This window comes from Eptesicus fuscus, chromosome 20 (assembly GCF_027574615.1).
Source record: "Eptesicus fuscus isolate TK198812 chromosome 20, DD_ASM_mEF_20220401, whole genome shotgun sequence".
Taxonomy (NCBI): Eukaryota; Metazoa; Chordata; class Mammalia; order Chiroptera; family Vespertilionidae; genus Eptesicus; species Eptesicus fuscus.
This window is the reverse complement of record NC_072492.1, coordinates 4,121,496-4,265,458: the sequence shown is the minus strand read 5'-3', so window position 1 is coordinate 4,265,458 and position 143,963 is coordinate 4,121,496. Positions and strand designations below refer to the sequence as shown.

Below are 143,963 nucleotides of genomic sequence, written 5' to 3'. Positions count from 1 at the left end.
ACATTATTTTGTAATACTTATTTGGGTGAAGAACTATTTTTATTGTCTGGGAGTTCTTTATCAGTTTTTTGATACTATAGCCTTGCTTGGTAGCATAATCTTGGCTATATATCCTTGCTTTTTATCACTTTGAATATTTTATGCCAATCCCTTTTAGCCTGCAAAGTTTATATTGAGAAATAAGCTGGCAGCCTTATGGGAGCTCCCTTGTAGGTAACTAATTGCCTTTATCTCGCTCCTTTTAGGATTCTCTTTTTGTCTTTAACCTTTGGCTCTGTAGCTATAATGTGTATTGATGTAGGCCTCCTGGGGTTCATCTTCTTTGGGACTCTTTGCACTTCTTGGACTTGTGTGTCTATTTCCTTTGCCAGATTAGGGAAGGTTTCAATCATTATTTTTCAAATAGTGTTTCAATCCTTTGTTCTCTCCCTTCTCCTTCTGGTAAGCCTATGATGCAAATATTGTTCACAATGGAAATTCTATGTCTTTATTTAAATATATTTATTGATTTCAAAGAGGTAGGGAGAGGGAGAGGGAGATAGAAACATCAATGATGAGAGAGAATCATTCATCAGCTGCCTCCTGCATGCCCCACACTGGGAATGGAACCACAACCTGGGAATATGCCCCAACTGGAAATTGAGCCATGGCCTTCTAGTTCATAGGTCAACACTCAACCACTAAGCCATGCCTACCAGCCTTATGTCTTTATTTAAATGAATGAGGCAAACCTATATATACAATGATCACCATAAATATTTAAGCAAAAATGGCAAGACCTTTAAAATACTATAACCCAAGAAAAACAAAGCAAAACTAATTAAAGTAGGCTATAAATGGAAAAAATGGGCAAAAGTAAATGACTTTTGAAGCTGAGTGATGGTTATGTGAGGGTTCATTGCACATTAATAAAATAGCTCTTTATTATATAGGATATATATATATATATACATTTGCATTCCTTGTGCCTTCTTTTTCTTGCTCTCCATGGGAATCGTTTTTCATCACTATAAAATCCTAATCAGCTTTGTAGTGAGCACCTGTATCTTAATCTGGGGCTCTTTGTGCCCTTCTAGCCTTTTAAAATGACACCCTAAAGCCTCCAAACTTATTATCCTGGTTTTCCATCTAGGACTAATTCCTAAGCTAGCAGAGCAGTGGACAACTGCAGGTCCTTCTTAATTAAACCAGCTTCCTTAAGCTGGTTTTTATTTTCTAAAGATTAATTCTAAATTATGTGCACTTGAAAAGTGTGTTAGTTTCTGTCATTTCTCCAGTTTGTATGAGCACTCATTTATTTTAAGCCAATTGAATAAGGACCTTTCACAATTTCAATTTACAAATCAATTCTGGCAATACTATATAGCAGGGAAATATACCTTACTATAACATGCATACAAATACATACATAAGCACACAGGCAGCACAATATACAAAACTCAAAAAGAAAATTATGGATTCAAACCTGTTCCCTAGCACATGGACTAAAGTGAGGTTTTGCTCAGATGGCCCAAGTTTTTGCATGCTGTAAGAATTCCTTTAAAGCTGATTTTAAAATCAAAAAATGCATTCCATTGTCTCAGAGGTTTGAGATCCTCTTTTTAAAAGTTTCTTCTGAAGGTGGGCTTATCAAAAAATACAAACAAAAGAAAATATGCACAATAAATTTAGAAAGGTCAGGAAGTGAGGCAGTGAACTTTAAGGCCTGAGTTTTTAAAGGGCAGATTTTGCCCAGCCAGCATCGCTTAGTGGTTGAGCATTAACCCTTGAACCAGGGGTCATGATTTGATCCCCAATAGGGGGCGTGCAGGAGGCAGCTGATCAATGATTCTCTTTCATCATTGATGTTTCTATTTCTCTCTCCCTTCCTCTCTGAAATCAACAGAAATATATTTTTATATTTTAATAAAATAAAAGGGCAGATTTTCTGGGGAAGAAGATTGAAAAATGGCTTTGGGGGTAAAGCTTAATGGTAAGAGGGCTGCTGCGCATCTGTGGGCAAAGATGGGAGGGGAAGGAAGGGTGCATGGTGGAGATAGGGCAGGAAGAGGGGCTCGTAAAGGAGGGCTCTACCGGGTTGTATAATAAACCTGACTTTAGAGTCCCAAGCACAAGGGTCAGAGGAAAAGCTTTCCAATGATGCCCTTTTTGTTCCAGCTTCGTGAGCACCAGTTTCTTTTATAATTTTTTAAGGCATTTGCCCAATTTAGAATTACTTTTCCCTGAGGGAAGCGGTGGTACCCTCTACATTTCATTTAAAACTCTCAAGTTACCAATTTAAAAGAAAAAAGCTTCACATTGTTTCTGGGAGTTATGGCATTTTCTTTGTTCTAATTGAACGTGCAAATAGACAAGCTTTGGGGTTTCAAAGAAACCCCATCTTGGCCAACAGAGCTTGAGAACATCTTGATTTTGTCCAGAGGCCTGGCCAATCACAATTTTCTGGACTGCAATATTTGGACATGCAGTCAGCCAAAGTGCCCCTGCTGCCACCAGGAGGTGCTGATGAGCGTGAGAATTTTAGAGCATGGGTTACCCATTTTGCACTCCTCATGGGCAGCATCTCCCTTGAGTGCCCATGAGTGTTAGCATTCTCACATGCACCCCTCCATATGAAAGCATCCTTTTTGGTACCCATTAGTGTAGGCCTAATCCCAACCCGGAGGATACCCCCTTGGTACCAAATGCAATGAAGGAAAGCCCTACCTGGGTGATACCCACCCTAGTGCTAAACGTGAATGAGGGATGCCCCTCCTAGGCACCAAACTCAAATCGTATGGAAGCGTTCTTTCGATCCAAATACATAAGTAGAGGTCACTGGATGAGAGTTCCCTAGCTAAAATGAGTAAAATCTCCAAGACCTCAACCACAAGTGTGAAAGATCCTGGACCTAAAAGGACTTAACCAAGACCCTCAGGTCCTACAGGCACCAAGTGTGTTCATTTCAGGATGGTGTCAGATTGTCACTTCAGAGCCTGAGGTCGGGTGGCATGTAATGTCAACAGATGGTTGTTAGCACCGATTCAAAGCCAACAGGAATCCCTGACTTGGGGTTTGGTGAAGAAGAAAAGTTTTTGCAATGCAAACAGCCCAATTGTGATAGAGCACAGCTATGAAAACAGCATGGCTGTGGAACGGCCTGACTACAGGCAGCCCAGAAACAAGGTGACTCAGGGGAAAGGCAGCCTGCAGTCCAGGCCCCTCTCCTCTGGTCCATTCCTGCTAGACATCTCTGGTGTTTCAGCTCCTGCAGGGAAAATGCAATCTTCAGTCTGGTGAAAAGGGAAAATGTACTCTGATTTATATAGAGAGCAGTCCCCACCCCTGGTTCCTGATTGGGCAGTGCTCATGCAAATGAAGACTCCAAATCCTCCCAGTTTGATTGCTCCAAAAAGCACTGTCCTAACTGTTCGGTGAAAATGCTAATGCAGCTATAACTACACACCTCCGATTGGACGGGAAAGCTTCAGTTCTACTTGCTGAAATAGGACTCCAGGAACTCTTTTATAAGGGCTGGCTCAGATGGCAGGAACACATTCTCTGCTGGCAAGTTCAGTGTGGAAGTCAGGAAGCTTAGCGCAGGCCTCTCCTTGAAGTGTGGTTTGCACGAGAGGCCTCTGTTTAGAAATAGCTGCTAGGCTCTGTTTTAAATTAGCCACCAGGAGTCCTTCTTAGTAGGAATCTTCTTTCTCAGGGTCGACAATTGCCAGTCACAAAGGGACACCATATTTTATGATTCCATTACAAGAAATGTCTAGAATAGACAATTCCAGAGATAGAAAGTAGAGTAGTGGTTGCCAGGGGTTGGAGGAGGATGGGACAGTTGGGAAGGTGACAGCTAAAGGCTGTGTGGTTTCTTGTTGGTGTGATTAAAATGTCCCAAAAGATGACTGTGGTGATGGCTTCACAACTCTGTTAATATACTAAACTAGAGGCCCGGTGCATGAAATTCATGCATAGAGGGAGGAGGGGTGTCCCTCAGTCTGGCATGCACCCTTTTGCAATCAGGGACCCCTCGGGGGATGTCCAACTGCCAGTTTAGGCCCACAGGGACCAGGCCTAAACTGGCAGTCAGACATCCCTCTCGCAATCCAGGACTGCTGACTCCTAACCGCTCACCTGCCTGCCTGCCTCATCATCCCTAACCACTCTGCCTACCTGCCTCATCATCCCTAACCACTTCTGCCTGCCTGCCTGATTGCCCCTAACCACTCGCCTGCCTGCCTGATTGCCTCTAACTGCTCACCTGCCTGCCTGATTGCCCCTAACTGCTCGCCTGCCTGCCTGCCTGATAACTCCAAACCACCTCTGCCTTGGCCCCTGTAGCCATGGCTTCATCCAGAAGGACATTTAGAATGACATCCAGAAGGTCATTCGGCTGTCTGGTCTAATTAGCATATTATGCTTTTATTATTATAGATAGCATTGAATTGTACAATTTAAATTGGTGAATTACATGGAATGTGAATTAATATCTTAATAAAGCTGTTTAAAAAATAAAAATGCCTGTTGATTATCTTTCCAGATATATTCCAAAGATTAGATGAGGATGAGAATAGATAAAAGATACATTTAATAAATAACAGATAATGGTAGATTAGATAGCTAGCTAGGTAGACAGAGATCTAAAATAGATCACAGACATGTTTCCTGTTTATTTTTTTTCATCATGTTTTCCCTTCCAAGATCAGCAACTGGAGAAAGTAAAAGATCTATCAACAAATCATAATAGTTACTAAGTTATCAAGAAGTTGGCAAACAACAAATAAAGAGTATTAAACACCAAGCATACACACACAGATGCTCCCTAGTCCTAATGTCCAACACTGTGTGGATTGTCTGTTAACTCTTAGATATACATCAAAATCCCCAGCTTTAGATTGTGTCATCACGTTGGAGCATAAGACATATTTTACCCAGTCAACCCTCAACTTCCAACTCAAGAAAGAATGCTGCAATATAGTTATCTGGAATAGCAGACAAACCCATAGGACTTTTTTAATCTTTGGAACACTTTGCGTAATTTATTTTGTAAGAGATCCACATATCTAATTCATTTTTCATTGGCAACTATTAATATGAGTTCATGTTCTTAGAAGGAACTCTGTAACTAGACAGGGTGCTGGCAGAGGGTGTGAGAGGTGAGACAGGAGAAAGAGCCAGTTCTTTGAAACAACAGTCCAGGAACACAGAAAGGAAGGGACTCAAGCTGACCTCGACTGTGAGCCCTCACCTACCCATCAGCTATGGACTTCTACCATTCCACAGCCACAGAATCAAGAGGGAGGAGAGGCTCAAATGCTCGTGAGGGGATGGAGATGGAGGCATGCCAGCAATATCTTGCCCCATAAGAACTAAACAACCTTTTGAGGGTTTCCCTATGAGCCAACCCAGTGGTATCAGTGTGATGCTCTGGAACAGCGATTTTCAGCCTTCATCATGTCATGGCGCATAAAATAATTAAAATTCTGCAGCAGACCAAAAATATATATATTTTGCCAATCTGCTAAAAAATAGGTATAATTTTGATTCATTCACACCAGAAGACTATTGTTGTGTTGGCTGTTATCATTTTTTTTATTTGACAACCTAAGGGAATAGAGGTCATGCCCCTGACTAAATAGTCAGGTATTGCAGGTTTTAAAAATTCTTGTGGCACACCAATTGAAAATCGCTGCTCTAAGAATGCTACCATTCCCAGCTACATCAGGCATGTTCTCACCACCACCACCCCCCATCACACACACACACACACACACACACACACACACACACACACACACACATCTGGATGCCCTCTTCTCCTCCCTACTCTGCAGAGCTCTACTCATCCTTAGAGGCGAGGCTTCTGTGAGGCTTTCTCTGATCCCATCAGGCAAAGCTAATCACTCCTTTTTTTGAAATTCCCCTAACACACTATTCATACTTAACTCCCTGTAATATTGTTGGTTCTTCATGTGTTTGTTCATTTCAGTGGGTTCTTAAAAGTAGCAACTGTGTTTTAGTTACCACTGCATCCAAGGCACAGAGGACTGGCCACGTGCCTGCTGCACTTCCTGCTGAGCATTATTGAATCGTTATATTTTGGAAATCCTATAATTAATTTAAAATAGTGCAATTATATTGCACTGTAGTTTTAGTATATTGAAAAGCATGGCCTGGTTTTAAAGACATTATTTTTAGATCAGTTTCCAATTTAAACAAAATTGAGAGGGTGATATAGAAATTTCCCAGATACCCGCCTCCCCCACACACAATAGTGTCCCCCATAATCAATATCTCAGCACAATGGTACATATTTATCAAAGACGAACCTACAGTGATGCATTATAATCACCCCAAATCCATAGTTCACCTTATGGTTCACCTTTGTCATTGTATGTTCTGTGGGTTTGGACAAATGGATAATGATATATGTCCATCATTATATTATACAGAACATTTTTGCTACTCTAAAAATCCTCTGTGCTTCACCTATTCATCTTCCTCCCCAACCCACTGGTAACCACTGGTCTCCACAGTTTTGCCCTTTCCATATATCATGTAGTTGGAATCATACAGTGTGTAGCCTTTTCAGATTGCCTCCTTTCACTTAGTAATATGCATTTAAAGTTCCTCCATGTCTTTTTGTGGCTTGATAGCTCATTTCTTCTTAACACTGAATAATATTCCATTGTCTAAATGTACCACGGCTTACTTATTCATTCACCAATTGAAAAACATCTTGGTTGCTTCCAAGTTTTGGAAATTATGAATAAAACTGATATAAACATTCACATGCAGGTTTTTGTGTGGACATAAGATTCAGTTCATTTGAATAAATACCACGAGCACAATTGCTGAACCATACAGCAGGAGTATATTTAGTTTTCGCCCTAGCCAGTTTGGCTCAGTGGGTAGAGCATTGGCCTGAGGACTGAAAGGTCCCAGATTCGATTCTGGTCAAGGGCACATGCCCGGGTTGCAGGCTCGATCCCCAGTGGGGAGCATACAGGAGGTAGCCGATCAATGATTCTCTTTAATCATTGATGTTTCTATCTCTCTCTCCCTCTCTGAAATCAATAAAAAAATATATATCTTTAAAAAAAGAGTATGTTTAGTTTTGTAAGAAACCTCCAAACTGTCTTCCTGTGGCTGCATTTTGCATCCCAGCAGCAATGAACGAGCTCCGTTGCTCCACATCCTTGCCGTCGCTTGGTGTCACCCGTGTTCTGGATTCTGGCCATGCTAATAGGTGTGTAGTGTTTTCTTGCTTTAATTTGCATTTCCCTGATGATATGTGATATGGAGCAAAAAGGCATTACTTTTTCAATGTGAGCATCAAAAGTATCACAGCGAGCTTGAAAACATGTTTCTCACTCCTCCTTTTACAATCTACGCACCCCAAGGTGGCTGTGGCTCTCTTGACCTCTAACAGACCCTATGATACATCAAAGTCCTCGACATGGAGTGTTCAGAAAATAACGGCCACTTTTTCCCAAAATTCCTTTAAGATGGAGATGGACCAATGCCAGAAAATGGTGATTTTTCTATTGGAAAACAAACTTGATATTCTCCATTTCCTGTGCAGCCCGAGGCTGCCAGGTGCTGCCTGCCCACACTTGTCCCGTAAGGCCCGTCTCTGCCATCTGACCCTGCCTAGCAGCATGTCTCCATGACACATTCGTTCCGGAGCTACTGAACGTCTGTAAACTGAACATCTGTAAACCCCAGGGAGTGAGCATCTGGTTCCAAGCACCTTGTGGCTCAATAGAAAGGGTTTGGATTCTAATTTATACAAACCCAGGAGCCTTAGGGAGGCCTTTTCTTCTTGAGGTAGCACCATTTCTTCACCATAGAAGAGACAGCAAAGTAACGCCTGCCCGACTCACTTTGCAAAGAGTGATTCTGACATGAGCCACAACCCACCCTCCGCAGCTGAAAGCCACTGTTGGGGCTAAGTCTTTCCAAGTGCGGGGTTTATAATAATAACTAACATTTTTTGAATATTTATTGTGTGCCAGGGCCTGCTCTAAACATTCTATGGGTGCTGACTAACTAGCAACAGCTTTATAAGATATGTATTCATATTTCTTCCATTTTACAGGTGAAGAGGCTGAGGCATGGAAAGGGGAAGTAATTTGCTCAGACACACAGCTAGAGAGTGACAGAGCCAGACATTGGGTCCCTACATTCGGTTTAGTCAACTCCCTACCATAGCCCTGAGCCACTGAATGGGCTTCGATTCGGTTTTCATTTAAAGTGAGTAAGCTTTTGGGTGCATCTGCAGACTGAGCTGCTGCCATTGGAAGCCCACTGGGAACAGGGCGGGGCAGCATGCCCAGCAAAGAGCTGCTCTGGGGTGTTGCTTCTCAGAAGTGCCTGCTTATACCCACTCAAACCCCAAAGAGTCTTCCTAAACATCCCATGAAATTGGTGTTTCTCTTCAATGTTCCTGGCTGAGAAAACTGACCTGGACACCACGGCCTTAAGGCAGCCAGAGCACATTCAGACCCAGGTGTCTGTAGAGCTGCCTTTTCCTGCGCTCCCTCCCCCACCCCCGCCCCTGCCCCCGCCCCGGGCCTGGAGAGCCTCCCAGGTCCCCAGACCGCTTGGACACGGCTCCATCCTGGGTGAGGAGCCACGCTGAGCTCTCATTTCTGGAGCCTGAACAGAGATCATGTCTAATTTCCCTCAGGAGGAATATTTAACCCTTGCCCAGCCTGAAAGCTCCATAGACTTTCAGGAAAATTCAAAAAACCCCATGTTATAAGCGTTTGTTACATTTCCAAAACATTTGTCCAACACTTAAAAGTTGATTTTTTTTTTTTAACAATGGAATCTAAAAGCTGCTGAGCATAAAGAAGAGAGATGTGGTGTATGCTGTTTTAAAGCACAGAAAATACTGGAAATAGGTTATACTATCAAGGCTACATACACAACCAAGGTTACAACCAAAAATGAGACTTCCTTTGGGAAGAGGGTGTAGGTGACATAAAGTCAGGAGGACACCTGATGAGGGAGAGCAGCACCAGAGCAAGTGCCCCACGTCCAGCCCTTGTACAAGCCCACTGAAGCCACACAGCAACCCCTCTGGGCGCAGAGGATGGCCGTCACCCACAGCGGTGCAGGCAGCAAGCAGGACTGCACTAAGGGAGGCCTCAGCCTGGCCCCGTTCCCGAGAGGAAGAGCCATGTGACAAGAAGCAAAGGAGACGCCAGGAAGGTACCATGATGTCTCCCAGGCTGGAGGGGCACTGGCTGGAGGTGAAGGCAGCCGTGGAAGGACTGGCACCCACACCCCGTGTCCCAGTGGGGAGACGAGATCACCCGCCCCAGGCTCAGAGCAGAACAGAGCACCCCAAGAGCAACACGGAGGCCAGACCTTTCTCTGCCTTGGTTCTCACTAAAATGTAGGGAAAGGGTTTATGATGTTGGCCTGGCTTCCCCAGAGTAGAACGGAGACTTCGCTAACCCACCAGAATGTAAGCCCTAACACTCCAGTCTGTTGCTCTTGTTCACTGCGGCATCCTCAACACCTAGAACAGCGCTCAACATAGCAGAGATGATTGCTTTTCTTTGTGGACTCGCTAAGAAACTGGCCAAAGAGAGAAGTGCAGACATCTTTCATCTGTTCAGGCCCAGGTGGCCTGCCGCAAGGAGCTGCCTACCTGTGACATCAGCTCCTCTGTCCGGACAGCCCCAACTCCAGCTTCACCCTTCTCTTCTCAGATCTCCAGCTGCTACTGGGCTGGGTGACCTGCCACCCGGAGAGAGACTGTAACAGTACCAGGTAAATACAGGAACCCCTTTGCAGGGAACTGATAGTAGTCAGCTTAGATGTGTTTTTATCCCAGGATTACTAACTCATGAGGAAGAAAACATAGGACTGTGAAACATCTGTGCCATACATGTGGAGATGATAGGTATATAGATAGATAAATGATAGATAGATAGATAGATAGATAGATAGATAGATAGATAGATAGATGATAGGTGGGTAGATAGACATGGATCAGTAAATAGAATTACATAGAATTCATATATATATATACTATACACCAAGCATGTCAAACTTGTGGCCAGCAGGGCGCTTGCCTCATTTAAACTCGCCAGCCGCAAGTTTGACATACTTGCTGTACACACATGTATGTCTATATCTGTGTGCATATATATTACAAGAAATGTAAAGTACTACCTTCTTTTCAAATCCAGTTTGTTGTTTATTTCGTTTCTGACCTCCTTTCATCCAATCACATGGAAAGATTGTATGGGAAAAAATAAAATTCCTGCTCTTTATTTGGAAAGCTTCTACAAAATATAGGATTTGCTTTATGAAATGGAAACATTAAGCATGTAAGGTCTCAGTCACTACAGGTATGGTATGGGCTGAATTGGGTCTCCTAAAACAATATTGAAGTCCGAACCCCTAGTACCTGTGCCTGTGATCTGATTTACAGAGGTAATCAAGTTAAAATTAGGTCACTAGAGTGGTCCCTAATCCAAAATGACTGGATTTTAAACCACCCAGTGTGTGTACTTGGCTACAACAGCTCTAGAAAACTGACACAGGTGCACACAGCTGAGGAGAAACAATGTCATCAGAACTCAATTTTTCTCAGTTTCTCCAAGCTCTGCTTTCCTCTGTCTGGGCCCCACTCCCAGGCAGGCTGTCACTCATGGTGACCCCAGAAGTGACAGACTTACAAACTCGCAGTTTCAAGGTTACTGGGGGAGAGTGTCTTTTCCCAAGAATTCCAAAAAATACCTGGATTCAAGTCTTAGTGACTTGGATCTTGGGGGTAGGTTAGCTAGAGTCTGAGAGTGAGATAAGGATATTTTTCTCCATGGAAGAACAGGGTTCTAATCCCCCCAAATGGGGAAATGGATGCTGAATGGTAAGCAGGCAAAACATAAGAAGGTGTCTAGACTGCATTTTAACATTCAATCAACAAGTATTTATTGAGTGAAAAGCATGATTCTAGGTACTTGCGATACATCAATGAACAAAATGGACAGAGATGCCTACCTTCCTGGAGCTAACACTGGTAGGAGGAGGAAGAGTAAGTCACTGGAAGCCAAAGAAATCACTGTGGCAAATTCAGTGCCTGGCATCTTATGGGCTCTGGCCACTTGTTGGATAAATAAGTGGAAATGAGAGCAAGTAGATTTGCCAACTGAATTCCAGCTACATCTAAAAGCTCATGGAGATGGGATTGTAGGATTCTCAAATGCCATGTAAAATGAGATTTCAGTAGAGAAAGATGGGTGGATCTCTGAATCCGAGAAGGTGATAATAAATAACTTCATCCATACTGGAGACCCTAATGCCTGGTGATGTGACATTCTGTGACAGACACACAGAAAACTGGTTTAAAAAAAGGGGGGGCATGCAAAACTCCTATTACAATGGTCCTTTTATGGTTCTAAAACTGGGTGTCTCTTAAATACTGTTTTTCTGTTCCTTCAGGGAACTCCTCACCAGGATACCCCAGGGTGGAGAGAACTGTGATTATTCTAAGGGGAAAAAAGAAGAGCATGAAGTCACCCTATTTTGCAATCAGGATTCTTCAACAGCCAAATGTGCTTAAATCCAAACGCTCCCTCCCTAAATGAGATCACAGATGGAGTGAGGACTTACGGCTGAGTTGGTGAGCTTACAGAAAAAGAAAAAAACAACTTCAACCCATGCAACTACCTCTTTCCACTTGCTTTAAACCAAGGGCAGAGATGCTGGCCACTGGTGAGGCTTTAGTGATATTCACCATCTTCAAAGTCATCAGTGATATTTTTGCTTGTTTATTTATTCACTCATCAACAAGTATTTTTTGAGCATTGTGTCCAAGCGTGAGAAGCAATGGTCAGCAAAACACACTGAATTCCACCCTCATGGAGCTATGACCTATCCTAGTTTAGCGTTTGTACAGCCTACCGAGTGACATCAAGCAATCCCAAATAAACATATAGTTCAGGTAGCATCGAGCATAAATTGGAGATTGGACCTAATTGGAGTGTGTGTGTGTGTATGGGGGGGGAGTTGGGGGTCAGAGAAGACTTCTGATAAATTATAATTGCAAAGAAGTGATAATTCAACTGAAATTTAAAGGATCGAGTAGAAGGCATCCAGTGAAGAGACAGGAGAGAAGGAACCATTCCAGGACAAGGAACAGAATGTACAAAGGTTAGTAGTAACAAAGAATGTCCCTCAGATACACACGGGCGGGTGCAGTGATGAGGCCAGGAAAGCAGGCAAGGACAAACAGTGAAGAGAAGCCAGGTGAAGAAGTGCTGTCTTCATCCTGGGAGCCTACAGTGTTAAGCAGGGAGTGACCCACGCACATTTGTATTTGAATTCGTGGTAGACACAACCTGGGAAAGAATGAAAGGGTCCCGATGGGAGGTGGCAGAGCACTGAGGAGGCTATCCTGGGAGCGCCTGTGAGGGCTGATGAACTGGGATGGAGGAGGAGGAGGAGGAGGAGGAGGAGGAGGAAGAATGGAGGATGAATTCAGAGTCGTTCAGGAAGTCAAAGTGGTGATCATTCTGATTAATTAGGTGCAGAATTGAGAGTGAGAAGGTATCAAGGTCAACTTCTGGATTTCTGGCTGGTATAATTGGATGCTTGCTAGAACCATTGATTGCGATGGGGCAAACTGAAAGATGAGCTGGCTTTAAGTGAGTTGGTGAGTTTTTGTTGTTGTTGTTTTAATTAGTATACTATTTTTGCAGCAGTTTTAGTTTTATAGGAAAACTGGGAAGAAAGTATAGTGTCCCCACATGCCCTCTCCCTCAGCTTCCTGTTGTTAACACCTTGCACTAGTGTGGTGCTTTTGTCACAACTGAGGAATCAGTATTAAAACATTATTATTAACTGAGGTCCATAGTTTACATTGGAATTCACTCTTTGTGTTGTATAGTTCGATGGGTTTTGATAAATGAGGAATGTCATGGATCCATCATTGCAGAACCACACTGGTAGCTTTGCTGTCCTAAGCCCCCTGTGCTTCATCTATTCATTCCTTCTGTCCACTGAAACCACTGATCTGTTTGCTGCTTCCCTAGTTTTCACTTTTGCAGAATGTCATAGAGCTGGAAGCATATAGTCCATAGCCTTTCCACTGAGCAATATGCATTTAGCATTCCTCCATGTCTTTTTGTAGCTTGATAGCTTACTTATTTTTATTGATGAATAATATTCCATTGCCTAGATATACCCCATCCACCTACTGAAGGATATATTAGCTGCTTCCAAGTTTTAGCAATCTATAATAATAAAAGTGCAATATGCTAATTAGACTAGATGACCTTCCTGACGACCTTCTGACTAAGCGGTGGTGCCCTGGGGGCTGAGGCAGAGGCAGCTGAGGCAGAGGCAGTCGCTGCGGTGGCGGGGCTCGAGCCCCTTGCACGAATTTCATGCATTGGGCCTCTAGTTATGAATAAAGCTGCTGTGAACATTTTATATGAAGGATTTTGTGTGACATAAGTTTTAAACTCATTTGAATAAGGAGCACAAATCATATGGTAAGAGAGTGATTTGTAGTGTAAAAAATTGTCAAACTGCCTTCCAAAGTGGCTGTACCATTTTGCCTTCCACCAGCAATGAATGGGCATTCCTATTTCTTCACATCCCACCAGCATTTGCCATTGTTCCTGTTTTAGGTTTAGCGTTTAAAATAGGTGTGTAATGGTATCTCATTGGTTTAACTTCCTATTCCCTGGTGATATATGGTGTTGAACATCTTTATATTGTCTTTGGTGAAGTGTCTGTTCAAATATTTTGGCCAGTTTTTAATTGGCTTGTTTGTTTTCTTCTTGTTCATTTTAGGAGTTCTTTATGTATTTTGGAGAGAACTCAGTTATCCGATATGTCTTTTGCAAATGTTTTCACCCAGTTTATGGTTTGTCCTTTCATTCTTTTAACTGTCTCTTGCAGAGCAGGAGTGGTGAGTTTGATTCTGAACTTGTTTCCCTTGAGCAGCCTTTGTAGCATCAAGAGGGAAATGCCAAGCAGGTGGCAGGAGGGAGTCCCAGGGACAGGAGGGAGCATGATGAGCCCCAGGGACCCAAATGAGAGAGTGTGGCAGGAGCAGAGAGAACAGGACTTAGTTAGTCTAGTCAGGGACCTGTAAGTTTGGGTGAGGAGTTGGCTTTCTATCTAATTGAAGAGTTGATTCCTGAAATTCTGGTGAGTCAGTCATCTTTGAAGCCAAGCCTTTCCATTCTGATAGTTAATATCACAGCCAGATCCCTTGTCACAGGCAGTGAAGCAAATGGCATCTCGGGGTCTAATCCAGTGCCTGGGTTGAAAATTTGTTTAATCAATATTTGTTGATTAAATGAATTAAATATCTAATATATTGTGTGGTGGCATTTATATAAACATCCACATGATAAATTTATTGATTTATTCAAAATCTATTTCATGAGTTACTGTTATGTGCCAGACATGTACTATTTGTGTGAACAAAACAGACTAAGACTACAGCCCCCCCAGAGTTTATATTCTATCAGGAGGAAATAGTAAGTAAAATACAAACATAACAAGTAAATTATATTGGGCATTAAGGGAATTGTCAAGTTCTAAGAGGAAAGGAAATGTAGAGCAAGGTAAGGGAGTGCCCAGATTGTGGTGTTAAATGGAAGGCCATAGTATGCTTCATGGTAAGCGACATTTAAACAAAGATTTTAAGGAGGGGAGGGAATAGCCATATGGATATCAGGGGAAAAGCATTACAGGGATAGGAAGCAGCTGGTACAAAGGCCCTGAGGTAGGGAAGTTCCTATAAAGTTCAAGGAACAGCAAGGAGGTAGCTGAAGCAGAGAGAGAAAGGGGTAAGAGATGATATTCTAGGTGACAGTAGGCCAGATCCCATAAGACCCTGTAGGCCAGTGTGTGGACTTGGACCTTTTCTTCACTGAAATGGGGAAGTGCTGCCGGTGTTAAGTGGAGGGGTGACATAATCTGGCGGCCTGTATTTTAAAAGGATCCTTCTAGTCTGTTGAGAAGAATGGAAGCAAGAAGATATGTAAATGATGGCAGTAATTCAAGCAAGAGATGATAGTGATCCCATTCTAGATATCTCCAGAAGGCAGGCTCCACAGGTTTTCCTGACAGAGTGGCTCTGGGGGGAGCAAAGGATGGGCAGCAAAGGTGACTTCAAGGTTTTTGACCTGAGTAACTGAAAAGATGGGTAAAGGTACAATCAATTGAAATAGAAAAGGATGCGGGGAGAGCAGGTTTGGGGCGGGGTTGGTTTTGAGGTTCAGAGTGCCGAGTGTGAGAGGCCTCAAGAGCTAACGTGGAGAGTTGTCAAGTGGGCAGCTGGCAGGATTCCGGCTGGAGATTTGAAGTTGGGAGTCTTAGTGCAGAGAAGACATTTAAACCAGGACTCTGAGCCAGGTCACAGGGAGTGGAGATGGAGAAGGTAACGCAGAAGGGACCTGGGTTCTCTCACCCGCCACTCCTTACCACTTCCCCCACTGCCCCCAACCCAAGCCCATCACCAACTGCACCTCAGCAGCCCCACCAGCTCCAGGTGCCACCCTGTGCACCTTCAGCTGTTCACACAGTGGCCAGAGAGGTCCTGTTAAAATTTGTTCCCGTCCCTCCTCTGCTCATCCCTGCTGTGGAAAACAGCTGGTGTCCATCAACAGACAAATGGATATGCAAAATGTGGTGCATTCACAGAATGGGATATTATTCAGCAATAAAAATGGCTGAAGTGTGGATATGTGCTTCAACATGGATGGCACTCAAAATACATTAAGTGAAAGAAAGCCAGTCACAAAAATTCCCGTATTGTATGTTCCATTTATATGATATGGTCAGAACTGACAAATCCATAGAGACAGAAAGTAGTTGATGGTTGCCCAGGGTTCGAGGGAGGGAAGAATGAGGAGTGATTGCTAACAATTAAGGGCGTTCAAATATTGCATGGTAGTGATGTTTGAATAACTCTGAATATATTAAAAACCACTAAGTGGTACAACTTAAATGGGTGAATTGTGTGGACCATAAAATCTCTGTCCACGTGCCTATGTAAAAACCCTGCTGTGGGTCCCCATCTCACGCAAGCCTGGCTGCTCAAGGCCCCCATCCGGCTCACGCTGTCTGTCTAACCTCTGATCTGTAAGCCGCTCAGCCTCCTCCTCCGTCCCCCGGCCTCGGCCTTCTCGCTGTTCCTCATAGGCACACTTCAGACACATCCGTCTGCACCTGCTGCTTCTCCCTCCATGAATCCGCATGTTTCACTGCCTCACCTCTCGCAGTTCTTCATGCGAATGTCACCTTGTCACCTTGCCAACAAGGCTTCCCTGGCAGACCACACCTGCCCACAGCGGCACTGCACCCTTCAGCATGTCCTTGCTGCCTTTTCCTCCACCCTCCTCCTCACCATCCAGCCCACTAGCTACTTACCCATGTTGTTTACTGCCTGTGTCTCCTCTGGAAGGGAAGCTCCCATGTGGGTGGGACTTTACATTGGTTTTGTTCACTGCTAAATCCATAGGACTTAGACAGAGCGTGGCTGCCAGAAGGCAGTCAAACAACATAGATGTGTGCAGTGAATAAAGGGTCATCTCTGCACTGCCTTAGGAGTACCTCCAGAATTTGTTTTTTTTTCCTAAAGTATTTTTTTCCTGCGAGTTTTCTACAGTGAACATGTATTACTCACATAGTCAGGGTTGTATAAATGTTATATAAGGAACAATCATCCTGCCACTGCTCTCCGCAGCCCGCAGGATGAAATCCTAAACTCCTTAGCAGATCCTGGCTTTTTTCAAAGCCAAACTCCACGTCCCTCTCTCCCCTTGGCCAGAATGAAAGTAAATGCTTTCTGAAACAGAAAGAGGGTTTCCTTTGCTTCAAAGACGTTGAACAGGGTACCTCGTTTGTGTCGCTGAGGCCTTGCACATCCTTCTGTGTGCAGCGGACTTGTGCGAGGCCGTGCAGCAGGCCGCGCTCCTGACACACTGGCCCGGGCACCCTTTTTTGGTGGCTGGTCTCCAAGCACCAGAGTCCCAACTGAGCCCTTGGCAGCCCGGAAACCTCGTGGCTCTCAAGAGGACGCTGCTGGAACCCTCAAGCCTTCTCCGCCCGCCGAGATGACGGGCTCGAGAACCCAGCAAACAGCGCCCTGCCCGTGTGCCTTCTTCCATCCTGCTCTAAATTGATGTCACTTCCCTGTGTGGCTGCAGAACCATATGTATGATTAAAGCTTGTGTTATAGTCGTGGCTTGAGTCCTACTCAATTACTTAAATGCCTGCCTCCAAGCCAGACTATAAGGCCCTGGGCACCTGGGCACCTGGGCACGTGGCCACTGGACTCGAGGTCCAGGAAGCTAGCGGCGAGAAAGTCCACGAATGCCTCCTTCCAGCTCCCTTTTCAGTGTCTCTGGCAACTGAGGGAGCGTGTCCTGGATATTGTTTTTTTAATATATTGATTTCAGAGAGGAAGGGACAGGGAGACAGAGAGTGAAACATCAATGATGAGAGAGAATCATGGATTGGCTGCCTCCTGCACGTCCTCTACCAGGGATGGAGCCCGTAATCCAGGCATGTACTCTGAGGGGGAATCAAACTGGGACCTTCTGGTTCATGGGTCGATGCTCAACCACTGAGCAACACCAGCTGGGCTATATGTCTTTTCAAGTTGGTGTTTTTATTTTCTGTGGATAAACACCCAGAGTGGAATTGCTGATAGTGTCTATTTTTACTTTTTTGAGGAACCTCCATGCTGTTTTCCATGATGGCTGCATCTATTTACATTCCCACCAACAATGCAGAGGGTTCCCTTTTCTCTACATCATTTCTAACACTTGTTATCTTTGTTTTATGAATAATAACCATCCTAACAGGTGTGAGGTTCCATTTATTAGTGATGTCGAACAAGTCTTGTGTACCAGTTGACCATTCGTGGAAAATGTCTGTTTTTAAATCAGATGGTCTGGGCTCTGGAATTACCCTGGCCTGACTTGATTGTGTCAGATGGAGCCTGACATCTTCTACAAGCTCATTAGTTGGAAAGGGGGCTATTTAGAAAATAAAAAACTGTCACTTGGTGGAAGGAGGGCTTATCTGCTGGGGAAAGTACTGGACTGCGAGTTGGGAACAATTCACTAACTTGAGTCTAACAACGTCACTAATATTATAAGGGTTTTGGGTCAATCACATCACTTTTCTGAAACTATTTCCTCAATTCTAAAATGAAAAGATCTTAGAGATTTCTTGAAACTCTAAGACTAAAGATCAACTTAGAGGACTAGCCCTCATGGTTATATTTGCAGGAAACTTTCTTTTAAAACAGTCTAATGGCATATTGTGCTGCCTAATGCAGTACAGCTTCATGAGCTCCATGGCCACCAGCAAGAAACATCAGCTGAGATTCTCATCCACCTGCCAGGCCCTTCCCAGGTGGTCTTTTGGGGGTGTGCAGTCAACATCTGTCTGGGTAGAACATTGGATACTCAGATCGGAGAGAGCTGAGTGTTATGTGCACCCACCCTACACCTCCTCCCTTTGGGCAAGCCATATCCAGAGACCACATTCACAGGCCAATGCAAAGCACATGGTCCCCGTGTCCCATCAGCACCCTCTCTCCATCCAGGCCTCTTGTCCCGATTTAATTTGGGAAAAAATGATCACTATGGCAATGGATTTGTTCCTCTTGCAGGCAAGAAAGTCAAGGAGAGAATGAGTCAACTCTTCCTCTGAGTACAGGGAGGAGGACAGGGAAGAGGAAGCAAACAGAAATCCTAGAGACAGTCATCAGAGCTTTCGTCATGGCGTTGGTCCTGGGACCCGCCCTGCAGAGCTTGAGGGGCCATCGATCTGGCTGAGGGAGGAAATGGCCCTGAATGGGTGACATCTCAGACAGGAGAAGGCACAGCTGTCTGTGTTGGCTGAGATAAGAGGATTCTCAGGAAATCTGAGTCACCTTAGGCCAACTCTTTTTGGAATCATGGAGAACTCAAAGCCGCACAGACCAGAGGCAATGCCAGCACTTCCTTCCAGCCAGGGGACCCTGGGAGTCCGCATTTCCTGTCGGTGTCCCTGGGCAGTCACCACTCCTGGGCAGTTTCCAGGCACCCTCACTAATGACCTGTGAGTGTGCTGTTAATGGGTCTCCGGCTCTCTGCTCATCTTGCATTGGTTTCCTTTGGAATGTTCCAACACCCTGTATCACCCTGGCTGGGAATCTGAACACTCCAGGGTGAGAGGCTTCGTGTGACTCAGCCTTCATGTGATCTCCCAGTGGAAGGCCCTGAGACCTGAATTCCGGCCCAGGTCTACACACTACTGACAGGGTGAAAGCCCCTCTCTGAGCCTTCATTTCCTCATATGCCAATGTGTGGTGTGGAAAAGGTGGAACAATTTTGAGAAAACAGACTTTTAGAATTGCAGTGATATTAGGACCTTTATGCCTCCTGCAAATGATTTGCTACCTGCTGGCCGATGCTTGCCACTCCATCATTAAATGGAAAAGAAATACTTTAAGTTGCTAACATGCATGTGTCCTTAGTGTAAGTGAAAGATCTAAGTAGATTTCCAATAGAAGCAAACTAATTGTAAATTACACAATGCCACCGGTTCCCTTTGGGGGATGGAGGAAGCCCTGGTGAGGATTGGGAAGGAAAGAAACACAAATAGAAGATGCCACTCTTCACATTTCTTAGGATATGACTTTCAGAGATTATGACATAGGAAATAAGTGTTAGAGCAAAAAAAGGTTGAAGTCAAATAATCCACCCCTGATTTTCTAAGTAGGGACACCATGACTTCAGCATTTTATCAAGTTCCTAAAGCCAGAGGCAGTGCCTGGTATCTCATCTTCATAGCTCATGGCTTTGGGAAAGCCACTCAACCTCTCCAGTCTCAGTTTCCTCAACTGTTAAATGGGATGACAGTAGGATTGTGAGGAATACGTGAGACTATACCTACTATGCTTGGCAATTGTAAGCATGCAACAAATGTTAGAAGAATAATAATAATAGTACCACCCAGGTTTGCCAACAAGTCTTTCCCCCAGAATCACAGCTAAACCATCCTTCTAACAAACACTCTATACCCTTCTGTAAGATTTTTCAAAAATGGAGATAATATAAAGTAGTTCTTAACTAAACCTAATTTTTTACAGCCCCGGTTGCCCAGACCTACTGGTGGTAAAGATGGAAACCCATCAGTCACAATCCTGTCTCCTCTGGTGGGAGAGGGGGTTTACTATAGGGGTCATTCAAAGGAACATCAAAGTGGAGCCCCCTGCAAATGGACCCTCAAACTCTCAAAGAGAAATGGCATGGAGGTGTGATCAGGCAGCAAAAGGGACTGAGGAAAATGGAGCCAAGTGTGTTCTCAGAGACCTTTCACAGGAGAAGACGACTCCTACCCAAGTCTGGGTCTCACTTAGAAGCTGGAAGAGGGTGAGTTGCTGACTGGGTAGGACACAAGAGAGCAGGACATGGTGTCCAGAGCCTGCCCCTGGGTGGTTGCCAGGGACAATGCTTGGGGCCAGCTTGCACTGCTGAGTTGTCCCGGCCCTGAGAACACTAGTCTTTGTCAAAAGAATGCATTGGCAGCTCAAACCCCACAGGGCTTGGGCATTGTGGACCTGTCTGTCTGCATTTCAACTCTGGGCTTCACCCTCTGATGAAGGTGATTCTCCGGTCACACGGCAGCCAGTGCAACAATGGCAGCAACACGCAGCCTCACCCTTTCATGCCAAGAGCTTTGTGTGATTTGGGCCAGAGCCCTGAGCTGGGGACAGTGACAGATACACAGGAATCAAAGCAGCTGAGCCTGCCCACAGGGAGCTGACTTGCCTGCAGAAGAACCCATAGTATCTGAAGCAACAAGAATGAAGTGCTGTCTTTCTCGAGCTCTGCCATTCCCTTCTAACTACACATTACTGACAGTAGCTCAGCCTTCCTTAACGTGGGCATTGAAAACTCAATACTCCTGGAGGCCACAATAATAGGTTCCTTCCTCAGGTAGAGTGTCTCACTTCCAGCTGGAAATGCAGTCTTCCCTAGAAAGGAAAAGTGCACTCCCAGAACTAGAGGGGAGCTGACTTATATAGACAGAAGTCCCTGCCCCTGGTCCCTGATTAGTTTGTCTTCATGCAAATGAGGACTCCAAATCTTCACAGTTTGATTAGTCCAAAGACACTGTCATGCTTGGTCAGAATGGAGTCATTATGATTGGTCAGTGAAGAAGCTGATGGGATATATCCACGCAGCTTTGATTGGATAGGGAAAGTCTCAATCCTATTGGTTGAAGTAATATTCCAGGAACTCCTTTATAAGGGCTGTCTCAGATTATAGGAACACAGTTCAGGTAGACAACTCAGTGCAGAGGCAAACAACTCTGCACTGAAGCACAGTTTGTGTGAGAGGCCCCTATATAGAAATGGCTACTAGGCTCTGTTTTTTAAATTTGAGCCCAGTTAGCCATCATCGGGAACCCTTCTTAGTAGGTATCTAAAGAAGAGCATGTTCCTAGTAGTTGTTATAACCTAAATTGTTGAATCTAAGTCTGGGTACAAATTACACAGACTGCACTAGGTTACCCATCTTAGCTCACTTTCATTTGATAAGATATGGTTTATCTCAATTAATATTTCTCATTATTTGAAGGTTATTTCTTACAATGTTTAGGTTTCTTTTTTGTTATTGTTACTATTGTCTCATGGTATAGTGCCATAACACAAATGAATCAAGGGTTCCAAAGCAATTCCCTGTGAAATAAAAGTAGTAATGAAATCAATGACATAGGGTATACGCAGAAAAACATAATAGAAACAGAGTACATCTTAGAATAACAACAATAGTTAACTGTAAGCACAGCCTCAATGGGAATTTAGACTGATAATTTATAAATTCCATGGCTGGTAAATCTGCAAATTCACTAATTTCTAATACAATGTCAAAAATAAAAACATGAATAGGAATTATGGCAACTTGTATCTTAAAATTGAATTTCATTGAAATGATTCTTTCCTATATTCAGTAGATTGTCAGTTAAGAAACTCTATTATATCACTTGCAGGTAACTCCATTAATTTTTTTGTACAAGTGTAGTCATGTTTTTCAAGAAAAATACTAATTTTGTCACTAAAGGTGAAGAAGAGATTTTAAGTTATGCTTCAGTAACAAAGCAGTTCACACTATTTCTAAGATTCTGAGGAATAAAAGACTTACAAATGAGGATAAATTTTGGCTTAGAATAAAATCGCGTGCTTTTATTTTAATTTAGCAATAAATTTCTTTATCAGATGATAATAAAATCAATATGTAAGAGAAATTACTACTGAGTGTGACAGCATATATTTTCATTTGTGATTTGTCTAAACCAGTGGTTCTCAACTAGGGTCAATTTTCCATGCCCGTCCACCTGCCGGTGACATTGGCAATATCTGGAAATACTTTGGTTGTGATAGCTGGGGATGGAGGTAAAGGGGGGGTTGCTACTACCATCTATGTGTAGAAAAGCCAGGATGCTACAAACATCCTACAAAGCACAGACAGTCCTCACAACAAAGAGTTATCTGGCCCCAAAATGTCAGTAGAGCTCAAATTGAAAACTCTGGTCTAAACCACTAACATGCAGAATATGGATCACCTGTATGAATAGACTGATAGGAGAGAGAGGGAAATGAACTTGAAGACTTGGTCGGTCTTCTCTTGAAAATTCATGCTGTAGAAGAAGAGATGCTGTTGTTAAGATGATAGTACTTCGTGATTCATGATGATCACAAAGTCCTGGGTCTCCACACGGAGGACAACCAGATGTGTGCAGCCATCCCACATACACCTGCTTGATTAGCAGAGACTAGGCCAACAAATTCCCTTCATCATGATTCAGTGTTGAAGTAAATCATGAGAACAGTGAATATGGTCAATTTGTGGTCACTGGAAGTTCATCTTATAAGCTCATCTCATTAGGAAATGAGCCCAAGTTCAAGATTCTCCTTTTGCACCTGCAGAATGCATCACTGCGGGGAAGCACTTTCTTGGGGTTTTGAAAGGAGTATGTAAGTTACAAGAAAGGCCATTCTCAGAACCTCGAATAGCTTATAAAGGTGGTGTATCTCACTGATACGTTGAGGATGAATTTTCAAGGCAAAAGCTGCATTCCCACTCAGAGCGAATAGACTTCAGAAGTGAGCTTGCTGCCTGCCAGAGTCCCAGGTGGTGAGCATCAGAGGTGCTCTCTGTTGTTGGATTTCCAAATCCATTGGCGGCTCTTTTATCCCCCACCACCCAGGCTTTGGAATTAACCTTGTGGGCAGTAGACATGTGGCCTTCTAATCTCATTTTAGGTAAGAATATTTCCATTCTCAATGGGAAAGAAAAGGAGAGCCTCCTGCAGGGGGTGCCCAGGCAGCTGAGTTCCTCATAGAGTCCTGCACACTCCTGGGGTCAGGGGAGCAGCTGCATGCTTAGAGGTGGCAGGCAGAGGACCGAGAGCCACAGACCTGAGATCTGAGGGGTAGGGTACCAAAGCACGTGCAGTAGGCACTGCAAGACTTGTAGCCAGTGAGGATGAAGATACAGGATACATCAGTGGGTACCAGTGCAGACTGCAACATCTCTCACACCGATGTCTCTCTCCACTGCCCCCTGTCTATGTTAGATATTGGGCAACTGGACTCAGATACTTTTCTAGAAAGACAAGAAAGGTGAGAGAACCCTAGATTTAAATTTAAGGAGAAGAAGAAGAAAAAACATCAGACAATTTCTGCCGTGGGGCTAAGTGTACTCTGAATATTCTGAATTAGCAAAGTTGTTTTTTACTCTCAGGTAGAATTGAACTCAGAATCTAAAATCCAATGATGCTACTAGAGTTAATACAATGATTATAATAAACAGAGCCCCCTTTCTTACAATGCTGAGTCCAAAGTTTGAAAATCTGCATCCCACTGCACCCCGGAAGGTGTAGATTTCTATCAACAAGTTAGAATAATGCTTGCTGACCAGTGTCAACAATTAGAAACCCACAGCTGGGACAGCTGCTCTTGCCTGGCTTTCCCCCTAACGACCACACAATCACGTGCTGGGTGACTGTGCCAGGAGGGCTCTGGCCCGGAGAGCACTGAGAAAAAATATCTGTCACAGGGCATTTCCTTGGAGCAGATACTTGGGCACTGGGAGCTTCATAGAATTTCATTCACAGAAACCAGGGTGCTGGCCAGGAACTGGAAAGAGGAGATGGTTACAAGAAGTTAGAGTTTCAAGGAGCCTGTGGATTCTCCCAGTACAAGAAAATGAACAGTTTCAAAGTGCTGTCTTGGAATTTCCATACAGATGCCAATCCCCAGAAGGCAGCAGGTTGTCAAGTGGCATTCCTGGCCGAGTCTCTCCTCTCTTGGTGAGTGGGAAAGGGTGTAAGCACACAATCACAATGACTTACAAAGCATCCTTTAAAGCGTACTCCAAAATTAACCACACACCCACATAAAACAGCAGAATACAAAGCTCATCAGATATCAGGGCTGAGAAGTGCTTCCAAAAGTATCCAGTCTGGCGACTCCATTCTGCAGAGGAGGGCCCAGAGACCCAGAGACGACATGCCTGATCTTTGTACCACGTCAGGTATTGGAAATAAAATTGGAAATAGAACTCTGGCCCTCGAATTCCCTGTGCAGACTGCTTTTATTCGTTGCTAACATTTTTAAAAAGCAAAACCAAAAAATGCTGAGTTGTTTTTGTGGGGGATTGGTTTGTTTTGTTTTTCTGACTGACTTGCTCCAGGATGACAGCGGGACACAGCAAGGAAATAGAGCACAACAGTGTGGCCCGGGAGGTGGGAAGGGCAAGGGGCTCCCAAGTGCCAAGATGGGCAACGGCCCTGAATAAGAAAGAGAGTTGGTCTCAATAGTCCTGAGCTGTGGTTTCCAAATGTGTTGATCACCTATTGCTAAAATGTCTTAGCATTAAATTGTAGCTATGTTCTACTATATCCATGTATTATATGTACAAACGTGCACCAAAGATAGAAAATTTTAAAAGATATTTTTAAAAATAAATTTTAATAGAAGTTGACTTAGTCAGTATGGCTAATCACTATAACAAAACAAAAACATCCCCCAAATTTCAGTGGCTTGATACACTAGTTTATTTCTTGCTCATGTCAGAAGCTAGTATGGGTTGTTGATGGGGCTCTGCTCCCTGCATTTGTTGGAGCATTCAGGGTCCTTTCATCTTATGGCTATTCCCTCCTCCAGGGCCTTGGGGTCTTCCTCATTCAACCAGCAGACAGAGAAGGAGAGGAGACTTTGATGACTGCCCAGGAGAGAGGTCAGGGAGGGGGCAATGAAGAACACACCTGGAAAGGCAGCATCACAGCATCTCAGCTATCCGGATTCCACTAGTCCAAATGCAGTCATGTGGCCCCAGCTAATGGCAAGGGAGGCTGGGAAATGCAGTCCAGCTTGTGCCTGGGAGGAAAAGGCAATGGGATTGGTGATAGCCTAGCAGACTCTGAGACAGAGTCTCCCTCCTTGTCCCCAAAGAGTTACTGAGCCCCCTGAGAGGTACATGATCCTGCCCTTTGGAAACCATGGGTCTGGAAAACTCATCCTGTTGCCTCCCCCACTTCCCTCTCCGGCAGAACAGGACTCCCCAGGAGAGCCAGTTTTGGGGTAACATAGGAAGATGTCAATAATTGCTAATATTACTGAGAACTTCCCCTGTGTCCAGCACTAACTAAGCAATTTACTTGTATTAACTCATGTAGTTCAACAAACAACCTGAAGAGGTTGATACTACTTATTATCCCCATTTTTCATGCGAGGAAACCAAATCTCAGAGACATGAAGTAACCTGTCCCACATCACACAGTGGCAGATTGAGACTGAACCTCAGACAGTGGCTCCAAAGACTATGCTGTCAGCCAGAGGGAAACTGGGAGATTAGCTCCCAGCTCTCTGCAGGCGTCCTTCGGGTAGAGAGAAGGCCTGAGAGGAGCCGGGCTGGGCTGGGTGGCATGGGTGTGCACTGAGTGGAGGCAGCCAGACACAGGGCTGCTGCAGAGATAGCCAGGCACAGGGTGCCTGGGAGGAGGATAAAGAGCAGGTGGGCCTGCAGAGGTGGGTTGTTGGAGCCCCACAGCGAGCAGAGTCAAGGGTTCAGAGCACCCAGATGGTCCCCGGTCATGTCGGTGCCTCTCCTTGGTTGATCTCAGCATGAAAACTGGGAATAAGATGGCCCCGTGGGGTGGTCCCCCAGGGTGCAGGGTGTGGCAGCTCCTCCAGACTTGGGCAATGGGATGAGGTGAGCTCTGGGTCTCTGCCTGCCCCTGAGAGCCCACCTGGCTGGCCTCACCTGACCCTGAAGAGGTCTTTCCCAGGAGGAAACCCACATGGTGGCTCCAGGGTCCCATCACCATCATCACTGTGCTCTCTGAGCCAGGCACCGACCGACCTGGGTCCCAGTGCCTCCTGAGTGCGACCAGGGCTTGTTCGTGGCTGAGCAACAGATGGTCCGAGTGTGTGGCCGAGTGTTGCTTCTGATTGCAGGACTCAGCCGATCACCTCGTGGCTCTGTGCCTCTTTTCCCTCCAGTAAAATGGGCTAAAAATGTGATGGCTCCAGCCCCCAAGGAAATTCCTCGGTAGCTCTGTGTCTCTTTACCTCAGACTTCTTATTCAGAGTGAGTGGTTGGCTCTTCCTCTGAAGATATGTGGTCCTAATATTCCCCAAGGGACCCAGGCATCCTGGGTCTGTCTGCATTGAAGAGAGGCCCATCCCTGCCAATGCCAGGGTTCCAGGAATGTCACAGAGTCCGCTGGCCCATCAGCAGCCCCCTTGCTCTGGGGGCCATCACTCTGCTGCTGATGGAAGCTTCTGCCACCAGGAGCCTCCAGGAAAACAGCCCCAGCTTCAGGAAACAGGGAGGCCTGTGGCTTCTGTCTGCATTTCAATTGTTTTAACTGTCCCGCCTATCAGCCCCGCAGTACACCATTGGTTTTAACTAGTTGGAATTGGATGCGCTCTGAAAGGGCAGGGAGTGTTAGGTCCTGCAGTTCACTCAGAACCTTCAGTCTACCTACCACTTTCCCGAGCTCTGACCCCACACACTCCCTTTAGCCCCTACAGTGGTGCCGGGAGAGCCCACTCCCTAGCCCCACTGTAGGGATGATGCCTGTGAGTCACTTGGTCAAGTTCACTGAGTCAGTCTGTGGCTGAGGATTCAAACTTAGGAGTCACTTTTCTCCAAACCTCAGCCATTGTCACCTCACTCAGCCTCGTCAGTGAGAAAGTAACCTGAGCCAAGGACAGGTGTATTAGTAGAAAGAAAAGGAAGAGAGGAAGTGAGGAGACACAGTCAGTGGGGGTTTGACTCTCTAGTCCCTACATTGTATGACTAATATTATGGCAGACTCTTATCTATTTGATTTCTTCAGACTTGCAAACTGTTTTTCAGTCTATAATGTATTCATTCATTGTTTCAATAAGAACTTATTGAGAAATTATCACGTATGAAAATCTTATAAACCTTATACCTTAAGGATATGTGGAATTATTAATTTTTAAGCCTAATTGGAGATGCAAAAGATGTAGAAGACATCATTTCTGCCCTTAAAGAGCTTATAACTTATAATACATATTTCCCCTAAGTTTCTTAGATCAAGGCTCTAGCATCTTCTATTAACAGAGGGAAGGTCCAGAATGCAGCTGAAGTATTTCTGGCAGGATTTCCTAGTGTCTGTGCCTTTCCAGCACTGCCTCATCCTACTCACTCATTTCAACTTGGGATTCACTATGATCACTGGATCCTTTTCTTCTGTCTTCTATTCCTCTTGGAGTCCATTCTGACCACTTGGAGATTATTTTCATTCCATATTCACAGTGTCTACCTCCCTAATCTTGAGCTGACTTGGCAGCTTATTAACAACTAGTGACCTGGTGCATTGATTCGTGCACATTGAAAGGAAATTATTTATAAGGTGGCTGGTGGGGTGGGACTGGACTAGCTGTGCTGGACATGCCCTGGAGCCAACCTCCCGTAGTCCCTCTCTGGTAACCCACTCTCCAACATCCCTCAAGGGGTCCCAGAGTGCAAGAGGGCACTCTGCAAAGTTGCTGTCCTACAGGGTGTGGAACCCAAATGCAAGTGTGCAGTAAACCAGATTCGGGGCAGACAGTGTCCCAGCAAAAACATAACCCATGTACAAAGGTGGAATCGTGCGATCCCACAAGGAATCGCGTTCCCTCCTCTCTGGTTCTGGGGTGTGTCACTTGAGAACCACCGCTGCCAAGTCACTACAGCTTGGCAGCTCCTGCATTGAGTGTCTGCCCACTGGTTGTCAGTGTGCATCATAGTGATTGGTCAGATGGTAGGAGGAACACTTAGCATATTAGCCATATATATACTGAGTGGCCATATTATTATGACCACCCCATCAGTACTTCATTGGGCCACCTTTTGCCTTCAATACTGCAGCGATTCTTCTTGGCATTGACTCCACGAGATGTTGAAAGGTGATGCAAGGAATCTGACAACCATGCCTGATGAATAGCACTGTCCAGCTCTGTGAGATTTGATGGTTGTGGAACCAGCTGCCTGATGGCTCTTTTAACTTCATCCCACAAATGCTCAATTGGATTGAGATCTGATGATTGTGGGGGCCACGAAAGCAAGGTAAAGTCTCCCTCATGTTCTTGAAACCACTCCTGCACAATACGAGCACTGTGGCATGGTACATTGTCCTGTTGGAGGAAGCCATCTCCTTTGGGATACGAAATCAACATGATAGGATGAACTTAATCAGCAATGATACTTAGGTATGTTGTGCTATTCAGATGTTGTTTCACATGAATTAAAGGGCCCAAATCATGCCAGGAAAACATCCCCCAAACCATAACACTGCCCCCACCAGCTTGAAGGGTTGAACTCATGCATGTGTGGTGCATGCTTTCATGCTGTTTCCACAAAATTCTCACTCTGCCATCTGCATGATGCAACTGGAAACATGATTCATCAGACCACATGACTTTTTTCCAATGCTCAACTGTCCAATCCTTGTGTTCCTGTGCGAATTGGAGACATTTTGTCTTGGAAACTGCAGACAGCAAAGGTGTTCGAACAGGCCTTCGGCTTCCATATCCCATACGATGCAGTGTACAGCTAATTTGCCTACAAACGTCAGGTGGTCATAATAATCTGGCCACTCAGTGTATATACTGTATATCTACACTAATAGAAGAGTAAGATGCAAAATGATCATACCTTCATGACGCCCACCAGCCAATCAGGAGTGAGTATGCAAATTAACCCAACAAAGATGGCAGGTTAATTTGCATACACAGGCACCAAGTGGCTGGGGGCAGGGCAGGATGCTTGTGTCATCGCCATGGCGACGATGAAAGTTTTCCGCACTGCCCCCAGCTTCTCCAGGCCTCTGAGCAGCATGGGAAGGCAGAAAGGCAGCTCTGGCCAGAGCGAAGGCAGTGCCAGCAGCCAGAGGAAGAAAGGCCCATTCTTGCATGAATCTTCATGCATCGGCCCTCTAGTATATATATATATATACAGATATAGATGATAGATAGATAGATAGATAGATAGATAGATAGATAGATAGATAGATGATAGATAGATTCTATTTCATGCAATGCGTCCCTGGCGAACATGGCATTTGTGAGACTAGCTACAGTATGCTTCCATTCAGAAGCTCATGACTGGCTACTAATAATCCTTCCTCAAGGAGTTCCCTGGGGAAGGGAAGGCAGGGAAGGATCCAGAAGTCAGTTAATCTGGCCTGGTGGCTCTTCCTCGGAGCTCTGAGACCTTTCTTCAGCACAGTCCCAGGAAACACAGCCTCCAGACACAGTGACTGATGAACTGGTCCATGCTGGGGCAGCCAGTGCAATGGCTTGAGATGGAAACGCAGTCAAGGTTTAAAATGGTCATATTTAGGAGCTGCCACTCACCTGAGAACACAGGTAACCCTCAGTGGGCAGAGCTATACAGAGGCTGGCCCACCTCCTCTCCATGAAGGTACCTCTGGCCCCAGGAAGAGGAGGGAGAACCAGACCTCACTCTCCAAACTGGAGAGCCACCACCAATGAGGTGCAGCCCAGAGGGGGTGCCCAGCTGGCATGTCCCCCATCTTCTTCCATGTCCTTCCCCCTCTGATCTCCTTCCCCACCCAGAGCGATATCTGGACCTCTTAGCTGTGTTTGCCAGCACTAGGCACTGGATAAGAAAATCAGTAAACTGCATCATGAAGGCCCAGAGAAAATAAAAGACGAAAACAAATTAGGGAGGGGGGGATAGAAATACAGATTTTCTGGAATTAGACCCCTCTAACCTTGCCCATTGGTCACCCAAAGAAGCAAGGGTACATCAACCATGTTGCATACGAAGGAGGGAGGTGGCCGTCTCCCTGCTCCCCCTGTGTCCCCCCGGAGGGACCCATGCAGGGAGAAGGGACTGGCAGGCCCAGAGCTCAGGGATCTATCTGCCATCCTTTGTTTGGACCCTTCTGGGTCCCTGCTTCCTTCCTCCAGGCTGGGCCTTGTCATCCAGAGCGGATGTGCAGGGGCTGGACTGGCCTGGCTGGGGCAGAAGCACACCCTTCCCAGGAACCAGGCCTTGCTGTGCTGCATTTTCTCTGCCCTCTTCCCCTCCCTAATCTCTCTCTCCCTCTCTCCCTCCCTCCCTTTCTCCCTCTCTCCCTCTCTCCCTCTCTCCCTCTCTCCTTCTCTCCTTCTCTCCCTCTCGCCTCTAAGGAGATGAGATTTAAATTTGTGGAGTGTAGTTAACGAATTCCAGATGCCAGAAGAAATCTTGGCCCAGACTCAGCAGTCCTGCCAGGGCCTCTCCCCCATGCCTTGCCAGAAAGGCCTAGGAAAGCCGGCAGCCTGGCGCCACCTGTCGGAAGCAGCACAGAGCTCAGTGGAGAGGAGGAGGATTTCAGGGTGGGGCTGGGAGCGGGGGTCAATTCACAAGTCCTGGGTGGAAGAATTTGGTTTATCTGATGAAAAGTCCTTGGGTAAAATGTGACATAAATCAGAATGCCTGGTGCGTGAAAACGAACCGCAAAGGAGACTAGAGATTTACAGAGCTTTTGGACACTCCTGCCTCATTCTGCTCCTTTGTTATGTTCTATTTAATGTTTTTTAAAATTCCAGTCTGGAGCCCAGCTGGGTTGTTTTTAACGTCAAATCCTTTGAAGAGTGGGGATTTTTAGGTCCAATCTTGAGTTAAACAAAATTAGCCAAGAGGAAACTGTGCAACTTAACTAGTAAGTCTGTGCTTGATGAAGTGTAAAAGGCAGAGGAGGAGGAAAGTTTAAAGTGAGTGAAGCAAGGGGAGTAAATGGGCCTGTTATTGTGGGGAAATGCCGCCATGGAGACTTTCAAGGGCAGCCTGCAGAGGCCACTGGCATTCTACTCACACTGGAGGAAACTTCTTCAAGGTGGTGAACTATGGCAGCTGTGCAAGAAGTGGATACAAAGTCCATTGGCAGTGGGAATAGGGAGGGGCTGGGAGGGCTGTGGGGGAAAGGGAGCACATGAATGAAGTCCCAGCACCAGGAAGTCAGGCACAGCCTGCGGCTAGAGGAGCAGCTCAGAAACCAGGTATTAACTTTCAGGGAAAAACTCAAGAGCCCGTCTTCCTGAGAGCAGAGCGCAGCTCCAGCTGCCTCTACGTAATCGCACCTGGTCCCTTCCCCAGCACAGCAGGCCAGGCCATGGACCCGAACATCCCAAGCCCTGTGCTCTCCTCCCCAACCTGCCCAGGGCCCAGGGCCCAGGCTGGGCTGGTGTGAGGCCTCCTGTACAAGGCTTTTTAGTCGTGCATTTTTGACAGGGAAAGAACTGTTTAACATTGGGTTTTGGAGCCCTTTCTTCCTTGTGTTCCATTAAAGAGACGTATCCAGGACCGTGTTCTGCAAGAAGTAGTGTTAGGTGGGTATTTTTTGTGTTTTGTTGGAGGTTCTAGAATAGAGTCCCAGGGGAAGGGAGAAGTGGAGGGGCAGGGGCCTGGGATGATAAGGTGAGAATGGAGGGAGCGAAGACGGACAGAAACGATGACGCCCTCAAGGCCAGCTGTGTCTGCTCCCTATGGTTCAGAGGGCAGCTGGGCTGAGGGCTGGCATCTCGGCCAGCTCTCCTGCTCTCTGGCTCTCTGATGGCCCGAATATCCTCTAAACTACTGCTCCCTCTGAGGTTCTCCAGATAGAATGATGACAAGAAATTAGTAACAACAAACATTTACGAGTGCTACATGCCAACTCTTTTGCACATATTCACACAGTTCCTTAAACAACAAAAAGCCAGTGTTACTGACCCTTTTTATGTTAAGAAGGATAATGAGAGGGGCAGCCACCCACAACTCACGTGACCTTAAACAAGCCACGTCCTGCACCCCATAGCTAAGGAAACAGGCTCACAAACTTAATCACAGGTGCCCCGGCCACATTAGAAGTGTTTTATAAAGACAAAATACAATACAGAATGTTGAAGAGCTTAAAAAACTTCTGAGCCAGACACGCGTGAGAGGTGATTACAGGCAGACAGTGGCATTACAGGTTGTAAACTGCCATCAAGAGCAAGGGTGCTTTCACTCCAGTGGGTCACCATAACAGACTCAGAGCCCTGAGATCAGGACACAAACTTGTCGCCCTGGAGGCCATCGGAGAATCCAGGCTGCAACTTGTTAATGGAAAAGCATCCTAAAGGTTTCTTCAGCTTTCAGGAACCCAGTGAAACTGGTTTTAGGTCTTCAAGGATTGGAATCACTAAGAAATATCAGTGCCAACAGCATGGCTGGCTGTCCTAGAAGGTTAGGAAATGCATTGGAGTTTACAGGGTTTTCTAACGGGTCTCGTTTTCCTATTTCTCTTGTTTCAATCAGAAAAGTCTTCCAGTCCTTGTCCATCTCCAGATAAAATAGCCCTGAGCACGGCCTTCCTTTCCTCTTCTCAATGCTCAGGAGCTTCACTGCTGTGCTCTCCATTGCCCCTCCCAGCAGTACTTTGTTACTCTGAAAAAATTACTGACTTACAATCCTATATAATAAAAGGGTAATATGCAAATAGACTGAATGGCAGAATAACCAAACAACCAATCAAAGCGTAATATACTAATGATATGCTAAGGCTGCTCAAACGCTTGCTAAGATGTGCACTGACCACCAGGGGGCAGATGCTTCGACTGGTAGATTAGCTTGTTGCTGGGGTCCGGCCCAATCGGGAATGAGTGAGATGGGCCGATCATGCCTTGGAGCCCTCCCTCAGTCCCTCCCTGGCCCCGATCATGCACCAGTGGGGTCCCTCAGCCTGGCCTGCACCCTCTTGCAATCCAGGATCCCTCAGAGGATGTCAGAGAGCCAGTTTCAGCCCGATCCCACAGGCCACGCCCCTTGGGAGGGTGCCAGGTGCAGGCTCATGGCTGGTGAGTGCTGCTGTGGCAGTGTGAGCCAATTGGGACTGATTGGGTGTGTGTCTGTGGCAGGCACAGTGGGGCTGGGATGAGCAGGAGTGGCAGGTGACATTGGACTGCAGGTTTTGGCCCTATCCCTGCAGGCCACCCACAGGGACCCCACCCATGCACGAATTCGTGCACCAGGCCTCTAGTATCTAAATATGTAAAAGTTGGGCAACCTGATTTCTTTAAAATTTAATATGAGAGTTAGATTATAGAAGTGCAAAGAAGACGCCAGGGGTGGAGATTATGGTTAAGTTAGCAGCTTTCAGAGCAGTGGTTCTCAACTACAGCATCAGGACCCTAGGCCACCACTAAGACATGCACCACAGGGCACCCTTCTCGGAGCTGTTGATTCACTGGGACTGAGGTGGATATTGAATCCACATTTCTGGAAACTTCCAGGTGCTGCTGGTCTTGGAATCCCACTGTGAAAGTCACTGACCTAACAATGGTTGTTGGAAGAGGCAGGGAAGACCAAACACCAAGGCCTTCTCTGTTCTCCTCGGTCTGTGGGTTGTTATGGTGACGGGACCAGGTCAGGAAAAGACTGGGGAAGGCATGTGGGGCAGGGATGAGTCTCATTTGTAACATTTTTGCCAAAATTTCTTTAAGTCAGATTATATACTGCCTGGACAGTCTCCCTCAGAGAGCTGGGAATCATGAAGTCTGATGTCCTTTTAAAACCAGCTTTATCTATCTCCCTGGAACCCCACAGGGACATTCCCTAATGCTACCCACACAACCTTGCGATGCTGAGGGGTTCAAGAAAAGGAGATTACCTTGTCCCATCTGGTGATACCCAGCCCCTGACTGGGAAGTAATTTGTGCTGCTACAGTCTGACACTATTGGGAGTGTTCCCTCTGCTGTGCATTGATTATTGGTTAAATAGTATGTTTATAAATATATATTAAAATATATATTTAAATAGTCCATAGAAGATCATTGAGATATTTTTATTCATGTAATATACTTCAGATTTGTAAATACTGGTGACACTCCCTGCTTACCAACTCCGAAAGTATTCATTGTGTGTTAAGCAGACCAATCCCATATCATGAACAAACCTAGTCGTACCAAGGAAGGTGCCTGGATTAGAAGCCACACCGAATTGAGAGGGAGACACACTGTCCACTCCCTGCTGGGTGGCTACAGAAAGGGAAATCACGTGGGCAATGTGAGCCTAGGCCAACGCCTCCCTTCCCTGGATTCTCATTTCTTCTGCAGAGTGAGGATGCTAACTCAGGAGCCCAGGAGCCTTTGGGCCCTGACTGCTATGAACAGTAGCTCTCTGTTCTCTCCCGGGCCACTGCTGTCCCCTTCCCTGTGCTATGTTAGGAACGTGCCCTCTCATCAGAATTGAGTTAGGGGGTGTTGGATGCCCAGAAAGGCTGAGGACAGCCCCTAGGAAACCAAGGCAGACTTCAGACTGAACGGCCAGACTCAAATGGCAGGGAGCTCACACAATGTTCCATTGTGGAGTTTAAAAAACACGCATTTTTAAGAGCCTGGGCTTACTAAGTCAGCGATTTGAAACATTCTCAGGAGACTAAAAATATCTCGAGAGTGGACTGATTTCTCAACTAGGCTTTAAAAAACTTTCTGTGCGGAAACAATTGGGTATTTCTTCTTTAAAACAGTATGCATTTTCTTTATTTAGACTTTCACTACTGGAAACAGAAGTATCGAGGGGGTCAGGCTCAGAGGAGGGCCTGAACATCATGGACCGAAGGGCCACCCAGTCCTGAGATTCTACCCAGAAGACCAAGGTTTATAACTTTAAATCTCTCAAACAATTGACATTTTCAAAGCAAAGAGATAAATGCTTTCCCTTTTCCTCCTGCTTATCGTGGAGGAGAGCATGCCCACTGCGGTTTTCTCCATGCAGGACAGTCCCAGAGGGAGGCCAGAGACCCAGGCTCTGTCCCCAACCAGAAAACCGCAGCATCAAGAAGGCGCCTGCACAGCCGAGAGAAACAGCCTGTCGCTTTCCTCCCCTGCCTCCCCTGAGGGTGCAGCCCCTCAGCTGAAGCTGCTGGCCAAGGCGCAGAGGTTGGATCTCACATTAAACTGAAGAGTCTTCGCTCAGGTGGGAGCAGGTTTTGCCACCCATCCTATCTTAGCTAGCGAGGCTGCCACACTAGAATACCATAGGCTGGGTGGCTCAAAGAATAGAAATTATTATTTTCTCATAGTTCTGGAGACTAGAAGTCTAAGATCAGGTGCCAGTATGGTCAGTTTCTGGTGAAAGCTTTCTTCCTAGCTGGCAGATGGTCACCCCCTTTCTGTGTCCTCCTATGGCAGAGAGGGGGGAGGGGCAGGAGCAAGCTCTGGCATTTCTTCTTTATAAGGGCACTAATCCCGTCATGAGGGCCCCACCCACATGCTCTCATATAAACCTAGTTATTGCCCAAAAGTCTTAGCACCAAACTTTGTGTTAGGGTTTAGGGCTTCAATGCATGACTTTCAGGAGGAGACACAGTTCAGTCTATAGCACATCCATTCAGCATCCATCTATTCAGCACCTATTATGTGCCTGACAAGTGCTGGGTTTGAGCGATATGGATATGAATAAGACATAGATCCTGACCTTAAGGAGCTCCCAGTCAGTAGGGGCCTACAGGCAGACAAATTCCTGCAATTCAGTGCAGAAGTTACAGTAATAGAGGCAGGGAGAGCAGGGGAGGCAGAAAAAGAGCCTGGAGCACCCGAGAGGCTTCTTGGGAGAGGCAGCATCTAAGCTGAGTCCTTCTTTCTCTCTTTTTTATTTTTGCTTTTCCAAATTATAAATTATGTAGTTGTGTTCAGTATAACATGTAAAAGAATAGAAAGGTTTATTTGTGAAAAGTATTCATCTTCCCCACTCTGCCTACAGTCCCACCTTCCTAATCCAATTAAGGTTGCCAGTTTGGTATGTGTCTTTGCTCAGCTTTTTCTGTGCCCTTTAAAGAGATAAGCACATATATGGAAGTATCTTTCTATGTTTTTAAACTTTGTAATAAAAATGAAATTATTCTGTGCACATCACTCTGCACCTGGCTTTACTCAGTTAACACTGCATATAGTCATCCCTTTGCAATGAAACACCTGGAATCGCCCTGTTCTCTTTAACTGGTTGCACCTGGGGTAGCTATGCGCACTCCAGCCGGTCCTCACTGTTAGTATCAAAGCATCAAAGCACGTTCTTTCTTAATTATTTTTTATTTAATTTTATTTCAGTTAGCAATCTCACTCTTCCTGGACCAGCACAGTGATCAAAATCTTGACAGAGTGACAACAGCTCCCTGTAAAGTTTAGGATGTTGGAGCAGATTGTCCCAAGTCCGGCTCAAGAGTGCGCACAATCCTTAATTCCCCCGTTCACTTGTCAACTCTTTACACTAACAAGATGGTCTTCATGCCCCAGCTGAGACCTGGAAACACACCTGAGCATTTGGTACAGATGGCAAATGGCAGGTCGCCAACCAGAGGCTGCACAGGTTCTCAGCAGCCCTTCCCCACGATGTGGTGCAGGCAGGGCGCAGCCGGCAGGGCGCCCAGTGTCCAGAGGTGTCCGAGGCCCTGTGCCTGGTGCAGTGGGGTGTGCAGAAGCCAGGGTGCAAGGTCTGCCCAGGGCAAGTGCTGCCACCGGCACGTGTTGAAGCTGCCACTGGCCACAGTAAACCATACACTAGTTTGTCCTGGAGGTCATGATGGACCAGATACAATCTGTGATGGCTGGGCTGGGACTTCTTGAGCTCCCCTAGCTAGTGCTGGATCTCCATCTCCCCTGCAGTGTCCCTTCAGCCTGGCCCAAGGCCAGACAGCCAGGAAGCGGTGAGCTTGAACCCAGGCTGCCTGTTCTTGGCCAGCTCACTAAATGAACCCATGCCAGTGCTCACTGTGCCAGCATGAATGTTGGGGTGATTGATGGTGAGGACCATGGAAGTCAGGAGACCCTCAGCCATAGGCATGGTTGGCCCTGAGGGCATGAAAGTCTGGGGGAAACGCTGCAGGCTGAGGGGGGCGTTTAGGACACCCTGATGGCTACGCTATTGCTGTCCACATTGGATAATCATCGAACTGATACTTAGAGCCATTGACTGACTTGTCCCAGATGGTGGACAGAGCCAGTAAACCCCAGGCGGCCCGAGTCCAAACCCCGCGCCTGCCACCAGCGCTCGATCCAGGGGGACAGAGGCGTCTCCTCCAGGAGCAGCCGCATGTGGCTTTCACAGCAGACAGAACTCTATGTTCACAAGAGACTTGCATCTATGACATACACGTTGACAAGGTAACTGACAAGTAAGGAGGGGCACTTTAAAGTAGCTGTGTGTGTTCCTAAAGAATGATTTACTTATTCTTGATAAACAAATCTTGAGATTCTGTAACATGTACCATGAACACATCGCCTCTTCTCAGCTTAGTCCCAGACACTGAATGTTTGTCAGATCGGTGGACAGGTCTAAGGATTTCCTTACTTGCTTAAAGAATTGTATGCCCTGTCTATCATTTATTACTCTCAAGGATAGTCTACACAAAGCTGAACTATGTGTAATATAGAGAGCATGAAGGAAAGAGAAAATGGAACCAGGGCTCAAATTCAGCTGGCGGGAAAGAGATGAGCAGACATCATGGAGAGGGGAGTGCAGGCAATTACAGGTCATACTGTGAGGTCTGCATCTGAAGGACTGGGGTCAAAGGTGAAACTCATCAAACAGGCCTGGAACCCTGTGATGTTGGAAGGTTGTGTGCGGTGCGGTGGCTCCCCCCAAGGACAAAGGCAGGAGTGGGTCCCTGTCGTGAGCTGGCTCGGGTGGATGGGACTACAGATGGGCACAGGGATTGCAGTGGACACTGTTGTGCCCCAGGTCCCCGGGTCGCTCTCGTGTGCAGGAGAACCTCTCCCAGCTGCAGTGGCTTTCCTCCCAAAGCGCGGGTGCCCCTCTGTTCCAGGGCCTCAGGGCTGCAGTCTGCCAGGATAAGCTAGAAGCAGTGGGCATTGCCAGGGTGGGGTGGCCCTTAGCCAGTGATTGATGGGAAGGGCAGAGGAAAGCCCAGTGCCCGCAACCTTCGCTCCCACAGACACACTCATGACCTGGCTTAGCCTCCACTCCACAGCCTAAACTCTCACCGTCCCTGCTCTGCCTCCCCCGCGCTGCTGGGTGTCTCCTCTGGGCCCAGATCGCCCATGTCGCTCTGGGAAACAGGACTGTGACAAGCTCCCAGGTGAAGGAGCAGCGCCAGCACCCCGGGAACCTGCTGCCCCAAAAGCAGTACCCCCACGCCCAGAAGCCCTGTGCCCCTTTGGGAGGCCCAGACATGGGCAAGGAGACTTGGGCTGCAGGAGATGTGACTTGTAAGCTGAGATATCACAGAGTCATCTGATTCAGAGGCCAGTGAGGGTGGAATGTTTTTTGCTTGGTTTTGTTTGGGGAGAAGCAGAAGCAGAAAGGCCAATAACAGAAGACAAGTCTCTGAACACCTCCCCAGGAGTTTGGCCCATAATTATCCTGAAGCCCAGCTCCCATCATGCGTCTCACGCTGTCTGCAGAGTGGACTGTGGATGCGAGCGCTGTGCCAGGCCAGGGCACCTGCAGCAGGGCCCGCTCAGAAGCAGCACAGGGAAGGAGTCCTGGTGATGGGCGGGAGGGGAATCTAAGGGGCTTGGTGACCAGTGAGAGCTGAGTGGAGACGGTTAGCATATGTATCTGCTCAGGCTGCCATAACAAAGAGCCATAGCCTGGTGGCTCAAACAATAGGAATGTGTCTCCTCACAGTTCTGGAGAGCCTGAGATCCACGTGTGAGCAGCAGTGGTTTTTCCCGAGGCCTCTTCCCTTGGCTTGTAGAGGCCGCCTTCTCACTGTCCTCACAGGATCTTCCCACTGCTATGTCTGACTCCCACTTTCCTCTCCCAAATGACTCCATTTTACATCACTGGCCTCTTTAAAGGCCCGTCTCCAAGTGCACTCACATTCTGAGGTGCTGGGGCTTCGGCATGAGTGTTGGAAGGACACAACGTAGTCCCTAACAGTTAGCAATAGGACGGTGAGTTTGGCTCCAGGAAGGCCGAGTTTGAGGTGATGGCCAGACCTCTCAACTCCACATGAATATCCAACAGGCCTCCCTGGAGGTCGGGCACAGAATTCAGGCAGGAAGCCCTTGTTGCCGAGACTAGAAGAGCCTGCTTGCGGCCTGACTCAGCAGGCACTCAGGGAACGTGCTGTCTGGGGAAGCACCCAGACGCCAACATCTCACTCAGGTGTGTAAGTCCAGGAACTCAAGTTGCCTGTTCACCCAGTGCTGACCAAGCCCAGGAGTCAGATCATGCCCAGCAAACTAAAAAGAGGCCCCATGTAAATGAGAGTGCCTACTTAATACCTTGCCCACAGAGATTTCTGGAAGGACAATGAGTGCCAGTCATTTCCATGAGACACTCTGTTCCTGCTGACTAATTGGCTTTCTGTCCCCTGTCCCATCACTCCAGTTTCTGTAGTCCAGAAACCATATCCTACTTGATTTCACATCCATTCCTAAATGTATATTATTAATAACTGCACCTTCCCCATCATCTGACATAGTGCCTTGCATGGAGCAGGTGACCAATAAAGCCGTGCGATAGTCATGCAGGTGAGACAGGGACTGGCCTCTCCCAGGTGTACAGGAGAACAGCTAAGACCATCAGCTGTGATCAGACTTCCCAGATCGGAATCCTGACTCTACAACGCTGTGTGACCCTGGGTAGAATCAACCACTCTGTGTCTGTTTCCCCATCTTATTAAATTAAGGTGATACTTAAAGTGCCTTCTTCTTCAAGTTATGAATATTAAATGAATTAATATATGTAAAGGGCTTAGAGCAGTGCATGGCACACAATAAACATTGCATAAGTGCTGGTAGTTTTAATATCCATTATGTACTTGACCTATTACCTAGTGTGTCTCATTAAATATCCAAACCATTTGAGGTGGGCATTGCCATCCCTTCCTTAAAGAGGAGGAAGCCAGACTTGGGGAAGGTACGCAGTGTGCCCCTCAGCTGATGAGCAAGCTCCAAGCTGCCTCATGCCTGTTTTCTTGCTGCTGCAGCAAAGTTAGGCTCAATATAACCTTCAGTCAAGAAGAACACACCCAGTTACTCACACAGGACCCCACAGGCAGGAAAAGTCAGAAGTGGGATCAGTACAGCATCAGGCTCTACCCAAAACTAAGGGGTTCAGAGATGTAATCATGTCTCAACTCCTACCCTGGGTAATTGCAACCCTGTGAACTGCATCAACAGCACATTCAAACTCAAGAGGTTTTCCATTTACATCATCCTTTAGCACTCAGTACCCCAAATGGTGATCAGCCAAACCATCAGCATGCAGGCCGTGTCCACATAGCTCCTCCATCGGGAAAGTGGATAACAGCTGAGCTCCCAGAAGCTGGTTGAAAACATAGGCCATGACTAGGTTGTTACTGTGCTTTAGAGAATCCTAAGCGTTCCTCCAACCCCAGGATGGCAAATAGTTAAACACTGTCAGAAGTAATTGTAATTAGTTAGAAGTGATAGTCTAGAACCACGGCTGAGACTGAGGTCAGTGGAAAAGAGCTCCATGGTTGACTATTGATGTCTGTCACGGCTGAGACTGAGTCAGTGGAAAAGAGCTCCATGGTTGACTATTGATGTCTGTCAAGGGCACAGGAGGGGAACAGCACACAATATGCATGTTTGCCAACCCTCTTCCAAGCCAAACTGCTCTGTATTCACGCAGGTATTGAGGAAGCACCTGGTATCCACATGGTTTGTTATGGCGGGGGGGGGGGGGGGGGGGGGGGAAGGAGATGGGGGGTGGCATGAAAACATGGAAAGACATGGTCCTGCCTTCAAGAAAAGGCACAGAGGTGAGAAATCAAATAAAAATACCAATAATGTGTAGGAAAAATTGCTCTCTTTCAAACCTTATGTACTCTAATTTTTTAATGGAGCTTTTAGTTTTCTCAATATTCTTCAAAAATAGTTAGTTGGTGTCACCTGCCTCTTATAGAGGCCAAGCAATGAAACCCAAACTATAAAAAGTGTTGATAATTGGGCCTGGATGGCATTTGATTAATCCCTTGTGCACTGCAAGAATATCTCCATCTTTAGCAACACCCTTGTCCAGTCCCTTGGTCTGCCAGGGCTACCCAGCAGGTAAGGCAGCCCCTCCAAACTGATCATCCGTGACTGCTAGGAAGTGTTTCCTTGAGCTTAGCCAAAAGCCACTTCCTCTAATTCCCATCCAACCCTCCCAATTCTGTCTTCCAGGGCCATCTTCCCTAATTAGCATATTACCCTTTTATTAGTATAGATATACTAGAGGCCCAGTGCACAAAATTTGTGCACCAGGGGGAGGGTCCCTCAGCCTGGCCTGCACCCTCTCCAATTTGGGATCCCTCTTGCAATCTGGAACCACTGGTTCCTAACTGCTCACCTGCCTACCTACCTGATTCCCCTAACTGCCTAACTGCTCTCCCCTCCTGGCCTGATCACCCTAACTGCCTATCTGCTCTCCCCTCCTGGCCTGATCCCCCTAACTGCCTATCTGCTCGGCCCTCCTGGCCTGATCCCCCTAACTGCCTAACTGTTCTCCCCTCCTGGCCTGATCCCCCTAACTGCCTAACTGCCATCTTCTCCCTTCTGCCTTCTCCTCTGACTCCGGCCTTCTCATCTTCTTGCTTCTCCCGTAGAGTTGCCTTCTCCCTTTTCCCTTTTCCCTTCTCCCTTATGCCTTCTCCCTTCTGCCTTCTCTCATAGCACAGGCCTTCTCACCTTCTCCCTGCTGCCTTCTCCCACGGCGCTGGCCTTCTCACCTTCTCACTGAGTGCTGGCCTTCTCCCTTCTCCCTAGGTGCCACCTTCTCCCTTCTGCCTTCTCCCTTCTGCCTTCTTTTGTGGCCTGCTAATCAGTAGGTCATTACTGTGATGGCGTCCTGACTAATTTGCATATTACCCTATTATAAGTATAGATGTACTAGAGGCCCAGTGCACAAATTCGTGCACAGGTGGGGTCCCTTGGGGTGGCCTGCGGATATCAGGCCCCAGCTCACCACCAGCCTCGCAGCCCCGCCTGGCACCCCACCTTGGCCTGGTGCCGCCCCCTCACCTGCTCCACCATCCCACCATGGTTCTGCTCTCATTGGGGCCCATCAGGGCCGGCAGTGGCTCCACTACTGCCCGCTGCCAGTGCCACGTTGCCAATGCCAGCCATATTCCGTACCACCCCCTGGTGGTCAATGTATGTCATAGTGAGTGGTTGAACTCCCGGTCTCCCAGGAGTTCAACTCACAGTCAAATGACTGTCTGAGGGAACAATTTGCATATTAGGGTTTTATTATATAGGATATATATATATATATATATATATATATATATATATATATATATATATGCTAGAGGCCCGGTGCATGAAATTTGTGCATGGGGGTGGTGTCCCTCAGCCCAGCCTGCACCCTCTCCAATCTGGGACCCCTTGAGAGATGTCCAACTGCCCGTTTAGGTCCGATCCTGGTGAGATTGGACCTAAACGGGCAGTTGGACATCCCTCTCACATTCCAGGACTGCTGGCTCCCAACTGCTCACCTGCCTCTGCCTGATTGCCCCTAAGCACTTCTGCCTACCAGCCTGATCATGCCCTAACTACTCCCCTGTCAGCCTGATCGACACCTAACTGCTCCACAGCTGGCCTAATTGCCCCTAACTGCCCTCCCCTGCTGGCCTGGTAACCCCTAGTGCCCTCCCCTGCTGGCCCGGTCATTCCTAACTGCCCTCCCTTGCAGGCCTGATTGCCCCCCAACTGTCTTTCCCCGCTTGCCTGGTCTCCCCCAAATGCCCTCCTCTGCCGGCCCAGTCACTCCCTAACTGCCCTCCCTGCTTGCCTGATTGCCCACAACTGCCCTCCCCTGCAGGCCTGGTCCCGCCACTGCCCTCCCCTGCAAGCCTGGTCCCCCGCAACTGCCCTCCCCTGCTGGCCTGGTCCCCCCAACTGTCCTCCCCTGCAGGCCTGCTCCCACTCAACTGCCCTCCCCTGCTGACCTGGTCTCCCCCAAATGCCCTCCTCTGCCAGCCCAGTCACCCCCTAACTGCCCTCCTTGTTTGCCTGATTGCCCACAACTGCCCTCCCCTGCAGGCCATCTTGTGGCAGCCATCTTGTCTCCACATGGTGGCAGCCATCTTTGAGCACATGGAGGCTGTCTTGTGTCTTGGAGTGACAGTCAATTTGCATATTACTCTTTTATTAGATAGGATATCTTTTTAAACAGACTAAAAAATAACATAGAAAGCCTGAACAGACTATTAACAATAAATCTGGTTAAATCCAGAATTTGGAACATACACACACTATCACCATGCCTGCAATCTGACAAGCCTGTTCTACCAAATAGTCAAGGAACACATATTTCACTTTTTACACAACTTGTTCCTAAGGAAAGAAAAAAGAAGAAACCCTCCCAAGCTGATTTATGAGGCTAATATAACAGCAGGCTCAAGAGGTTGCTCCAATACCAATCATTAAATAAACACCATTTCCAGTGTTGCATAGAGAAGTCTATGACATCAGGGAGAGAGGGAATGCCTGCCAACTCAGTTTACAAGGCCATCATACCTCTTGATATCAAAACTCACAGGACAGTCTGAAAAAGAAAGTTTTCAGATAATCTCACTTATAAACATAGATGAAAAAAGCACTTTAAAATATAAAAGCAATTCAGCTATACATAAAAATGGTAAAGCGAGACAACCAAGATGGTGACATAGATAAATACCTGAACTTGCTGCTGCGCACAACCACATCAAAACTACAACAATAAGACAAAACGAATATCATCCAGAACCACGGGAAGGCTGACTGAGTGGAAATTCTACAACTAGAAGGAAAGAGAAAAGTCCATTGAGTCTGGTAGGAGGTGCAGAGGTGTGGAAGTGTAAAGGTATGAGGCACATGGAAAAGGGCTTGCAACTGGGTATGCTGTTGTCTTTTTCAATTGGGAGGGAGATACAAGCCCCCAACTGCTCTGAACTCCAGTTCTGAGCGAGACTCTGGGGACCCATACTCATACGGAGAGAAACTGGACTGTCTGGCAACGGGCCAGAACGTGAGGGTGGCTTTCTGACAGAAGTTCTTACAGTGCTCATTGTTTCTTCACGGGGCCATGGGACACAGAGACCCAAGGGTCTCTTCAGGGCGGGGCTGACGGGCAGCCATTGCTGTTTGCTCCACCCTGATGATTCCCTGAAACTCCATCCCACCCAATTTACAACCCCACCCAAGCTGTGTGCAGAGGTTTTTGCATATGAATGACCTGGCCTTTTGCAATCTAACAAACTGCAGCTGGGTCAGAGAGCCCCAGAGCTTCCAAAAGAAGACCCAAGGCTCCACAGCAGCTTGCATTGCTTCACAGCGGGGCCTCATCTGGGCACCTGCAAACCCCAAACAAAGAGGAAGAATCTGCAGATCTCTCTGTAGCTCCTGATGGGTGGCCTCAGGCAGTGGTTAACTTTGCATCTCCTTGGAGATGCAAAAGCCAGTGTACCCAGTGGTCAGAGTGAGACCATCCAGATTACAACTCTTCACATCCATAAGAGACACACTCAGGGGGCAGACTCAGTGAGCGCCAAAGCCCCACTGAAGCAAGTCCTGCCCCATAGGGTGTCTCCAGCACAGAAGTTCCCCCATTGTAGACACAACTGGTCCTCACAGCCAATTAGCCTGGAGGTCAATTCCTCCCAGTGATACCAACAGCAATCAAGGGTTAACTACAAGACTGTGCACACAGCCCACAAAGGGGTGCACCAAGAGTGTCCACCTCAAGAAATTAGGGAGGCTGAGCCACTGGGCTCTATAGGACACCTAGCACACAAAGCCACTCTATCAACACAGGGAAGCAGCCAAAATGTGGAGACAAAGAAACAGGTCACAAATGAAAGAAATGGAGGAAAGCAAACTACTGGATATACAGTTCAAAACCACTGTTATAATGTTACTCAAGAATCTTCTAGAAACCTCTGAGAAATATAGTGAGACCCTCAAGGATATAAAAAAGGACCAATTAGAAATTAAGCATACACTGACTGAAATAAAGAATAATATACAGAGATCCAACATCAGACTAGAGGATCGCAAGAATCAAGTCAAAGATTTTAAATACACCAAAACTGGTTTGGCTCAGTGGATAGAGTGTCGAACCTGTGGACTGAAAAGTCCCAGGTTCGATTCCAGTCAAGGGCATGTACATTGGTTGCGGGCACATCCCCAGTGGGGGGTGTGCAGGAGGCAGCTGGTTGATGTTTCTCTCTCATCGATGTTTTTAGCTCTCTATCCCTCTCCCTTCCTCTCTGTAAAAAAATCAATAAAATATATTTTAAAAAAAAGATTTGAAATTCAAAGAAGCAAAAAACACCCAACTGGAAAAGCAAAAAAGAAAAAAGAACCAAAAAAACATGAAGATAGTGTAAGGAGCCTCTGGGACAACTTCAAGCATACAAACATCAGAATTATGAGGGTGCCAGAAGAAGAGAGAGCATCTGCTCACATTCCATTCACCAAAGCAGGTCACATGGCTATGTTCAAAGACAGTGGAGTATATCCTGGCCATAATAAACCATGGCAAGACCAGAAAACAAAGGAAAACTTGTGAGCAAAAACTAAAATTCACTGCAGCTCCCTACCTCACACCATAAAATTAACCTTAAAGACATAAATGTAAAAAACAAAGTTATCGCCGAAACCGCTTTGGCTCAGTGGATAGAGCATCGGCCTGCGGACTCAAGGGTCTCGGGTTCAATTCCGGTCAAGGGCATGTGCCTTGGTTGCAGGCACATCCCCAGTGGGGGGTGTGCAGGAGGCAGCTGATCGATGTTTCTCTCTCATCAATGTTTCTGACTCTCTATCCCTCTCTCTTCCTCTCAGTAAAAAATCAATAAAATATATTTAAAAAAAACAACAAACAAAGTTATGAAACTTTTAGGAGACTATCTTTATATCCTTTGGGTCAGAAAGGGATTCCAAAATATACAGAAGAAACTATAAAAATTGATCATTTCAACCTTAAAATTTAAAAACTTCTGTTCATCAAAATGAGACAAAACATTTGCAACATATATCTATGGCAAATGATTCATTTTATTCACCCTTCCAAATAAATAAGGAAAGTGGCATTGCAAGGCAGTGAAGAAAATCTGCATCATTCAGTACAGGGTGTTGAGACAATTCCCTTTCTACATGGGAAAAGATAAAATGTGATCCCTACTTCACATGGTACACCAAAATTCAGTCTGGATTATTTAAAAAGTTAAAGATAAAAGTTTATCTTTTTAAAGCAAATATATAGTATGATTATGCACTGCTTAAGGGTGTTTTAAATGAATAGTGAAAAGTCAAGTCATAAAAGGAAGGAAAAATTTCACTAAATTTATTATTTATTTATTTATTTAGTACTAGAGGCCCGGTGCACGAAAATTGTGCATGGGGACAGGGTGTCCCCGGCCCAGCTTGCACCCTCTCCAATCTGGGACATCCCTCTCACAATCCAGGACTGCTGGCTCCCAACCACTCACCTGCCTACCTGCCTGATTGCCCCTAACCACTTCTGTCTGCCAGCCTGATCACCCCCTAACCACTCCCCTGTCAGCCTGATCAATGCCCAACTGCTCCCCTGCTGGCCCAATTGCCCCTAACTGCCCACCCCTGCCAGCCTGGTCGCCACTAACTGTCCTCCACTGCAGGCCTGGTCACCCCCAAGTGCCCTCCCCTGCTGGCCCAGTCACCCCTCTAACTTCCCTCCCTTGCCAGTCTGGTTGCCCTTAACTGCCCTCCCTTGCCAGCCCAATTGCCGCTAATTGCCCTCCCCTGCTGGCCTGATCACCCCTAACTGCCCTCCCCTGAAGGCCTGGTCTCCCCCAACTGCCCTCCCTTGCAGGCCTGATTGCCTACAACTGCCTTCCCCTGTCGGCCATCTTGTGGTGGCCATCTTGTGTCCACATGTGGGTGGCCATCTTTGACTACATGGGGGCGGCCACCTTGTGTATTGGAATGATGGTCAATTTGCATATTACCTCTTTATTATATAGGATATATTAACTTTTACAATATACAAAATAAATCTATTACCAGATTATAGCCATTTATAGGCAATAAACATTAATATTTCAAGAAAAATTTAAATATAATAATATTACATGCAATAAACATTAATATTTCAAGAAAAACAATTATAAATATAATAATATTACCAAAACTGTACTAACATAGTATAATATCACAAAAGTTGTAGGAAATATTAAAATTCTGCATATAACAAAATTACTACTATTATATTCTTTTTTCCCCCATTTTTTTATTAAGATATTATATGTGTACATATCTTGCCATTGCCCCCCCCACCCCACTCCCATACATGCCTTCACACCCCAGTGTTTTGTGTCCATTGGTTATGCTTATATGCATGCATACAAGTCCTTCAGTTGATCTCTTATCTCCCCCACCTCTCCCTAACCTTCCCACTGTAATTTGACAGTCTGTTTGATGCTTTACTGCCTCTGTATCTATCTTTTTGTTCATCAGTTTATAATGTTCTTTATTATCCACAAATGAGTCAGATCATGTGGTATTTTTCTTTCATTGGCTGGCTTATTTCACTTAGCATAATGCTCTCCAGTTCCATCCAGGTTGCTGCAAATGGTAAGAATTCCTTCTTTTTTTACAAATTCTTTTTTACATCCATTGTGTAGATGCACCACTGTTTTTTAATCCACTCATTTGCTGATGGGCACTTAGGCTGTTTCCAAATCTTAGCTATTGTAAATTATGCTGCTATGAACATAGGGGTGCATATATCCTTTCTGATTGGTGTTTCTAATTTCTTGGGATATATTCCTAGAAGTGGGATTACTGGGTCTAATGAGAGTTCCATCTTTAATTTCTTGAGGAAACTCCATACTGTTTTCCACAGTGGCTGCACCAGTCTGCATTCCCACCAGCAGTGCACAAGGGTTCCTTTTTCTCTGCATCTTCGCCAGCACTTGTCATTTGTTGATTTGTTCATGATGGCCATTCTGACAGGTGTGAGATGGTATCGCATTGTCATTTTGATTTGCATCTCTCAGATGATTAGTGACTTTGAGTATGTTTTCATGTGTCTCTTGTATGTACTCTTTCGAAAAGTGTCTATTTAGGTCCATTGCCCAGTTTTTTTAATGGATTGTTTAACTTCCTTTAGTTAAGATGTATGAGTTCCCTGTAAATTTTGGAGATTAAACCCTTATCAGAGATAACATTGGCAAATATCTTCTCCAATGGAGTGGGCTTTCTTGTTGTTTTCTTGATGGTTTCTTTTGCTGTGCAGAAGTTTTTTATTTTGTTGTAGCATCATTTATTTATTTTCTCCTTAGTTTCCATTGTCCTAGGAGCTGTATTGTTAAAGATATTACTACAACATATGTCTGATATTTTGCTGCCTATGAAGTCTTCTAAGCTTTTTATGGTTTCCTGTCTTACACTTAAGTCCCTTAGCCATTCCCAGCACCATTTATCGAAGACACTGTCTTTCCTCCATTGTATGCTCTTGCCTCCTTTGTCAAATATTAATTGAGGATAATGGCTTTAGTCGATTTCTGGGTTCTCTGTTCTGTTCCATTGGTCTATGTGTCTGTTCTTGTGCCAGTACCAGCCCCGCTTGCACCCACAGCTGGTGCTGGAGCCACCACTCACACTGAGAACAGTGGCTTTGTAATACAGCTTGATATCTGGCATTGTGATCCCTCCAACTTTGTTCTTCTTTCTCAGGATTGCTGTGCTTTTTGGGTTCTTTTTTTATTCCATATGAATTTTTGGAGAGTTTGTTCTAGGTCTATTAAATATGCTATTGGTATCTTAATGGGGATTGCATTGAATCTGTAGATCACTTTGGGTAGTATGGACATTTTAATGATGTTGATTCTACCAATCCATGAACACGGTATATTCTTCCATTTGTTTATGTCTTCCTCTATCTTTTTTCAGTGTTCTGTAGTTTTCCAAGTACATGTCTTTTACCTCCTTAGTTAAGTTTATTCCTAGGTATCTTAATTTTTTTGTTGCAATGGTAAATGGGATTGTTTTTGTTTCTTTGTGTTTCTTTTTGTGAGTTCATTATCCTATATAATAAAAGGCTAATATGCAAATAGACCAAATGGTGGAACAACCAGAACAACCGAACAACCAAACAACCTGTTGCTATGACGTGCACTGAACACCATGGGGCATGCATGGAACATGGTGGGTGTTGGCCATGGAGGGGATGGTGGAACAGGTGAACAGAAGCTCCAGACCAAGGCGGGATGCTGGTCACTGTCATTGGGGAAAGCCTTTGGTGGTTACTGAAAATTCTTTGCTCCCAGGCGCTACAGTACAACCAGTGCTCTGCTGGTGCCGGCCCTGCTCGCACCCGCTGCCGGCACCTAGCACCAGCCCCAATTGCTCAGTGCTGGCAGTGGGTGCGAGCAGTGGCTGCCGGCCCCAGTTGCCCCTCAGGGCTTCTCCACCTCCCCCTGCTCCTGAGGGGAGATCGGGGCCGGCAGCCACCTCTCACACCCTCTACCGGCAACAGCCCCGCTTGCACCCACAGCTGGTGCTGGAGCCACCACTCACACCTGCTGCCAGTGCCCGGTGCTGGTTCCTCTCGCTTGGCACCATCAGCAGGTGCAAGCAGTGGCTGCTGGCCCTGATGACCCCTGAGGGCTTCTCCACCTCCCCCTTCTCCTGAGGGGCGATCAGGGCAGCAGCTGCTACTTGCACTCACTGATGGCTCTGGCCCCACTCGCATCCACTGCTGACATGGGCCCCAATCACTCCGCACTGTCTGCAAGTGCGAGTGGGGCCAGCGCCTTCAGCATGTTGGAGCCGCAGCAGCAAGTGGGGCTGCCGGCAGACAGGGGACTGGGTGCCACGGCAGAAAGGGCCAGGTGGGGGCATGGAGGGTGGGCCGAGCCCCACTGCTGTGCCTACTGCAGCCTCATGGCCCACAGTTCCTTTCAAGATGCATGAATTTGCACACTGGGCCCCCAATTGGTATATAAAAAAGCCATAGATCTCTGGGTGTTAATTTTGTATCCTGCTACATTGCTGAATTCATTTATTAGGTCTAATAGTTTTTTATGGAGTCTTTAGGGTTTTCTATGTACAGTATCATGTCATCTGTGAATAATGACAGTTTTACTTCTTCTTTTTCAATTTGGATGCCATTTGTTTCTTCTTCTTGTCTGATTGCTACAACTAGCACTTCCAGTACTATGTCGAACAGGAGTGGTGAAAGTGGACATCCCTGTCTTGTTCCTGTTATTAGGGGAAATGGTTTTCATTTTAGCCCATTGAGTATGATGTTGGCTTCAGGTTTGTCATATATGACTTTTATTATGTTGAAGTATGATCCCTCTATTCCCACTTTGCTAAGAGTTTTTATCAAGAAAGTGTGTTGGATTTTGTCTAATGTTTTTTTCTGCATCAATTGATACAATTATGTGATTTTTGTCTCTCAATTTGTTTATGTGATCTATCATGTTTATTGATTTTCAGATATTGTACCAGCCTTGCATCCTGGGAATAAATCCCTCTTGGTCATGGGGTATGATCTTTCTAATGTAATGCTGGATCCTATTTTCTAGGATTTTGAAGCCATCCAAATCAGGGCTTTTGTTTGCTGGAAGTTTTTTGATTACTGCTTCAATTTCATGAGTAGTTATCAGCTTATTCAGGTTTGTTTGTTTTTATTCTTCCTGATTGAGTTTTGGTAGATTGTATTTTTCTGGGAATATGCCCATCCCTTCAGCATCTTTATAACCATTGCTTTGAACTCTATGTCTGCTAGTTTGCTTGCCTCCATTTCATTTAGTTATCTTTCTTGAGAGTCCTTCTTTTCTCTCACTTGGGGGTTGTTTCTGTGTCTCCCATGTTAGCTGTCTCTTTGTATTTGCTTCTATGTATTAGATAGAACTGCTATGCCTCCCATTTGTAGATGGCCTTATGTAGAAAGTGTCTTGTGGGGTCCAGTGGTGCTGTCCCTTTGTTCACCTGAGCTGGGTGCTCTGTAAATTCCCCTTATGTGCATTGTTTGGGCTCTCCTGTTGTAACTGGGACTTGATTGTTGATATTCTGTTCATGAGAGGGATCTCCCCTCCAATTTGCTGCCAGAGAGGTTCAACTCCAATGTTGTCATGCCAGCTGTTGCTGAATCTGGTCCTTTGGTATGTCCATCCTGGGCCTCCTGGGAGCTTCTCTAGTACAGGTGAATGTGAGTCACTGTTCCTTTCTGGCCCTGGGCAACCTGGTGGAGGTCTGAGAGGTTGAAGCCCTTAGTAGTCCTGTGGTTGGGGATTCCTTAGCCCAGAGGCTGGGCCTGCCTTGAGTCTCAAGCCTTGATGCCCCCTGTTCTGAGTTGTATTCCCTTCCCCCATGGAGCTGCTCCCACAAGTGTCAGCTGCAGGTGCTTGGCGTTCCACAGACTTTTGCCTCGCTGCACGGTCCGGGGTGGTGTCTGTGGTGGGGACCCCAACACTGGTTGCTTTTTTACTACATTTAAAGAGAAGAAGAAAAAACTTGTATAAGCCAAAAATACCCTAAACAAAGTTGAAATTATAGACTGGAAGAAAATATTTTCACCACATGTTAGACCAAGGATAAATACCCAGAATACTTAACCGATGTCTTATACACATGACAAGGCACTGCTGAAGGAAGCCAGCACATGTGGAGAGAAACCTGATGTCTCCCACGGTTGTACCACAAGGTGGTGTGTGTATGTATTTGTGTGTGACCTACCTGCATGCTACTCTCCACACCTTTGCATAAGTAATTCCTTGCCTTGCCCTGCCAGCATGGCTCAGTGGTTGAGTGTAGACCTATGAACCATGTGGTCATGGTTCGATTCCTGGTCAGGGCACATGCCCGGGTTGTGGGCTTGGTCCATAGTGTGGGGCATGCAGGAGGCAGCCAATCAATGATTCTCTCTCAACATTGATGTTTCTATCTCTCTCTCCCTCTCCCTTCTTCTCTGAAATCCATAAAAATAGATTTCTTTTAAAAATAATTCTTTGACTTAGAATCCCTTTCCCAATTTTTTTCCTGGAATTGAAAATTACTTCATGAAAATTAGTTTTCTTCCTTTATGCTTCCCTGTCACATTTGACAGCATCCATTAGACAAGCTTTAAGATGTTACAATTCATTATGATTAGTATTGTATTACCATAGACTGGCTGGCTTATTTCTCACAATTCTGGAGCCTGAAAGCCCCAGATCCAAGAGCCAGCCAGTTCACTTCCCAATGAGAGCTCTCTTCTTGGCATGCTGGCAGCCGCTTGCTCTCTGTGTCCTAACATGGCCCTCTCTTGGTGTGTGCAGTTGGAAAGAGAGATCTTTTTGTTTTTGTAATGCCACCAATCCTTTCTGATTAGGACCTCACCCTATGACTTCATTTAACCTTAATTATCTCCTAAAAACCTTATCTCCAAATACAGTCACAATGGTGGTTAGAGTGTCAACTTATGAATTGGGGGTGGGGTGGGGTACACAAGTCAGTCCTGGCAAATATTCCACCTCCCCCAGTCCTGTTTCATTCAACAGGTCTTTCAGCCTCTCCTACAAGTCGTCTCTGTCCTGGGTATTAGGGATCAAGATGAATGCTTGTTGTCAGACTCTATATGTAGATAAATCTAAGGAAGGAGGTGATGGACAGAATTCTAGGAGGCAGCATGATGTAATCCTAAAGAGAAGAGAGAGGAGAAAAGAAAAGAAGCATTCCAAGATGTTTTTAAATTCTTATCATAGGAGGTGACGCCATTCTCTTTAAAGTGGGGAAGATATAAAGTCAGTTGCTTCAGAAAACTCCCAAAGGGAGTGCATCCGCAGCCTCGCTTTTTGTTGGCTGCTGGGCCTCGGAAGGAGCTCGCAGGGCCCGTCCTTCAGTGACCACAGGCACTCACAGACCCACAGTTCTCCACCCTTATCTAACCTCAGCAGGTTTAGCTGCTGGAAAACCTTTGTGCTTCATTGACAAAATTGCAAATAAAGTCAGGAGCTAGAAACCGGTGCTAGCAGAAATAAAAACAGAGACAGCATACACATAGCACGGCGTCCCGGGACCCCTGTGAGCTCTGGGTGGTGGCAGCCCTGCTCACGGCCCCAGCTGGCGGTGACCATCAATGGCTTCATCTTTGTCTCCTGCGGCTCATCCAGGGGCCCCAAAAAAGCGATGTGTGGTTCTCTGTCATGTGAGAGGTCTGCAGTGGAAAACAGGATGCATATGTTCACGCTCCCTGGGCTGTTAAAGGGGGGCAGGGTACACATCCAATAAATGTTTGTTTAGGGTCACTTGGTGCTGGGCATTGGGCTCTGCACTGGGAATGTAAAGGCAAAGCAGAAAGTCACAGAGCTTTCAGATAATGAGAGGGGAGTGACAATTAGTTTTATGTGTTGACTTGGTTAGGCTGTAGTGCCAATTATTTAATTAAATCGTTATGTAGGTGTTGCTGCAAGCATTTTGTGGACGTGGTTAACATCTTCAACTGCTGCCCCACAAAAGTGATGCCTAGAGCAGGGGGTGGGTCTAATCCAATTAGTTAAAAGACATTAAGAGCAAAACTCCGAGTTCCCTGGGGAAAGAGAACTTTGGCCTGGAGATCTCAGCATAAGCCCCTGCCCCAGTTGTAGCTGCTGTCTGCCCTGCTGAACACACTTGCCGGCTCCCACAATTATATGAGCCAATTCCTTGAAGTAAATATCTTTGTGTGTGTGTGTACACATATACGTATGTTAAGAGATTAACTTCCAGGGATATACCCGACTGATACAGAGCTGTGGGTATATAGATATAAAGACGTGTTTCTCTCTCCCATTGGTCCTGTTTCTCTCAAGAATCCTGACGGACACAGGAGACTCAGAGACCGAGGGCATTGCTAGCAGTGCCCTAGCGCTGTCACTGGGAGCATCGTATGTGTACCCAGCAGTGTAAACCTAAGTCAGACTCTCAGATTTTAATCTTGGATCCATCATGTACTAGATATACCCAGACCTTGGGCTAATTCACACATTCTTGAAGCCTCAGTTTCCCCATCTGTAAATGGGGACAGATCTCCCTCATAGGCAATTGGAAGGGGCCAAAGTGGCTCAGTATCTTGCCCAAGAACAAACAGCCGGAGAGTATGGAGTCATGGTTTACTCTTACGTCTGTCTGTCTCCAGTGCAGGCCCTGTAACTTTCTGCATTCTCACCTTGCTTCTTGGGAACTGCATTTTGGCTGTTCATTCTGTTACACCCACTTTTGCCATAGACAGCCCCATACACATTACAGCTTCAACTCTGCTCTCCAGGATCCTCTCAAACTCTGCTTCTGGCCCAACTCTAAAGCAGAATTCCAGGTTTCCATCGCATTCTGGTCCTTGGATGTAACCATTGACTTCAAATCCAGCATATATTCAATTCAAAGTCATCTTCTTCCCCACCATTGATTGACAAGTCCTGGCTTCCCCTCTCTCCAGTTGTATGGCCCTGGGAAAACTAATGACCCTTTAGTCCTCAGAGTTCTCATTTGTCCTTTGGGAATGGGTGTAGTACCTTGCCCTCAGTGTCTGGGACATTGAGGCAGGTACTACATATATTATACTGAACCACTTTGACCCCTTCCAATTGCCCTATGAGGGAGATCTGTTCCCATTTAAAGTACTAAATATATTACTGTACTTATTCATTCAGCATTTGTTCATTTATAAGCACTGGTTCCAATTAATTGCATAACAGGAAGCATGGATTTAGTTCTAACTTACTATTTGCAGGCTGATTTTCCAGGAAAACCGTTATTTCCCATTAGACCTAGTAACTAAGGTGAGGCAATATGGCTGTTTCATTTACATTTTATGTTGGTGTATTGCCACCTAGTGGAGGACATGCAAGCTACAAGCAAAAAGAAGAAAAAGGGATGCAAGGAAAGGTAAATCCTAAAAGAAATGTTTACCAGTATAGTTGAATTTCAACACTCTGAAAAATATAAGAAACAGGATGTGTTTTAAATATAAAATAAATTACAAATGAACACTATAGAAAGTTACCAGCTCACAATTATATGATCTCTAATAGGTCTAGGTAAAATAAAATTAAAAAATATGCATCCTTTCCTTCAACTGACTGCTTTGCTCCATTGGAATTCTCCACGCCATAGATTGGATGTGAATCTGAATGAAAGAGAAGACACTTAACTAGCTGTTGGATTTCCTGATAGCTCTATCTTTAACTAGCTAAGCAATTCTATTTTGCTTTTTGAATAAATTAGTACTATCAAGCACTTGCCCTGTGCTTGGGATTATGCTGAATATTTTATACAGATTATCTACCTCATTTAGTCCTTATTAACCCCTGTCCGCTCCCCCAAGAAAAGGGAAGGTAATCTTACTTATGACCCTCAGCTTACTGGCTCATCTGTAAAAATGGGATAAGTAACCTGTTCAAACTCAGGACTAGGAAGTAGAACTGGATCCACAATCCCAGTCAGACTGACTCAAACACAAGTTCTTCTTGATTACATTTTTCTACATACATCTCCAGCATGGAGAAAGCACAATGTTTGGATGCTTCTATAACAGAATGTTAACACTACAAATCGGTATAAAATGCTTTATAGTCTATTGGGACAACCATTCACTAAAGTATTCAGTACAGATTGCTTTTTCTCAGTACTGCCGTCCCCTCTTTCATTCCTTATTTTAGGAACTTTAGTCTTTTCTTCCCCCTAATGAGTTCCTTCCTTCTGTTTCCCTTGGGTTTACTTTGCTCTTCATTTTTCTAGTTTCCTAGGGTGAAAGATTAGACTGTTGATTTGAAATCTCTTTTGGTATTTTTTAAGACTACTTTTTAAAGTAGTTTTAGATTCACAACAAAATTGAGAGGGTGACACAATGATTTCCCATACACTCTCTACATATACATAGCCTTCCCCAGCATCAACATCCCCCACTTGTCACATTCAATGAATCTTCATTAACACATCATAACCATGTTAAGTCCATAGTTTACCCTGGAGTTCACTTTTGGTGTTGTATGTACATTCTATGAGTTTGGGCAAATGTATTACATGTATCCATCATTGTAATATTGTAATGTTGAAATTCACACAGACTAGTTACACGGCCATAAAAATCTTCTAGTCTCCATCTATTCATCCTTCTCTCCACCCCAATTCTTAGCAACCAGCGATAGTTTTACTGTCTCCACAGTTTTGCCTTTTCCAGAATGTCATATAGTTGAAATCATATAGTGTGTATCCTCTGCAGATGGCTTCTTTCACTTAGTAATATGCACTTAAGGTTCCTCCATGTATTTTCATGGCTTGATAGCTCATTTCTTTTTAATGCTGAAAAATATTCCACTGTCTGGATGTACCACAGTTTATTCATTCACCTACTAAAGGACATCTTGGTTGCTTCCAGTTTGGGGCAATTATGAAGAAAGCTGCTGTAAACACCTGTGTGCAGGTTTTGTGTGGACATAAGTTTTATTCCATTTAAATAAATACCAAGGAGTGCAATTGCTAGGTTATGTTATTGATGGGGTGTCCTCTGCATCCCCATCTGTTACTGGTGCTATGGGGACAAGAATTTCCTGAGGCCTGCCCAGGAGGATGAGGTACCATGGAAAGCTTTGTTGATGATGTAACCTTAAGGGGGCTCCCTTCCAAGGTCCCATCTCCCTCAGTCCCACATGGAAAAAGTCCCATCTTGTCTTCAGTAGGGCTAGACTCAAAGCCAGAGCTTCTGCTCCATATTAAGGTCCTTCCCAGTCCAGCATCTGGCTAGGTTAGCTGTGTTCCCAGCTGCAGTCCATCATGTGTGGGGTCTTGCATGGCTTCTAGGGCCAAATGTCAGACTAGCTCAGGTCACAGAGCAAGCCAGTGCAAGGAAGCAGGAGCGAAACAAAGAAAACAAGAGGGCGAGAATTCCTTTGTCTCTGGGGATTTTAACTAGAGCATAACCAATTAAACCTCAGGGTTCTGTGTGCTTGCAGTGGCTCCATCCCTCTGGCCAATTATTGTTTTCCCGGGTAAGACTGAAAAGCAGCACCTTCCCTACATCACCCCAACTACACTGTGCATGTACCCACCTTCCCCTTCCCCCAGTGATTGCCAGGGAAGGGACAGTGGCTCTCCGTGGAGCATGAAGTTGCAGCTTCCTGGTGAAGCTGCCCAGATGACATGCTTATGTCTGGCCTCCCCGTTGCTCCTTTCCTATTATTATTAGCTAGCTAGTTACAGTGATAACACAAGTACCTTTAGTTCTGTAAGAACCTACCAAACTGCCTTCCCACATGGCTGTACCATCCTGCATCCCCATGAGCAACGAATAAAAGTTTTCTTTTTTAATAAAGGGTTTCTTGTTATAAATTTCCCTCTAACCATTGTTATGGCTGCCTCTCATACATTTTGGTATGTTGTGTTTTCATTTTCATACATCTTAAAGTATTTTGTAATTTTCTTTGTGATTTCTTTTTTTGATCCTTGGTTATTTCACAGTGTGTCAATTACTTTCCACATATTTTTTATTTTTCCAAATTTCCTTCTGTGGTTGATTTCTAATTTAATTCCATTGTGGTTAGTATGGTTTTAATCTTTTTAGATTTATTGAGGGCTGTTTAATGGCCTAACTTATGGCCCATTTTTGAGAATGCTCCATGTGAACTTTAGTGAAGTGTGTTGTGCTGTTACTGGGTAGAGTACTCTGTAAGTGTCTGTGAGCTCTGCTGGTTGACAGCACTGTGGGATCCTCTGTTTCCTTGTTGCTCTGCCCAGCTTGGCTATCCATTACTAAAAGTGAGATATTGAAGTCTCTGGCTACTATGGTTAGATTTCCTGATCTCACCACCTTTCAACAGCAAAGAAACTAAGTGTTTTTTTCTAAATAACAGTTTTTCTTTCTAATTACCACATGCCTAGAACTATGCTGAATATTTTACATAGATTATTTCAATCACTAAAAAATAAGAGTGAATCATCCTATCTAATAAAGAGTAATATGCAAATTGACCATACCTCCAATACACCCACAAGCCACGTCCACCAGCAAAACAGGAGCGAATATGCAAATAAACCCAACCAAGATGGCTGAGGCCATGGAGAGCAGGAGGGAGGCTTGGGTTTCCCTGGCGATGGAGGAAGCCAAGTTTTCCACCTGCCCTTGCAGGCCCAGGCCTCCACTCCAGGATACAAAGTTTAAATTGTAGAAGATAAATGAATCCCAGATACCAGGGCCTCCACTTGGGTCGCTGGCGGGCGTGGCCAGCCTGCAAACCACCACAGGCCCCTTGCTCAGGCCGCCCCATGCCCCAAGGGAACCCCCACCCTGATCCAGGACACCCTTCAGGGCAAACCAGCTGGCCCCCACCCATGCACCAGGCCTCTAACCTATCTAATAAAAGAGTAATATGCAAATTGACCATCACTCCAACACACAAGATGGCTGCCCCATGTGGTCAAAGATTCTGTCCCCATGTGGACACAAGATGGCCACCACAAGATGGCCAGCAGGGGAGGGTAGTTGGGAGGGACCAGGCCTGCAAGGGAGGGCAGTTGTAGGCGATCAGGCCAGCAGGGGAGGGTAGTTGGGAGGGACCAGGCCTGCAAAGAAGGGAAGTTGGGGGTGACCAGGCCTGCAGGGGAAGGCAGTTAGGGACAAATAGGCTGGCAGGGGAGCAGTTAGGCATCAATCAAGCTGGCAGGGGAGTGTTTAGGGGGTGATCAGGCTAGCAGGCAGAAGCGGTTAGGGGCAATCAGGAAGACAGGTAGGCGAGCAGTTGGGAGCCAGCAGTCCTGGATCCCCGGTGGGATCGGGCCTAAATGGGCAGTCGGACATCCCTCTAGGGGTCCCAGATTGGAGAGGGTGCAGGCTGGGCTGAGGGACACGCCCCTGCCCATGCACGAATTTCATGCACCCGGCCTCTAGTCTTACCTACTAATAGACAAACATGTAAATTGACCGTACCTCCACTACACCACCAGCCAATCAGGAGTGATATGCAAATTAACTCAACAAAGATGGCGGTTAATTTGCATACACATGCGCCGAGTGAATGGGGAGGGACGCTTGCATAGTCACCATGGCAACGACGCAGGAGTTCTGCCCCACCCCTGGTCTCTCAGGGTCTCTTGGCAGCATGGGAAGGCGGGGCCGGAGCAGAAAGAGGCAGCTCCCAGAGCGGAAAGAGGCAGCTCCGGGGCCTGAGCGGAAAGGGGCTGGGCCGGAGTGGAAAGGTGGTGCTGGCAGCCAGGGAAAGGGAAGCCCATTCTAGCACAAATCTTTCTGCATCAGGATTCTAGTTATTTAATAATAATAATAATGGACTTGTTTATTTCTCCCTTCAATCCTCTCAGCTTTGCTTCATGCATTTTGGGGCTCTGTTGTCAAATACATCCTATATAATAAAAGCCTAATATGCAAATCGACTGAACTGCAGAATGACCAGTTGCTATGATGCACACTGACTACCAAGGGGCAGAAGCTCAATGCAGGAGCTGCCCCCTGGTGGTCACTGTGCTCCCACAGGGGGAGCACTGCTCAGCCAGAAGCTGGGCTCATGGCTGGCAAGCGCAGCGGTGGTGGCAGGAGCGAGGGGTCCCGACTGCGAGAGTCCTGGACTGTGAGAGGGATGTCTGAATGCCGGCTTAGGGCCAATCCCCAAGAGGATCGGGCCTAAGCCACAAGGTAGACATCCCCCAAGAGGTCCCAAGACTGCGAGAGGGCACAGGCCGGGCTGAGGGACCCCCCTCTCCCCCAGTGCACGAATGTCGTGCACCAGGCCTCTAGTATGTTTATAATTATTATGTCTTCCTGATGGGTTGACCCTTTTATCAATATACTAGGGTCCCAGTGCACGAATCCATGCACCTTGAAAGGAACTGTAGGCCACAAGGCTGCGGTGGGCACAGAGGTGGGTCTCAGCCCATCCTCCACGCCCCTGCCCCCAGTCCCCTCTCTGCTGGTAGCCCCCTCCCGCCATTGCCACTCCCACTCGCTGCCAGCACTGGCCCCCCTCGAACCTGCTGACAGCGCGGAGTGATTGGGTCCAGTGTCAGGCACCAGCAGCAGGTGCGAGCGGCAGCTCTGGTGCTGGCTGCAGGTATGAGCAAGGCTGGTGCCTGCAGCAGGTGTGAGCACCAGGAGGGACCATGGTGTGCAGGAGCAAAGAATTTTCAGTAACCACCATATGTTCACCCCAATGACATCAACTGGTGCCCTGCCTTGGTCTGTCGCCCCCACTCACCTGCTCCACCATCCCACCGCCACCAACACCCGCCATGTTCCAAATCCCCCCCCCCCCGGTGGTCAGCGAACGTCATAGCAAGCAGTTGTTCTGCCGTTCTGTCTATTTGCATATTAGCCTTTTATTATATAGGATGTCATTCTTTGTCTCCTTTAACAATATGTTTGTCTTAAAGTCTATATTGAATATATCACCTTACAGCTTTCCAACCTCATGGTTTCTGATGAGAAGCAAGCCTTTAATCTTATGGAGCATCCTTTATATGTGATGGGTTATTTTCTCTTGCTACTTTCAATATTCTTTGTCATTGGATTTGGACAGTTTGACTATGAAGTGTTTAGATGTGACTATCTTTGAGTTCATCCTATTTAGAATTTATTAAGCTTCTAAGATGTGTAAATTAATGTTATCTTTTTTCAAATCTTTTATCAAATTTGGGAAGTTTTCAGCCATTAATTCTTCAAATATTGTTTCTAACCCTTTCTCCCTTATCCTTCTGGGACTCCCATAACATGTATATTGGTATTCTTGTCTCACAGGTCCCTTGGGTTGTGTTCACTCTTCTAAATTCTTTTTTCTTTCCAATCCCCAAACTGGATAATGCAATTGTCCAATTTCCAAGTTTTCTGATTCTTTCATTTGACTGGCTCAAATCTGTTGAACTCTTTTACTAAATTTTTTTGTTAGTTACTGTACTTTTCAGTTCCAAAATTTAATTTGGCTTTTTATAATTTTATTCTTTTTTTTTCACAAATCACTTTCCTAGTTTCTTTTAGTCCTTTGTCCACGGATTCCTTTAGCTCCTTAAGACGGTTGATTTAAAGTCTGGGCTTTAATTGTATGGGCTTCATCAGGAATGTTTGTTCATATTTTCCCTCTGTATGAACCATACTTTATTTCTTGGCATGACTCATAATTTTTTTTTGTTGAAATCTGGACAATTTAAAAATATAAGATGGCCACTCGGGAAATCAAATTTATTGTCCCTTCCTTTTAAGGTTTGTTGTTGTTACTACTGGCTTTTTGTTTTGACTGACTTTCCTAAACTAATTCTGTAAAAGCTATCCTTTGTCATGCGTAGTCACTAAAATTTCTAAAGTTAGTTTAATCTTCAGCTAATAATTAGGAATTTCCTTATGTACCCAAGACAGAAATCTCCCTTACTGAAGGGGTCCAGCATATTGGGGCACATCTTAAAGACTCCAGCAATTACAACTCTGCCTAAGCCTTTATTCCTGTTTATGCAGAGCCTCAAGAAAATCCAGAGTTGAGACAGTGCCTTTTCAGATCTTTTTCTGGGCGTGCAAAGCCTGCACATATGTGTGGCTCTCTGCTTACACCCCCACCACCACCAACCCCCCAGCCCAGGAGTATGTCAGGGCTTTTTATTTTAATTAATTAGTTTGTTTATTTATTTTTCTAGTAGATTTTTTAATTCTCGCCCGAGAATATTTTTCCATTGATTTTTAGAGAGTGAAAGAGAGCGGGAAAGACAGAGAGAAATATCGATGTGAGAGAAATACATCAATTGGTTGCCCCCTGCATGAGCCCTAACCAGGGTCCAGGCTGGGAAGGAGCTTACAACCGAGGTATGTTTCCTTGACCTGAGTCAAACCCAGGACCCTTTGGTCCGCAGGCCAACACTCTATCCACTGAGCCAAACTGGCTAGGACTGTCAGGGCTTTTTAAAGCCTCCTATGAACATCTCACATTACACCCCATATTTCCCTTAAAAATTTTTTTAACTAATCTGTTTGTATCAACAGGTATTAGTATCTCAGACAGTTTATTTAAACAATTGCTACTTTTTTTTTTTTATTGTTTATTCCCAACAACCTGGAGCTAGGGCTTTCCTCATTGAGTCTGTTGAAATTCGTGCATGGGGGTGTGTGTCCCTCAGCCCAGCCTGCACCCTCTCCAATCTGGAACCCCTCGAGGGATGTCCGACTGCCCATTTAGGCCCTATCCTGGTAGGATCCAGCCTAAACAGGCAGTCGGACATCCCTCTCACAATCCAGGACTGCTGGCTCCCAAATGCTTGCCTGCCTGCCTTCCTGATTGCCCCTAACCATTTCTGCCTGCCAGCCTGATCACCCCCTAACCACTCCCCTGCCAGCCTGATTGATGCCTAACTGCTCCCCTGCCAGCCTATTTGCCCCTATCTGGCCTCCCCCCTGCAGGCCTGGTCACCCCCAACTGCTCTCCCCCACAGACCTGGTTCCCCCCTACTGCCCTTCCCTGCAGGCCCGGTTGCCCCCAACTTCCCTCCTCTGCCGGCCTGGTCACCCCTACCTGCCCTCCCCTGCAGGCTTAATTGACCCCAACTGCCCTCCCTTGCAGGCCTGGTCCCTTCCAACTGCTCTCCCCTGCTGGCCATCTTGTGTCCACATGGGGATAGCCATCTTTGACCACATGGGAGCAGCCATCTTGTGTGTTGGAGTGAGTCAATTTGCATATTACTCTTTTATTAGATAGGATAGAGGCCTAGTGTATGGGTGGGGACCAGTTGGTTTGCCCTGAAGGGTGTCCTGGATCAGAGTGGGGGTTCCCTTGGTGCGTGGGGCGGCCTGGGCAAGGGGCCTGTGGTGGTTTGCAGGCTGGCCATGCGCACCTCCCCCACCCCCCAGACACCCAAGTGGAGGCCCTGGTATCTGGGATTTATTTATCTTCTATAATTGAAACTTTGTAGCCGTGAGTGGAGGCTTGGGCTGGCCAGGGTGTGCAGAAAGCTTGGCTTCCTCCATCGCCGGAGGCAACCCAAGCCTCCTATTTGCTATGTGGCCGTAGCCATCTTGGTTGGGTTAATTTGCATACTCGCTCCTGATTCGCTGGTGGGCATGGCTTTGAGAGTGGAGTGATGGTTAATTTGCATATTACGCTTTTATTAGATAGGAAGGATAAGCCCTATACTGGAACCTCCTAGGGAGCTGCCAAACAAATCAAAGAGTGACAATTCTCTGAGGATGGGACTCCTTCGGTAACACCAAAACTATTTGGGGATTTCCAAACTATTTCAGTGGTTGGTTTTCTCAGCTACGGTGTTTCCAGGTTGCTGGTTTTCAAGACTACCACAGAGCTGGGGAGAGAGAGGATGAGGACATTACTAGTAAAACACCACAAAGCTTATTATTCTCACAGAGAGTCAACCATTTTTATTTAATACACGGTTCTCATGTATCCTAATTAATCCTTTGCTTAATTTCTGGAGCTTGAAAAAGTTGATTTTGACAAATTCTGCCAGAGTTCTCCTTGTTTCTGTGGAGGACCAGATCTTTAGAGACTGTTACTCCACCATTCTTGAAATGTTTCTCCAGAATTTCTTTTAATAGAAAGTTGGATACAATGGTTTTCTCTTAAATTAATGCAACAGCATATACTGAATTCACTTAGAATATCAGGCATTCCACCTATGATATACCACCCAAACAAGAATTATTTGACTTCTCCAATTTCATAGAATGTCAGCACTAGTTTCCAAAGTCTATGGCAGCCATCCTAAGAACTCAGAATATTAGAACACCTCAGTACAAGCTCAAATTTGCTTTCTAGCTCCACCTAAGCAAGGAAGTGTAAGGGGCAGACTGTCCACCTGTAACTGCAGACCAGTGTTTTTCACACCTTCAGACCCACAGCAAATTTTTATTACAAATATTTTTAAATACCCTTTCTATTATTCTAAAAAACATATAGATGGGTAGACAATACAACTTATATCGGGCATTTTTAAAATCAATGTCTAATATAAAGGAGAAACCAAAGGAAGCAACTTATGGAAATATGTAGTTCAATATGAAAGTAAATGGCCACAACTACTGAAGACGCAATAAGGTAGTCAGGTGCTTTTATGAGCACGTAATTTCCAGGAGTGTGGCCCTACAAACCAGACAATGCAGCTGCAGCAGGTCTGACTTGCAATTCAAATGCCATGAGCAAGGTTGCCATTGGTGAGTTTTAAAAATGAGGGAAAATTCTTGGTAAAGTACTGAACAGAGTATAACCTTTCACTTGATAGTTGCTTTTGATGTCAAATATTGCAAATATGCAACTAAAAATGTAAAATGGAGTTTTTATATGTACAATGGAACTAATAGTCTAAGCTCAGATAATTGTCAATGCTCACCAGCTAGAGACCATGGGGAACAGATCCGTGATTGAACAGTTGGGCTTATTAGAACCTTTTGCAGAAGAAAGACCACATCAAGGGTGTCTCATTGAGGGTGCTAAGAAGGGCTTATTTATAGGATGTGGGCCTATAAGTGGACCTCTGTGACTTCAAGAAAGGTTGGCTCCATGGATCATAGTTGGAATAGGTGCTTTCAGAAAGTAAAGCAAGCCTGAGTGGTATCCTACTAATTTTCATCTAGAAAGTAGGAAGAACAGTGGTCTGAAGATGTATTTAGTAGAGCAGCAGCCACTCATGTAAGCCAGGGGAGGGGGTGTTCGGTCTTTTTTGAGGTTTGCACAGCACTTCTATGCTACAGCATGATCACAGGGTCCTTATTTTTTTCTTGCACCCTCATGGTCAGAATGGCTCTATCAGATGTTGATGGTGTATAAAATTATGTTCAACAGGAGACCACCACAGCCTGGCTGTCAGAACAGGTCAGCTTCCAGAGGTTGCTCTTTCTTTCTCATGATAAACAGGATTTTATGTACATAACTATTCATGAGATAGATGGGAGTTATTAGACATACATGACAATGTTTGGTCCTGTCCTCTGCTTGGCCTGGCATCCCTAGGCTCTGCCCACTAAAATAGCCAATCATCGTGTCAATCAACCCTTCTCTCTCCATACTACAAAACACTCTCCCTTGTGGGTAGCACCATCCCCATGAGAACCACTGCTCTGAATATTCTAAATCCAATCCCCTAATCATATCAAAGTAAGGATATATACCTAACACAAAGAGGACCAGATAAGTTTCTATCGAACAAGTACAGAAAACATTTTACATAAATGTTAAAAGGCACGCTTTAAAATTAAATACCCATTGCATTTTAAAGTTATTTATTACATGTTCTTACAAGCTAATATCTTTTTTAAAGAATTCTTGTGATTGACCACAAGCCTTAGAACAGAAAACATAAGAATTGTCATGATCCGTCCGCAATGTGTTAGTACACCAGCCTACACCCTCACTGAACTATCTTGCTTTAATGGCTTTGCATAAAAAGTTGCTTTAAAGTGCCGTCTAGACCAAAGGATGCCAAGAGCATTGGCCACCACAGGGGCAGTGTCCCCTACAGAAAGCCCCACGTGAGAAGTATGTGGAAGGCACTGCTAGATGCCTACCCAGTGTCCCTTTTCCCTAACAAAATCTCTTTTATTCAAGGCAACAATGTGCCTTCCTTAATAACTTGTTTTCTCACACTTTCTAACCCCTGGGTGACACCATTTTGGCTAATGAGGTGTAAGTAGAAGCAAAAGTCTCCTGTGATTTCTTCACCTGTGACAGTCATGACCCTGAGGCAATGAGCACAGGGACAAAACCCAGCTTTCTAAGGAACTGTTTAGTGACTACATCAACACCAGCAATCACCTACTTTCAGACTTGGTGAAATCCATTATTTATAGGATTTTCTGTTACTTGAAGTTGAACAAATTACTAATAAAGGAAATTAACAGTTATAACAGGTCATTGATGAAATAAAAAAATTGAGGTTTATGCTAAGCCTTTAATAATACAATCAATTGGACAAAGAACAGTGCTCAAACTATATATGGGGAGGGGAGGTTGAGTTAAATCTTCATTTTTCACAGAAGGAAGTCAACAGCTAATTATAAAGTTACTAAGTCAAGAAACAATGTAAGCACTAAGCATATTATTTAGAGGTACAGCAGTAAATATCCCAAAACATAAAACCAAGCAGTTGAAAATGTTTGCTCCTGGGGAACAAAATTGAGAATGGGATAAGACTTGCATTCATTTGTTGCCCTTCTGTACTACTTGATTTTCTGACCATGGGTGCTTTCTTTCTTTCTTGAATTAGTTGTAGTGGGAAAAAGTTACAAATGAGATTACATTTTCCTTGGCACTAAATTATAACTTCTTCAGGAAATGATAGACTTCTTTCTTTCTTATTTAGAACAACATAAAGGTTTGAAGGAGTGTTTCCTGATTTTCATAAGAATTAGATATTCTTCTGATTTTATTTGTAATTAAAAAGTATATTTAACATATGATTTGAGACTATATTCTTCAAAACCAGGAATGGCTGGTTTTACTTTTCCTAGTAGTGGTTTCCAAACAGCAGCTCAGGAGGCTCCTTGGAAATTGGTTGAGAGGGTGACTGCAGAGGCTCCAATTCTGTTTCCACTAGAACAGCTCTGCTTTATTTATTATAAATATTGAGCTTTGACACAAGACTTGGAAGAAAGAACTAAACTAGTATGAAAAATCACTGCACTATGGGCAAAAGCACAGCTGAAAAGGTACCTACTGAATTATTCTATCCTAAATACTATACTAATGCAAACAATTAGGGAGGATGCTGAAACTACACTTTATGGAAGAATTCAGTTAGACTCTAGCAACAGAAAAGCCAAAATAACAACACTCAAGCAAGATAGACGTTTCTTTCTTATTTAAAAACTAGAGGCCGATGCACAAAATTCATGCAAGAGTGGGCCTTCCTTCCCCTGGCTGCTGGCACCAGCTTCCCTCTGGCACCCAGGACTCAGGCTTCCCTCACAGCCCCATCTTCATTAGGAAGGACGCCTGGTCTAATTAGCATATTACGCTTTTATTATTATAGATTCAATATGCAGTTCAGGGTTGCTATTCCCATTAGAGGGGGCTCAATGCCCGCCTTATTTATCTGCTATTCACAAGCTCCACCTTTGCGGTCCACACTTCAGCTAGCAGGAAAAGAAAAGGGGAGGGGACAGGAATGCCCCTCCTTTAGGAATACTTCCTGGAAATGTGCCTGTGGCCAGAACTCAGTCACATGGCCACATAAGATGCAGCAAGCAAATCTGGAACAAGCTGTCTTTGTTGCCATGTCCCAGCTAATAAGTAGGAAACATGTAGAAGGGAAAATGGATATTAGGAATAAGTGGTAAACCCTGCCACATGCATATCCCAAAAATCAATTCATATTTGGCTTGTAGGACTGTGGGATCAAGTAACAACATAGTTATATCAAAACCTGTATCAATGTGTCCCCTGTCAGACTCTCAACTTTAAAGATTTAGATCTTTCAAATTAAATAACATGTCTGTATGCAGCATTGACTTTCCTCACCAGATAAGCACAAGTTAAATGGCAAACAGGCACTTAATAAATGAATGACTTAATAACTTAATGATTCTTAAGAAAGGGAAAGACATTAGAGACAAAAATTTCCTCTACACACAGAGAACTGTATACTGATGAGACTTCCTGTAACCTGTTTCCTTGGACAAGTCACTCAGTAACTTGAAGTTCCAGGCATCACACGAAACGGGTATGTCACTCGGATCAAATGAGATTACACGTGTCAAGTGCTTTGTAAACATTAGACTTTTATACAAATATAAAGTTATGCACTTTCAAAGCTATCACTCCAAATAGACACTTATTCAATTAAACAAAACATCTTTAAAAAATTTTAACAATGTATAAATACATTGACAAAACAGTTTGTTGATTGAGACTCCAACAAAGGTTACAGAATACCTATAAGAGAATTTACACGTGTCTGTAACAGTTCATAGACTGTTACACATATTGCTTTTTAAGAAATATCATTAACACAAATGCATGGTTTACAATATCCCCACTAAAGCAAGAAAAAAAAAATAGATTCATAAAATAAAGTGTCTCTTAGGCATTTATTATGCCAAGTATTTAAATAATTATTCTTACTATGACAGAAGAATAATGCTCTCTTCATGGTAAAAAGTTTCGTTAGGCCAAGGACCACTGATGCTCTTCGGGAGGTTCCAAGGTAAAAGCTGGCTGTACTCTCCAAAAACAAATAGAACACAGCAATCTCTAAGTACCCCTTACACATAAACCATGAAAACTCATTTATATTAATAGACCTAAAGTACATGACTTGTTACTATAAAAATAAACAAAATTTTAGAAACGAGCTCATGCCACTGATCCAAATTTGGTTTTTATCTGCCTGTGAATGCCTAGGATAAGAGTTTCATTATCAAGTACATAGTAAGCCGTAAAATTAACAATTATTTCTAACTTATAATAGCCAAAGTGCACTCTTACCATGGAAGCAAAACTTTCTTCTGATAATAACCTACAGAAATATTTAAATACACATAATTTTGAAATGAGATTAAGAACAACCTTCTACATTCTATGGATCAAAATGCAAACATCTTCATTACATATGTACACAAACATAAACACTCTTGTCAAACTGCAGTGCGTGGATATTACATGACTGGGCACACACATATGTACACCATGAACCAAATTTTGACAATGTTTCTAGCAATACCATATTTTCAAGCCCCAAATGCTAGCAAGAAAATGAAAACTACTTTTCCTTTTTTTTTTTTTAAGTAAATTTTCAAATGGAAAAACAAACCCAATACTCCTCTCTGCTACATGTACTGAGTTCTAAAAGGCTCAGAGTGAAGAATCTCTTCAGTTGTTCCCAATATAACAGAACACACGGGACTTCTTCCCCTCTTCAGGAAGCCTGATCATCTCCGGTGTTCTGCAAAAGAGTAAGAACTCCTGAATAAAAAAAGCTATTTTACTTAACACAGACTTCAAAGAACTAGGAAAATACTCCGTATTTGTAAGCAGAGCCAGCTACATTAACTTACATTCAATGGCCCCAATCATGTTAAAAATTACAAACATGCTGGAGAAGCAAATCAATGGATCCACCCCAATGTCCAGCAGGTGTCATTTTAGCAGAGTACCACCAGGTAAGTCCACTAATCCTACCCAACATTCACTTTCACTGTATTCAACAGCCACCTCCATTTCAGAAACACTGAAAATCCTAAGGAAAAACACCTCCTAAGCACACACCTGACAATTACCATAGGTGGACCACAGCAAAGCTATTTTGGCAGCGTGCAAAAACCCTCTGGAGGAGAATCATGTCCCTCCAAAAAGAGTACTTTTCTCTATTTCTCATCCTTTATACAAGAGAAACTACAGCAGAATGAAAAGAACAATGAATTTCAGGAGAGCTGGATTAAGCCCTAGTTTTGTACCATTTATTAGCTGTATATTCTTCAGTAGGGCTTTAGTTATCTAAATGCAATCATTGGACCCACTGGGAACTTGTTAGACATGCAAACTGAGACCCCACCCAGATCAAATAAACAAGAAACTCTGGAGGGGGACCCCCCAACCCGTTTTGGCCCACTTGGTGATCCTGATACCTGTTCAAGTTTGAGACTCACTGTCTAATACAATACTACCTGACAACCTACTGCCTGCAAACAAAGACCTAATCATTTTTCCCCAAGAGATTTAACAATCTATGATTACTACTTATCCCATTGAAAACCCTCATAAATATTCTTATTGGATATTTGTAGTAAAACCAGTATGTTCTAAAAAAAAAAAATCTCAGTACTTTAAAATAATCTTTAAATATAGTCTTATTTTGTTTCTAATTGTTCTTACTATATAAAACCTAAAGCCTTACAGTATCATTCTTCAAAGCTGTTAGAGCCACCAGAATTAATAAAAAGTAACTAAACTTTTTTTCTTTTAAGTAAGCTATTATCAATGACAGTTTCTCTCTCTGGTTTTAAAATAATTTTAGGACACTGACAATACTCTGGAATGTCTTAAAAGCCTCCAAAAAGTAATTAAAATAACTTTATCAACTCATATCTAAATAAATATGTGCCTTAAAAAACTTAAGTATTTTATAAAAACTAAACTCCACAAGAGTTAGAAATTACTGCTTTAGTCACCTGACACATGAAATTTACCTCACAGCCAGAAAAAACTTACTTGTCTTAAAAACTGCTTTCCAAGATAAGATGTGGCCATGCTGGTTAAATTCTTTCTGCTGCCCACTTTGCACCTGATGTAGCCATACAGGTTGGCACCTTGTAGCACCACACCCATGATAACCACTGCCTAGAAGAGAAAAATAAGCAATGATTACTAACCTACACCATAAATGAGACCCGACAGTGTCCTGGGGAGAAGGAAAAGGAAGCTCTATGAAGGGGGGTTGTGCCAATAAGACTCCTTCACCTGCCAGAATAGATGCATCCAACATGTACTCTGCACAAGGCGCCCCGTCACCTGCCTAACAAACATTTATTAAATACACATGCTACAGCAGGCACCAGGTCGCCCCTGGAAATCAAGTGGGGGAACTGTGGTAGGCAGTTAGACAGACATGAGCAGAGCAAGGATGAGAGGCCAGATACAGAAGGTCATCGGGGTGGAAAGCCCCAAGTGTCTAGCAAGGGACAATTGTAGGGTGGGACCTCGTCCCAGGGTGGCCTTCCCTCCCCTGGCATATCACTGGTCATGTGGTTTGATTCCCTGATCTTTCCTTCTAGAGATAACATCTAGGCCTCAGTTGTATTTCAGCTCCAGGCCCAGAAAAGCAGCAAAACCAGACAATGACCATAGCTGCCTCAGGACCAGCTGCCTTGACTAGTGACCCCTGTGCTGGTGCCTACCAACAAATCAGGGGAGACCCAGACACTGAAAGGATTCACCAGGAAAGCTGCTGAATATTCTATTAAGATCTCCCCCAGGCCCTAGCTGGTTGCTCAGTGGGTAGAGCGTCAGCCTGCGGACTGAAGGGTCACAGGTTTGATTCTGAGCTAGATTCCCAGGGTGAGGTGTGCAGGAGGCAGCTGATCAATGATTCTCTCTCATCACTGATGTTTCACTCTCAGTGTCTCTCTCTCTCTACCTCTTTCCCTCTGCCCTTCCTCTCTGAACTTAAAAAAATTAAAAAGAAAAGCACTCCCCTGGGACCTCCCTAACACCCTTAGAACAGAGGACCCAGCATGGGAGCAGCCAGCACCTATTCCTTTCCTCTTGGTTTTCGCTCCCCCTCCCCCAAGTGCATTACCATTACCTTCCTCACTCCCAAGGCCTTTCCTTTACCTCTATAACTTCTTTCTTAAGCCCACTTTTTCTACAAATTACTTCTTCTACCTCTATGGTTTTATAAATAAACTAGAGGCCTGGTGCACAAAATTCGTCCAAGGGGCTCGGCCCTCCCAGCCCGTCACAGCCTCAGCGGTCCTTGACACCCCAGCCGACCATCACAGACCCTCACAGCCTCAGCCAGCCCTCGCAGCCCCAGCTTCATCAGGAAGGTTGTTCTGCTGTTTGACCTGAGAGTGTTATCCTAGCCAAGTAGCCATCCTATTTAATAAAGGGGTAATATGCAAATTGACCATCACTCCAATACACAAGATGGCCACACCCATGTGGATACAAGATGGTCGCCACAAGATGGCCAGCAGGGGAGGGCAGTTGGGAGGGACCAGGCCTGTAAGGGAGGGCAGTTGGGGGCGATCAGGCCTGCAGGGGAGGGCAGCTGAGGGGGACCAGGCCTGCAGGGGAGGGCAGTTGGGGGAAACCAGGCCTGCAGGGGAGGGCAGTTGGGGGTGACCAGGTCAGCAGGGGAGAGCAGTTAGGGGAGACCAGGTCAGCAAGGGAGGGCAGTTAGGGGTGACCAGGCTGGCAGGGGAGGGCAGTTAAGAGTGACCGGGCCAGCAGGAGAGGGCAGTTGGGGGCGGCCAGGCCTGCAGGGGAGGGCAGTTAGGGGCAACCAGGCCTGCAGGGGAGGGCAGCTAGGGGCTACCAGGCCTGCAGGGAAGGGTTGTTAGGGGTGACCAGGCCAGCAGGGGAGGGCAATTAGGGGCAATCAGGCCAGCAGGGGAGCATTTAGGCGTCAATCAGGCTGGCAGGGGAGTGCTTAGGGGGTGATCAGGCTGGCAGGCAGAAGCAGTTAGGGGCAATCAAGCAGGCAGGCAGGCAGGCGAGTGGTTGGCAGCCAGCAGTCCTGGATTGTGAAAGGGATGTCCGACTGCCTGTTTAGGTGGGATCGGGCCTAAACGGGCAGTCAGACATCCCTCAAAGGGTCCCAGATTGGAGAGGGTGCAGGCTGGACTGAGGGACACAGCCCCCACCCCCCCATGCACAAATTTCATGCACCAGGCCTCTAGTTCAAGATTAAAATCAATAGGCTCATATCCTTAAACATGACAGAGCCAAAGGAAAACAACACCTGCAACTTGGTTTTTAATCACCCAACAATGAAATTTAGCCAACCATCCAGGAGATAAGAGGAAAAACTGAAATAAAAAAGATTGAATTCATGTATTTTAAAATACTGAAGATCAAAGACTGAACAACTGGTCAGAATTGTCATTCAAAAGGTAATTATTATGAAACTTGACAGTAAAAATAATACTGGAACAAACAAAACAGGTGATAGAAAGGGAAGAAACAAAGGAGGGAATTTAGGAGAATTCCATTTCTTTTCTAAACAAAGTCAATAAACAGGTTTAAGGGTATTACTTAAAATAACTAAAATAAGATTATGTAGTAAAGTTTTTGGGAAGCCCAATGTTACACACAGATTTTTGACTGCATTCATGGGTCAACTGTATATTCAACAAAAATCCAGAGATGGAAGTAGGAAGGAAAGGTAGGAGAAACCATGAGGGTTAACTCTACCATCTCCATAGCAGGAAATCAACATATATTAAATGCATTTCCTAATTCATGAAAGAAGGTATGATACACACATGTAATAAACATAAAAACTAGAAAAACTAAGTAGACAATAAACCTTCCAACTTGAAAAAGGGAAAATATTTATGTATACATGCAAAGAAAAGGAGAACCTATATAGCAAAACAGAGACATGAACATATAAAAAATAGGGAAAAACATACCTTATTTCCCGGTGTATAAGACGACTGGGCATATAGAAGATTTTCCTGGGTTAAAAAGTCATCTTATACGCCGGAAAATACGGTAATTAAAAAGCAAATATATCTGATATCAATAATCAAGTGAGACAAACTTTACCATTAAAAGAACAAGACTCATAGTTTGGGTGAAACAACAGATTACATTTTCCAAAGATAGCAACAGTATCTCCTGTTCCACTTGCTCTTCTAGACCCTTCTTTAACATGAGCTCCCCCCACCCATCAAGGTGTGAAGCCTAATTCCCACCCCCTTAAACAGGGATAGGTAGCAAAGTGATGCTGTGACTTCTGAGGGTAGGTTGTTATTATGGGCTGAATTGTGTCCCTCAAAAGTTCACATGTTGAAATCCTAATCCCAGTACCCACGAATCTATCTATCTATCTATCTATCTATCTATCTATCTATCTATCTATCATCTATACTAGTGGCGTGGTACATGAAATTTGTTCACGGGGGAGGGAGGGTGTCCCTCAGCCCAGCCTGCACCTGCTCCAATCTGGGGCCCTTCAGGGGATGTCCGACTGCCGGTTTAGGGGCCTAAACCGGCAGTCAGACATCCCTCTCGAAATCCAGGACTGTTGGCTCCTAACTGCTCACTTGCCTGCCTGCCTGATCACCCCTAACCACTCTGCATGCCGGCCTGCTTGCCCCCAACTGCCCCCCCAGCCGGCTTTCTCGCCAACTGCCCCCACCCTGCCGGCCTGCTCGCCCCCAACTGCTCCTCCCTGCCAGACTGCTCATCCTCAACTGCCCTCCCTGCCAGCCTGCTCTCCCCTAACTGCCCCTGCCCCTGCTGGCCTGCTGGCCCCCAACTGCCACCCCCGCCAGACTGCTGGCCCCCAACTTCCCCCCTGCCATCCTGATCACCCCCAACTGCCCTCCCCTCCTGGCCCGATTGCCCCTAACCACCTCTGCCTCTGCCCCGCCACCATGGTTTTGTCCAGAAGGACATCTGGAAGGTCCCCAGGTCTAATTAGAATATTACCCTTTTATTAGTATAGATAGAGGCCTGGTGCACAGGTGGGGGCCGGCTAGTTTGCCCTGAAGGGGGTCCCAGATCAGGGTGTGGTTCCCCTGGGGGGGCGGAGCCAGCCTGGATGAGGGGCGTGGGGCAGTTTGCAGGCTGGCCATGCCCCCATTGGGGTGTGGGTCCCCGCTGGGGGGCGTGGCCAGCCTGGGTGAGGGGCTGAGGACCGTTTCCAGGCTGGCCACGTCCCCATCGGGGTGAGGGTCCCCGCTGCGGGGCGTGAACGGCCTGGGCAAGGGGCTAAGGGCTGTTTGGGGGTCATTTGCAGGCCGACCAAGCCCCTGGCTTTGTCTGGAAGGTCTCCAAGTCTAATTAGCATATTACTCTTTTATTAGTATAGATATATACTAGAGGCCTGGTACATGAAATTCGTGCACTGGGGGGAGGGGGTATCCCTCAGCCCAGCCTGCACCCTCTCCAATCTGGGACCCCTTTGGGGGTGTCTGACTGCTGGTTTCAGGCCTAAACCAGCAGTCGGTCATCCCTCTCACAATCTAGGACTGCTAGCTCCCAACTGCTCGCCTGCTTACCTGCCTGATCACCCCTAACCACTCCCCTGCCAGCCTGATCGACACCTAACTGCTCCCCTGCAGGTCCGATTGTCCCCAACTGCCCTCCCCTGCCGGCCCAATCACCTCCAACTGCCCTCCCCTGCCGACCCAGTTGCGCCCAACTGCCCTCCCCTGCAGGCCCAGTCCCCCCCAACTGCCCTCCCCTACCGGCCTGGTCGGCCCCAACTGTCCTCCCCTGCTGACCTGATTGCCACACTGCCCTCCCCTGCTGGTCATCTTGTGGCGGCCATCTTGTGCAAGGGTGTGACAGTTCATTTGCATATTATCTCTTTATTATATAGGATATCTACCTATACTAATAAAAGGGTAATATGCTAATTAGACCAAGAGACCTTCCGGAGTCCTGCTGGACAAAGCCATGGTGACGGGGCCAAGGCAGAGGTGGTTAAGGGCGATCAGGCTAGGACAGGAGAGCAGTTGGGGGTGATCAGGCCGGCGGGGGGCAGTTGGGGGTGATCAGGTCGGCAGAGGGCAGTTGGGGGCGATCAGGCCAGCAGCAGGGGGGGGGGGGGCGGGGGAGGGAGCAGTTGGAGGCGAGCATGCCGGTGGGGGTGGCAGTTGGGGGCGAGGAGGCCTGAGCAAACTCGTACAGTTGTAAAAGGTAATTCAGATTGTGAGCTGAAACACTCTTAATTGGAGCATGACCCTCCAAGTAAGCAATCTAATTGCCATGGGGCCACCAGGCTATGAGGAAGCCCAAGCCACTTGTTCAGGCCATGTGGGAGGCTGTAGGCCTCATGAAGAGGAGATATCACTCCAGCTCCCAGCCACTCCAGTAACTGTCTGACTGCAACTACAGAAGCCAGAACTTCCAGACAAGCCCTTCCCAAGCTCATAAACCAGAGAAACCGAGAGAGATCATGAAATGACTGTTGATGTTTTAAGCCACTAAATTTTGAGATTTACTAAATAAGCAATAGCCAAAACAGGTTAGCAACCAATATTTTAAAAAAGACCACTCTAGTTCCAAACTAAGCTAAACATGTTTGTCTGGAGTTTACTGAATATCCTCATCTCACAAGTTAACAATGTGATAAATACAGTAATGTCTGTACCAGGTGGGTTAAATTAAAATTCTGCCAGACACCCGGAGAATTGGTGAAATGGGGTCTTTACTAGGACTCTGCTCGTCAATACTTAAAAAGGAGAGTTGGAAAATCAAACTTGGGAAATTCAGGATCAAGCTGCCCATTCAAGATGGGACGCTGATGTTAACATAAATGGCTGATTACTATGATTACCCATCAGACATCTTAATGGATTATTGAATAGCTATACACTGATACTTACCAACCACTTCAATCTGAAGGAGAAGAGAGAGCTGAAGGCAAATATCACCCAAAGCACTGGACAGGCAATAAGTCCTAACCAAAAGATTCTTGATTCAGCCTCAGAAACAGTTTTATTCTCTTGAGGGGATGCCTACACAAGAACATGAATTTAATAACCAATGTTTTGTGATATTTATCAGTAAAACTGTTTAACATTTTTTATGAAAAACACCTTATCCTCAAATTCAAATAAATACAGACAACCAAAGTCCTAAGTTAGAACCATCATCACCCTCCTCTCCCAACCAAAAAACAAAACAGTTAGTAGGTCTACCACTATTGTAACTTTAGGAACTGGTTTTAATACACTTGTTTTAAATCAAGAATTTTCAGGACAGAGTAGTGTGTTTGTTTAAGAATGATCTCTGATAGACTTCAATTCTTCTTGCATTTATAATGTTTATTCATAAGGAAGCTTTAAATGATACCTTCTTAGGTGATGATCAATGATATCAAGATAATAGTCATTCTAAAAAGTCAAGTCAGGGTCCATAGAAAAAAAATGGAATTGAGGGATTCTGGACAATGACCACAATATCTCAGCAGAACCCAGGAATTTAAAAGGGTGGTGAATTGTTTATAAGGTAGATTTTATAATGTAAAGGAATATGGGCTCACTAAGCATATGCTGCTTTCTGAAAAACACTTGTCAAGGCCCTTCCAAGCAGAAGGCAAGCAATTTTCATTGGTACTGTCTCCAAGAATTTTGTCCTCTGCCTCCCAAACAACGTTCATTATAGACAAGTAGGCCAACCCAAAACAGACCAGGGACCCCTAGGGCTCCTGAAGGGACAACTTAAAGATGACACTGCGCTGATCAATTCAGATTTTCTATCCAGTTGCAAAACTTCTTTCTTTTTCCTGCCCACGAATGGGAAAGGACCATTGGAGCAAGGACAGAACAAGCTATTAGAAGCAGTGATTCCAGGCCAGGAAACATAAGGAAAGAGACCCTTTGTCATCAGCTCCTAACAGGCAGCTTAGCACACTGTATAAACTCTAACCCAAAGTCCACCCCCCGAGGATTCCTTCCTGTACCGTTTCCAGTCTGAACTAGTCAGATAAATATAATTAGTTTTAGAAGGCCATTTTGTTGAGCACTGACATGACAAATGATTTGGATAGTACTTTTAATCTTGAACACTTCATCCATAAACACTCAAATGTAAACTACACATAAATTAATTGAATGAAACTAAAATCTGAGGGAGGGAGGAGTTTACCTTCCTGGACTCAAACACCCAATGGCTTTTTCCATCTTCATCAATATGATTCCACCAACGCAGGCCAACCATTAGTCTACCTGTGACATTCTGGTAAAGATTAATATATACAACATATTTTAAAAGCATTATTTAAAGATCTACCATAGATCATTATTTCAGTGTAATATTTCACAAACAAAATAGCATTAGCTTTACCTCCATAATGTTCAGTTAAAGATCATTACACACCAGGCCTGGACGAAAGATTAAACAAAAGGCAATGGCAGGACCAGCAAGGGTGGAAGTGACAGGGTAAGCATATTCATAAACACCTCCTTTCCCCTCATGAATTCTTATCCTTTCTCCGGTTCAGTAATTTGTTCTGACCTATTTTTCCTATATATTGTGACTGCAGCTACATATCCTATCCTATCTAATAAAAGAGTAATATGCAAATTAACTATCACTCTGCTACACCCACAAGCCATGCCCATCAGCCAATCAGGAGCGAGTATGCAAATTAATCCCCAGCCAAGATGGCTGCAGCCACAGAGCGAGCAGGAGGCTTGGGTTTCCCCAGCAAGGGAGGAAGCCAAGCTTTCCACACACCCTGGCGGGCCCAGGCCTCCACTCAAGGCTACAAAGTTTCAATTATAGAAGATAAATAAATCCCAGATATCAGGGCCTCCGCTTGGGGGGCGTGGCCAGCCTGCAAACCACCACAGGCCCCTCACCCAGGCTGCCCCATGCCCCAAGGGAATCCCCACCCTGATACGGGACACCCTTCAGGGCAAACCAGCTGGCCCCCACCCATGCACCAGGCCTCTATACTCTCTAATAAAAGAGTAATATGCAAATTGACTGTCACTCCAACCCACAAGATGGCTGTCCCTATGTGGTCAAAGATCCTGCCCCCATGTGGACACAAGATGGCCAACAGGGGAGGGCATTTGGGAGGGACCAGGCCTGCAAGGGTGGGCAGTTGGGGGCAATCAAGCCTGCAGGGGAGGGCAGTTAGGGGTGACCAGGCTGGCAGAGGAAGGAAGTTGGGGGCAACCGGGCCTGCAGGGAAGGGCAGTGGGGGCGACCAGGCCTGCAGGGGAGGGCGACCAGGCCTGCAGGGGAAGGCAGGTAAGGGCAAACAGGCTAGCAGGGAAGCAGTTAGGCATCAATCAGGCTGGCAGGGGAGTGTTTAGGGGGTGATCAGGCTGGCAGGCAGAAGCAGTTAGGGGCAATCAGGAAGGCAGGCAGGCGAGCAGTTGGGAGCCAGCAGTCCTGGATTGTGAGAGGGATGTACAACTGCCCATTTAGTCGGACATCCCTCAAGGGGTCCCAGATTGGAGAGGGTGCAGGCTGGGCTGAGGGACACCACCCTCCCCCCCCCCCCCCCCGCATGAATTTCGTGCACTGGGCCTCTAGTATTTTATAACTATATAACTCTTAAATTGGTTATTATGGACTGAATGTTTACGTCCCCCCAAAATTTATATGCTGGCACTCTACCCATACCATGGATTTTAGGAGGTGATTGGGATTAGATTAGGTCATTAGGGTAGAGCCCTCATAGACGGGATTAGTGCCCTTAAAAGAATCAAGAGAGAGCTTTTGACCTCTTCTCTGCCCTCTACCATGTGAGGGTACAAGGAGAGGTCAGCAGTCTGGAATCCCAAAGAGGGTCCTCAGCTGAAGTCAATGACACTGGCACCCTGACCTTAGATTTCCAGCCTCCAGACCTTGGGAAATAAATCCCTATCGTTTCTATGGCATTCTTTTATAACTGCTCAAAATAAGACAATGGTTGCAAGCACTGAACTTCACTCAGTACTTCAAATGTACTAAGTTCTTTTCCTCTTATGAACATAACTAATTATTTTGATAGCTTTCCTAATGCTTATTATTCAACAAATATTTATTAAGCATGTAATAAAATTGGGATAACAGATACATTTTTTGTCCTCCTGGTGCTTCAAGTGTTTGTGGGGAAGAGAGGCAGCCAACCAATGGGTGTAACTTCCATTACCAAATGTGGTAAGTACTGTGAGGGAGAGGTGTGGGGTGCCTTAAGAGTCTAACAGGGAAATATTATCTCATCAGGAATCAGAAAATGACTCTCTGTGGGATCAACATTTGGAATGAAATTTAAATAATAAGTATAAATCAATAATACAGATTTTTAATTAGTGGCATCCACTAACAGACTCAGAGTTTCTGTGAACTTGGATGGGGAAAATTATCTTTATTTTCACTATCTCCTGGCTAAATTTAATTTACCTTTAAATTATGAATATAGACAATTAACCACAGTAGAATTAACAGTACTGGTGGTTTTGTCACAATAAAAACCACAGAATAGTATTTAAAAGCACTATTCATAGCTTCATGGGACTGGAAAAGGAAACCATGGTACAAAAACAATTAGGAATCCCTGTGTTAAGGTAATATGCAGATGAGAAGAACATTCTAGGTAGAAAAGCAGACAGTTCTGTTTTCTTTTTAAGCCAAGATATTTTTTAGATTGTCTCTTTTTAAAATTCCAGTTTTGACAACCATTTTTTATTACTTTCTAGTTTTGTTGCACTGGGATAGAAAATGTAGCTGCTCTGAGCACTTTATTTGGATTTCCTTCATAGTGATATTTGATTAATTTTATAAATATTACACAGGAACTAAACTCTTGTTATTAAATTACTAGAGGCCCAGCGCACAAAATCGTGTGCGGGTAGGGTCCCTAGACCTAGCCTGCAATCAGGGCCATCTTCCACCTGCTCTCCAGTCCCCAGTCCCACCCCGCTGCCGCCCACCCCATTCCCCGTGGTTCCCCATTGGCCATCCAGCGATCGGAGCCTGCGGGCTCGGGGGAGGGACCAAGAGGTGGTCAATGCACCTTATAGCGACTGGTTGATCAGTCGTTCTGGTCGTTATGCCGTTATGGTCGCTGGCTTTTTATTATATAGGATCCTTGCAAATAAAAAGTTACAAATACCACTATTAAACTGACCTCGTTATTTCATTCAGGTTCTTTCAACCTTACTTATATTCAGCTTTTGTTGCTTTGATTGGTCAAAGACAGTGGCTTGTCAGACTCCTATTATCACAATAATGTTCCTTCCATTTTCTCCAAGTTTCTAAGTTTTTCACTAAACAGTTTGATGTAATGTTATTCTGTGAATGAGCCTGTGATTCATAAAATGATTTTTCTTCCATTGAATGCTATCTTACTCTCATTTCTATTTTGTCTAATAATAATAATGCCAAGTTTCTTTTTGAATTGGTCTGATGTTATCATTGCATTTTTTCTAATGTCATGATTTTAGTTAGAACTTTTTGGTTGGACTTTTGATTTTTGGCCCAATCTTAGAATTCTTATATTTAAAAAAGTGAGTTTAATCAAATTACATTTACTGTTTGTACTAATTTACTACTACTTCCACCACCATGTACTATGCCTTGTGACATTTAAGCTTCCTTGGCATATGCTTTCTTTCTCTTGCTTTATAAACTGTGTTTTAGTTGCTCCTATCTTTGGCAGTGCTGTGAAAGATATACAACCTATTTTACATTTTACTAATAGTTACCACTAAAGTTTTAAAACCATTTAAATTTTTTACTCCATCAGAGTATGGAATAAAGCAAAAGCACCATATAGACTATAACATTTAAATTTTTTAAATAAATGTTTTATTGTTTTAATGATTATAATCTCTTCTTTTGACAACTGTACTGAGATTTATAATAATTATGATAACATCTCTGTTCTAACTAGGTTTGGAACCCTGCCTACCTCCTTTCCCAAGTTCATTCAATAATTTCCCCATCTTGACTTTTTAATTACGCTTCATATAGCAATTGTTTGGATATCTGTAAGTAATTTTGCCAGATAAAGGGTAACATTTTTTAATCCCTCATTAAAAACAAACAAACAAAAAACCCCAAGTTATCAAAAAAATATACTTTTGGGGCACATTTTTTAAAACCCTAAACCCAGAAGGATTTAATTATAAGAATTTGGAAATTATCAGGAAGAAGTGACTGAAGGCCATGTTCCATCTGGCTAAACAGAAATTACATGAACAACAAAAGGGAACAAAATTGTTACCAAGATATAGCAAATACTTTAGAGCATAAAGCAACAGAAGAAATTCAAAGAAAAGCAAGCCAAAGAAGCCTGTACAAAAGAAAAGCTTAAATAAAACAGACTTGTGTATTCTTCATTCTCAGCATTTTGTGGCCTATGGAAACTGGCCACCACCAAACCAACCACTGCCGGTATCTGTAAGAATCAGAAGGTCTGAAAACTGCTGCATTGGTGGCGGTGAGCAGACTTGTCACATCTTACTTGTCTTTGAATCAATATATGTCTCTGAAAATCCAAAATTAGCTTTTGCTTTTTTTCCCCCTCCGTCCCAAATCATTTTACTATGAAAATTCCAAGCACAGAGAAGAGTAGTTTTACAGTTAACACCTATATACCTATCACCTAGAGCAGGCGTCCTCAGACTACGGCCCACGGGCCACATGCGGGTGTTTTGCCGTTTTGTTTTTTTACTTCAAAATAAGGTATGTGCAGTGTGCATAGGAATTTGTTCATAGTTTTTTTTAAACTATAGTCCGGCCCTCCAACGGTCTGAGGGACAGTGAATTGGCCCCCTGTTTAAAAAGTTTGAGGACCCCTGACCTAGGGTATACAGTTTCTATTTTAAAAGTTACTTTATCACATGTCCACCTACCTATGTATCTATCCATCATCTCTCTACTCATCACTGCCTTTGAGTTTGAAACCATTTCTTACATCCCTTTCTATCCCCTACAACTTCAGCACTACTGATATTTTGGGCTAGATAATTCTTTGTTTGGGGGAACTATCCAATCTGTGCATTTCAGATGTTTAGCAGCATCGCTGGCCCCTACCCACTAGATGCAAAGAGCACTCTTCCCCCACCTGTTGTGATAACCAAAAATGTCATCAGTCATTGAGACATACATGCCCTGCAGGGCAAAACGGGTCCTGGTTGAGAAATACTGCGCTAGAGCCTTCACAGATGGTGGTACTCCTTAAGTATTTGTGAAGGAACTATCCTGAGGTCTTACCTAGACAGCCAGAAGTGACCCCGAAGCAAAACAGGTGAAATGGATTAGAAGCAGTATGTAGTCACATTTATTAGATTTTAAAGCTGATGTAGGCTGACACAAGGCACAGATACACCTGGCACTTTAACACAGATGAGGCCCAAGGTAACAAAAAGATAAATTAATGCCTACCCAAAACGCTAAGTTTCATTTTTTGTACTGTTTATACACCATTCAATCTTGTCATATTAAGTGGTTTCAAAATAAAAACAATCAAACCTACCTTGACTGCCCAAAAATCACATGACAATAACAAGATAATCGTCACCATACAGGCAATAAAGCTGCTGCTGAACAATTCACAGAGAAGATAGACTACAATTGCACTGACTCGAAAGAATAAATGGAAAAATGATGCCACTGGATGTCTGAAAACCAAAACATAACAAAAGAAATGTGATTACATTTTAGACAGTTACTGCAGATGTAGATGAAAAATGCTTCAGCCATAGCATAATCATGCTGTTTGGTCAAAATAAAAGATGATTTGAGGAAGAAGCAAATCACCAACCTCTCTTTTTTCTTAAGTCCCATTATTTGACTAAGCCCTGTTGTACAATAGCAAACACACTATGTAAACAGGACTTTAACAACTCATTGAATACTTCAGGCATGAAGACAAAGTAACCATCAGGAAGTGTTTTTAACAGCTTTATTGAGATATAGTCCATATACCTTACAATTCACCTATTGGAAGTATACAATTCAATGTTTTTCTTTTAAATATATTCATAGATTGTACAACCATCACCATGATTTCAGAACATTTTCATTACCCCAAAGGAAACCTTTACCCATGGGCACTCACCCCCATTTACACCAACCCCATCCCTTCTCCAGCCCTAGGCAACCATTAATGTATCTGTGAATAGATTTGCCTATTCTGGATATTTCATATAAATGAAATTGTACAATATATGGTCTTTTGTGACTGCCATCTCTCACTTTGTTTTCAAAGTTTAGGTAGAATCTGATTCCATTAAGTGAATTTCTTTAGAGAGAACTAAACTTGGAATAGAAATGTTTGGCTTGATATTTTCATGTTAGTTTATATAAAAGATTCAATTCTGAAATTTGTACAATAAATCAAAATATCATAATGCATCTACAGAAACTACTAGTATTTAAAGGAAAACATAGTAGTGGTCATATAATTGGATTTGCAGATTTAAAAACAGTGTTGAGTAAAATTCCATGTCAGTTATGCACAATGAGAATCTGAAATGTCCCCATTTTTGTCTAAGACTAAAGATCACACTGGTGAGATACAGTATTCACAAGAACATCACAACCACTCTGCTTGAATCCCATCAGCCGTCACCAGTTCACAGGCAGAACAGTACTGGACACTAACACAACTCGTAAACGTTATTTTCATACCTGATTTTGGATTTTGGGGGTCGATTAGTTGTTTCCTCTTCTGCATCAAACAGTGCAACATCTTCACTGTCATCATTACTGTCCTAATAAGAAAATTAAATACCCATGAAGCAAAACGAGTTCAGCATGTACATGCTGACTACATGCAAGGCAAGCATGCTAGTCAAAATGGAAAACAAGGTTAAGACATGGTCAAAGCCATCTGGATTCAGAACTTAGGAAAGGGCATGTGCAGCCCCGTCACCCCCATCCGAATCGACTGACAAAACCCCCATTACATTTTAGACAGTTACTGCAGATAAAAACTGCTTCAGCCATAGCATAGTCATGCAGTTTGTAGTAAAAAGTTATTAGAAAATGTAGCTGCTCTGAGCAATTTATTTGGATCTCCTTCATAGTGAGATTGGAGCAAGGACAGAAAAAGCCCCCCCCTCCCTGCTCCACCCCATCAAGGTAGGGTGTGTGTGTGTGGTGTGGGGGGGGGGGGGGCTTGTTTTGCTGTCTCCATCCAAGTATCTGCTGTCTCCATCCGTACCCAAGCTGCTGAGCCTGTGAGAAAACCACCAGTGTGCAGACGATGGTCCTGCGTTGGGAGAAACGCAGTCTTTTTGGCTCCTTCACAGAATCATCTGACTTGCATTGTTTCCCTGACCCCTTCTCATAACTCTTTTTACCCAAAGCAAAACCATCTGTGCTCTGAGTCACTTCTCTTCCTGCCTCCTCGGGGGCTTGTTCCATTAATTATCTCTTTATTTACACTTTCTTGTATCTTCAAAGCTTTCTATTAGATCTTTCCAATCAGCATGGAAACTTCTTCAGAAGTCCTTTATAGAGTGAAAAGATATTTTAAAAACCTTGATCCTGAATCTCTCCTTCCATCTTCCACTTTCCAAAGGGTTCCTTCCTTTCACAACTTTAGGCTTCTAAGAGTGGTTCACATTTCAACCCACTGCAATTCACCTTCAGCCTCCACCACAATAAATCTGCTCTTTATACCTTTCCTGGTGCCAGCCACTCATCCATCGGCCTCCCTGCTTCTAGTTCCAGTGGCATGCTCAGCTCTACTCCAGCCTCTCATTATCTACTGAGTAATCCTCCCAACATGAAAATCATACCGTGTCACTCCCCTGCCCAAATTGTCTATGGAGCCCCTCCATGTATGGAATAAAACTTAACTCCCTCACACATAGCTTAGATCTCATGATCTGATCCCCCTACTTAACTTCTGCACACCCTCCCGCTGGACACTACAGCAATAGTTACTACATGTTCTGAAAACACAGGGTCTCTCCCTTCCTTCTGCCTTTCATGTTTACCCAGAAAGCTCTTCTCTTTCCCATCTCCTACGAAGCTCACCATTAGGCAAACATCAAATCATCTTTCAAATTTCTGCTCAAATACTGATTTAACAGAGAAACTTTCCCCAGGCATACCATTTCCGGTTCCCATAGCACTGGAACAAATCTCCACTTGAACAATTATCTCAGGATATTCTTATGCAAGTGTTCCCCTTCCTCCCTCCAAACTGTAAGCTACTGGGGGGCAAGGTCTGTCCCTGCACTGCAGTGAGTCCTAGTGTCTAGGAGAGCACGAGGCCAGGCAAAGGAGGCGATCGCCTATAAAGCATGGCGGACTGATCAGGGCCAGGAAAAATACAAGTGCAAGTGGGAGCACAGGTCAGAGGATCTGGAGAAGCTTCCGGGAGGACTTTACCAGCGGGGCCTCGACAGAACAAGAAGGCCTCCTGCTCAATCCAGTCCCTTAACTAGGAATATGTTCAAAGGTCTAGAAGTAAGAATACACAAAGTATGTACAGGGACCGGCAGAGCCCTCGGGTACGAGAAAGGTGGAAGACGTGAAGGAGGAACTAAAGCTAGAAAAGTAAAATGGACTCAGGTCAGAGACCAGTTGTTCTCAACCTTGGGTACAGGCTGGAATCACCTGGGTCCCACCCTGACGTTCAGGCGTAATTGGTCTGGGGTGTGGTGTGGGCATCTGGATTTTTGAAAACTCTCTAGATGGTAATAAGTGTGCAGCCAAGAGTATGATGCTATGGAATTACTGTCCTAATAAGAACATTAAATACCCATGAAGCCTTCAGCTCTTGATTCAAACAGTCTAATCTCCACCCAGCAGCCAAGGTGACTTTTTCACATGAGGTCTTATCATTCCCCTACTGACAACCCACAGCACTGTGGCTGGAAAACAGACTCCTAGGCTGACATATCACAACCTGGGCCCTGCTCACCTCTAAGCCCTGGCCCAGGCCATCCCCTCCATTAACTGTGGTGGGACCAATAATGCCTCCTCTTACTCCACCAAAGAAGTCCACGTTGTAATCCCTGGATAGTGTGGATATGTAAATTTGCTTGGGAAAAAATATTTGGCAGAAGTGATTAAATGAATGGTCTTGAGATGGGGAGATCATCCAGGTGGCCCCAATGATGCCATTACAATGGTCCTTGAAAGAGAAGCCCAGGAGGGTCAGAGGCAGGGAAGGTGATGAGACAATGAAAGGAGAGGTCACATGACGGCAAGTGGCCACCGCGTTACCCACAGGTCATCAGTGACCTCACTGACGGCAGTTTCAGGAGGGCAGGGCCTAGAACAGTGCCTGGGCCGGGGTAATGCCTCCCATAAGAGAAAGCACACCTGTGATCACCCAGTGAAAGTGCACCTCACAGAACTCTCTCTTAAAGAACGGATTACTAAGTTATTCATAGTAATCTCTGACTGGAAACTTGTGGGCTGTAATTAAATCCACCAACCACCACCAATTCTGGCGTAGCTGGGCAGCGCGCCCCTCGGGGTCAGGCCGAGCCTCCCGCATTCAGAGCTGAGACTGCAACCCGGCTCCGACCCGTTCCTGCAGCCGCTCCGCACGCAGCGCCCGCGCCTGTGCAGGGTGCGCGTCCACGCCGAGCCGCTCTAGCTCGGCACCAGCGGCGCCCCCGAAGCCGCCGCGGCCTGGACAGCGGCCCGTGCCCGCCCCCGCCGCTCCTCCTCCGGCTCGGGCAGCCACCGGGGCGCGGACGCCAAAGCCCGGGACGCTCCGCTCGCGCCCCACCCTCTCCGGGCCGAGGTCGGGCACAGCCGCCCTCCGCTGCCGCGGCAGCCCCTCACCTGATGCAACATGGCGGCCCAGCGCAGCCCACTTCCGGGAGCCACGTCAGCGCCGACCGCTGGGCGGGGACTGGAACTCACGCGACTAGGTCACCAAAGGCCTGAAGGAGCCGAAGTGCAGGCCCCAGCCCGTCCCCACTTCCGCTTTTCAGCGCTTCGCGGGAGGAGCAAGTACGGGGACCGGCGTGGGGGCGGGGCGAGGCGAGCGTGGGGGCGGGGCGGGGCGAGCGTAGGGGCGGGGCGAGGCGAGCGTAGGGGCGGGGCGAGACGAGCGTAGGGGCGGGGCGAGCGTGAGGGCGGGAACGGAGCAAGGGAGTGGGCGGGGCGACCCCGGGGTGGAGCGAGCTGGAGACCCGAGAGTGCGTGGCGGAGGGTCGCAAGAAGCGGGCTGGGGCGGGGCGACCAGTGACTAGGAGGCTCGGGGGCGGGGCAGCCAGGGACGGGGCAAGCTGCGCGGGCGGGGGCTAGGTTTCCTGCGTGGAACTATTATTCCTACCAGCATTGTGTCCGAAGGCGAGGGTATCATATTTGTACCTTAAATTTTAGAAGCAATTGGAAAAAATGAATGTGCTCCTGCGAAGGGGTAAAAAGTTATTAAGAAGAACAAAGCTGGAGGACTCCACTAAGTAGTGGAGGGTTCAATTGTGAGAGGAAAATACACCCGGAAAGAGTAAGGAACAGCGAGGCTGAGAGCTGGCCCCGGAGTTTGAGCTTCTGGGTTGGAGCTGCTCCAAAGCCCCCCACCTCCGCTCCTCTGCTCACTAATTATCTAGCCTCTGTACATTTTCCTTTGTAAAGTGGGGCTGATAATGGTAGCATACAGGTAAGTACCTCGTATGTAGAAGATGGTATTCGTATTACCGTTGTAAGTTCAGCTGCCAATGGTGTGGTCTTGCCCATATGAAGGCTCTGAAACTCAGGGATCGTAAATCATCTGTGGCACTGATCATAACAGCATCCTACCCGGGTGGCCTACAGGTCAAGCTGCTGTTGAAGGCTTGTGGAATAATGTGTATTAGCACATTTTCTTAATTGAGAGAATTCTTTCTAATAAAATCATTATTTTTACATGGCTATTTGACAGTGCTACTTTAAACCGAATACAATAGTATTCCTGCACTTGAAAGTGGAAAGTTGAGGCAGTGAACAGGTTACCTGTGCATCTAGACCGCCCATGCCATGCAGGTTGTGGAGGGTTATGGGTTGGGGTTTTTGTTGTTTTTATTTTGCATTCTATTTGAACTCATTACCATCTGTATAGGAAAATCTCAATTCAGTTTATATCCTGTGTAGGAAAAAAATAGTTCTTCCCTGCTGTGTTTCTATCCTGTGTGTCTTCTTTACTACTCACATAAAACACTTCATTTCTTGTCACCAAATATGTCGAGGTTTTTCTCCACATCAAGCAATTCTCTGCAGCACCAGCTAGGTGTCCTACAATTTAATTAAATGTTGACACTATCTACTTGGAGACATCATCAGCTCACACAGGTTAAGGGCTCAGTCCTACAAGACTCTCTCTCTCTCTCTCTCTCTCTCTCTCTCTCTCTCTCTCTCTCACACACACACACACACACACACACACACACACACACACACATTCAGATGCCAGTCACAAGCCCAGGTTCTCACCTGGCTTCTGATCAACCAGCTATAGATCAGAGGTTGCAAGGATCCCTCTCCTTGTGTTCAATTAACTTGCAAGAGCAGCTAACAAAACTCAGGGAAACACTTACTTACAGTTACCAGTTTATTCAAGGATACAAAACAAACAAACAAACAAACAAACAAACAAAAAAACACCCAGAGCCAGATAGACTCACAAAGGGCAAGGTCTGCAAGGGTCCGAGCTCAGGAGCTTCTGTGGAGCTGGGTGTGTCGCCTCCCAGGATGTGGATGTGTTCACCAACCGGGAAGCTCTCCAAACCCCCTGCTACTGGGGTTTTTATGGAGCTACCTCATGCAGGCATGTCTAATAATTAACTCCATTTCCAGCCTCTCGTTCCAAACCTCATGGCTTGGTTTTTCTGGTGACAAGAGCCCATCCAGGAGCCCACCCAGTCACATCATTAGAACACTAAGTGCTGATATCACTTAGGAATTAAAAGGTTTTCAAGATCTCTATGCCAGGGAGGGGGTCTTCAAAGACAAATATTAGAACAAAAGATATTCCTAGTATTCTTATTGCTTGGGAAATTACAAGGGTTTCAGGAGCTGTGCCAGAACGAGGGGCAGAGGCCAATATATACTTTCTGTTTTCTGACAGCATCCTATGGCCATGCTGAGCCACTGAGTAGGAGCAGTCCCCATTGGATGGGGCTTGAACTCTCCAGTGGTGGACTGCACTCTTCTAAATTGCCTGCCTGGACCCTGATACTGTTACGGCAGGGAGATCTCCACAGCTCCATCTGTTGCTGGTGGGAGTGAGCTTCTTGTGATTTCCCGAGAAAAGGAATTTTCTGAGACTTGCACGGGAGGATGAGATAGTATAGAAAGCTTTATTTCTGTGGAATTAGACCCCTGTGTTTCCAAGGTCCCATGTCCCCTTGTCCCGTCGAGGAAGCCGTGTAGCTGTGGCTTCAGCAGAGCTGGAATCAGCCAGTGTCCAGAGTTTTCGCTCCAAATTGGAGCAGTGTCCAGTCCAGCATCAGGCTAGCTTAGCTTGTGTTCCCATCACTAGTCTATCAGTCCACTGTGTGTGGGGTCCACAGGGCCACATGGCTATGGAGGAAACATGGACAAATGCAAGGAAGCAGGAACAAGAGAGACCCACGAGCCAAGAGAGTGGGTTCCTGGGGATTATGTATTCCCAGATTTTCACAGGCTTGCATTGACCCCACTTATTTCTGTTCCCAGGTTTGCTTGACAGCAAGCACCCTCCCTATGTCATTCCAACTTCACTAAAATAAAATAAGCCAAACACCAATGTCTACTTTGCTTCCTTTTTATTGCAAGACATTGTAATCTCACAAGGCTGGTTCAGATAAATACGTTTGGACCAAGTTCAGGGGCTGCGGTTTTCCCTTGCTTCATGAAGTTATCTATGGGCAGGCCTTTGATCTTCCTGATCCATGCAGCTTTCCTGGCCTTTTCTGGGTTGGCCACTCCAGTGGGCTTTGTGGCCTGATATTCTTTCAGCTTGGCTTCCTCGTACTCTTTCTCCTCCCTCACAGTCAACAGCATGAAGTCGCTGTTCATTCTAAATGGATCGAGGGCCATGCAGTAGTAAGGCCGTTCTTTCCTGACAGGCTGGGTTGTCTTGCCTACTTGTGGAGCCAGCATGCGGTTTGCCTTAATGACATGCATGCTGGTTAAGGGTCTGAAGCTGTGTACTGCCTTGTCAATGGAACTGGCGACTTGGTCTTCAACTAAGCTGGAGCGGATAATCATGGGCTGGGGTATGGTAGAATGGACTCGGGCATGGTGCAAAGAGTTCTTCAAGTTGGGTTGCAGTTTCTGGATTTCAAGGGAAATATTGGTTTCTTTCACAGCTATTGAAGGGTGGATGACTCTCAAACTGTCAACTGCATGTTGTAATGATTTTCCTTTGAAATTAAGGACCTTCCTTGGGTGTGAAATTGAAGGTTCCCAAACATCAATGACTTGGGACTGGGCCCTATGCGGATAGGCATACTCCCCTGAATGATGGGCTTGCTGCAGGGTATTAACTGTCAGGAGGAACCGGTCGGGCGACATAGAGATTTTCCTGGACTTTTTCTTTGAGTGTTTGGGCAGGTATCCAGAAGTTTCCAGGTGTCCCTTTTTTTGTACTCTCTCTATATCATCTATTTTAAATAAAATAAAATAAAGAAAGAAAAAGAAAAGAAATCAGTGTCACATGAAAAGCATGAAAATTAAATCCATTCTAACTGGGATGCAAACTGACATATTTGTTGCCCAATGGACATGTCATCCATCATGTGGGCAAAAATCCCCCATGACACCAGAAATTACGACATATTCAACACAACAAGTCTTTAATAAATATGCTAGTACTTTTGTGTACGTGTGCCTTAACCTCTAGATATGCATATTTTGGAGGGAACATATGTAATCCCAATGCTCCACACATATTTTGAATTGTCATACCTCATTTATAATCCACACAAAATAGGCCTTATAAATTCATAGTAACATACCTGTTTTGAAAGAAAAATTGAATGACAAAATTGGATTCCCATCTTATTAATCAAATTTGACTCCAAATGATCTTGGGACATTTTCTAAAGTCAAAGCTACCTTCACCCCTGGGAAATGCTAAATATCACAGCATGACCGAAAGGCAGCTCCTGAATAGGAGTTCCTGAAATGTTTTGCACAACAGCAGCAGAACCAAAAGCTGCTGACAAGAACCAGAGATTCATCTTGTCACACTAGATCAGTGGTCGGCAAACTCATTAGTCAACAGAGCCAAATATCAATAGTACAACAATTGAAATTTCTTTTGAGAGCTGAAAAACGACTTCTGCGCATGAGCCACGAAGTTTCAATCGCACTGTATGTGTGCGCCTGCATGTGGTATTTTGTGGAAGAGCCACACTCAAGGGGGCCAAAGAGCCGCATGTGGCTCACAAGCCACAGTTTGCAGACCACTGTACTAGATCATGGTCAAGACCAAGGTGCCTAAGATCTGAGTTAAGAATGTCTTCACAGGTGAGCAAATCTATTATATCTCAGTTGGGCCTTTCGACCCCTACAATACCTCATGGATACACTGGAAGTAGTATTCCCATTTTAAGAAAGGAATAACTCAGTCATGAAAAGTGGAAGTCATTTGGTTAGTCTGACCCAGCAAGTAAAAGTCTGTACTACCAACTCTAGCAATCTATAACTAGCAAATAAAATGTGACCATGTGCTAAGCATATAATCTTCCTTTGGCCGTATGGCTTTATCCCAAGATGTTTGTGTATGGACATACTAGGATGGAATAAAACTTCATATTTCTCCCTTTGACTTTGTGAATTAAGTAATATTCTATGAAAACATATAAAACAAAATAAAATTAAGATGTCAAAATCTTCCCCACTCTTTCAATCCCAGAACAAACCATTCCACACCTATGTGTGTACATGTGTGACAAACCACACAATATTTTCTCCTCTTATAAAAATTGTGATAACTCTTTGTTCATTGACTTGTCTTTTTTTATATAATAATATATTGTTGATTTCTTTCCAAGTCAATATGTATAGATCCTCATGATACAATTTTATCTGTTGTGTAATATTGCATAATATATTTTTTTCATTATTAGTCATTGCCCACTGATGAACATTTAGTTTGTTAGTGATCATTCTTGAAGAAATGCAAAGACCATTTTTTCTTATAATCTGAGCAAGTGCAAAATGATAGATAGCCCTAGCTGGTTTGCCTCTGTGGGTAGAGGGTAGGCCTGCCGACGAAAGGGTCCCAAGTTCTGTTCTGGTCAAGGGCATGTACGTCGGTTACAGGCTCAACCCCTGGCTCCAGTCAAGGCATGTTTGGGTGGCAACCTATCTATGTGTTGCTCTCACATTGATGTTTCTCTCTCTCTCTCTCCCCCCTCCCTTCTACTCTCTCTAGTAATCAATAGAAAAATATCCCCAGGTGAGGATTAACAAACAAACAAACAAAAAAAGAGAGAGGAAATGCTAGATTGTTGGCATGGATGCAGTGGGAGTCCTCATGCATTCTTGGTTGGATGGTAAATTGATACACCATCTTTAAAGTACACCATGACAGTACCTTTCTGGTTTTTAAATGCAGTTATCCTTTGGCTCAGCAAAGCCTCTCCTAGGATTTTGCACTACAGGTATATATCTGCATGGGTACACAGACATAGGTACATACAAAGATGCCCACTGTTAGTAGAGCCATTCTAAAACTTAATTGTTTTCCCCTCACCTTGAAACTAGTCTCTACAGGGAGTTTGATTCAAAGAGGCACTGTTGTATTAACCAAACCATTTGAAAAGCATTGAAGTTCCTCAAAAACAACAAAGGGACATACTATTTGTGGCTATCCAGTATTTCTTCTTAAAAGCCCTTTCCCCATCTCTCGCTTATCTCCTTATCTCATATACATAGCACTTGTCCCCAAATCTATCTCCTTCCTCATGAAATCCCCTACAACGCCCTCTGAAATCAGCCACAACTTCTTCTTCTTTCTTCTGTTCCCCATTGCTCAGACTGATAACATAACCCTCCGAGAACTGAGGAGGCTGAATGGCAGGGAAGGGAGTCAGACTATGAGCCCAAAATTAGCTCTTACGAAGGTTCTCTCTCCGTGGCCTCAAGCTCTTAAGACAATTAAGTAAAACCAATCACTCTTAGGAAAGTCAGGCATTTTATCCATTCTGAAGTCTCAGATAAGCAACATTAATGATCTGCTGAACAACTAGACTGAGCAGAGGGAGAGAGAGAGAGAGAGAGAGAGAGAGAGAGAGAGAGAGAGAGAGAGAGTTGGAGTATGCCACTGAGACTAAAGCATCACTGTTCATCTTACCTCCTGCAAGGGATTTTGCTTCCAGACTCTCCTGCCCACCATCCAAGCTAATAACTTCCTTAGAAACAGCACTCACTCTCATTTTGCTATCTCCATCTCTTCGGGGTGATTTTAGCTTAACTTGACTTTGAGGCCCCTCTAACGACTCTGCTAAATTAAGATTGATGAAAAAACCATAGTAAGTACATAATTCAATTAAGCCTGAAAAATGGGGACATAGCTGATAATTTGATTGGTTTTCACCCAAACCATCATCTTATTGTTTGTCATATGAACCTAGGTAGTCACCGGGAGCCTAAGGATTGATCAACCCACCTACTGATTATTAAGTTCTAAGCATTATCTGAAACTCTCCGTCCTCTTTCCTAGCTGACCATTTGCAGTGCTATATTCTGGGAGGTGATCTAGTGATCTATGGGTCCAACTTCACACACCAAATATAGGTTAATAAAAGGAGTCTGCCTACTCTAGGCCCCCCCCCCCCACACACAATTTATTCATTGTATGTCTTATAAATGGCATGAGCCTTGCCACTCCACTGCACACTTACACACACACACACACACACACACACACACACACAAAGAGGTACCTGCTTCATAACTAATATTTTCCAAGTATGCATGTTCTCAATCAAGGGTAGAGATAATAGATTCTGCAAAGAAGATTTTTCTTCTGCTTTATACTAGAGGCCTGGTGCACAAAATTCTTGCATGGGGGGGGGTGTCCCTCAGCCCAGCCTGCACCCTCTCCAATCTAGGACCCTTTGAGGGATATCCAACTGCCCATTTAGGCCTGTTTAGGCCCGTTTATGCTGCTGGCTCTCAACTGCTCACCTGCCTGCCTGCCTGCCTGATTGCCCCTAACCGCTTCAACCTGCCGAACTGATCACCCCCTAACCACTCCCCTGCCAGCCTGATTGACACCTAAATGCTCCCCTGCTGGCCCGATAGCCCCTAACTTCCCTCCCTTGCTGGCTTGGTCGCCCATAACCGTCCTCCCCTGCAGGCCTGGTTGCTCCAAGTACCCTCACCTGCTGGCCCAGTTACCCCTAACTGACCTCCCTTGCCAGCCTGGTCACCCCCAACTGCCCTCCCCTGCAGGCCTGGTCGCCCCTAACTGTCCTCCCCTGCAGGCCTTGTTGACCCAAAATGTCCTCCCCTGTAGGCATCGTCCCCCCAACTTCCCTCCCCTGAAGGCCTGGTCCCCCCAACTGCCCTCCCCTGCAGGCCTGGGTCCCCCCGCAACTGTCTTCCCCTGCAGGCCTGATCACCCCCAACTGCCCTCCCTTGCAGGCCTGGTCCCTCCGAACTGCCCTCCCCTGCTGGCCTGATCACCTACAAATGCCCTCCCCTGCTGGCCATCTTGTGTCCACATGGGGGTGGCCATCTTGTGTGTTGGAGTGATGGTCAATTTGCATATTACCTCTTTATTATATAGGACTAGAGGCCTGGTGCACAAAATTTGTGCACTGGAAGGGTGATCTCTCAGTCTAGCCTATGCCCTGTCACAGTCCAGGAGCCCTTAAGGGATGTCTGACTGATGGCTTAGGCCCACTCCTGCCATTGCTGCTGCACATGCCAGCCGTGAGTCTGGCTTCTGGCGCACTGACCACCAGGGGGAAGCTCCTGCATCGAGCATCTGCCCCCTGGTGGTCAGTGTGCATCATAGCAACTGGTCATTCCACCATTCGGTCAATTTTGCATATTAGCCTTTTATTATATAGGACTAGAGGCCCAGTGCATGATTGAATCATGCACATGTAGGGTCCCCTACATGCTTTCACTTTTCGCGGTGGAGCTGGGTGCTTGTCCGCTGGTGCACCAGGCCTTTCAGAAGCCTCCGAGCTGGAGCAGACAGGCACCCAGCTCCCCCACTTTTGATGGTCTGCGGCCGCTGAGGGGGGCTGCCGCGGACACCTGGCTACCCTGCCGTTGAGAGGCGCAGCTGGGTGTCCGCGGCAGGCCCCCTCAGCGGCCGCAGATCTGGCCGTTGAGAGGCACAGGGGGCAGGAGTCCTGCCCCCTGCGCCTCTCAACAGCAGGGTAGCCCCCTCAGTGGCAGCGGATCCGTGCCTCTCAATGGCCGGATAGGCCACCCCGAGTCCCGCCCCCCAGCCTCCCGCCGCCCAATCATGGGCGTAGCAGAGTGATGGTAATTGATATGTTACTCTATTATTAGATAGGACTAGAGGCCCTGTGCACAAAATTCAGGCATTGGGGGGGTCCCTCATCCCGGCCTGCACCCTCTCCAATCCAGGACACCTCCAGGGATGTCCGACTGCCCTGCAGAATAGGGCCTAAATCAGCAGTTGAACATCCCTCTCGCAATCCAGGACTGCTGGCTCCTAACCGCTCACCTGCCTGCCTGCCTGATCACCCCTAACCCCTCTGCCTGCCTGCCTGATGCCCCTAACTGCTCCCCTGCCTGCCCGATTGCCCCTAACTGCCTCTTCCTGCATGATCGCCCCTAACCTCTTTGCCTGCCTGCCTGATCGCCCCTAACCACCTCTGCCTGCCTGCCTGATTGCCCCTAACTGCTCTCCCCTGCTGGCATAATTTCCCCTAACCACCTCTGCCTTGGCCCCCACCACCATGGCTTTGTCCAGAAGGATGTCCAGAAGACGTCCAGTCTAATTAGCATATTACCCTTTTATTAATATAGATTTTGTCCTAAGAAAATAATTATGTACCATATGTTTGGCTAGGGGGTGTGGAGGGAGGATGTTGGTTGCTTGCTTTTTGTTTTAATGGCAAGTATAAGGGCTAATATTAGCTACTGTACAAAGATTCTAATAATCTGAAAACTTAGGCCTTGAAAATCAGGAAGTTCCCTTGAGCTGGCTAACAAATTGGTGAATCAAAGAAAATTGCTCCCACCTTCCTTAAAGGTGGGATTTATATAATCAAAAAACCACTGGACAAAATATCCCATGAAGAAACTAGTCCTGGAAGCCGGGGACCTGCTCCAGTGGGTACCACTCTGATGGCCTGGGGGTCAGTTCTCTTACCTGTCGGTGTCCTGGCTCCCTTCAGGAGAATGCGGGACCTATGAGATTTACTTAACAGGGACTCTTGGGCCACCAGGTATTTACTGGATATGGTGCTCCCCAGGTTGGGAATCGGGGTGCTAGTCTTGGAGACAACTTCCAGGAGGTTTTCTTCCCTGTCCTCTTTATCCTTGTTCTTTCTTTGTTTGGCCCGTTCCAGGAAGTACTGCCACTTGATATGCTCAAACTGGAATGTGAGGATATTGCTCTCTGTGTTGATAACCATCCTGGAACGAAAACAAGATTGCCTAGAAAAGGAGCATGAAGGCCACCATGCCCTGCCTCCAGATCTGCATGCCAACTGCTGTCCTGTCCAATTCTCGGCCAAGGAAAATTTCCCAGGAAATTACTGTGCCAGTAGGGGGTGTAGGTTGTTGAATGGTCTAGGATAGCAGGCCATACAGCAGGGCTCATGGGCTCTGTAGCTATTTTGTTGTTGTTGTTGTTATTGTTAATTAAATTTGAACAGGGCACATATGTGTGTTTTTTAAATACGTTGACTTTTTTTAAAACATTTTATTTTATTTTATACTAGAGGCTCATGCATGAAATTTGTGCATAGGGGTGTGTGTCCCTCAGCCCAGCCTGCACCCTCTCCAATCTGGAACCCCTCAAGGGATGTCCAACTGCCGGTTTGGGATTGGGCCTAAACGGGCAGTTGGACATCCCTCTCACAATCTAAGACTGCTGGCTCCCAACTGCTTGCCTATCTGCCTTCCTGATTGCCCCTAACTGCTTCTGCCTGCCAGCCTGATCACCCCCTAACCACTCCCCTGACAGCCTGATTGATGCCTATCTGCTCCCCTGCCAGCCTGTTTGTCCCCAACTGCCCTTCCCTGCTGGCCTGATCACCCACAACTGCTCTCCCTTGCAGACCTGGTCCCTCCCAACTTCCCTCCCCTGCTGGCCATCTTGTGGCAGCCATCTTGTGTCCACATGGGCTCAGTCATCTTTGTCCACATGGGGGCAGCCATCTTGTGTGTTGGAGTGATGGTCAATTTTCATATTATTCTTTTATTAGATAGGAGGATTAGATAGGATAGAGGCCTGGTGCATGGGTGGGGGCCGGCTTGTTTGCCCTGAAGGGTGTCCCGAATCAGGGTGGGGGTTCCCTTGGGGCAAGGGGCGGCCTGAGCAAGGGGCCTGTGGTGGTTTGCAGGCTGGCCACGCCCACTGGCAATCCAAGTGGAGGCCCTTGTATCTGGGATTTATTTATCTTCTATAATTGAAACTTTGTAGCCTTGAGCAGAGCCAAGCCTCCTGCTTGCTCCCTGGCTGCAGCCATTTTTGTTGGGATTTATTTATCTTCTATAATTGAAACTTTGTAGCCTTAAGCAGAGGCCAAGGCAGGCCAGGGCTGCAGAAACTTGGCTTCCTCCATTGCTGGGCACAACTCAAGCCTCCTGCTCTCTCCAGCTCCGTGGCTGGCGCTATTTTTGTTGGTATTTATTTATCTTCTATAATTGAAACTTTGTAGCCTTAAGCAGTGGCCAAGGCAGGCCAGGGCAGGTGGAAAGCTTTACTTCCTCCATTTCCAGGGAAACCCAAGCCTCCTACTCTCTCTGTGGCTGCAGCCATCTTGGTTAGGTTAATTTTCATCCTCTCTCCTAATTGACTGGTGGGCATGGATTGTGGGTATAGCAGAGGTAACGGTAAATTTGCATATTACTCTTTATTAGATAGGATTTTATTGATTTTTTTACAGAGAGGAAAGGAGAGGGATAGAGAGTTAGAAACATTGATGAGAGAGAAACATCAATCAGCTGCCTCCTGCACACTCCCTACAGGGTATGTGCCCACAACTAAGGTACATGCCCTTAACCAGAATCGAACTTGGGATCCTTGAGTCCACAGGCCAACACTCTATCCACTGAGCCAAACCGGTTAGGGCCCAGGACACATATGTTCTAATTACTTTGCTTTTGGAATTAAAATACTTTTAAAAGAATTTCCATTCTTGGAGTGAGTGCCAAGCACCTTGGATGCTTCAGGCAGAAGGCTTAGGCACTTTGCATGAATGTTAGGTCCTGAAATTCACCCTTGTTTTAAGCTCGGCATCCAAATGCCATGTTTCTATTGCTGTGATGGGGATGTAGAAAACTCTTTAATGGGAGAGGTTCCCACCTCAATGATCCTCCAGCCCACTCCCTTTCACTCCATCACTCCAAGGTCTCTGAGCATGCTTTACTTTAGACTGAACATGTAGGATGTTTTAAACCAGGATAGTTTTCATCTTCTCTAATCCCCACTTTAATGACCTGGTGGGAAAGGAGTTCCAAACCAAACCCCCTTCCACCCCCAAGAACTGCCTCCCACCTGCCCATGGCTTCTGTTATTCTCAGAGCAAGCCACTTTCTCTGCTCTACCTGGACCTCCTCTCACCATAAACAAGAAACAGAGACACTGTGCGAAGGTTCCTTTCTGCTCCAAAGGCTGCAATTTTAAGATTGTAACATTTGTGTAAACTCTGTAAGAGAGTGACTTGTTTTGGTTAAAAACATGAATAAAATTTGGGGAATCCTTCCAATTAGAAATCTCTTTCAGACTTATTTTTTACTCAAGCCAAAAGGAAATAGTCTCTCTTCAGATGTCAGGGATGAGAAAAATTCAGGGGTGATTTAAAAAAAAATATATTATTACCTCCTGACTGAACAGTGTTTATTTATTGAGACTTATTACCAGTCCTCCCTCTTTAAGATGAGAAATAGTGAAGTTTCATTAAAGAGAAGGCAATGATTCATGGAGATTAACTTGATGTCTAAAGTGAGTCTGTGGTAGAATTTTTAACAACTGAATTCTACGTGGGTATATTTCACATAATAGCACCCTGAACATGGCATATATCAAGCACAGTACTATATGCAATTAGTCTAGTCCCAGTTCTGGTTTCTGTAAATTCACTTGTTCAGCACTGTCCCAGGGGACATGGGACCCTTTGCCCCTGCCTTTCCCTGCCTCCCCCACATTTGAGCATCTGAAGTGAGGCTGCAGAGATAGTTGGTGGAGCTCTGGGACAGTGAGTGCAGGCTCAGGGAGCAAGCAGGGGCTGCCCATTTCAGAGCTGTGGTCCCTGCAGCTAAGCCATGCTGCACTCACTGCATGAGTTGCCCAGACGTCCAGGACAAATCAAGAGTGATGTGAACCTTGACTGCTAAGTTTGGTGCAAAGTCCACTTAGTCTCCCATGAGACCATGATTCTCCTCCAGGCGAAGCCCAGCTTTACTGCCAGGAAGTCCAGGGCTGGTGTCCCAGAGGAGGCAAAATCATCCAAACAGAATTGTTCATAGCTCGGACCACCCACCTGTTGCTGTCAATAAAGAAGGATAACACGGGATCACCTCTGCCATTGGCTTTCATCACCTTCAGACAGTTCCCATTGAGGAAGTTGTAAATGCGGATCTTGCCATCTGCACAGGCACTGATGACCCGGAGGAAGAGCAGGGCCACGTGGAGAACCTCCCTGGAAGGGGACAGAGCAATAGGCAGGGTCTGTCTTCTGGTAAGCTGCTTGAGACTTTTGTGGTTCAGGGTATTTTGTGAGGAGTTAGTGGTTGTAACTATCCCTGAAGTGATGTTTGGCATCATTTCATAATTATGGATGTAAATCATGGGCCCTCAAGACATGGCTCTACTCATTCCTCCCATTCTGAGATGATTTTTCCTGCAATTTGGTCACAGTGCCACAAGATAGCAAAGTGCAAACGCCTATGTCAAATTTTTGTGGGGTCTGTTTTATAGATGATCATACTTTTATAATTTGATTCCTAGCTATTGACTTCTACAAAAGTCCTGCCAAGAATTATTTTTTTTTTTATTTTAATCCTCATTCCAGGATATGTTTTCATTGATTTTGAGAGATAAAAAGAGGGGAGGGACATGGATCATCGATTGGCTTCCTCCCATATAGCCCTGACCAGGGATCGAACTGATAACTTTTTGGTGCACTGGATGACATTCCAACCAATTGAGCCACCTGGCCAGACTGAATTATTTAACATTTTGATTCCTTTTCAAATAGTATCTATATACATAAAAGGCTAATATGCTAAGTGTCCAACCGTCTGACCAGTTGCTATGACGTGCACTGACCACCAGGGGGCATACACTCAACGCAGGAGCAGCCGTGATGCACACTGGCCGGCACCACAGACTTGGTGCCAACAAACCAACAGTCGGCTTCCCCAAAGTGGGACACAGGAGCTGCCACCACCCCGGAGTGACACCCCACCAAATCGCAGCCAATGCTGCCAAGACCCCATGGCACAAAATGTGGCCCACAGCCCAGCCCAGCCCCAAAATAGTGGCTGTGGGTGCTGGGTAATGACGTTGCAATGCCATGTAGCAACACCTGGCTTCCTCTCCCTAGCGACAACCAGCCTCCTTGCAGTTTCTTCATCCCAGGAACATGACTTGCTTTATAGCCAGGTGCAAACATTTCACACTTTAACCAAATGTCTGTGAAGCGTTTTCCCGTGCCTCATCTCATTTGATCCTCACAGAAGTCCTGGAGTAGGTAGATAGAAGACTCGGTAGAATCTTATTTTCTTTTCTTTAGCTGGGAAAATGAAGATTTAGAAAGCTTATAAACTTGACCTGACTGAAAAGAAGTAAGAAATGGTGGACCTTGAAAATGACTTCAGGTTTTCTCACTGCACAGAATATCATCAAACACTGCTGCAGTTAAATATTTTACCCTTTGTTCGCCCTGCGTGATCTACAATAATAATCTGCTTCATGTTGATATTTACTGCTGTATTGCTGACAATTACCTAAAAGAGAAGTTGGGGTGTTTCACGCTTCACTGGGCTGGAAAAAGTTTAGCTAAATCAGAAAGCAGGTCTAATTAAGCAAGGATATATATATATATATATATATATATATATATATGGCCTGGTGCATGAAATTTGTGCACTGGCGGGGGGTGGGGGGGCGTCCCTCAGTCCAGCCTGCAGCCCTCAGGGGATGTCTGACTGCCAGCTCCTAACTGCTCGCTTGCCTGCCTGGCTGATCGCCCCTAACTGCCTCTGCTTGCTGCCCTGGTCACCTAATAACTGGTCCCCTGCTGGCCTGGTTGCCCCCTAACTGCCCCCTGCTGGCCTGGTCGCCCCCTAACTGCCCCCCTGCCAGCCTGGTCACCCCTTAACTGTCCAGAAGGATGTCAGACATCCAGAAGATGTCTTGTTGACCCGGTCTAATTAGCATATTACCCTTTTATTAGTATAGATAAAAGGCTAAGTTGACTCGTGCATGCATGATACATATAAAGCTCTCACGGGTGCCAACTGCACATGTGTATTTTGATCTGTCATTGTTGATTGTGAATGTCGTTGACACTTCTATTATAGAGAAAGGGCAAATAGTGATATTAAAATATTTCTTCTAATTAATTTATTTTCAATGTGCACAAATTCGTGCACTGGGCCACTAGTTATTAGATAAAGAAAGGAAAAGAGCAAGCAAAGATGCTCATTTTTATATGAAGCAAAAAATCTGGTATTTGAGCAGTTTCTTTTGGGTCTTAAATTGGTAGCTTTCATTTTTCCAGTTAAACATCCTGAAGGAAAACTGTACCCATGTACGAGGTTTATCAGTTCCTTTTTGTGATGACCAGTAAGAAAAGAGACAGGAGCAGGAGATGACTTAGATAGATGCCTCCAACAAATCCTCCCTACAATAGCTGGTCCAAGTGGGACTCCATATATGTGTAGTAATCAGTTCTGAGAGGTGTAATTAACACATTCCTGTTAATGATTCTGAACAGTTGAATTTGATGCCACCAATTTGTTTGATTTTATATGCAAAGCAAGTCCACCCATTCCTGCCATCTCTACCCATCTAAGTCCACCCATGGCTTAGCTCTTAAAACTATCTCTTATCCTCACCCCCCACCCCTGCATGCACTCGCGTGTGCGTGCACACACACACACACACACACACACACACCTCGGTATATGACGGATTCTTTTGGATACAACCTATGTCTATTCATCTTTTCATGCCCTATATTGGGCCTAGCCCATAGCAGGCCCTCAATAAATATTTGTTGAAAAAGTGGGTGTCAGCTTGTGTTTGAGTATGATTATTACTACAGTGTGTTTAAAAAATGACATCATACCATTTAGCATGGACTTTGGTCAGATCTAAGGGCCAGATTAAGACTTTTCAAAGCCCCAACCACTAGCAAAATAGAAATAACAAAGAACTTGAAAGGCAGGAGCATGTTAGCATATCAGAGAGCAGCAAAGAGGCCAATGTGGCTTGAATTCTACCTCATGTGATAGATGATAAAAGGATGGGTGGGGATAGATAGATAGATAGATAGATAGATAGATAGATAGATAGATAGATAGAATAAGTATAAGAAAGTCCAACAAAGTTCTAGGTTTTTTTCAACATGGAAATACAGTGACTTTATTGGTGCCCTTAGTCCACCTGTCAGGGAGTCCAGCACTAGGAAAGATGCCTGGTGGTAGAAGTGTTTAGCTCTTTCTATATCTCTCTTGATCTTGCTGAGCTGGGCCTGCACTTTACATAGGTTTCTATGACACTTGGTAGTTCAGTCTGTACCAGTACAGCCTACTACTAAAAAGCATAGCTTTGGGATCAGAAAACCTGGGATCAAAACCTGATTCTACCCCTTACTGGCTGTGTAACCCTGAGAATGACCTCTCAGTATTCAGTTTACTTCTATGAAGAAGGGATAGTGATTTCTGCCTCAGAGAATCGCTATCAGGAATAAATTAATGAAAGCATTTATAAAACAGTTCAGTAGCTGACATAATTATTATTATGATCCTATCATAGATTAGACTCCTTCCAGGTTTTATCTCTGTCCTATAAATAAGTCATTTGTCTTCTTCTTTGTTAAAATACACTACTAAGAGTGATGTCAATGAAAATGGAGAAGACAAGAATTCTAAAACTCTGCCCTTCCACTAAAGAAATGAAACAAATGGGGGGTGGGGAACCTGTCAGAATTAACTATTTAGGAAATCTGGAAAATAATCAAAGGCTTGTAGCCAGCCAGAAAGCACTTAGACACGAAAAATGGCTTAGTCTTCATATAGACCCTCATCCCATTCCAAACGCCCCAGGCCAGCGGTAGCCATGAAAATAACAGCTCACATTCCTGGTACTGGAGGAAACAGAACAGCCCTCATACACAATGAATTATTTGGCCTACCTTGTGGTTTCCTGGAAACTAACTCAAAACATTTGTCTTTATTTCACCTTACTAGGAACTCACCCAGTGCTAAGGCTGCTGCCTGAGGGAATTTATTGAAAACATTTATAAGCCAGAGTTTTCATCACTGCTTCCCAGGGCAATATATGTCTGTCGGGGCAAACAATTGATTAATCAAAAAGCTTTGGAGAAAAATCTGGGGGATAAAATACATGGGACTTTAAAAAGTTCATACATATTCCTGGGGCTGTGCTCATACTTGGGAAAGAACTGAGAAAGGCCTAAGCGCTCACTCTGGGCTGACCATGATGTTCTATACAAATGGGAAATAAGAGCAAAGGTAGAGTTTTAACATGCGAGGCTGAGTGTTGAAGGCTTCCATCAGTAGGCACACAGGGTACCTTGGCAAAGAATTGGAGGTATTTTCTTTTCAGGTGTTCAAGTAAATCTCTTTCTAGTCACTAGTATACCACCAAGACAATAAAGCGGAGACTTCAGTGGTCAAACAAGACAAAGAATACAGTTACACTAAACAAACAAGCAAAAATACAACAAGCAACAATAAAAACAAACCCCAGAGATGGGAAAGATTTGACTCCCAGAGTTTTCATATTAAAATACTCAAATTGGAAAAAGAGGGAATACTTCCCAACTCATTTTACAAGGCCAACTTTACCCTGATACCAAAACCAGGAAGGACAACACAAAAAAAGGAAATTGCGGGTCAATATCTCTGATTAACATAGATGTAAAAATCCTAAACAAAATACTAGCAAATTTAATATAAAAATACATTAAAAGAGTAATATATCATGATCAAATAGGAATACACTGATGGTTTATTAGCCACAAAGCAATCAAGATGATACATTGATTTAGCAAAATAAAAGATAAAAATCATATGATCATAGCAATAGAAGCAAAGAGAGCATTTGACAAGATATGACATCCATTTATGATTAAAACACTCAATAACATGGATATAGAAGGAAAGTACCTCAACATAATAAAGGCCATATAGGACATACCCTCAGCTGATATCATACCAAATGGTGAAAAACTGAAAACTTACTCTAAGGTTAGGAACAAGACAAGGATGCCCACTCTCGCTGTTATTATTCAATATAGTACTGGAAGTCCTAGCAATCAGGCAAGAAAAATAAGTCAAAGGCATCCAAACTGGGGAAAAAAGAAGTAAAACTGTCACTGTGTGCAGAAGACATGATTCTATATATATAGAAAACCCTAAAGACGTCACAAACACAACTATTCAAAACAATAAAGAAATACAGTAAAGTTGCAGGGTACAAAATCTATATACTAGTCTATATATAAAAATCTGTTGCATTCTTATGTGAAAGCAATGAAATATGAGAAATGAAGAAAACAATCTCATTTACAGTCCCCATAAAAAGAATCTACCTAGGAATAAATTTAACAAAAGAGGTGAAGGACTTGTACACTGAAAACTATAAAACATTGTTGAAAGAAACATAAGGAAATGGGAAAGATATTCCATGATCATGGATTGGAGAATTAATATTGTTAAAATGGCCATATTATCTAAAGCAGTATACAGATTGAATGCAATCCCTGTCAAAATCCCAACAGCGCCCTAACTGGTTTGGCTCAGTGGATAGAGCATTGGCTCTAGGACTGAAGGCTCCCAGGTTTAATTCCAGTCAAGGGCATGTACCTCAGTTGCAGGCTCTTGGCCCTGGTTGGTGGCATGTGGGAGGCAACCAATCGATGTGTCTCTCTCACATCAGTATTTCTGTCTCTCCCTCTCTCTTTGACTCTCTCTCTCTAAAAATAAATAATAAATAAATAAATAAATATTTATTTAGAGAGAGTCAAAGAGAGAGGGAGAGACAGAAATCTGGCCATTGAGAGGCACAGATCCGCTGCCACTGAGGGGGGCTACCCTGCTGTTGAGAGGCGCAGGGGGTGGGACTCCCGCCCCCTGTGCCTCTCAATGGCCAGATCCACGGCCACTGAGGGGGCCTGCTGCGGACACGCAGCTGCGCCTCTCAATGGCAGGGTAGCCAGGTGTCCACGGCAGCCCCCCTCAGGGGCCGTTGAGAGGCGCACAGCAGGGTAGCCCCCCTCATCGGCCGCGGACCATCAAAAGTGGGGGAGCTGGGTGCCTGTCTGCTCTGGCACCAGGCCTTTCAGAAGCCTCCGCCAAGCCATATATATATGTTAAAATGGCCATATTATGTTATATATAAGGATATATATATACTAGAGGCCCAGTGCATGATTGAATCATGCACGTGTAGGGTCCCCTACATGCTTTTGCTTTTCGCAGTGGAGCTGGGTGCCTGTCTGCTCTGGCACCAGGCCTTTCAGAAGCCTCCGCCAAGCCGGAGGCTTCTGAAAGGCCTGGTGCACCAGTGGACAGGCACCCAGCTCCACTGTGAAAAGCAAAAGCATGTAGGGGACCCTACACGTGCATGATTCAATCATGCACTGGGCCTCTAGTATATATATATCCTTATATATAACATAATATGGCCATTTTAACATATATATATATATATATATATATATATATATATTTATATATATATATGTATATGTATATTCTTGAGGGAGGATTAAAAAGAAAAAAATCCCAACAGCATTTCTCACAGAAATAGAACATAAACAAAATCCTCAAATTTGTATGGAACCACAAAAGACCCAAAATAACCAAAGCAATCCCAAAGTGAGGTAAAGGGGGAGTGTAGGGGGGGAGAACAAAGCCAGAGGTATCATACTCTCTGACTTCAAACTATAAAACAAACCTATAGAAATCAAAACAGCATGGCACTGGCAGGAAAACAGACACATAGACCAATGGAACAGAATTGAGAGCCCAGAGATAAACTCACACATATTTGGGCAACTAATTTTCAACAAAAGAGGCAAAAACATACAATGAAGAAAGGGAAGTCTCTTCAATAAATGGTGTTGGGAAAACTGCAAAGTCACATGCAAAGAAATGAAACTAGACTGTGCTCTGACACCATACACAAAATTTAACTCAAAGTGGATTACAAACTTGAATATAACAACTGAAACAATAAGATAAGTAGAAAAAAAAAAACCATAGGCACTAAGCTTATGAACCTTGGTCTCAGAGGGGTCTTTGTAAACTTCTCTCCAAAGGTAAGGGAAGTAAGAGTAAAAATAAATGAATGGAAGTACATCAAATAAAAAAGCTTCTTCACAGCTGAAGAAACCATCAACAAAACAAAAGAGCAACCAACTGAATGGGAAAAGATATTTGCAAATGACACATCCACTAAGGGACTAATATCCAAAATGTATAAATAACTCATACAACTCAGCAAGAAAAAAAAAAAAATCCCATTTTTAAAAAATGGGCAGAGGACTGCAATAGATAGTTTTCCAAAGAAGGCATACAAATGGCCAATGGATACGTGGAAAAATGCTCAACATCACTAGTTATACTGAAAATTCAAATTAATACCACAATGAGGTATCACCTCACATTCATTAGAATGGCTATCCTACCTAGTAAAATAGTAATATGCAAATTGACCGCATCTCTGCTACATCCAAGCCATGCCCACCAGCCAAAGCCATGCCCACCCACCTATCAGGGCAAGTATGCAAATTACCTAACAAAGTTGGCGGTTAATTTGCATACACTGAGGGAGGGAGGAGTGAAGACTGAAGACAACTTAGAAAGAAGAGGGAGGAAAAGTGGAAAGCAAGATGGCTGCCAGAGGGAAAGCCCGGGTGGGGGGGGCGGGGCAGGGCAGGGCGGGGTGGAGCTGAGCGGGGCGGGCAGCAGTGGCACGCGGGTGCAGGCGCGGAGGCTGCAACGGCAGCGGCAGTGGCAGCGCACACGGCCCCGTGGCCACTTGCAGGATTCTTTCTGCAAATGGGCTACTAGTTATCAATAAGACAAGAAATAGCGAATATTGGAGAGGATATGGAGAAAAGGGAACCCTCATACATTGCTGGTGGGACGTAAATTGGTGCAGCCACTATGGAAAATAGTGTGGAGGTTTCTCAAAAACTGAGAATAGAGCTACCATGTGACCCAGAAATGCCTCTTCTGGGTATTGAAAATATTTATTCATAAAGATAGATGTACCTTGCCCTGACTGGTTTGGCTCAGTGGATAGAGTGTCGGCCTGTGGACTGAAGGGTCCAAGGTTAGATTCTGGTCAAGGGCATGTACCTTGGTTGTGGGCACATCCCCAGTAGGAGGTGTGCAGGAGGCAGCTGATCGATGTTTCTCTCTTATCGATGTTTCTATCTCTCTATATCTCTCCCTTCCTCTCTGTAAAAAATAAATAAAATATATTTTAAAAAAAGATAGATGTACCGCTATTCTCATTACAGCATTATTTACAATAGCCAAGACATGGAAACTACTCAATTTTTGTTTGATTGAATGAAGAAGACATGATACATCCTCTCTAATAAAAGAAAAACATGCAAATTGACCGTACCTTCGCTATACCCACAAGCCACACCCACCAGCCAATCAGGGCGTGTATGCAAATTAACCCAACCAAGATGGTGGTTAATTTGCATATCCAGGCACAGAGTGAAGACTGAAGACAGCATAAAAGGAAGCCAAGCTCTGCAGAAGGGAGTGAAGCTGCAGAGAAGCAAGCAAGCAGGGCAGCGGAGAAGGGAGGGAAGCAGGCGGGGCAGGGGAGAAGGGAGGGAAGCAGGCAGGGCAGTGGAGACCACAGCAGGAAGCCCTATTGCAGGAATCTTCCTGCAACGGGCCTCTAGTATTTATATAATGTTATTAACCAATGTTAGCCCTATAAATTTAATAAAAAATAAAATATTCAAGTTGTCCAGTGTTCAAAAAAATTATCTATAATAATAAAAGCGTAATATGCTAATTAGACCAGATGTCCTTCTGGACGACCTTCCAGGTGTAACTGGGGCTGCGAGGGAAGCCTGGGTTCCAGGTGCCAGTGGGAAGCCAGTGCTGGCAGCAGGGGGAAGGAAGGCCTACTGTTGCACAAATTTCATGCATCAGGCCTCTAGTATAAACATAAAAATACTAGAAAGTATAGTCCATATATAATGAAAAAAGTAATCAGTAGAAATTGTCCCCAGGAAACCCAGTGGTTTGACTTACTAAACAAAGATTGTAAATCATCTATTTTAAATAATTTCAAATAGCTAATGGTAAACATGTTCAAAACTAAAGAAAATCATTAGAACAGTCTCTCACCAAATAGAGAATATCAATAGAGTTAGAAATTATAAAAGGAGCCAAATTGAAATTTTGGAGTTGCAAATGTCAATAACTGAAATGAAAATTCACTAGAGGGGTTCAACAGCAGAAGGAAGCAGGCAGAAGAAGCAAAGTACTTGAATAGAGGTCAATTGAGATTATCCAATCTGAAGAACAGAGAAAAAAAAATGAACAAAGCCTCGGAAGCCTTTGTGACATCATCAAACCTCAGCATTTGCAAAACAGGAGCCCCAGAAAGAGAGAAGGGGTAGAAAGTATATTTGAAGAAATAATGGCTCAAAATTTTACAAATATGGTGAAAAAGTAATCTACACATCTAAGAAGCTCAGCAAGCTTTAAATAAAATAAACTCAAAGAGATCTATATCTCAACATATCATAATCAACTGTAAAAAGCCGAAGACAAAGAGAGCTTGGGAAGCAGCAAGGACAAGCAGCTCATTACATGAAAAGGATCCTCAATTACATTAAATTATTTCTCATCAGAAACAATGGAGGCCAGAAGAATGAAGTAACATATTCAAAGTGCTGAAACAAAAATGAATAACTATAAACTAAGAATTACATATCCATAAAAACCGTCCTAAAAAATCGATAAATTAAGATATTGCCAAATAAACAAAAACTGAGAGTTTGTCACTAGCCGACCTACCTTATATAAAATGCTACATAGAGTCCTTTGGGTTGAAATGAAAGGACACTAAGTAGCAATTCAAATCCACATGAAATAAAGAGCATCAGTAAAGGTAACTATCTAGGTACTAGTAAATATAAGAAAACAATATAAAGGTATCTTTTGTTTATAACTCTTTTTTCTATTTCATTTAAAGACAGCCGCTGATGGATACACAGACATAAAGCAATTTCTGATAATAAGAGTATAAAGGAGAGGACAGGAGCACACTTTTTGCATACTATTGAAATTAGGTTAATATTAATGTGAATTAGATTATTATAAAGTAAGATGTTAATTATAATCCCCAGGACAAATACTAAGAAGATAAATCAAAATAGATAGGGGAAAAAAAGACAAGGGAATTAAAATAACATACTAGGAAATATCCTTTTAAGACCAAAGAAGGCAATAATAGAAAAGCTGAGGAATAAAAAATACATTAAGACAAATAGTAAAATGGTAAAATAAGTTATTTTTATATTAAATGTAAAGGGATTAAGCTCTTCAAATAAAAGACAGAGATTGGAAGAAAAGATTAAAAACAGCATGATTCAATTGTATGCTGTCTACAAGAGACTCCTGTTAGAATAAAAATCACAGTGAGGTTAAATGGAAAAGAATGAAAAAAGATAATCCATATGAAACAAGAGCTGAAGTGGCTACACTAATATCATGCAAAATAGACTTGCAAACAAAATTGCTAATAGAGTAAAAAAGGACATTATATAATGACAAAAGGGTGAAGAAGATGTAACAATTATAAGTGCATATTTACCTAACTACATTATTCCAAAATACATGAGGCAAAACTCACATAACTAAAGGGAGAAATAGACAACTCAGCAATCAGAGATGAAGACTTCAATACCACACTTTAAATAATGGCTAGGTCAACTAGACTGAAGATAAGCAAGGAAAAAGATCTGAAAAACATTAGGAACCAACTAGACCTAACAGACATATACAAAACATTCCAACAAATACCAGCAGAGTGCACATGAACCTCTAGAGCATATGGAACTTTCTCTAGGATAGGCCTTACGTTAGGTCAAGTAACACATCACAATAGGTTTTGAAAGATTAAATCATATTAAGTTCTTTGACTATAATAAATTAACTTAGAAATAAATAACAGAAGGAAACATGGAAAATTTGCTCATAGGGAAATACATAGCAGTAGATTCCTACATTTCTCTAATCAATAACTTAACTTTCACCTTTAAAAAACTAGAAAAAGAAGGTCAAACTAAATGCGAACCACAGAGAAGGAAAATAAAGCTTGAAGCAGAAATCAATGAATTAGGGAATTGAAAAATCAATGAAACCAAAAGTTGATTCCTTGAAAAGATGAAAAAACCTTTGGCTAAACAACTGACAATTATTTACTTAGACTGACCAAGAAACTAAGAGAGAAAACTGAAATCACTAAAATCAGAAATGAAGCAGAGCACATTCCTATTGACTGATGGAAATGTTCTCTAATTAGATAGCAGTGATGGTTGTACAACATTACGAATATACTAAAAACCACTGAATTGTACACTATGACTTCTATGTTATACAAATTCTATCTTTATTTAAAAATTTAAAAAGGTATTATTATAAAACATTAAAGAATAAAGGATGTGTCTTTTTAAAGATACTACAGAGTACAAAACTTTTCTAGGGATTATCATTTCTATCTCTCCGACTTTGTATCCTCTAATTTTATTTCTCTTATCCCTTGTCTCCCACACTATATACATAATCTTAATTTTGGCGGAAAAAAATGTTAGGTCAAGAAGACAGATAGCAACTATGTCTGTTTTTACACCTCTCTCATATTCAAAAGATGGATATCAGTCCAATCATGACAACTCTCCAGAAAGGCAATCTATCAAATTAGTCCTTATTAAAAATCAATTGAGAATATTTATTGAGCACTTATCAGTACATATACACAAGAGATGAGTAGGAGGAGGAGCCCCATAAACAAGAGCATTGACCATGTCCGCCATCTGTCTATAGATTCACTGTAACTATTCAAGGTATCAAGAACCAATGTGAATGGTATGTTGGGGCTCCCATTCAATGGGAGTGATAATGGTTTAAGAATGTCTCATAGCTGAGGTTGGAGTGGGAGGCTCATGGATTGGTGGAATAGTGACTAAAATACTGGGTTTTCTGGGAACAAATTATTTTCCAATACTTAAACTAAATCCTACCGAATTGTGGTTGGGAGGTTTTAAAAACATATAGTTACAAATTTCAGATGACATAATAAGGTTTGACTCCCTCCTTGGGGTCCAGGTTTGACATGCTAGGAGAGTTGCTGTCAGTCACCTAAGGGTTGGATAAATCACCAGACACAGGCCCTTCCCAGTACCCACTCATCAAGAATGCAGTCACACACCACAGACAGAGGATACCTATCTATATAAAAGGCTAATGTGCTAAGTGTTCCTCCCTCTGTCTGACCAGTCGCTCTGATGCACACTGACCACCAGGGGGCAGATGCTCAACGCAGGAGCTGCTGGCTGCAATGACTTGGCAGCAGTGGTTCTCAGTGACGCACCCTGAACCAGAGAGGTGGGAGCACGATTTCTCATGGGGCTGTGCGATTCCACCTTCAGCCGTGGGTTATGTTGTTGCTGGGGCACTGTCGGGCCCCGAATCTGGTTTACTGCACACTTGTGTTTGCATTCCACACCTTGTACGACAACAACTTTGCAGAGTGCCCTCTCGCACTCTGGGACCCCTCAGGGGATGTCGGAGAGCCAGTTTCGGCCTGAACTCCACAGGCCAGGCCGAGGGACCCCACCTGCCGGAAGGACCTCCCCCTCACTCCACAGATGCCTTTCAAGCCATGGCACTACCCCAGGTGTGGCCAGCTAGGGAGGGATGGTGGGAGGTTGGCTCCATGGCAGGTCTGGCCCATCTTGCCCAGTCCCACCCCACCAGCCACCTTCTAATTAATTTCCTTTCAATGTGTATGAATCCGTGCACCAAGTCACTAGTACACATATATACCCAAATCCCCTTCTACCTGCTATGAAGCCAGTGTGCCTGCCAAGTTCTTTGGAGGGTATAAGGAAATTTAGGGACATATTTTACTAAATAGCTATCTCCTGATAGATCCCACTGGAAGTTCCATTTACTCTTTTAATCAATTGGGGTAGCATTCATTCCCTGGGGTTGTTTATATTGCACTCAGAGGAAAAATAATTATTCACATAGTACTGGAGTGGCACAGAACAGCCTGTAAAACCTTTGTCCATGGCAAACCCATTAAGTGGCCACAATACCCTTTCCAAATAAGCCCCAATGTGACCTCAGACTACTTCTCAAATGGCTCTAAGCAGCCACCACCACTAAATTGGGATTGGAATTGTAAAATGAAATCCATTTCTGTCCTGGAATAGAATTGAGCCCACAGACTTTAAGTAAGCTCCTTCTCTAAGCCCTCAGTTAGTATTTTCAATTACACTTGACATTCAGTGTTATATTAGTTTTAGGTGTACAGCATAGTGATTAGACATTTATATAATTTAAGAAGTGATCCCCCAATAAGTCTATTATCCACCTGGCATCATACAGTTATTACAGTACTAGGAGCCCGTTGCACGAAGTTTCGTGCAATAGACTTTTCCTTCACCTGGCTGCCGGCACCAGTTATCCTCCAGCAGCAGTTTTCCTGTGGCCACCCGCCAATCAGAGAGCCTCCCGCCAGCAAGATCGGCTACCCTGAGAGGAACTCCGATCGGGAGGCGCTCCGATCGGGCGGGTGGCCAGAGGAAACTGCTGCTGGGGGAAAACTGGTGCCAGCAGCCACGCAATTGGCCACCCCCACCAGTGTCTTCCGCAACGCCGGCCTAAGCAGCGCCGGCCATTTAAGCAGGTGGGAGGAGCAGGGGTCGGAGACTTGCGAGTCCCCGACCCCCGCCACCCTGAGTCCCGCCCCCCCCCCCCCGCCTCCAGCCGGCCCCATCGTGGGCGTAGCGGAGTGATGCATATTACCATTTTATTAGGTATGATTATTGACTATATTCCCTATACTGTAACTTATATCCCCCCCCACAATGACTATTTTGTAACTATCAATTGCAGTTATCACTTCTTTTACATTTTTCACTCAGCTTGCTATTCACACACATCTGGCAACCATCAGTTTCTATCAGTCTGTTTCTGTTTTGTTTGTTCATTTATATTGCTCTTTAGATACCACATATAAGTTAAGCATATCAAACAGAAGGCCCTCAATTATTTTTAAAACTTTCCACTTGGAACACTTCAAGCTTTTGTGAACACAAGCTTCCTGGGGTAAACACCAATTCCAAACATATTAAGTTTACTGGAATTGGCATTATTTGGGACAGTTCTGCCAAAATCCAGACATTTAGTAGGTAACAGATATCAGTATTCATGTGTGTCATACGTATAACATTTCAAACATTTCTCTAAATCCACATCTAGTATTGTTGTTTCTTAAGAGAAACAAGTGAGGGTGGTAGAGGGACTGGCCAAACAGAGTGGGTGGTAGGTAACAGGTAAAGGAGGAAAAAAAAGAAATGGGTGAGGAGCAAAGAGGACAAAAGGTCAGTAGACAGCAGAAGGGACTGATCTGCCAAAAATCAAGATCGAGGCTATGACAGGAAAAGGAGAGAGCACTACATGCTTCAGACTGGGCTTTCCTGGCACATACTTGGGATGCTTGTAGGCCATGAGGCATCGCTCATACTTTCCCACCATGCTCCAGGCCATGACTAGGCCATCAACACTTCCCGAGAGGAGATGCCACTGGTCAAAGCACAGGCACTTCACAGCTCCCTCATGGCCGCTGAGAATCTGCAAGAAAAGTTGCTCCTGTTTTCAGCCAATCCTCAACTCAAAGTGTGACTCCTCCAAGGGCCAAAGCTGGAAGCTTCTTTAGGTAAATTACAAAGCCACTCTCCACCAATCTATGAGTACTGCTCACTTGGTATTTAGCTAGCCAACTTTACTTTTGCTCTAAGGAGGCTCCCTCTCTCCAGAGCTCCCTCCCCAGTGAAGGGCGAATGGATCAGGGAGAAGACTGCTGTTGGGTCTGTGGCTGAGGCAGGCCCATCTCTTTGGAGTACCAGAGAGGGCCGGGATCATTGTCCTCTTCTGCCAGAAGGAGAAGGGCCAGGTGTTCCATCCCCAGCTCCTTACCAGGACCCAGTGGGCACCTGTGGCATCCTTGTGCCTGCAAATGCTGGTTAGACCACAGTGACAACAAGATTAGTGGTAAAAAGCTGTGACCCTGTGCTCCTGGCATAAATGATATCTCACCACCACCCACGAGGGCCAGGGGGTTTCAAATCCAGCAAGAACATTTTATGTATTTGAACATTCAGGCACTTTCAATACAGCCAACGTTCTCATCAGAGAGTAAGGGGAAAAACCATTGGGATTTTGTTCCTTCCCTTACCCATGCCAGAATCAGGGTAGAATATTCTCTATTGCTGTAAAAATATCCTGAGCCCATACATAATGTCTAATCAGAATGCAGCCTTCCTATACCACCCCCATGACAACATGGGTCACATGGGCCCTGACCCTCCACCAACAGTCAATGGCCCACTTTTTTTGGAGGGGGGCTTCCCCTTCAGTTCTTTAGGACTGCCCTTCTGGTGACTGTAACTCAATTGCTCCAAGGTTGTCTAGGAGCGACCATCAGTCTCCTCCAATCCATCACCGCCAGTGCCCCATTCCCTCCACAGCCTACTGCCCCCACCTTTACCACCTGAGCCAGGACAATGTGCCACACTTTCACTATTCCTCGCTCACAACTGCTCACGATGTAGGTGTCATTGATCCTGGTGGCTAAGATGGGGTCTTTGTGTTTAAACGTCTTCAGGCACTTCCCCGTGTCTACATCCCACTCTGAAAGAGAGGAGAGAGAAAGGCGAGGTCAGACAGAGGGATGAGAGCAGGTTACAGGTTTGTTCAGCACCCCATCACAGAAGCTAAGACTAGTGGAGCCTGTCAAGTCAGACCCCATGAGGCCTTGTGCACCTAGGCCCGGGTGAGGCCACGTGCCCCTGGGTCTGGGAGAGGCCACGCACCCCTGGGTCCGTGTGAGACCATGTGTCCCTGGATCCGGGTAAGGCCTCGCGCACCTAGGCCCGGGTGAGGCCACGTGCCCCTGGGTCTGGGAGAGGCCAAGCATCCCTGGGTCCGGGTGAGACCATGTGTCCCTGGATCCGGGTGAGGCCTCGTGCACCAGGCCCGGGTGAGGCCACGTGCCCCTGGGTCTGGGAGAGGCCACGCCCCTGGGTCCGGGTGAGACCTGGGTCCCTGGATCCGGGGAGGCCTCGTGCACCTAGGTCCAGGTGAGCCACGTGCCCCTGGGTCTGGGAGAGGCCACGCACCCCTGGGTCCGGGTGAGACCATGTGTCCCTGGATCCGGGTGAGGCCTCGCGCACATAGGCCTGGGTGAGGCCACGTGCCCCTGGGTCTGGGAGAGGCCAAGCGCCCCTGGGTCCGGGTGAGACCATGTGTCCCTGGATCCGGGTGAGACCTCGTGCACCTAGGCCCGGGTGAGGCCACGTTCCCCTGGGTCTGGGAGAGGCCAAGCGTCCCTGGGTCCGGGTGAGACCATGTGTCCCTGGATCCGGGTGAGACCTCGTGCACCTAGGCCCGGATGAGGCCACGTGCCCCTGGGTCTGGGAGAGGCCAAACGTCCCTGGGTACGGGTGAAGTCGGATCCTGGGTCCGGGTGAGGCCGTGTGCCCCTGGATCCATCTGGGTGAGGCTGGGTCTCAGGCCCGGGTGAGGCCACGCGCCCCTTGGGTATGGGTGTGGCCACGTGCCCCTCAATCCGGGTGACGCCGTGCCCCTGGGTCCGGCCGAGACCAAACCAGAGGGAGTCGGACCTCCGTTACCACCATTTGTCCACCATCCAGAGCTGAGGGGTCAGTGCTGACATGTACACATAAGGAACTGCTGGACATTGAAATTGGGTCTCAAAAGAACTGTTGGTCCAGGGGGAAGCTCGCTACAGACTGATTCATTTGCCTGTCAGCATAACTATTATTGCTCGTCTCACATTCAGTTCTTATAAGTATATATCTAGTGACATATGATCTTGCTCATCTAGGGGAAATGATGAACAACATAGACTGAGGAACAAGAACAGAACCAGAAGCAAGGAGGCATCGATCGGACTATCGGGCCTCAGAGGGAGGATAGGGGAGGGTGGGGGGAGGGGGAGAGTTCAACCAAAGGACCTGTATGCAAGCATATGAGCCTATCCAACGGTTAAGTTCAACAGGGGGTTGGGGCATGCGTGGGGAGAGGGGTGGGATGGGAATGGGGGGATGAGGACAAATATGTGACACCTTAATCAATAAAGAAATTAAAAAAAAAATTCATCTGTCCCCATCTTGACTCTTCTATTAACTTTGAAAAAAAAAAAAAAAGTCAGACCCCAAAAGATCTTAGTCTGGCCCAGCACCCCCACAGTTTCACCAACAGCTCCATGTACCTGCAACACAGGGCTCCCTAATCACAGGCCCTTGGGAGATCCAGCAATGCCTAAATCATGGCTCTAACTGAGGAACTTAGCCTTGGGGTGCAAGTGCTGGACAGCTCATCTCCAATGATACTTCTCAAGCCTAAAAAATTCTTGCCATGGAGATGTTGAAAAAATCATAGCACGTGTTTCGTGGCATCATCTTTCAAGATGCTATGCTCCTGACTGACACCTTCCATCCCCAAAAGAAAAGAAAGCTGTCTATTTCCATTTACATTTTTTTAATATTTCTGAAGCTAATTTGGATTGTACTAATTGAGAGGTTATCACAGCTTGGGGCAGGTTTAGTGCTGCTTCTACATAGATGGTGCTAGAGCTTCTACATAGATGGTGCCCAGTGTACTGTAAGATGGATGGATATGAAAATAAATGGGGGAGTGGAAGAACAGAGCTTAAAGGTAAAAATTGAAAGTGTGCATCATGAATTCAGGGATAAGACTGTTACAGTCAGCTTCATCAGCCCTAAAGTACCTCCCCGGCAGCAGAATGAATAACCTAAGACAAAATGACCACAGCTAATATTTATATAGCACTGCCAACAAGCCCAGCATCATTCAAATTGCTTGACATGTATTAACTCATCTTCACAAGACAAATACTATTATTATTTCCCACTGTACAGAGGGGGGAACTGAGGCATAGAGAGGTTCAGTAACCTGAATCACACAGGCGATTAGCATATTACGCTGGGATTAGAACCCCGGGAGTCTGGATCCAGAGGTTATGCTCTTAACCATGTATACCAGATTAACTTTAAGTATGTTTTTCTTATTTTACATACATACTGGCTCTTTTATTAAATTAGATGTGTGAAACTTGAAATGCTAATTAAAATATTCTTGGGAAGGGGCCCTGATTTAAAGAATTTAAAACATGGGGAGTTACCTTTCAGGCCTCCTATTGTCTCTTTCTCCTGGGTTTTGGTGACCCAGGCAGGTGGGAAGAGCCCAGGGGCTGCTGGCAGGGCCAGGCTTAGGGTAAGAGAGATCTTTTGATAGTTTTTGCATCATGTGTATTAGTTTTGACTTTTCAATGCTGCATTAAAATATGTAATTTGATTATGAGGTTTTATTGGTGCTCCCTCAAGTTTTATACCTGAGTTAAAGGCCTTAACTCCCTTTGCCCTAGTTCGGCTCTGCCTGTGGTCTCACAGGATTCTCTCAAGCTTGAGGCCTTGTCTACCCTTGCATCTTCAGACCCTCACCCTTTCATCCTTTCTGCTCTACTCCTTAAAGCAATCATGGCAACAAGACACATTCAGATCAAGGAGAGCAAAAAGGTAGGGAGTATCTTAAGCAGGTCTAAGTGTTTTCGTATGTGTCACCACTCTTTCTCCCTTTTCCACATCTTTTTCTTCCACCTGCCCCTAATATGCTGTGGTTTTTGGGTCCCTTGCTTTTCTTCTTGTCACTTTTTCCTCTGGATTTGCAGGGAACTTCTCACCCATACCTAGAGCTTCCATCTTTCATTATCATTACTAACCACCAAATCAACATACCTGGAGCTCCAGACTGGTGTAGTCACACCTGCATCTTCCTACTGCAATTCTCACCTGGGTAACTTTGGGAATTTCATACTCAATGTATTAGCTTTCTATTGCTGCTGTAACAAGTTCCCACAAGCTAGATGCTAAAAGCAACACACACTTACTATTTTACAGAAATCTGACATGACCTCAAAAGGCTAAGCTCAAAGTGTCAGTAGGGTAGTCTTCCTTTATGGAGACTATGAGGGAGGGGATCCACTTCCTTGCCTTTTCCACCTTCTAGAGTCTCCTACATTCCTTGGCTCATGCCTCTCTTCTTTTATCTGCAAGCCAGCAACATTGCATCTTTCTGGCCATTCTTCCTTTTAGTCACATCTCCTTTTGATCACAGACAAGAAAGTTTGTTTTTAAGGATCCATGTGATTACCCATGGCCCCACATTGAAAACCAAGGATAATTTCTCCATTTTAAAGTCCTTAACTTAATTACATCTGCAAAGTGCCTTTGGCCATACAAAGTTACATAGTCATAGATTCCGGGAATTAAGACATGAATATCTTTGGTGGGCCATTATTCTGCCCACCACACTCAACGTGTCCAAAATTGAAGCCATTACTTCCTCCTCCATTCCTCACCCTTCCCTATTGTTGCCAGGAGATTGGGTAGGTTGCAATTCCTTGTCACTAGTGGAGGTGGGGTTCTTACAATATTTTTAGTAAGGAATTTTCTAAGACTCACATAGGAGAAAGGGTGGTTTTTATTGGCATGGAATTATATTTCTTGGGTTGCACAGTCCCATGTCTCTTAATCCAGACCTGTAAAATACATAGCTGGGCCTCCAGCAGAGCCCAAAGCAGGTTCAGTGTCCAGAGTTTTCATTCCATGATGGAGCTGGGTCTGATATAGTATTAGGCTACCATTAGTCCATTAGTCCATTGTGTGGGTCCCACATGACCGTGGGCCACATGAGTGAATTCCAGGGAGTGTGTCCCCAGCCACAGTAGTTCCAGAGCAGAAGAGCCAAAAGAGAGAACTCCCTTGGTTCTGGAGTTAAGTGTCTCAGATTTCGCACCCTTCTGTCCACTGGCTTGCTCCCAGTTGTGACTGACAGGTAAGCAACTTCCCAAATCATTCAGACCTTACTGGGCATGCACCTATTGTCCAGTCCCTTCAACCCATTGATCTGTGGGAACAGACTTGGAGAATGTTAAACTAGCTTTCTGGCAAAGCTGTATAAATAGCATGCCTATATTATTTAGTCTCCCCTTTATTACATTTCTGTTAATTAATAACCAGACTATTATAATGGTATCACTACTATTCCCCTGTAGTTCCTATTTACATCAATGGCACTTCTATATCCCCAGTGGCCTGAGTTTAAAAGTCTGGCCTCATCATTTGTGCTTCTGTCTTTCTCACTTTTCATATCCAGTTGGTGGTAAAGCCCTGCCAATTCCCCCTCTAGAAATATCCTTTCAGGGAGTCTATGCCATTTAATGTAAACTCGCACTGCTGGAAAACGACCATTGTCACTAATAGAGAAATGTGAAAAGGGAATCAGAAGGCTGGTCAACCTTAATTGCTCTGAATGGTCGGAGCTAATCACTCATTGTTTAGTTGAGACATTGGTAGTTAAAGCAGCCTCCACCTGTTAGTCATATGTAAATTCTTGCTGATTGTCTATTATTGGAATTTCCTACCTAAAGGATATGGGTGTATCTCATAACCTTAATAAAAGGGATAGCAAGACCAGAGCAGTGGTAGTCCTCCCCCTAGAGGTGGACTCCTGCCTGGCCCCCAATATTCCCAAATTAATACTTTTCTAGTCTCTTTCATTTGTGTTCGGCCTTCTCCAGAACCTGAACCCTGAACCGGAACCCTGAACCACTCAGGATGTGAAAGGGGCTCCAACATTGCACCTTCTGAGTTTCTTTACTTGCCTGCTCTCCAATAATATAAAAACACCACAGTCTCTAAACTGAGTAGTGTCTCACTTTGTCCCCTATCTCCACACGGTCACTGCCCTCCAGATCCTTCTTCCACACCATCACTAGAGTTATCTTTCTCAAAAGCACATCTACACTAATAAAAGAGAAACATGCAAATTGGCCATCACTCCACTACACGCACCAGCCAATCAGGAGGGAATATGCAAATTAGAAGGACAAAGATGGCGGCTGCCCAGCTGCTCCAGGTGCAGAGTGGCTGGGTTGGGCAGGATGCCTACTATGAGAGGGAGGGCGGGGGTCAAAGGGGCACTCTGGCACAGCGAAGAGGAAAACTTCAGACTTTGGAGTCTGCAGCGAAGACCAAGACACCAGACTCCAGCCGGGGTCTGCAGTAAAGACAAAGATGGAAGACTCCAGCTGGAGTCTGCAGCAAAGATGGCAGACTCTGGCTGGAGTCTTCAGCAAAGATGAAGACAGCAGACTCCAGCTGGAGCAAAGGCCTGAGTCCCAGGTGCCAGAGGAAAACCAGTGCTGGAGGCCAAGGGAAGGAAGGCCTATTGCATGAATCTCTTTGTGCAACGGGCCTCTAGTTTGATCATGTCAGTCCTCAGCTTAAGATGCATTTATACTAGTCCAATAGGATAAGGTTCAGTTTCCTTCCATGATGCAGAAGGCCCTTGATAATCTGGCCATAAACAAATTATCTTCAACATCACACCCAGCCATACCAGCAAGGGGAAATTCCCTGAACACACCATTTTCTTCAGCCTTCTATGGATTTGCCTGTGCTGTTCCTTCTACTTGGAATGTCCTCCACTCTCTCTCAGGAACTAAATAGCATCCTGTCTGTGCTGTTTTCCCTCCTGCTCTTAGTTCCATGGTCTCACAGAACTCTGCATGTTGGTTTGGGGTGTATAATTTAGAGTCAGACACTCTACCACTCAGCAGCTTTAATTTAGGGGAAATTGTTTTTCTCTCTGAGTTTGGATCTCTCATCTATATCCACCTCATAGGGTTCTTATGGGGGTTAAATAAGATCCTATCTAATAATAGACAAACATGCAAATTGACCATACCTCCGACACACCCACAAGCCATGCCACAAGCCACGCCCACCATCCAATCAGAGCGGCTATGCAAATTAACCCAAACCAAGATGGCTACAGCCACAGAGAGCAAGGTTTCCTAGGTAACAGAGGAAGCCAAGCTTTCCGCCTGCCCTGGCCAGGCCTAAGCCTCCACTCAAGCTACAAGTTTCAATTATAGAAGGTAAACAAATTCAAACAAATGGCAGCAGAATGGAGCTTGAGAGAGCAGGCCAGGGTTGCCGCCGGCAACAGGGGAAGCAAAGCTTTCAGCACACCCTGGCCGGGCCCACCCGCTTAAGGCAACAAAGTTTCAATTATAACCCCAACACAAATGGCTACCGGCCTCAGAGGGAGCCCCAGGCTTGGCTCTGCTCCAGGCTACAAAGTTTCAATTGTAGAAGGAAAATAAATTCCAGATACCAGGGCCTCTGCTTGCATTGCCAGGGGGCGTGGCCCGCTTGCAAACCACCACAGAGGCCCCTCGCTCAGGCCGCCCCACACCCCAAGAGAACCCCCACCTGATCCGGGACGCCCTTCAGGGCAAACCAGCTGGCCCCCACCCCTGTATCAGGCCTCTATCCTATCTAATAAAAGAGTACTATGCAGATTGATCCTCACTGCAACACACAATATAGCTGCCCCCTATGTGGTCAAAGATCCTGCCTCCATGTGGACACAAGATGGCCACCACAAGATGGCCAGCAGGAGAGGGCAGTTGGGAGGCACCCGGCCTGCAAGGGAGGGCAGTTGAGAAGGACCAGGCCTGCAAGGGAGGGCAGTTGGAGGTGATCAACCCTGCAGGAGAGGGCAGTTAGGAGTGACCAGGCCAGCAGAGGAGAGAAGTTGGGGGCAAACAGGCTGGCAGCAGAGTGGTTAGGGGGTGATCAGGCTGGCAGGCAGAAGCGGTTAGGGGCAATCAGGAAGGCAGGCAGGCAAGCAGTTGGGAGCCAGCAGTCCTGGATTGTGAGAGGGATGTCTGACTGCCCGTTTAGGCCCGATCCTAGGGCACTTGGACATCCCTTGAGGGGTCCCATATTGGCGAGGGTACAGGCTGGGCTGAGGGACAACCCCCCTCCATGCACGAATTTCGTGCACTGGGCCTCTAGTAATATATATAAAGCACCTAACAGTCAAAAACTTAGTACTCAATAAGTGGCTGTTGTTATTAGTCACATATTATATTCCCCCTCATATATTTGTATAGCTATTTTCATTAGGAAATGACAAGCCTCTGGAGGAAATAAAAAGCTGTATTGAAAGAGCCATATCATACTCATTTTATTTCCTTAACTAGAGGCCTGGTTCACAAAACTTTGTGCACTCAGGGGGTCCCTCAGCCAGGCCTGTGCCCTCTCACAGTTCGGGACATCCTTGGGGGATGTCCACCTGTCAGCTTAGGCCCACTCCCTAAGGGAGTGGACCTAAGCCACAGTTGGACATCCTTAGTGCTGCCAAGGAGATGGGAGAGGCTCCCACCACCACCGCTGCACTCGTAGCCTTTAGCCCAGCTTGTGGCTGAGTGGAGCTCCCCCTGTGGAAGCACACTGACCACCAGGGGGCAGCTCCTGCATTGAGCATCTGCCCCCTGGTGGTCAGCGTGTGTCATAGCGACCGGTCATTTCTTGTTGTTCTGCTGTTAGGGTCAATTTGCATATTACCCTTTTATTATATAGGATAGCTCACACAGTGTCTAGCATATTGTACATATTCAACCAACAATTGTCAAAGAAATGGATCAATAGGTATATAGATAGGTGGGTGGATAAAAAAATAAGTGGATGCCTGTAGAAATGAGCAAAATATGTATTTTGGCAACCTATGGATTTGGGGAAACTTCTTAGAAAGTTAAGGGCATTTCTTCTCACCTTTCACCTGGCAATCTTTTGCTCCAGACACGAGCCTTTTCTTATATAAATCAATGCAAGTGATTGTCCCCTGGTGGCCATTGAAGATTCGTATGCAAGTCCCACTTTTCAGATCCCAGTATCTGCAGGAATTAGGCCAAAAAAATGTTTTTCAGATTTTCTTAGGACCCAAGGGCTCATACTGTATAGCGTTCCTGTAGATCAAAAAGTAGTTGTAAGGTAGAAAATCTGGTCAAGTTCAGAGGCCTGGAATTTAATCTTAGTTATAGTACCTACTAGGTGTAACTTTGGGAAAAGCTACTTCATTTCTGTGTAGGCTTCATTTCTTGATTGACGAAATGGAAGTGATAATATTAATAGTTACCACATAGGACTTTTGTGAATAATTAAATACACAAATGCAGTGATTGTCAACCCAGAGGAATTTCTACCCTCAGGAAATATTTGACAATGCTTGAATATAGTTTTGGTTGTCACAAGCGGGGATGGAGGTGCTACTGGTATTTAGTGTATAGAGTTCAAGGATGCTGTTAAACCTTCTACAATGCACAGGAGTGTCTCCACAGAAAGAATTCTCCATCCCTAAATGTCAATAGTGCTGAAGTTGAGAAATCCCGTGTTAAGGCATGTAACATGAGAATAGTAACCAACGTGTAGAAAATGCTCGATAACTGTTAGTTGGTAATAGGTGGGAGGGTCCCTGGAATGACCACCAGGCCTAAAATTCATGGCACTGATTCAATGAGAGAGCTGATCTTCTAACTGTCCTATGGCCTTACCTGTTTGTCAGAGCCAACTACGCACCTACAGTGTGTTTAATGATGTCCCAGGAGTCTAAAAAAGCATGCTTTGAATTTCGGTTTCTAGCAACTTGGCCAACCATGTATACAGGTTGTGTTTCTAAATTTATATAGAAAATATATTTGATAAACACTTGTTGAATAATAGAAATAGAAAAATTACCACAGCCACGTAGATCCAAAATATTTTATACATATTTCTGAAGCATATCTAATGGATATGTGGAAACATGTATGTGTCACACTGCTTTTTAATAAACAGGCTTGCCTGAGGTCTCTTAACTACCATTGTTACAGATTTCCACTTCAGCCAGATTATTTCTGTGGCAGGGCACAGGGTAATGCTTAGTTAGTAGACTCTGGAGCCAGGATGCCTGAGGTCCAAGCCAGGTCCATCACTTACTCGTGGTGTGATCTTGGATAATTTAATAAACCACCCTGTACCTCAGTTTCCTCATCTGTAAACTGGGCATAATAATGGCACTTGCCTCATACAGTTATTATTAGATTTGCCATAATATATGATTAATGATAAAATATAATAATTATTCTTAATAATACATTCTTTGAATGTTAAGATTTTCTTCTAATATTCCCAAGTGTCCTATGGCCTAACCTATTTGTCAGAGCCTGCTATGCACCCACAGTGTGTTTAACCATGTCCCAGTAGTCTAAAAAAACACGTTTTGAATTTCCATCTCTAGCAACATGGCCGACCATGTGTCCAGGTTGCTCTTCTAAATACATAGAGAATATGTATTTGATAAACACTTGTTGAAGAGGAATAGAAAAAAATTATTTGATTTTGTAAACTTATAAATATACTTGCTATAAATGTACTCCCTTCAAAAAGGAGACCAAGATAGGATGCCTGTTCTTACTACTACTGTCTAACTGGAAGGCCCATGCACAGTCAGGATGAAAGAACAAAAAGAGAATACTACAATTATTGGAAAAAAAGATAAAATATTGTCATTATTTCCAGTTGATAAGGTCATCTACATAGACGAACCAAATCAACACACATACTTTTAAAATTAATAAGAAACATTAGCAAAGTTGCTGGATACAAAATCAAACTAGAAAAATTTTATCATTTCTCCATACCAATAATAATCAATTTAAAATATAAATGAAAATAAAATACTATTTACAATAGCAACATTATAAAGTTCTTAGTTATGAAATAAAAAGCTTCTGCATAGCAAAATGAAAAGGGAGCCCACTGTATGGGAGAATATATTTGCTAATGATACATCTGATAGGGGGTTCATTTTCAAAATATGTAATCAACATATATAACTCAACAACAGAAAGACAAACAATCTAATTAAAACATGGACAAAGGACCTGAATAGATACTTCTCTAAAGAGGACATAAAGATGGTCAATAAACATATAAAAAATGCTCACTAATCATCAGAGAGATGCAAATTTAAACCACAGTGAGGTATCAAATCACACCTACCAGTAAGGTTACTATCAATAAATCAACTAACTATTGCTGGCAAGGATTATGGGGAAAAGGGAACCCTAGTACACTGCTGGTGGGAATGCAGATTGGTGCAGCCACTGTGGAAAACAGTATGGAGGGTCCTCAAAAAATTAAAAATGGAACTGCGGTATGACCCAGAGGTCCCATTTCTGAGAATATATCCCAAGAGACTTAAAACACCAATCAGAAAGAATATATGCACCCCTAGGTTCATTGTAGCATTAACAATAGCTAAGATTTGGAAATATCCCAAGTGTCCATCCGTAGATGAGTGGCTAAAAAAGCCATAGTACATTTACACAATGGAATACTATGCAGCTACAAAAAGAAGGTACTCTTACTCTTTGTGACAGCATGGATGGACCTAGAGATTACGTCAAGTGAAATAAGCCAGTCAGAGAAAAACAAATATCACATGATTTCACTTATATGTGGAACCTAATGAACAAAATGAACTTGCAAACAGAAGGCATGGCTACATGGAACAGACTGACAGATATCAGAGGAGAGTGGGGTGGGGGGTATTGGAAGAGATCAACCAAAGAACATATATGAATATATGCATAGCCCATAGACACAGACAACAGTGTGAGGAATACCTGAGGTGGCGTGGCAGCTGGGGGGATGGGTACAAAGTGGGGGGAAATGGAGTACACCTGCAATACTGTTAAAAATAAAGATAGATTCATGCACTACAGTTAACAATACTGTGCCATATATTCAAAGTTACTAAGAGAGATCTTAAAAGTTCTCAACATAACAACAAAAAAACTAACTATGTGTGGTGATGGGTTTTGTTTATGCCTAAAACAGAAATGTTATATGAGAATTATACCCCAATAAATTTTTTTTCTGAAAACTCATATATACAGGCACCAGGGGACAAATCCAAGAACACCTATGGCAGCACTCCTTGAAAGAATAGAAAACCTAGAAACAATCAAAATATCCATTAACAACAGAATAAATAAATAAGTTAAGATATATTCATCCAATAAAACACTATATCTCAGTAAAAATACGTTAATTACTGCTGCCTACATCATATGGATGAATCTCAAAATCATAGTTCAGTGCAAGAAATCAAATATGGATGAATTTTTAAAATAGTTTCATTTATGTTAAGTTCAAAAATGGACCAAAATAATAAATATATTTGGAGATATATAACTAGGTTGTAAAACTATAAATAAACCAATAAAAAATACAAGGGAATAATTAGTATAAAATTTAGAATAACATTACCTCTGGTTGGGAAGAAGAAAGAATCAATAAGGGAAAGGCACATAATAGGATTTGGAGACTGACAATGTTTTATTTCTTGGCCTGAGTAATGAATACAATGGTCCTTCTTATAATTCTTTAAAAATAAATGTATATATACATTTCAAACACTATTTTACTTCCATATCCTATTTCATACCCACAAAAAATACTTTCCCCTGAAGGAATCTATGAAAAGAAATATAAATTGGGCCTTCATCTAGGAATGCTAAAAAGATACTTTCTGATTCACAGTCTTCAACTAGAAAATACTAGTAGATCTAATCATTGTTATAAGCCTATCTCATCCAAAGTTTAAACAATATACAAGTTTTTGGTTTTTACTTTGCCAAAAAAGCAAAATGCTGTGGGCTATTCTAGAAGTTAGTATTATTTAGGATAACTTTTCAATAACGACAAAAAGGAAAAAGTATATGTATTTCTTTGTTCCACAAACTGGACTTAGGCCCTGGGTTGGTGAGGAACCACAACTCGTTGGCCCACTCACCTGATACTCAGGTCATAGCTCCCGCTTAGGAGAAAGTTTTCCGCCTCGCACACGAAGAGGGCACGAACACTTCCAGTGTGGCCTCGGAATTGGACGGGGATCTCCTTTGCTTGCAAGACGTCCAGAAGCTGGATCTTCCGATTGGATGACACAGCTACCACATCTCCCCCAGAATAGTGGATGACTCTATTTCTGTCCCACCTGGGTTGCCAGGAAAAAGGATGATCCATGAAAAGAGAGTTAGTGTCTGGCCTGGAACTCACTAGCACGGTGGTTTCACCTGCAAGTATATGAAAAGTCAAGGCCTTCCAACAAGGACAGTAGCCAAGATAAAGGCCTAGTATTAATGGGCCCTGATAGATCACTACCTCATAGCATAACAGAAAATCCATTTTGGGTAAATTTAAAACCTAAAGACAAAGGGCAAAAACTACAAAAAAAAAAAATCTGCTAATTAATGTATGATAAATCCCCAAGAGAGAGAATAGGAGAATAGAGTATGCAGTATTTCCCAAACTTAAAATGGGAAACCTCAGAGGAACACAGTTGGGAAGCCCTATACCCACTGCATATACCACTATTTCTTTTTCTTTAATTTTTCTTAACCAATATCCAATGAGCATCTATTAAGTTCCAAGTCCTGAGCTAATAGGAGCCATGGGGAATGCAAAAATGAGTAAGATATGGACCCTGACTTCAATGAGCTTGTAGTCTGATAAAACAAGGTGAGTTGAATTAATTTTCAGTCATAATATTATTAGCAAATAGATAAAATATGATCAGGATGACCAAATAATTTATTATCCAAACATTTTTTATTGTGAAAGGGGACACTATTATTAATTACTCCAGGATCACAGAGTAAAGTGGGATTGCTTCAGTAAAAAGGGATGTATGGTCACTCTAAATATGAGAAGCAATTTTGTCCTCACTGCATTTGTCATACCTTGAGTCTAACCAGGCACCATCTTTTCTAAAGAGTACCTATCACCATGCCACTCATAAAAAGTCAACTTTGCCTGTCTCCTATGTGCTCTGTCTTTCCCTTAAGGACTGGTCAATATGCAATTTGTTAGTATGACTCACAGCCAAAAATAAAATAGATATGGCCTTCACAAAACCTTGTGAAAGAAGAGTGAAATCCTAGCCCTAAAGTATGGCAGAAAGTTGATTATTAAAGTGTCTTCTTACAGCATATCCAAATGATGTCATACTAGGTAGTTATCATAAATACTATTTTCATATTTAACATGGAAAGATACCCACAGTGTTTTGCTGGAGTGGGTTACAGAAATATGTATAGCATAACCCACTTCTATTTAAAATATATATTTATGAATGCAAAAACAATTCTAGAATAGACACCAATATTAATGGTGGTTATCTCTAGAAGACAAGATTATAAAAGATCTTTGCTTTTCTCTATACATTGTCTTGCATTTGGTGGATTCCTTCCCCCCCCCCCCCACACACACACATACTAAGCATATTTTACTTCTGATATTAGAATAAAACAATAAAAATATTTCAAAAAAGAAAGATTTTATGCACATAAATTGTGCATAAGTTTGTTGGTCAGTATACCCAAAATTTATAAGGGGAAAAAATCCTCCACTCACTGCTGATAATAGTGCAAAAAATCAAGCACCTATTCTCATGTTAATTAAGAGCTTGAGGTGAGGAAGGATTGCCTTTACAAGTGAACAAGGGTCATGGGAATCCTAAGATGCCAGTGTGGGCAATTCAAGTATCTCTGAAGACCTAGATTCAGACCCTAGTACCTACGTGTCAGAAAGAATATGGATGTTGTAAGTCCCACAGAAGACATTTCTCTCCTCCATCTGGATCTGCTGGGTTTCCTGGTTCTGGTATGCCGTCCACAAGTTGTTGTCATTCTAACAAGGGAACACTTGGAGTCAAAGTACAGTGTCAACTTTACCCCTGTATCCCCTAGAGCAGGCATCCTCAAACTACGGCCCGCAGGCCACATGCGGGTGTTTTTGCCGTTTTGTTTTTTACTTCAAAATAAGATATGTGCAGTGTGCATAGGAATTTGTTCATAGTTTTTTTTTTTAAACTATAGTCTGGCCCTCCGACGGTCTGAGGGACAGTGAACTGGCCCCCCGTTTAAAAAGTTTGAGGACCCCTGCCCTAGAGTCTCCCCCGGCAAGGACACAAGGGCTCTCTTCAGGCTGTGGCTGTTGCTATGTGGTCATGAGGAAGGGCCAAGGAGCAGGCAGAAAGGTAATCTGTAAGTTAGAAAATATTGAGTCCAAGGTCCTAATTCTTCTCCCATTTCTTTGCGTTTCATATGCATTTTGATTCCATGAACTTTCAATGTTGCTGATGCTTAACATTTAAAAAAGTGAGCTCACAAAGGGTATACTCGCAAGGCACATGTCCCTTTTGACCAGCCATTTCATGCAAGTAGGGTTTCACATTTACATTACATATACTTGACAGTACAAAGTATATTCATGGGAACTGCAATATGTGAAATCACTGTTACACACTCTATACATTCGCCCTTCAATTTTTCATACATCTACAACCTTAATTTCTTCTTACAGCTGCCTCGCAAAGTACGTCTTTCACCCTACAAAGTGTTCTCATCATTTTACAGATGAGGTATCTGAGCCTCAGAGAGGAGAAATCAATATATCAAATCTCAGCAGAGGTGCTTGCTTTCCCTTTCCTTCCCTCCTTCTCTCCCTCCCTCCCTCCCTCTTTCCTTCTTTTCTTCCCTCCTCCTCCTTTCTTCCCGATTTTTTCTCTCCCTCCCTTCATCAAATACTTTCTGAGCAGCTATAGCCTGCCAGGCATGCTGAATTCTCGCACAGATGACTCAACTGCACTCCTAGTCCCATTCTTCTTCCCAGCCATACTCTTCCCTCTCCAAAAGCAGAAAATAATACACGACCAGGCAACCAAAACACAGGGTGAATTTGTCATGAAAGCAAGAAGACCAAACAATCATAATTGCATCTGGCAGATCTTCTAGGAACATCTCTTCCTAAGTCTCCTTCCAAACCTTAGGCATCTTCATGCCTGTAGACTCTTCCTCAGGAAGGCTGCTTTCCTCAGCTTACTCTCCTTTTTTTTTTTTTTTAATATATTTTATTGCTTTTTTTACCGAGAGGAAGGGAGAGGGATAGAGAGTTAGAAACATCGATGAGAGAGAAACATGGATCAGCTGTCTCAAGCACATATCCTATTGGGGATGTGCCCGCAACCAAGGTACATGACCTTGACCAGAATCGAACCTGGGACCTTTCAGTCTACAGGCTGATGCTCTATCCACTGAGCCAAAGCGGTTAGGGCAGCTTACTCTCCTTCTTAATCTTAACCAAGTAGTAATATCCACCTATAAGTCTCTCCCCAGAAGAATCTATCAAACTGCCTGCCCTCCAGAGGGCCAGTCCAGAGTTCAAGCAGCTCTGTTATCTGCCTTAAATTAAATGAGGCTTCCCTGGCTTCTCACAGTTATGCTGGAATTCCTTGGCTCTTGCTCATCAATTAAGTTTGGAGAGCTTAGAATCTACATGGTAGAGTCATTGGGAGGAATAAGACCTGAGTTCAAATTCCAGCTCTGCCACTGACCAGCTATGGGAGCTTGGGCAAGTTTTCCAGCAACATGGCCTTCATTTCCACATCTAGAAACGGGGAGCAATGCTATATACCTGGCCTATGATGAATATCAAGTACATAATGTGTACAAAGCCCTAGACACCATGCCTGGCACACTGTTTGAGCTCAGTACCTATTGCAATCAGCACCCCTCAGCAGCACTCAACCTCCACCTTTTCCTAGCAGACCCCTTAACTGTTTTGTCTCACTGCTTCACATGTCCTCATCTAGCCTCACATTCTCTCTCTGTTCCTAAATTATACATTTCTAAAATATTAAACCCTGTCTGGGTGGTTCTTTTTTGTCAGGCACTTATAGCTCTTTCACCTAAGGAAGAAGCATGTTTGTTTCATTATACCTAACAGAGCAACAGGCTTGGGAAGAGCAGGTCAGCATTTCACTTGTATTTGTCTCTGTTATTCTGCTGGTTAGGATCCCGAAACTCTCTGTGCCTCAGTTTCTTTACCTATAGAATGAGTGAATGGACCAACTCAAAGATTTAAAAAATTGCAAGTCAAATGAGGTAAAAAAGTGTATTTACCTTGGCCCATATTTTTTTAAATGCTTTTAATTAGTTGCCAGCATTTTAAAAAAGCAAAGAATGTCACATGATAATTTAGGTTTCTAACTTCTCTCGAAAGTTCAGGTGGTCTAGGAGGTTGAGCTTCACAGTCTCCCATGGCAACAATTAGCTCTAGCTGACTAGCAACAGGCCCCTTCAGAGGGGAAGTGAATCCTCTGTTCCACTGTTCTTTACTACTTATACCACCACCTCCCTCATTCATGGGACCTGTCTGGCCTCTACAAACATATGAACTAGAGGGTCTCTCTGGACACTTCTATTTCTCAAATTATCATTTATAATGCAGTTTTCTTATGGGAAGCTACAGTCTGACCACCCCTCATTAAATATTCTTTTAGGCCCATTGAATAGTTTCAAAATAGAAGGCCCTCGAGCAAAGAGGAGGAAGCAGTAATCTAATGGTTCTAGGAATGAACCATGCCTGGATAGGCAGAACATAGAGCTCAGGGTCTTCCATCTGCTCTTCATTATTGCCTAAGATTTGGTAGGGAGATCTATGGTTAAGTAACTCTCCCCTTCCATCCTAGAATCAGAATGAACTTGGACATGAAAGGTGAGAAAGTTTAATTCATTCTGGACCCTGGACATTCTGGACTGGCCCTCCTGTTCTCATTCCAGAGCCACAGACTCCTGCAGCCTCTAGATGCATGGACAGATGGGCGTGGAGGAAAATCCCAGCTATCACTGGCATTGCTCCTGGCTCTGAACTCTGCACCAGATGACTTGGTGCTGGGAACATAGCAATGAGATTTGAAGTAAGGACAAACCCTGAGACGACAACCAAATCAATCCATTTGTTTAACACATGAGGGATTTCAGACTTAAAGAAAGGAAGTAACTTAAGCTGAAGGACACATAGCACAGAATTCTGGTCTTCCGTAGGGAATATCACTTTCAATATCCTATATCCATATGCTATATCCTATATCCTGCCATTTCCTATACCCTATGTAAGGACTGAGCCTGGACTTCAGCCTTCATTGGCCAATAAGAGATGATTTTCACAGTTATTTGCCCGTGCCATCAGAACCCACCTTCGTTCTCAGTTTCCATTTCTGATTTTTCACACGTATGCGCTTTATGTCATCTGTCGTTTTAGGAACTGGGACGAAAAGCTTGCAGGCATAGGTGGGATCTATTCCCTTCGTGTAGGAACCCTGGGGGGAAAACAGAAAATGGCTACTCTTGGTTTCTCTCTCCGAGAGGAGGGAAAATCTAGTGCTTGGCAACATCCAAAACAGGGGTGAGCTCTGACTCAGGGCGGCCTGAGCCTGGCCAATTAGGCAATAGTGTGTTGCAGACTGGCTTAAGGAGGATAATACTAAAGATCTGGAATGAGACCAGAAAGAGATGGTCAGCCATCTCCAGTTTTCCAGAGGACGACCTGCCTCACCATGCCTGCTTCTTCTCCTCTTCTCTCATCTGTCTGCTGGGAAAAATCCTAGCTCCCAAGAATCCTTGATTTGAATTAGGTTTCAGGTAAGAAACAGAAGTAAAAAATGCCAGAGAAAATTGCATTTTAACCTACAAATAGACTTTGTGGCCTTGTAGACATCTGTGTACTGTGTCAGGCTGACCTAGAAACATACACATGACTTCCTGATTGCCTAAGCCACAGTGCAGCTCTCGGGGCCGGGGGTCAGGAGTTGGGGCAGGGGTGGGAGGTGATTCCCTGCTTCACACGATTTCCCAAGGCTCTGCCTTTCTCTTCCTGATAGGTTTCTACATGTTGTCCCTGCTCAACACACTCACAATGGTATAGATTAATGGGGAGTCCACACAGAAAGGAAGTGACTGTTGAAGCCAGTGAAGCAGCAAAATGGAGCAGGAGGCCATACAAAGGGTCTGCTGAGTGGGCTGAAAGGCTCCTGTCAGCCAGCCTCCACAAGGAAGTGAGGCCAGTCTGCAGACCGCCCCTCCCGACAGAAGTACCTGCAGTAAGGCGATCTGGTTGTGAATGAACGCATGTATGGAGTAGTCCTTCCTGACTTTCTTTGCCAGTACAGCCCAGTGCTGGCTCACAGAGGCACATCTGATCAGGGTGTTTTTATCGAGCATACCTGCGGGGGGTTGGGGGGAGGTAGATAAACCTGGTACCCTTTAAACTGGATTGCAAAGGGAAGACTCTTGAGAAATCCCCAATACATCCTAGCATACTTAGAATATACTTGGAGAGATGGATGGGCAGTTGACGGATGAAGTCCCGGTATTTGCAGGCTCCTGAAGACAAGTCTCTGACAACGTCCAGGTCAACCAACAGATTGGAGGGGATGTGCCCTGCCTTGAGCATGTGTGCTTTTCTGGAAGATAGACTATTCATCTCGGAAATGCACTGGAGCGAACTCTTCCATTGTCCCTCTAGAACCAAGCCAGAGAAAGGAACATGGTTTGTCTCTGTGCAACTCAAGGCCAGAATGCATCAGAGTCTTCCCTTAGGCTACTGAGTTTTGTCATTTCTTCTGCAAAAATGAAATTAGAAGCTCCCTAATTAAATATGCAAGTACTTTCCAAACTTCCCAGCTCAAGGAGATGTCTGTAGTTTCAAAGCCTGCCCTGCTCAGGAATGTAATCTGGAATTTTCTTCAAATTAAGGAAGCACTGTAAACAATTTTAAAAGAGGGGAATGAAATAAATTGGTAAGATGTTGCTAATTGTTGAAGTTAGGTGATGGTTATGTGAATGGTTATTATACTATGAGAGGCCCAGTGGATGAATTTGTGAATGTGTGGGGTCCGGCCAGCCTAGCTCCAATCATTGGATTGGGACCAGGCCTGTTGGTAGGAGGAGACAGCAGAAGGTTAGTAAGCCGGCCCACCAAGATTGGGGCCCAATCAGGGCTGAGCTGGCTGGGGGGAGGGTGAGGGTGATTAGCTGGTGGGCCCCACCCCCAAATGGAGTGGGGGAGACCAATCAGGGGTCAGCTGCTGGAGGAGGGGCTGTAGGAGGTTGGCTGGCCACCCCCACCCCCCAATTGGTGTGGGGGGCCAATGATTGGGGACAGAAGTGGCTATGGGGAGGGGCCATGGGCCCATCGGGGTGATGGGGAGGGGCTGTGGGCAGTGGGCCAGACAGCTCTGCCCCCAGATTGGGGTAGGGGGACAGATCTGGGGTGGGGCCAGGTGGGGGAGAGACTGAAGGAGGTTGGCTGGCTGGCCTCACCCTCTATTGGAGTAGGGGGGATGATCCAGGGAAGGGCCATCCAGGGGGAAGGGATGCAAGCCAATTGGGGTGGGGTGGGCCCATCAGGGGCAAGGGTCCCAGCGGGTGAAGGGCTGTGGAGGGTTGGCCAGCCGACCCACCCTCAATTGGGGTTGGAGAGGCTTATCAGGGATGGGGCGGCTGCGGGGAGGGGTTGAGGGAGGTTGGCCGCCAGCCCCAACCCCAATCAGACCGGTTCACTGGTCACAGTGGGAATCATAGCAACCAGTCATTTAGGTCATTATGGCATTCTGGTCACTGGCTTTTTATATATATACTAGAGGCCTGGTGCACAAAATTTGTGCACGGGGGGAGAGGTGTCCCTCAGCCCAGCCTGCACCCTCTCCAATCTGGGATCCCTCTTACAATCCAGAACTGCTGGCTCCCAAATGCTCACCTGCCTGCCTCCCTAATTGCCCCTAACCATTTCTGCCTGCCAGCCTGATAACCCCCTAACAACTCCCCTGCCAGCCTAATTGATGCCTAACTGTTTCCCTGCCAGCCTGTTTGCCCCTAACTGCCCTCCTCTGTAGGCCTGGTCACCCCTAACTGCCCTCCCCTGCAGGCCTGGTCCCCCCCCCCAACTGCCCTCCCCTGCTGGCCATATTATGGTGGCCATCTGTATCCACATGGAGGCAGGATCTTTGACCACATGGGGGCAGCCATATTGTGTGTTGGAGTGATGGTCAATTTGCATATTACTCTTTTATTAGATAGGATAGAGGCCTGGTGCATGGGTGGGCACCAGCTGGTTTGCCCTGAAGGATGTCCCAGATCAGGGTGGGGGTTCCCTTGGGGTGTGGGGTAGCCTGGGCTAGGGGCCTGTGGTGGTTTTCAGTCTGGCCACGCCCCCTAGTGACCCAAGTGGAGGCCCTGGCATCTGGAGTTTATTTATCTTCTACAATTGAAACTTTGTAGCCTGGAGCGGAGCCAAGCCTTCTGCTTGCTCTGTGGTGGCAGCCATTTCTGTTGGGATTTATGTATCGTCTATAATTGAAACTTTGTAGCCTTAAGCGGAGGCCTGGGCCAGCCAGAGTGTACGGAAAGCTTGGCTTCCTTCATCGCCAGGGGCAACCCCAGCCTCCTGCTCTTTCCAGCTCTGTGGCTGCCACCATTTCTGTTTGGATTTATGTATCTTCTATCATTGAAACTTTGTAGCCTTGAATAGAGGCCTAGGCTGGCAAGGACAGGTGGAAAGCTTGGCTACCTCCATCGCTGGGGAAACCCAAGCCTCCCTCCTGCTCTCTGTGGCCGTAGCCATCTTGGTTGGGTTTATTTGCATATTCACTCCTGATTGGCTGGTTGGTGTGGATGTGGGCATGATTTTGTGGGTGTAGCGGAGTGATGGTTAATTTGCATATTACTCTTTTATTAGATAGGATATATATAGATTCTATCTACTTTTGAAATTTTCTATATAAAAATGGTTTAGAACCTATGTGGTATATTTCCTGTCATTGTTTCTTGTATATGTCTTGCTTTGATGTCCAACTTAGAAAGGCCTCGAGGTCAGGCTTCAAATCCCCCACTGCTTCTATTTCCTATTCAAGGAATCCAGTGCTACAAAAACAGCCATTGGGTTGAATTCTAGGGGTGTCAACCATGCCACAGGTCAGGGGATAAATAAGAGACTTAGCCTGGGGCAGAAAGAGGCTTCCAAAGAAGCCCTTGAGAGTTTCCTTTCTGATGTCTAGTCTCAGGTAGCTCTCAAAGGCACCTTGCTGGAGACTTTTGGGTTATAATAACTGATTTTATCCTTGCTTCTCCCCTTCCCAGAGATTCCAACACCATAAGTGAAAAATGAAGGTTAATTCCCCAAATCTGTCATCCCTAGATGCCATTGCCCTCTCAGCCCCTCCAACTCCACTGTGGCTACCCAATCTCAAATCTATTGGTTTTCTCACTACAAGCCAACTTACCAGTATTAGATGTTTCCCACCCAACATTTTTAAGCAAGCTTTTTCCCTCTGAATCTTTGGACAAAGGGAAGGATGTGCTCCTGGTTCTGGCTGTCCAGTAGCCATTTGGAGTATCAAGCTGGGGGTTGTAGTATTTCTCAGGAAATAAAAGCATATGATTGGGGTCTTGACCAAGTTCTGAAAAACAAAAGATCAAGACAAGGTTGTTCTTTAAGCAGGTGTGTGGAAGAAAAATGGCAGTAAATTATTTAATTTCTACTTGTTTATTTTAAATCTACACACAATGGGCCAGGCCAATTATGTCTGTTTTCATTTGGGGCCTCTGAGTTTCTATGCAAAAATCACAGAAGGCCCCTACTTAGATTTTGCCATCCTACCTACAATGCAAAATTTATCAGAGCTCTTTTACAGAGAGCACGAGAGAGCTGTGGGCAAGAGCTGGAAGAGGGACTGCTTTTCTGGAGCTCTAGCTTAATTTTCTTCAATGACATGAATAAGTATCTTTTAGTCAAAATAAAAAAAAAATTAACTTTTTAAGAAAGAAGCTCCCCTAGGACTGTGGTCGGCAAACTGCGGCTCGTGAGCCACTTGCGGCTCTTTGGCCCCTTGAGTGTGGCTCTTCCACAAAATACCACGGCCTGGGCAAGTCTATTTTGAAGAAGTGGCGTTAGAAGAAGTTTAAAAAAATTTGGCTCTAAAAAGAAATTTCAATTGTTGTACTGTTGATATTTGGCTCTGTTGATTAATGAATTTGCTGACCACTGCCCTAGGACAAAGAGAAGGTTACTTAACCTTTAACTGGGCTCGACCCTAATATAAGTAGCTAATTGCTATGGAGGGTGATGAAAACCTTTGAGAGTAAACCACAGAGCAGTGCATGTGGGTGTAAAGGCCAGGCCTGCTGTAGTCTGCACTCCCTTGTGATGAGGGGTAGCACTGCACAGTGGGAGATGCTCAGGAAGGGAGTTCTGGTTTTCAACCCCCTTTTCTGGGTGACCCAGTTCAAGTCTCTTGAATTACCTGAACTCTGGCTTCCTTATCTATGAAATTCAGGAGCTGGACTAATTTTTTTCATCACTTCTTCCTTTCAGATTATTATTCTTTCACTTCCCTAATGCACCGAAGAAGCCAAGTGGCATATATCGTGATCTAATCGCCCATAGTTCATCTAGTTTAAAAATCCTTTTGGATTCCACTCATCTACAATTATAACCACAAATAAGTTCTCATGGACATTAGGAATTTCCATCATTCAAGACCTCACACTCTGAAACTCCTGCACCTGAGAGCTCCCTCCCAGCCTGCTCTTATCTCCAGTAAACCTGTGCTTCCCCACACTGGACCTTTCACTCCTGGACCCCTGAGAAATCTACCTCTTGCCTCCTTTCTGGTTGTTTTTGCTTCCCTGATTGAGCTGGCCAAACATTTCCAAGATCTTCTCACCAACACACTAGATCAATGGCTCTTAAAATGAAGTTCCAACCAGCAACATCAGCATCAGTTAGGAACTTGTTAGAAATGCAACTTGTCAAACCTGCTGAGTCAGGAGATTTGAGGGAGCCCAGCCAGCTGTGACTTTATAAGCCCTACCTCAGATTCTGATACAAGCTAAATTTAAGAACTGTGCTAGCCTTACTTAGTCCTTTCGCTATCTCCAGCCTTGGATAAACTCCACTTCAAGGCTAGATTTTATGTGCAAGCAAGAAACATAGTGCAATGAGTGAAAAAATAAAGCCCTAGGTTTTGACCTGTTTGCCTGGTTTCTGCAGTGAAGGGTAAAGGGCAAAACAATTCAATAGCTTCCCCCTCACATCCCTCCCAAGGCCAGTCCAATCTCTAGCTCACTGATGCAGGAATCACACCAGCCTTAAGTGATAAACACACAGACTAGCCATTTCTGGGCCAAAGGGAGGCAGGAACTCATTTTAAAGGCTTGACAGTTAAAAGTTCCATACACCCTCCTGCATTTGTCATTTAACTATTTTCTAGAAGGAAGTTACATTCAGCAATTTCTCCTTTGGTAAACATGATCTGGTGTCAGGGCAAAGGACTCTATTCTGCTTTCTGGAAAATCCCAATCTACCTAAGTTTGTCCACAACTCTGGCTCCTTTACCAACTCCAGGAGCCTGACTCTCTGGGCCCTCTGGTCTCTACCTGTAGCCTCGTTTACCTAAAATGGTATCCTGCTCCCTCTGAAACAGGACTCTGATGACGTTGGCAGCAATGAGCAGTAACTTGGGGTCGCACATCTGCAGCAGTAAGAGTGTGTACTTTGCCTTAGTCCGGTGGGTGCTGCTCCCAAACCAGCACAATATCTCCTTCATGTTCTGCTCTATTGTCCTATCCAACATCTGGTTCACGGAGAACTTCATGATGTCCCCTTCCTGCTTTCTGAGGTCGATCCGGGACCTGTTATAGATGAAATCCTTCCCCTGTGTGGTCTGAAGGATAGTTTGGAAATAGTGTAACAAATATAAGCTATCTAACTGTCCCAGAATGCTCACTAGAAACCTCCTCTGAGCTATGTCACCGACCCTTCGGAACCACTCTTTGGTGGTGAAGATCTTCCTAGCCAAGATGCATGTTTCACACCTCTGACACACGGGCACAGTTTCATTTCCCTGCTCACAGCGAAAATAGGGGACAGTCTTGAGCCTTGATTCCATGTTGTTCATGATCCTGAGAGGACCAGCTCATTTTATCCTTGCCCGTGGTCAGCTCCACCAAACAGCAGAGGGACAGGAGAAGCTGATAAATATCCCAAGTGACGCTTTTCTATTATAAACATCTCCCAGAGAAAAAGCAAGCCTCTGAGATGGATGGAAAGCTTAGCTCTCCCAGAAACTGCCAGTAGAAGTCTGGCTTTTGGTACTGGACTCCTCGGAAACATGGTTTTACCGTAAATCTCCTAAACCTGGCACTGCTTTTGTGGAGGCAGTTGTAGTATATTCTGAAAGAGCTGGTCATCTCATTTTCTAGAACAAGAATAGTGTTAGTCAAATTTAAATAATATATGGACCACTTTTAAAGGGAGAAAATATTGTGTAGCCTGGTGTTGAGCTTCAATTAGTATTGTTATTAATGACTTTTAAATATTTGTGAATATAAAATTAGATGTAACTTCTTATGGTTATAGCTGTTTGATTATAAGGTGGCTATCCCAATGACCGTGAATATATTTACACTCATTTTCTTAACTCATCATCAAAGTAAAAACACAATGTTTAATATAAATTTAAGTTATTTAGCTGCTTGAGAATGCTAACCAGAAACCTCTTTAGGGAAGCACTCCTTAGTGGAAAAATTTTCACTGGGGCAAAGAGCGTACTTGGGGACTTCCAACCTCAATCACATGCCCACCCATGTGTCTAGGAGGCAGCTTCGGAGGGAATAGTGTGGGGTGTGGGCCAGACTCTTGGGTTTGGATCACAGCCCACCTGCTTACTAGTTCTGTGAACACAGGTACATTGCTTCATCCTCTCCGCTTCAGTTTCCTCAGCTGGGAAATTGAGATAACAGTTCCTACTTCATACTAGTAAAGTTTTTGTGAGGATTAAATGAGCTACCATACACAAAGCACTTAGGAGATTGTCTAGTACATAATTAGCCCCTAATAAATGCTAATAATTGTACCCTAGTCACCATAATTATTATTGTCATTGAGATCACTCTTCTGGCAGCTGGGCAATCAATGTTCACTAGGATGTTCATATGTGTGTATGTTCATACATTGAGATGCATGTAAAGAAATAATGCAAATGTGTGTGTAGTTTTTAAAAGAAAAATGACATGAAAATAACTTATTTCATGAGATCTTTACCTTTTAACTCTGGCTTATGATCCATTCTGGAGTGATGACTGGGGCCATTAGAGACAACATAAGGGTGTGCATGGCCGTTAGAAATTTTTCAAAATAATAAAGATGTACTGCTGCTAAGTTGGGAAAAATTGCTGTACTAGACTATTACCTAACATAGCTACCCAGCTTGTCCCTGCAGCCAAAATGCCCTTGTGAATGTTGGCAGCCCAGAGAAGAGACTCGAAAGCACACTGAGACCATTCTACTTCAGACAAGACGAGGTTCACACACTGGTTCTGGTACTTAGGAACCACATGGTCTTGAGTAAGCTGCCTGGATGAAGATGGCAGAGATGAAGGCAGGTAATAAAAATTATAGCTACCCTCTGGGATTAAACCAAATGTGTGAGACCAATGTCACTGATACTGTTGTTGTTTTTATGGTTATTACTCCAGATTAAAGAGAAGATTTGCAATGCCGTAAGCACTTCCAGTCTAGAGATCTGGCAGTTAAAGATAGGCATTGGAAATCATTGCCAGAGGTGGTTTGCAATGGCAGTCCCATTCAAGCAAGGGTCGGTTGGGGGACAAGAATCAAACTGGGGAGGACAGTGCTAATAGCTCAGCCTCTTCTATCTGAAGAGATATTTGAAAGGCAAAAATAAATTAGTACCTAGTAATCTATCCGGAAGGCCAGGCAAAGGAGGGTGGGTAGGCAGGAGGCCCAAGGCAGAGGATTGGGGATATATTATCCCCAGAAGGACTACAAACTAAAATTAAAAGTAGCTTGTTTTTGAAAATCCAAATTAAGATTTTAATCTGTGAGGTTGATATACATGAAGGAAGCAGTTTTACTAACCCAACAGCCTTTACTCCATGCTCAGAGGCTCACCGTGCCCTGTGGAGGGGAGTCAGAGAGACTAGGTGGAATCCCAGAGGTGCGGCCTTAAACAAGTACCTCCATCCTCACTGAGGCCAGTTTCCTTCCTGTGGATGACACATGATCCTCCCTACCCTGCAGGATGTAATGTGAGGGTTACGTTCATCAAAGTAGGTGATCACACTACTTCTGTTGCCTCTCCATTCCACTCACCACCCTACACACACATGTGCACACATGGGCTCGCACACATAGCCTCTCACCTGGCTCAGGAGTCATTTGGGATCTGATGGTAGAGTTTAGAAAGTGGCCTTGGTGAAGGGCAGGACAGGATGACCAGATGGGATAAACCAAAGGGCTAATAGGCAACCTGGAAACTCAATGATTTCTCATGGTGGAGAAGTGGCTTGGTGATACCCAAAGAGGTGGGCAGGCAAACAGGTCTCAGCGAGAGTGAGACCCAGGTCAGGAAGCGTTTCTCCAAGGAAGGCTTTGGGCTGAGAAATAGGTATTTCTCAGATATCCAGGCTATCAGCACCCTGAAGACCAGTCCCCTAGCTTTCCTCTCTGCCCTCTACTGATATATTCATTGTTCCTGATTCTGATTAAGCCCTCCTGCCGTCCCGCCCCGAATCTACACTTCCTCCACCATCCTGCCACATGGTTTAGAGAACCCGGCAAGTCCAGCTGCTGCTTCCTGCCTGGCTCTGTGCCTGCCTAACCCTGAACCTGAGGCTCTTCTCACCAAAGCTGCCTGCCCAGGTCAGCCAGGGGGAAGTCAGGAAAGGGCTCAGGTCCCAGAGTAGGGGAGTGTGGAATGAAGTCAGGCTGTGCTTCTAGGCAACTACATACCCCCGGATAACTCACTTTCTGCCCTCTGCCTGCTTCCCTTTCAAAAATGGAAATTATAATTCAACCTCAATCACAGGCAGGTGTCAGGGTCAAATGAATGGACATATGTAAAAGGCACTTTATAATGTGAGATGAACAATACAAACAAAATACCAGTTGTCCCCCCTTATATGTGGAAGATTTGTTCCAAGACCCCCAGTGGATGCCTAAAACCTTAGGTAGTACTGAACCTTATATCCACTATGTATTTTCCTATAGGTATATAGCTATGATAAAGTTCAATTTATAAATTAGACACAGTGAGAGATTAACAACAACTAATAAGAAAATAGACCACTTGTAACAATATACTGTAAAAAATTTATGTGACTGTGGTCTCTCTCTCCAAATATCAGATCACCAAGGTGGCTGCTAGGTCACTAACAGGCAGGTGGTGTATCCAGCGTGGAGATGCAGGACAAAAGGGCGATTCCATCCCAGGCAGGAAGGAGCAGGGCAGCGTGAGATTTCATCACGCTCCTCAAATTGATGCCAAGTTTATAAATTATGAATTATTCATTTCTGAAATTTTCCATTTAATATTTTTGGACAATAGCTGACTTAAGGCAACTTTAAAAAGCAGCACCGTAGTCTTAGCTGATTTGGCTCAGTGGTTAGAGGGTTGACCTGAGGACTGAAGGGTCTGGGGTTTGATTCTGGTTTGAGCACCTACCTTGGTTGCTGGCTGGATCCCCAGCCCTGATTGGGGCGCATGCAGGAGGCAACCAATTGATGTTTCTCTCTTTGTCTTCCCCTGCTCACTTCCACTGTCTAAAAATCAATGGAAAAAAATATCCTGGGGTGAGGATTAACAACAACAAAAAGCAGTACCACAGATAAGGGGGTCTACTGTATTGTTATCATGAGGGAAAATGGGGAAACTGTCATGTTTGAACCAACACTTTCCCATCATGTGATGTTACACTTGATGACCAAGTTAAATGATAAAGTCTTTGTCCATGAGAAATCATTGAGTTTCCCGGTAGCCAATTTGCCCTTTGGCTGTGAAAGAAGCAGAATGGCAATAAGGGCACTGGCTAGAAATGTTTTCTATCCAGAAGGGGGAGAACCAAGAGAGCACAGAAAAGTTCTCAGCCTCG

General features: G+C 44.8%; 2 protein-coding genes across 12 annotated transcripts; both read right to left on the bottom strand.

The window, feature by feature from the left end:
• Positions 1–25,207: 25,207 nt before the first annotated feature.
• Positions 25,208–87,435, bottom strand: TVP23C (trans-golgi network vesicle protein 23 homolog C). 10 transcript variants are annotated; one of them, XM_054709226.1, is made up of 8 exons: positions 86,472–87,338; positions 84,224–84,306; positions 83,067–83,211; positions 77,735–77,824; positions 76,471–76,602; positions 70,616–70,744; positions 68,531–68,630; positions 25,328–25,414 (listed from the first exon to the last, which is right to left on the bottom strand). In XM_054709226.1, exons 1-8 carry the CDS (start codon positions 86,649–86,651, stop codon positions 25,374–25,376), a joined length of 900 nt encoding a protein of 299 aa, XP_054565201.1. In that variant the 5' UTR covers positions 86,652–87,338; the 3' UTR covers positions 25,328–25,373. The 10 variants fall into 10 exon arrangements, 9 of the variants coding, with proteins under 9 accessions (XP_054565203.1, XP_054565201.1, XP_054565205.1 ...); XM_054709230.1 differs by lacking the exons at positions 25,328–25,414; positions 86,472–87,338 and adding exons at positions 55,481–55,608; positions 87,347–87,435; XM_054709225.1 differs by lacking the exon at positions 25,328–25,414 and adding an exon at positions 55,481–55,608 and having other exon boundaries at positions 86,472–87,339.
• Positions 87,436–90,274: 2,839 nt separating this feature from the next.
• FBXW10B (F-box and WD repeat domain containing 10B) lies at positions 90,275–140,164 on the bottom strand. 2 transcript variants are annotated; one of them, XM_028133869.2, is made up of 14 exons: positions 139,465–140,164; positions 137,294–137,470; positions 134,334–134,534; positions 134,109–134,236; positions 133,211–133,333; positions 129,752–129,861; positions 127,967–128,167; positions 123,901–124,022; positions 115,713–115,861; positions 114,660–114,802; positions 100,180–100,338; positions 96,840–97,105; positions 93,831–93,980; positions 90,275–91,131 (listed from the first exon to the last, which is right to left on the bottom strand). In XM_028133869.2, exons 1-14 carry the CDS (start codon positions 139,967–139,969, stop codon positions 90,326–90,328), a joined length of 3,240 nt encoding a protein of 1,079 aa, XP_027989670.2. In that variant the 5' UTR covers positions 139,970–140,164; the 3' UTR covers positions 90,275–90,325. The 2 variants fall into 2 exon arrangements, with proteins under 2 accessions (XP_027989670.2, XP_027989671.2); XM_028133870.2 differs by having other exon boundaries at positions 93,831–93,977.
• Between the last annotated feature and the right edge of the window lie 3,799 nt (positions 140,165–143,963).

Coding starts and splice junctions, on each gene's coding strand:
- TVP23C (XM_054709225.1), bottom strand. CDS start 86,651: ATGATCTCCCCATCTCAAGACCATTCATTTAATCACTTCTGCCAAATA. Junction 83,212..84,223: donor CCCCCAAAATCCAAAATCAG/GTATGAAAATAA, acceptor TTTGGTTTTCAG/ACATCCAGTGGCATCATTTT. Junction 68,631..70,615: donor GAAAGCAGTTTTTAAGACAA/GTAAGTTTTTTC, acceptor TTGTTTTTGGAG/AGTACAGCCAGCTTTTACCT.
- FBXW10B (XM_028133869.2), bottom strand. CDS start 139,969: ATGAACAACATGGAATCAAGGCTCAAGACTGTCCCCTATTTTCGCTGT. Junction 93,981..96,839: donor GGGAGCCAGGACACCGACAG/GTAAGAGAACTG, acceptor ATCTTAATTTAG/CAGAGTCGTTAGAGGGGCCT. Junction 91,132..93,830: donor AGCAAAATCCCTTGCAGGAG/GTAAGATGAACA, acceptor TATTTAAAATAG/ATGATATAGAGAGAGTACAA.